The 113899-nt window shown below is 37.3% G+C and overlaps 5 protein-coding genes and 1 long non-coding RNA gene across 9 annotated transcripts; 5 read left to right on the plus strand and 1 right to left on the minus strand.

The window, feature by feature from the left end:
- The first annotated feature begins 8638 nt into the window (after positions 1-8638).
- Positions 8639-43424, plus strand: LOC139980545 (adhesion G protein-coupled receptor L3-like). Of its 3 annotated transcripts, XM_071992266.1 has the most exons (19): positions 21161-21742; positions 25557-25670; positions 31116-31181; positions 31512-31577; positions 31887-31952; positions 32479-32544; positions 32676-32741; positions 33465-33530; positions 33662-33727; positions 34480-34608; positions 35148-35263; positions 36362-36508; positions 37227-37572; positions 38128-38357; positions 38869-39033; positions 39228-39343; positions 39815-40077; positions 40643-40703; positions 42122-43424. In XM_071992266.1, exons 1-19 carry the CDS (start codon positions 21676-21678, stop codon positions 42543-42545), a joined length of 2640 nt encoding a protein of 879 aa, XP_071848367.1. In that variant the 5' UTR covers positions 21161-21675; the 3' UTR covers positions 42546-43424. The 3 variants fall into 3 exon arrangements, with proteins under 3 accessions (XP_071848369.1, XP_071848370.1, XP_071848367.1); XM_071992268.1 differs by lacking the exons at positions 21161-21742; positions 31887-31952; positions 32676-32741 and adding an exon at positions 8639-8847 and having other exon boundaries at positions 42122-43421; XM_071992269.1 differs by lacking the exons at positions 21161-21742; positions 31116-31181; positions 31512-31577; ... (3 more) ...; positions 33465-33530; positions 33662-33727 and adding an exon at positions 8642-8847 and having other exon boundaries at positions 42122-43418.
- LOC139980546 (uncharacterized) lies at positions 11032-15863 on the plus strand. Its single transcript, XM_071992270.1, has 3 exons — positions 11032-12009; positions 14390-14490; positions 15370-15863. The coding sequence occupies exons 1-3, from the start codon at positions 11858-11860 to the stop codon at positions 15570-15572; spliced, it is 456 nt and encodes a 151-aa protein (XP_071848371.1). The 5' UTR covers positions 11032-11857; the 3' UTR covers positions 15573-15863.
- Positions 43425-45523: 2099 nt separating the features above from the next.
- Positions 45524-50088, minus strand: LOC139980547 (uncharacterized). The gene is made up of 3 exons (XR_011797586.1): positions 49720-50088; positions 48060-48274; positions 45524-46138 (listed from the first exon to the last, which is right to left on the minus strand). It is a non-coding gene; the product is annotated as an uncharacterized lncRNA (long non-coding RNA).
- A 4001-nt stretch (positions 50089-54089) lies between these two features.
- On the plus strand, positions 54090-73110 carry LOC139980548 (adhesion G protein-coupled receptor L3-like). Its single transcript, XM_071992271.1, has 14 exons — positions 54090-54301; positions 58316-58429; positions 63120-63185; positions 63515-63580; positions 64737-64865; positions 65356-65471; positions 66576-66722; positions 67217-67562; positions 68142-68371; positions 68883-69047; positions 69244-69359; positions 69810-70072; positions 70639-70699; positions 72040-73110. Exons 1-14 carry the CDS (start codon positions 54235-54237, stop codon positions 72461-72463), a joined length of 2310 nt encoding a protein of 769 aa, XP_071848372.1. The 5' UTR covers positions 54090-54234; the 3' UTR covers positions 72464-73110.
- LOC139980549 (uncharacterized) lies at positions 56168-86945 on the plus strand. 2 transcript variants are annotated; one of them, XM_071992273.1, is made up of 4 exons: positions 56168-56184; positions 81465-82789; positions 85167-85267; positions 86135-86945. In XM_071992273.1, the coding sequence occupies exons 2-4, from the start codon at positions 82638-82640 to the stop codon at positions 86335-86337; spliced, it is 456 nt and encodes a 151-aa protein (XP_071848374.1). In that variant the 5' UTR covers positions 56168-56184; positions 81465-82637; the 3' UTR covers positions 86338-86945. The 2 variants fall into 2 exon arrangements, with proteins under 2 accessions (XP_071848374.1, XP_071848373.1); XM_071992272.1 differs by lacking the exon at positions 56168-56184 and having other exon boundaries at positions 79631-82789.
- Positions 86946-100171: 13226 nt separating this feature from the next.
- LOC139981388 (adhesion G-protein coupled receptor G4-like) lies at positions 100172-112447 on the plus strand. Its single transcript, XM_071993754.1, has 17 exons — positions 100172-100346; positions 102187-102252; positions 102385-102450; positions 102781-102846; positions 102979-103044; positions 103179-103244; positions 103383-103448; positions 104380-104508; positions 105040-105155; positions 106258-106404; positions 106742-107087; positions 107669-107898; positions 108413-108577; positions 108769-108884; positions 109331-109593; positions 110159-110219; positions 111567-112447. Exons 1-17 carry the CDS (start codon positions 100172-100174, stop codon positions 111988-111990), a joined length of 2568 nt encoding a protein of 855 aa, XP_071849855.1. The 3' UTR covers positions 111991-112447.
- The last annotated feature ends 1452 nt before the right edge of the window (positions 112448-113899 follow it).

A 113899-nucleotide genomic window follows, 5' to 3' on the forward strand; every position in this document is an offset into this window, starting at 1 on the left:
ATTCTAAGTTCTATAGTCTTTATCAATTTGTGCCTACCAAGTTCTCCATATAGGCCATACAATTAGCTGTACTTCTATTTAGTTTGAGGATCCCTTTACAGAATTTAAGGTGAAAAGTTTCAATTTGGGAAATATCTTGAAAGCCCCAAATTTCACAACCATATAATAACACAGGGTTGACAAGGTTGTCAAAAAGTTTCAATTTGAGATCAATAGGTAAATCAAGGTTCCCTGTTTTGGATAACATACTGAATAAAGCTCCTCTAGCCCGACTGACTTGCTTAATCATAGCTTGTTTTATAATTGTTATTATAGTCGAAAGTAATTTCCAGGTAGTTATAACAGTCTACTATACCTCAATATTTACATCACCGTAGGTAAAAATTGGTATTTTCCGAACTTTACCTTTAGAGAAAATTACTACCTTGGGTTTACTGATGTTGACATGGAGATACCAATCTTCACAATACTTGTTTACCGTGTTTAGAGCTTTTTGTAAATCATCTTCATATTCTGCTAAAATTACAGTATCGTCTTCATATAACAATGTGAATAGTCTTAGGTAGACATCAAAATCATCGTTACTGACGCATTCATGAATACCATTAAATAGGTTATCAAGACCCTTGTAATGCTGACTAATGTATGTACATATGTATGTATGTATATTTAGATCCTCCTGCAAGCAGGAACTCGCGAAGAAGCCTAATTGGCTTATTAAAGCCGTAAGCTGACCGAAGTCAGTCTCTCACATTCATATGTAACGTCCATGTTTATGAATTGTTAATTGTCAACAACTCTGTAACTGGACGACATACATTAATCTGGGAGTGACTCGAACCGGGGACCTTATGATTGAAAGGCATCGGTGCTAACCACTGAGCTAACACTCCATTATAATAAATCGTTCAAAGTCATTCAAATACAATGCGAAAAGAATTGGTGACAGGTTTTTTCCTTGTCTAACTCATATGTTACAGGCAAAAAGTTCAGACTTATCATTGTTATTCTGTACACATGATTTTGCATTTTGGTACATGTTTGAAATGACATTCAAAACTTTACCATTGATGTTATATTTTAGAAACTTAGTCCATAGTGATATCCTATCTACAGTATCAAAGGCCTTTCTATAATCCACAAAAGCACAGGATACCTTTTTGTTTATCCATTTGTAGTATTCGATGACAGAATAAAGACTGAATATATGGTCGAGAGTGGCATGATTTTTCCTAAATCCAGCTTGTTCAAAGCCAATTGCACCCTCATCATCAAGAAAGCAATTAATTCTGTCATTTAGGACGGCCGTAAACAATTTACCTACACAACTCAATAAAGAAATGCCACGGTAATTATCTGGGTCATTGGCAGGTCCTTTACCTTTATAGATTGGTTTAATAAGACCAATGGTCCAGTCAATAGGCACAATACCACTGTTCAACACATGATTAAACATCTGTACAATTGTTTCGACGAAATGGTTAGGACAATTTTTCAGGAACTCATTTGTAATGAGTTTTTTTTTATCTGGATAGAGACTTCGCCATAAGTGATAGGACTATTCAGCACATCATTGCTTGAATTAAAGATACCTAGACTCAATGAAGAATCAGCACAGTTCATATGATCAATAGTATTTAGTTTTTTAAATGATCAAAGAAGGAGCTTCTGGAAATATAACTTGGCAACTTTGTCTTTGCATTGTTAATAATACCCCAAAATTTCTTTGGGTGGTTACTTCTCATACTTCTAAGCTCACAATGCAAGTTGTTGTAAAAAACTTACTTAGCATTTTTGATGCACTTTTTGTAATTTCTGGGTAAAGTACTGATATTAACATCATTACATCCATTTTTTTGGGTTACTTCTTTTAACTCTCAAATACTCTACGAAGTTTTCTACAGTCATTATTGAACCATTTCTGACTATTATTATTTATGAGTGGATAATAGTATTGTTCTTTTTAATAGAATAGAGCTAGTCTGGTCAGGGAGTTGCTACTCTAACCATGGAGGTAAAAACAGACTGTTTTTACCTCCATGCTCTAACGTAGGAAGCCACTAAATACTAACCCGCGTAGCGGTTCGGGTCATCGGTAAGGATCCCGAGCGAGAATGACCTCACCTGACGTCACAGTCTTGCATAACTACGTAGATGCACATGTTGTACATTTCACGTGTATAGTGCGGGTACGGGCTCGTGTAACACGTACGTGTTGCCGGGCCAAGTCCCGCTCGCGATTAAGTAAAAGAGGGGAAAATAGGAGACAAATACACAAATATCCAAACGTATCACAGTTTATTCTTGACATTTTAAGTTAACACATGTATATAAGAAAGCTGCAATAAAGTACTGTTGTATTTATCTTCATCTCAAGTAGCAGGTCTCACAAGTTATTACATAGAGTCAACTAACCTCCAAGACCTGGTTGTGTACATATATCATTTAAAAAACTCCAAGTACCGTTTCAAATCCATATATCTATCTCCATCTCAAGTAGCAGGTCTCACAATTAAATACATATAGAGTCAACTAACCCCCAATACCTGGTTCTTTACAAATATCAAATTTATAAGCTGCAAGTTTCACTTCAAACCTTTAGATCTATCGTCATTTCAACTAACAGGTCTCACAAGTTATTACATAGAGTCAACTAACCCCCAAGACCTGGTTGTGTACATATATCATTTAAAAACTGGAAGTACCGTTTCAAACCCATATATCTATCATCATCTCAAGTAGCAGGTCTCACAAGTTATTATATAGAGTCAACTAACCCCCAATACCTGGTTATATACAAATATCAAATTTAAAAGCTGCAAGTTTCACTTCAAACCTTTAGATCTATCGTCATTTCAACTAACAGGTCTCACAAGTTATTACATATTGTCAACTAACCCCCAAGACCTGGTTGTGTACATATATCATTTAAAAACTGGAAGTACCGTTTCAAACCCATATATCTATCATCATCTCAAGTAGCAGGTCTCACAAGTTATTATATAGAGTCAACTAACCCCCAATACCTGGTTATATACAAATATCAAATTTAAAAGCTGCAAGTTTCACTTCAAACCTTTAGATCTATCGTCATTTCAACTAACAGGTCTCACAAATTATTACATAGAGTCAACTAACCCCCAAGACCTGCTTATTAACAAATATCATTTAAAAAATGCAAGTACCGTTTCAAACCGCTATTATATCTATCTTTATCTCGAGTAGCAGGTCTCACAAGTTATTACATAGAGTCAACTATCCTCCAAGACCTGGTTGTGTACATATATCATTTAAAAACTGAAAGTACCGTTTCAAACCCATATATCTATCTTCATCTCAAGTAGCAGGTCTCACAAGTTATTACATAGAGTCAACTAACCCCCAATACCTGGTTGTGTCCAGATATCATTTAAAAACTGCAAGTACCGTTTCAAACCCATATATCTATCTTCATCTCAAGTAGCAGGTCTCAAAGTGATTACATAGAGTCAACTAACTTCCAAGACCTGGTTCTTAAAAATATGCAAAATGACGTAATTCGGGAACCGAGAGCACCGAGCACAGTTGCACCCGAAACCGAGTTCCGAGGGCACTCGAAATGGTCCGACCCGCTGTAGGGGTTAGTATTTAGAAGGCTTCCTCTATTTAGTAGCAGCTCTCTGGGCTGAGGGAGGTCGTGGCTGAGTAGTGATCCTCACGTATACCTGTCAGCTATATTTTTTTACGCTGCGGAATCTTCATGTTTCCATGGAAACGTCATATGGTGCCGTTCAAGGAATTTGTCGTTTTGTTGTAAGTTGGTACAACCATGGAGGTACCTCCATGGTACAACCGATACTAAAAAGAGAACACAGTAACTAAAGTAAAAATTGGATCCTGTAGTAAGACCTGACGATATGTGTAATCCCAACAAATGCATAAAGTATGGATAGAAGGTTGCATGCAATTCTTCATTTCTTCTTACTGTAATCCTTCTAGCACATGTTACCGATTTATCAGATTTAGCAGCACGATCCAGTTTTTACATTATTACGAAAAAAAACTTAAAGATTTAAAGTATATAGGTACCGTAATTTTTGCGTGAATCGGATAGTGCTTGACATATTAACTACGTACTTAATCATTAAGTTGTTGAAAATTGCTGATATCCTTACGAAAAAAATCTGAGTATTTTGACCGTACCTCATCGTTTTCCATATGTTTGACCCAAGTTTTTCCTGCAATCCTTCCGATGGTTAGACCATCAGCGGTTTATGTCATGTTCTTAATAAACATCCAAGCATATCAAAGAGAATGATGATAAAACTGGAGACATGCCATAAAAGCTAGTCTATTATGGAGGTCCATTTAAAAATACTTCTTCTCGGCAATGGTTGACTTTTCAGGCAGATTGATGTAGGACCTACGTTTCTCTAAGGCTTCTCCAATTGTGGTTTGTTACCAGTAACCACTACGTAGAGATCATATTGGCTGAGCTGTGTTTATTTCTTATCCGTGCAGATACTACCGTACCAAAATTAAATCACAGACTGCAAAAGAGAATGTCTCTAAATGTCACTGAATGTGGAGCGAACCGCTAAGAAAGGAATCAGAGCCGTGTAGATACGGTTCTGGGTCATTCTATGATGATTTACCCATGAGGAGTAATTTAAGACTGAATCAATCATACATACTTTCTGTTGTGAATTTCAGCTCATTGTAGGCTATATATAATTACAGCCTTGTCATGCCCCGGAATGGTTTTCGAAGGGGAGGGGGAGAGCTCAACACGGGAGTGAGCTTCAACAACCCCCTCCTCTTTAAAAACCTGAATCCGCCCCTGGGAGATTGAGCTATATTTGCTCCATTGTCATCGAAACTATAGACGAAGATTAGCAAACGTCCGGATTTCCCACACTACGGTATGTCCACTTTTCACTGCAGGCTATACGTTGGCGTCCGGGCGGATGTATAATATTGCGTACAATATCCGGATTTTAAATATATTTAATTGCTATTTTAGAAAAAAAATGGCCGTAATGTCAATCAAATAGGCTTTTAGTGAACAATAACATAAATCGGCAGATTTTTAAGTGTAGCCTAGTTTTACTATAGCGAAGGAACATTATTCCACCAAGGAGTTGTTATTGAACAACTCCCTGATCCCACTTTGTACGAAGTGTGATAGCAAGTATACCTCAATTTGTCTGTTTTTCTTTTTATTACTATAAAAATGAGGTCAAAATGATGGCTTAATTGTGCAGAGCTTGTTGCACTTCATCACTTATCCGTATTTGTCTTGGGAGAGGGGGGGGGGGGGGGTTGGTGAGGAATTAGGGGTCCTGTATTTGTACGAGTTATTGTTTTCAATGTCAAGTAGAAGAAATATTTCAAACTTATTCTATCTAGATCTTTCTAATTATATTTGCCTTAAAACAAATCGAGGTCCACTATTTGAATTAATTAAACTGCGTCGATTTATGCGACAGCGAGCAAACTTTGTCTTTAGAAATTCCTATGTGTGTCAAAATTGATCACCCCCCCCCCCGGACACGATACTATACTTTTATTCTCGGGGATCTCTGGTGTGTCTGCGTTTATATTTTGTCTATACATTATTATTACATCTGTCGATTTTGTGTATGCATCGAGAAGCGAATGAACTCCATGACACATTTCAATGTGTCGGATGAAAGACACTTAGGGGAAGTAGGGGTATTTAGGGGAAGTAGGGGTATACAGGGGAAGGTGGGGGTTATAGGGGAAGGAGGGGGATATAGGAGAAGGTGGGGATATAGGGGAAGGAGGAAATATAGGGGAGGAAGGGTGATATTTAGGAATCAGGGTGAGAAAGGGGAAGGAGGGGAAATAGGAGAAGGAGGGAAATCGGGATAAGGATGGGGATACAGGGGTTGGAGTGGGATATAGAAGTAGGAGGGGATATAGGGAAAGAATGGGATATAGGGGAATGAGGGGGATAGAGGGGAAGGAGGGGATATAGGGAAAGAATGGGATATAGGGGAATGAGGGGGATAGAGGGGAAGGAGGGGATATAGGGGAGCAAGGGGTATAGGGAAAGGATGGGGTATATAGGGGAAGGAGGGATAAAGAGGAAGGAGGGGGATATAGGGGGAGGAGGGTGATATTTAGGAATAAGGGTGAGATAGGGGAAGGAGGGGAAATAGGAGAAGGAGGGAAATCGGGATAAGGATGGGGATACAGGGGTTGGAGTGGGATATAGAAGTAGGAGGGGATATAAGGAAAGAATGGGATATAGGGGAATGAGGGGGATAGAGGGGAAGGAGGGGATATAGGGGAGTAAGGGGATATAGGGGAAGGAGGGTGAAATAGGGGAAGGAGGGTGAAATAGGGGAAAGAGGGGGAATAGGGGAATGAGGGGAAATAGGTGAAGGAGGGGGAGGGGAATATAGTGGAAGGAGGGTCAGATAGGATAAGGAGGGAAAATCGGGGTAAGGAGTAGGTAACAGGGCATGAGGGTGATATAGAAGTAGGAGGGGATATAGGGGGAGATAGGGGAAGGAGGGGAATATAGAGGTATGGGGGACATAGGGGAAGGGGGTATAGGGGAAGGTGGGGGATATAGCAGGAAGGAGGGGAATAAGGGGAAGGAGGGATATACGGGAAGAATGAGTAATAGGGAAAAGAGTGGAAATAATGGAAATAATGGAAGAAGGGGGTTATACATGAAGGAGGGGGATATAGAGGAAGTATCGGGATATAAGGGAGGGAGGAGATATAGAGAAGGAGATGGATATGGGGGAAGGAGGGTGGGTTGGCTAAACGTAGTTTCGTTTTCCTGTCTGACAAATGGCAAAGTCACACCTGAATCGTGCAGGTGTGTCAATCACATTCCCCGTACAGGCTCTCGTTTTTGACGGTACAATATTTTGGTAGAATTTAAAATAATCTGCCTCTGTAACCAGCACGTAACTTGAAATGTGAAAAAGCTCTAACAGGAACAAAGCTGTTAACACACTAAGTGGTTCGTAATAGGCTAATAATGATAGCACATTCACGAAGAACAGATTATCTAGCGTCTCAGAAAAAAAACAAGTTGGCTTTATACTGCAGAAAGAAACTTTCCCTTTCCTTAGTTGTACATGTTCCCACGGTGGAAGATGACGAGCGAGACAGAGAATCAAGTAAACCACAAAGGTCTTTAGTTCAGATCGGTGTCTATTTAAAATTTGTGCAAAAATTTTGCAATGACCTTTAGTGTGTGTTTCTGTGAAAGAAAACACCAAAACCAGACAAATAAAACACGAAACAAAACAAACATATATATGAACATACATATACACGCAAACATTTAAGCGAGGTCATCATACAAGAAGATATAAAGAAGCTTCGTCGGGGAATCGAACCTAGGCAGACATGAGAATGAATTTAAAAAGGCAGTGTAAATAAAATTTGGAAACATTAATGCCATGGTTCAATTGAACGTATCAAGTTGAGCATCAACCCAAGCGAAAAGATGTGAGTCCTTCGTTGAAAGACTGCAAGCCCACTTCTGACACCGAAGGCCGGACTCTCGACGTACTCTCCTGGATGCTTTAGGATTCAGGAAGGATATAGAATTGGGATCGTATGCCTGTATAAAAAGACCACATTGTCAATGCCATTACGACAATACAGTGCCTTGCATCCGATAGGTGAGGTTTACACGACCTTCAGCAAGCACCGACGCGCAGTTCTGCCCATCCAACCAATGAGGCCATTACGGCATTACACACAGCCTGTAGATATCTTAGCTAAGGATACAGTAGATTGCCACCATACTCCAAAAGCCTTATCAAGTTTCTTATGCTGTATGTTGTTCTGTCATAAAGTAAGAGCATACTACAACTATTGAGGGAGGTGAAAGAAAACGAATAACCTACAATTTCTTTTAAAGAACGAATAACATGTGGTTTCATATTTCATTCCCAGGGTCACTAACGTTAAATACGAAAAGAATCTGAGAAAGTTGTGGAATATCTTAATTTAAAGTGCAAATTGTACCTTAATAATTCAAAGTAAGATGCTGATAACAGTGGCGGAGCGGAGCGTCCATATAGTCAGAGGGGCGAATGCCCCCCCCCCCCCGACGGACTCAAATGTACTGCTGGCGCCCTTTTCAGCTTTTTTACGACTTTTTACTTATTCGCGATTAGTGACTTTTCATTGCGCTCCTCATCTAAATATTGACATTTGTCACATTTTCTTGCTGTAATTTTCTGACAAAATGCTCTAACGGCTATTTATTCTTCGTTTATCTGCAAACTAGCAAGGCCCGGAAAGGGTCATTTCCGGCGATCTAGGGAGTATCTTTACTCAAAAAAATTCTGTACGCTCAGCGCCAACCTGTGGTGGCGCTCTGCTTAGATAGTGTCAAAAGCGCCCCACAGACAATTCTCGCCCCCTCTGACCAATATCCCTAGCTCCGCCACTGGCTGATAAAAAGAGTGAGAAACACAATCGTATTTTTAATAGTGATTACTTATACAGATGTAATACGAACAGTTACCTACAATACATATCAATAACTTTGACCTTCAATAATTTCTAGGAAGAGTGTGGTCTTTCTAGCTATGAATGACGTTGCCAATGACCTTAAGAAAGTTTGTTTGCGGGTAGAACAGTACACACGGAAATTGGTGACCATGATTGAAAACACATTCACAGTGCTTGGAAGCTCACAATCGGCTGGTTCAATCTTCATTTAACATCAAAGCTATATTTGCAGCTATTCACAGTAATTCACAGGACTTCAAAAATGTAATTTTCTTATTACATCGAAAATGAGATCAACGATGCATCAACCGTTATTAGTTAGCGTTATTTCATGTCTTATTTTACGTGCTCAAGGTAATGTAAAACAAAAACTTTTTCCTGCTGCTCACGCCAAAGTTTAGGTTTCAGAATTTCCATATCATGCAGCTTGCTTCATTTGCTTAAGATTTGTAAACATTGTAATAACATTTGTAACAACTTTGTTTTTTCGATTATATATGTAAATAATTGCACGTTTCTCGGCCTTTTGGCTGATATCATATGTAGTATATGTTCCCTATTCGAGGGGAATAGTGATACACACATGACGATGACCACCGAGTCTCAGTCTCCACTGGAAGGGGATTGGGGTTGAGAGCGGATCAGTCGTTCTGTTGTTTTGTTGTTGGTTTTTCGTACCCATGCATGTTCTTTCTTGGGTGACTTTTCTTAAAAAGTATATTTGCACGTTTCATGCAGCAAATAAATTTACTTTGACTGTATGGTGACTTTCACACCCTTGCAATGATGTAGTTGGGTTATTTTCAATATTTTACGTTTGTGAAGGGAGTCATGTGGTTGGCATTTGATTCCAAAATCGATCTTGAAAATTTATTGTGTTTTATGTTGAGTAGACAAGGTGAGAATAAATTTTTAATAGGAGTGACAACATTGCTATTTACATCTGTATCAGAAAGCAAAATCTGTCATGCAATGAACAAAAGTTCCGTACAGCTTGAATGTTAGCCGTGCATATACATTAGTAATTTGAGTACATGTGCGTTAGTATAAGATTTGAAAAGAGAACAAGCCAACCTAGGACATCTATGTCGTTGTACTTGCAAATTTTAACCTTTGTAACCCGACAAACATAATTTTGTGAAATCTTCAAAGGTGCCCCTTTTCATAAATTAGGAGTGTTGCTTTTATTGTTCATAAAAAAGGATTTTTCCCGGTTTTGCGATGAAAAGTGCCCTTTTGTTATGTCAAATGTCTTTTTGGCGAGGAATTAATTCAGAAAAATATAATTTAGCAGGTGTTTTTTTGCTGACGAAATATTCAAATACTGCAGTTTGTGGTAAGTAATGCACAAACAGTCCATTTTGCATGTTTCCCTTTGAGAGCATTGTATGATTTACCCACTGAAACCAAAGTCGCATCTCCCATTGCCCTTTGAATTTGGAGTCCCGCTCCCAACTCCAACCCCCCCCCCCCCCCGCCAGTTATTTCAGTAGTGTGCAAGTTTTACGACTCACCAGACTATAACTTATGTACGTCTGCAGTAATGTTGTCCATATCGAATTTATATATAGGCCTACGTGAGAACCGCAACAACTGAAAACTATATGTTTTTACAGTATGTTTTCATACTATTTCTCAAACCAGACTATAACTTATGTACGTCTGCATTAATGTTGGCCTATATCGATTATTGCTTCCGTGATGGGGATATATATATCTGCGAGTATGTGAAACAAGTGAAAGACGTAAAGGTTACCCGTGTCACTGAATGAATCAACATTATAGCTGCATTGTTCCGTTGTATTTTAGTATAGTGTTACTAGATATACTCGACCATGGAAAACTCATAACAATCCATGCATTACTGTGCTTAGATTGTGTGTTACTGTTCATTTTTCCTTCGTGCGTGTGTGTGTCGTTTCTTCATAATTTCGTCTTAACAATTTTAATGTGTATCTGTAAACCGCTAGATATCGGGTTATACATAATTTAATATAAACAAGAGGGTATGTATGAGTCTTCGACCCTAGCAGGATCTACATCATAGGCGAATTTAAAGCGAAAAAAAGGAGAGAGGTAAAATAAACAGATGGAGGTACAAATTTATAGGGTCATTGAACAAATGCATGGATTAAAATAGTACAAAGTATCATTTAATTTTAAGGAAGCAGAAAATAAACTGCGCAGAGGGATCGGGTTATACAGGGAGCTATCACTGTACAAGTTACAGGACACAAGTATTGTTCCCCCTCAGTAAATTGTCGATACTATCCTTAAAATTTTGGTGCCCTCTCAAACTTCAATTTCCTTGCAATGCTACTTGCCTGTGTGCGATGTATCATGTAGTGTAAAATAGTAGTCAACTATATATTCCTACCGAGGTCGAAGGTCAGTCAGCATATGGAAGAAGAGAAAACGTGCTAGATGGGTTAGAAATGTCCGATCTGTGCACAATGATTTGAATTGCTGTTGTTCAACCGATCGATTACGTGTGAGGAATTACATCACAAAATTGTGCAGGAACAAAACATATTCTTCAACCGGTATACTTTTGCGTCACTAACTTAAGGATCCAATAACTTAACTAATCCGATTACAAAGAATCAAGTTTGTCCCAAAGAAGGTTAAAATGGTCAGCCGCGGTAGATTTGGCTGTGATTTGTCGTGGATGTTGACAGGGCGAGAAAACCGGCCATAAATCTTTATTAAACCTGCCTTTATTTCGTAATTAGTTCAAGGAGATTACGTTACTACATAACTATACCATATGGAACGTATTAAATGTCATTTGCTTGTCTGTGATATATACTCGTCTAAACAGTCACTATTCAAACGCATATGCAAGAAGCATGTCGATAAGTTGTCCGTCCATCTTGACAATTAATTAAAATCTGTTGGTTTCAATTGCATGCTGTATAAATAACACAAAATCTGTGTTACTTGATAAAGATTTTAAAGGCGATATCGTTCATAGAATATTTTTTTAGGGCGCTGGCATTATCAAGGTTTCAGCGAGGTTTACTGGGACCCCGAAAACTCACGTGACCTCGGTGGCAAATTTAGATCAGTGAATAGCACAGGCAAGCGTATGCGTAACAAGCCCGTACCGATGCACACATAATGTTATAACAGAGCATTTCAGATTACTGTACTGTTTACCGCAAAGGATTTTCGTACGCGATAGTTTGTTGTTTGTGTGCCTATTGAGTAAAGAATACTGTACGATTTTCGTACAAATACATTCGATTAGACTAGAGTATAGTGACAATAATGGAAAAGGGATCAGGGCAAGGAGAATCGAGCGAAAGAAAACGGCCTTATCCTGGAACGAGCGTAGGTTCAAGTGGAGGAAGGCCTTTGTTGCATGGACCTGACAAAAACAGCAGTGCAAAGGAGCAATAGCGACGAAGAGATGCCACGAAGATCTATCTTCTACGTTCCTATGTATGTCCATGATTTGACTTTTGTTAGCAACGCAGATTTCGCAGAACATTTGCTTCAGGATCACACAAAAAGGTAATGATTTGCTAAGCTAGGCTAAAACTTTATATGGTAATACTAGTACATAGCCTACATAGTAGTACCATAGTATAGGGTATTGTCCTAGGTAACTGTCAGTATTGCGAAGTACAGAATACTGCGAAGTTCGGACACCCCTAAGAAATACACGATTTCACCATAATAACCTACAAGCAAAAGCCAATATCACTAAAAACTAGAAAGCTACAGTTATTACCTCTCCAAAATGACCCGTGCGCAAGTATGTATGTACATATTTGTCAATAAAATGATAGTTTTGGGGGTATTTTAAGGCTTAGGTGTTCGAACTTCGCAGTGTCTATGCTATTGTATTTGTAACATACATGATTTGATGAGCCTAGGCTTTGTAACTAGGCCTATCATTTATTATTTTTCCAATGGACCTAGCGTATGCTAACCTTATCATACTTATCCTAGCACAAAATAGCAGTAAGTGGTATTACTGAGTCATCATCATCACTGTTTGTGAATGCTTGTCATGAAGATACTGTATAGGCCGTGGCTATTCTTACAACTAGTCGTAACAATTATTTATAAACTATTCTTACGACAAAGGCGAATTCAGGCGCAGTAAAGTAACTTAAAGCAACTGCGCATGTACTGTAGTAGGGGTAACCCTAACCCTAAACATAACCCTAAACCTTAATCCTAACCCTAACCGGAAATTATTGTTACTCCTCGTCGTAAAAATAGTACTCCTGGTCATAAAAATAGCAACTGCATATGCGTAGTCGGAAATTATTCTTACGACTAGTCCTAAGAATAGCCACTTTGTTCTGTATACAGTTAAAAATTAAAATATCCTTCCTAAAGAAGACTGACAGGGACTGGGGGTCTTTAGTTTCACTCCTCATATTTATGCCATGGAAAGCTGGGCCTTCTCATCACCAAAAAATAAACTGTTTTTGCCTCAACAAATTGATGTAAATATATTTTCTAACCACTAGGCCTAGGCGATCTGTTCATCCCCACCCCCTCCAGGTTCTAAATTGTTATCAGCTGTCCTTGTTTGTAGAATAATTCTTGTGAATGAGCATTGGAAAGAAAAGTATTAAGTATGAAGCCTCGCCTATGCCCAGTCATAATTAACTAGGCATATAACATAAGACTAAGGCCTATAGTATTAGTAATAAGTATCTGAATTTATTGTTCATAGTAACTGTATTCCTTAATTTTGTAATATGCACCAGTGAGGAAGGCCTACTGTGCTACAAGTACAACCACATGGACCTGCATTTTTTCATATAAAAATAATGCATCTACATAAATACTTTAGAATCACTCCTAACTGATTGACATGTTTTCACACCGCTGCGTATGCAACTAGACCTTAGGTTTTTCTAAGGTCAGCCACAGCTACTGTAGCATACTGTATATGCAATCAAGTTTTAATGGTTCATTTGGGCAACAGGGTGTTATACTGTTATCTACTGACTGTCTGTCCAATATTCCAGCAATCATGTGCTATACATATCTGTGTTTGGGATTTTTGAAGAAACCCAACTGCTATGCAAGAAATTAGGTAAATTAGCCTCACAAATTGATGGAGCATATTAGTACATATAGCTATACCTATATAAACCTTTATATAGCCATGCCTGGAGGTAAGAAAGTACCAGTTTTTTTTGTAGGCCTGATGCTCATACTTTATGATGCTGTGCTAAGTTATCATATTTTGTAGATATAGTCAGTACTATGCTTGTTTTTGTTCAGCTTCTTGTGAATGATCTGATGTTTAGTGTTCAAAAATGATAATATCTATTAAATTTGGTGGCCAAAACTATCTCTTGTGGAGTGTAATCCAGTGTTAATGGTAGTCTGAAATCAAGCTATTCATGTAAACAGGAATTTTTCACAATGGTGGGCTTATGTCATGGACTAAGCTAGCATCTCAATTCTCACCCATGGAACCAACTGCTCACATAAACAGGATGTTTACACAGTAGGTAAATAATGAGTGTACATCAAACTTCGATCAAAAGACTGGACATCTTTTAGCGATATGAAACCAATCAGTTCACTAAGACAGGAATTCAACACAAAATTATCCTTACAATTCTTGTAAGGTACCACAGTTTATGGATATGTTGAAGAAGAGTATGAAAGAATATCTCATCCTTATCTGGGTTTAAATCAATGTGGGTTAACAATATGTTATTATTAAAATCTGCCTAAGTGTTTGTTTGTTACTTTTCTCTTTCATATTTTTTCTTGGGTAGGTATGATAAAAACATGTATGTTTGTAATGATTTGGTCATTACCAGATTCATTATGCATACAATTAAGCTCGGGTGTACAGTAAAATTACTATTTCAGTTATATGATTTACGGACAATTTTTTTGTTTCATTGAACAGGTTTCAAATGCATCTTTTCCGGAAAGATGCCGAAAGTCAAACAGAGGCATTCTCAGCAGCTGTCACCACAGAAAGATCAGTTGACACTCAGAAAGGAGAAGGTAAATTTATATGTTTATCCTTGCATGAATTACAGACTGGAAGAGAAGTGCTAATCTTATATCTGATCTGATGTGATCAGAAAAATAATACAATTTCATTCTCATTAATTCCAAAAGAAAAGAAAAAACTGGTAGCATATTGCTCATCCACTAAAAAGTATGCATGTGTATGAGAATTTATAAAAGTAAGTGGACCTGATATTATCAGAATCTTCTTAAGAGGCAAACTGACTAGTAACAGGAAATTCAAGAGACACAATAGAGCCTGGAACAGAGAAGACATGGTGAACACAAGGAAAGAAGTTAATGGTGTATTGAACAAAATGAGTCAGTGAAAGCAGAGGTATTTAGATAAACTGTGGAGTACAAAGCGAGGATTAAGTAAGGAGAGAGGGCGAATATACTATAGCAGAATACAGAGATGGAGCAGGATAAAGTTAGTCATGTCCTTCCTGTATATTGAGCCCATTCAGTTGAATGGTGCTAGAGTATTCCGTCCGCTCTCCCTATCTCTGCTGTGGTGTACTATGTCTGAGATGGTTAGTCTATGAATTCAGTTACCTGTTGGGACATGTCTTTAATGGTATGATTGGGGAGCTGAAAGTGTTCCCCTAATGGAGTCTCCATTTTCATGGTATTGACCTGTGATTAGAACTGCTTCTTGAGGGTGGTCTTGGTTTCACCAACATACTTGTAACTTCAATATATTCTACTTCAATGCCCTCTAAACTCAATGACACCATTTAAATTGAAATATCAGTTTCCAGTGCTGCATAAATGTGATAAGTTCTAAACAAAAGTATATTTTTAGTCACAGCCATAGAAGCTGTAGCAGGATACTTGCAATCTAGTAACTATTGTTTTATGTTATCTCTACAGATACTTCTGATCCAGTTACTTCAACACCTCTCAAGAAGCCATCTGCCAATGTTCTGTCCAATGTCACCAGTAGGATTAGATATGGAGCAGCATTGGAGAGAAACCTCAGACTGTACGAATACACATTGCCACATTTACATGATCCTGAACAAAAGAGATCATATATATGGCAGGGGCAAGCACTTTTCCCAGACTTTTGTTGACAGGTTGTGCGACATTCACAAACGTTGGATTAGGAGCTATTGATACATCTGCATCACCAGATTGAGATAAATTGCTTTCGTCCATTTTGTTCGATAGTAGCTATGACTGTGAATCAGGAGCTTGGCCACCCTCTAAGTCAGGGTGGGCAAGGTTGGGGAAATTCAACCAAGGAGTAATCATCAGAGAATGGCCAGCTTTGTATTATTGTATATAGGCCTACATGCACAACGTGTATAAATATCTGTATAGGTTTATTTATACTGGTGTTCATTTCCGTTGCCAGGAAGGGATATGATTTGAATGTGGGGGAGGGTGTGGGGGTGGGGAGGGGAGGGGGTCCTCTTTGAAGTGTTCAAACAATGCTACACTTTAGGTCTATCTTCTTGAATCACATGTATATTAAACACCCCTATAGACACGATCAATCAGTGTTATCTCTCACCTTCTCTCATGCACTGGTGTATTAATTTCCTGGCAAGACAACAGTTAGGCATAGTAAGGGTCAGAGGTCATCACAGCTTAAAGAATTGTGTCAGTCCCTGTGGTCTCTTACATCCTGGTAGCAGTAGAGAGAAGAAGCCTAATAGATCAGAAACCATAATCATCTTCTGTTGTGTCTTATTTTCCAGCATCCTTGAAACATGATATCCTTCCCCTTTGAATTCTTGATGTCATAAAGCTGTATATATGTGGTGCATTATTTAATTCCAGTATTTAGACTGTATATATTCTTCTTGTGTATTTGACAGTATCTCAGTGATCTCCATTTTTCTGCTCTTGGTTTACTTTTCTCTGTACTTTCATATCATATCTATCTCTATCCATAGCCTCCATCTCCACATTTTCTTTACTTTCTTCCTCCATCCCTTCATCTGTCTTTCACCCTTTCTTTTTTGACCTCTTTCCTCCCATCTGTTTACCCTGTATGTTTTAGTTTGCCGACTCCCCCCCCCACCCACATCTCACCCCCCAAAAAATGTTCACAAGGTTGACAAGTCTCCCTGTGCTAGTCCCAAGCTAAACACCCTTGTTGTGGTGACCGTTCACTATACTTGCGGATCAAATGGAAAGCCCCGATCCCCCACCCCTTACTTCCCAGTGTCATGAATCGGCAAATAGAAGATTATTCGGAGTTGTTCGTGATGGTTCAATGATCTTATAGTCAGGCATAGGCCTATATGGTTCTCTTTGTCCTACATTGCTGTCGAAGTTTGAAATTAATTAATGGTGCTAGGAACTTCCGGGCAATGTTTAATTTTCTGTGGCAAGAAAAAAAGGCTTCCCCCACCAGTGTCCCTCCTGGTTGACTAGAGCCCGTAGGCATATATGGTCACACAATAGTATAGATAAGTATGATCCATGCAGACAGCTAGTATTTTTTTCCTTCAAATTCAATCCAATTTCAGTTAAAGTTTCGAGTTGTAATACGAGTCAGTCGTGATGAGGTGCCCCATAGTGGGGCTGGGTAACCCAAGCCCGTTGCCGAGTTTTTGGCATTTCGTTGGGAGCCGTTCGGAACAAGAAGCAGGATAGTCAATTCTGGAGTACAGTACGCTGGAAAGCAATAAACTGACGTGAATTAGAAAAAAAAATTGTTTTTGCTTTGACGGCCGATGTTCAGCGAGTCACTTTTCAATGGAATTAACTATTAATTTATTGTTCATGTACTTATTCCCCTTTTACCAATCCTTTCTAAAGAGGGTGGAGCGGCCCCCCATGGCAACGTATTTTCCTTTCCTTTTCCGTTCAAGTTTGATTATTTTTAATTCGGGTCAAAGGGGTGCAAGGACAGGGTTTACGTGCACCGGTTAGAAGGATGGGGTGCAGCTATAGGGCAAGTGCTCTGTGGTCGCCTATAGGGCCCGTTGCCAGGAGTCCAAAATAATTAAATATACATATATGGTTTATGACATAAAATGCTTTGTCTTTCCCTCCTGAAATATAACTAAAATTTATATATAAAATATAATGTAAGTTGTGACTGTGTCTATGTATAATTAATACCTAAATTGGCTGAAATACCAATTGTTCACACATGACGGACTTGACCATACGTTTGATACCCAATGTTGTAATCACTTCAGTCATTTTTTTAACTAATTTGCGTTTTTATTTTTGTGACACGAGTCAGTGTGTATCAGACATAAAGTTCACTATTAGTTTCTTAAGCTGTGAAAGAATGTCGACTCGCGACTTCGGTTACAACATTTCAAATACTTTACTCAGGTTAGTACAAGACTGGCGCATCTGTAAATGTTTGAAATACAATGTTTTTTTACAGTAAAATAGCCTTAGGTTACTGTACTTCTATAGGCTAAACTTCTGATATTCGATACAGCATAAAGCAAGCAGAGCTTTCCAAATCAGGGAATCAAATCGACTTCATAGGAGCAAATGCGTCGAATGCGCAACGCTTGACTTTACGGAATATTTCTGTTACAGTGACGTGGATGGCAACTGCTTGGTAAAAGGTAATTGTGCTTGTTCGTGGGTTTATTGAACAAGTCTGTTTTGAGTGAACCATTTTATAGGGTCACAGTGGTGTCCAGGAAGTAAATTTGCAGTAAATTTGATAGTTTGAGGAAACGAGTTTATATCATCAATGAATAGTTTTAGATTTGCCCCGTCATGGGTCCATATCATGAAGATATCGTCAATGAAACGTAACCACGTGTGTGGTTTCAAGTTTTGTCGAGATAGAAATTTTATTCGGGGTTTCCCATAAAGATGTTGGCAAAAGACGATGCCATTTTGGTACTCATTGCGGTGCCATGAATTTGGATGTAGTTTTTGCTGCCAAATACCAGATTATTGCTGGTCAAGATTAGTTGCATCAATTCGGCCAATTCTTTCTTCGTGGGGGTTTTGCCACGTTTCGGTCTGAATGATTTTTTGCAGGCCGAAATGCCCTCTTCGCCGGTTAGGGATATTTGTGTATAACGAAGACACATCCAAGGTAACTAACAGAGTAGATAGGGGAAGATTTTTTATTTCCCCAATTTGCCGGATGAAATCCGTAGTGTCCTGCACATAGGACAGTAGGGCAAAAACAAGAGGTTGGATGAGAAGATCCACGAGTTTGGAATTTTTTCAGTAGCTGTACCATTACCCGATACTATGGGCAGAAAATAAAAGCGACCGGGTCGTTTTCTAGGAGGTTTTGGTCTAACTTGCGGTCAATGGAACCGTTAGAGACTATCTTTTGGATGACTCTTTTCACGTTTTGTGTGATTTCTTGAGTAAGATCAGAATCCAGGAGTTTGTAGTGTTGAGGGTTGCCGAGTAGTCTGTTGGCTTCCTCTCTGTAGAATTGTTTGCCCATCGCGACAATTGCAGAACCTTTGTCGACTGGCTTGATGACAATGTCATCGCGCTTCCGGAGTTCATGGATAGCCTGTCTCTCAGTTTTATTGAGATTGTCGCGGAAGTCTGGGGCAGAGGTCTGTGTTATAACATCCTCTTCAATAGCCGAAATAAATTAATCAAGAGGCCCACAATGGGCCTTGGGCGGATTCCACGAGCTCTTTGGCTCAAAATTGGAATGCACGTCGTTGGTTTGTTGCGTGGTGTAATTGCCATTTTCGTCGGCAAAAACTTCACGGAGACGTAAGCGTCGATAGAACATATTTAGGTCAAGAGAACGTTTCTGAGCGTTAACTTGCCGTGGTTTAGGGCAAAAATTTAGACCTTTGGAGAGAAGGTTTGTTTCTCCTACAGAGAGTTGGCACTTAATGGTAACAACTGCAATTTTGGTGGTGTTGCGTGCGGTCTGTATCTCTTTGCGACGGAATCTGGGAGACCTGGTTCTTCTTGAGGTTTCAAGTCGGGTTTCACCAGAAGACTTAAATTCCTCTCTTTGGGTGACATTATCACTATTCAATTTTTGAAATTGTCTTGAAAGTAGGGTATGTGAGAGTTTCAAGCATATTTTTGAGATAGAGTCAAGTTTTCTTTCGAACTCGTTCTTGGGCAGTTTTTTTTTTTTTTTTTGCAGTTTTGGTTTTGAAATCAATTTGCTGGCTAAGTTCGTGATTTGTTTTGCGACAAATACTTATTTGCACATCCATTAATTCAAACGAAGCATATTTAAGGATATTTAAGGATTCCTCTCCACTTGGCAAAGCTGTCGCTTGCAGAAAGTGGTAAACAAGCACGGACCTTGATTTTAAGTCCTTTTAGTACCGTTTTGTTTTTACGGTATAGTCTGTAGTTGGAAAGGTGATGCAGATACCTTATGCGTTTTTCGGAAAGGCGTCGAAGCGTTTTCAAAGTTTCAAAGGTGCTCTCCATTTTGAAGCATAGTTGGATCAATTAGATACAAACAGTGAAAGAAAGTTCGTGTTTATGTGGGTAGGATTGTAACCTATTGCAATTGATATAATATTTTGTGATTAGAACATATTTATATAACATTTTACATGTCAATACATTTAAATTAACTTTTGTACAATGTTTACATTATGTTTACTTCATTATAAAACTGTATATTGTCTATATTCTCTGTATATTATCTGGCATTCGAGTTTGTCGTTTCCTTATTCATTTTCTGATCAAAATAGGGGGGAAATATAAACAAATGCACAAGCAATTTTGTTGCATTTGTATTGTTTCTGGCACTGTTAACTATACGACCCGTACTGGCATTGTTGACGTAACGAACGCATCCTTGTGGCATATCGAGTTGCAAATTGCACGCTTGCATATGTCTTGTTATTTGGAATCATATCGGTTAAGTTGTCTTGTTACTTGGAAATACAGAGAAGAAGGTTAACGTAAGTACCAAATTATTTCAATTGCATGCCCAGGCTGTATTCTTGGTGTAGTTTTAGGTCATTTACTGTAAGTCACTGTAGCCGACTGATCTCACGTTATTAATATTATACCAGGTGTGTAATCGGATCATGTATCGGAATTTGCACAACAATAATATTGTTCGAAGTTTGCAGACGGTAAGCTCCGCCCACAAGCCACCAGTATAGAATGTGGAGTCCACGCTACATGCACTGTGTCAATAGTTGCTACCGTTCAATGCTGCTGCGCTGCACTCTAACCCCGAATATAAATTTATTCTCACCTTGTCTATTCAACATAAAACACAATAAATTTTCAAGATCGATTTTGGAATCAAATGCCAACCACATGACTCCCTTCACAAACGTAAAATATTGAAAATAACCCATTCAACTACATCATTGCAAGGGTGTGAAAGTCACCATACAGTAGTAGTATATGTCGCACATGTTTGTTATCGCACATTAAGTTCAAGAATTTCCTGTTTCACACTTCATGGATTGTGTTAAATAAAGGCTGTACTTATTCATTGAACTTACGTGGTTATAAGTTTCATAAAAGTTTCATCATAATAGCGTCATTCATTGATAGTGTGCGTTTGTTCTGTGAAAAAGACATGTTGTAGTGTTGAATGATAATGTTATAATATCAACTCCTCAACCATTGGTGCTCTTGTCATAGTAATGATTATGCACATTTATCCACTTCTTCTTAGTTTCAACCTCTGTATTAAGCTTTCCAAAATGTTCAAAACAACTTTCAGCCGATTTAACGAGCTTCAAGAAAGAAATAAACATGTTAACCAAGTATCCTTTGAATTCATTTTTTTGTATTTTTTGTGTATACATGTTAATAATTATGTCAACAATCCGGTTAAATAGTTTAAATGATGGAAGAAAGGAAGAGAAAATGGCTACTAAGCAATAACCTGTATCTATAGACCAAGACTTATGGGCAGAGTGGTTATGAATTTTCGTAACCGCATTTCTAGTTTTGATAGTGATTACTATGTAGTACGAACAATTACCTACAATACTAACAACTTTGACATTCAATTATTTCTAGGAAGAGTGTGTTCTTTCCAGCTTATTCGAATTTGTATGAATGACGTGGCCAATGACCTTAAGAAAGTTTGGTTTGCGGGTAGAACAGTACACACGGAAATTGGTGACCAGGAATTGAAACTGATTCACAGTGCTTTGAAGCTCACAATCGGCTGGTTCAATCTTCATTTTACATTAGAGCTATATTTGCAGCTATTCACAGTAATTCACAGGACTTCAAAAATTTAACTTTTTTGTTACATCGAAAATGAGATCAACGTTTAATCAACCGTTATTTGTAAGCGTCATTTTATGTCTTATTTTACGTGCTCAAGGTAATGTAAAACAAAAACTTTTTCCTGCTTCTCACGCCAAGTTTAGGTTTCAGAATTTCCATATCATGCAGCTTGCTTCATTTGCTTAAGATTTGTTAACATTGTAATAACATTTGTAACAACTTTGTGTTTTAGATTATATATGTAAATAATTGCACGTTTCTCGGCCTTTTGGCTGAGATCATATGTAGTATATGTTCCCTATTCGAGGGGAATCGTTATGAACACATGACGATGACCACACAGTCACAGTCTCCATGGAAGGGGATTGGAGCTGAGAGCGGATCAGTCGTTCGGTTGTTTGGTTTTTCGTACTCAGGTTCTTTCTTAGGTGACTTTTCTTAAAAGTATATTTGCACGTTTCATGCAGCAAATAAATTTACTTTGACTATATGGTGACTTTCACACCCTTGCAATGATGTAGTTGGGTTATTTTCAATATTTTACGTTTGTGAAGGGAGAAAAGTGTTTGGCATTTCATTCCAAACTCGATCGTGAGGATTTATTGTGTTTTTTGTTGAGTAAACAAGGTTTTGCGATGAAAAATGTCCTTTTGTTATGTTAAATGTCTTTTTGGTGAGGAATTAAGTAAAATATAATTTAGCAAATGTGTTTTGCTGACAAAATATTCAAATACTGCAATTTGTGGTAAGTAATGCACAAACAGTCCATTTTGCATGTTTCCCTTTGAGGGCATTATGATTTACCCACTGAAATCGAAGTTGTATCTCCCATTGCCCTTTGAAATTTGGAATCCCCCTCCCAACTCCACCCCCCCCGCCAGTTATTTCAGAAGTGTGTAAGTTTTACGTCTCAGGAGACTATAACTTATGTACGTCTGCAGTAATGTTGTCCATATCGAATTTTTATATAGGCCTACGTGAGAACTGCAACCACTGAAAACTATATGCTTTTACAATATGTTTTTCATACCTATTTCTCTAACCAGACTTTAACTTATGTACGTCTGCATTAATGTTGGCCTATATCGGTTATAGCTTCCGTGATGAGGATATATATTTATCTGCGAGTATGTGAAACAAGTGAAAGACGTAAAGATTACCCGTGTTACTGAATGAATCAACATTATAAGCTACATTGTTCCGTTGTATTTTCAGTATAGTGTTACTAGATATACTCGAACATGGAAAACTCATAACAAGACCATGCAAAAATTATGTTATTTCTATTACTGTGCTTAGATTGTGTGCTACTGTACATGTTTTCCTTTCTGCATGTGTGTGTGGTTTCTTCATGATCTCGTCTTGATAATTTTAATGTGTATCTGTAAACCGCTAGATATCGGGTTATACATAATTTAATACAAATAAGAGGGTATGTATGAGTCTTCGACCCTAGCAGGATCTACATCATAGGCGAATTTAAAGCGAAAAAAGGAGAGAGGTAAAATAAACAGATGGAGGTACAAATTTATAGGGTCATTGCACAAATGCATGGATTACAATAGTACAAAGTATCATTTAATTTTAAGGAAGCAGAAAATAAACTGCGCAGAGGGATCGGGTTATACAGGGAGCTATCACTGTACAACCTTCAAATGTTCAGGACACAAGTATTGTTCCCCCTCAGTAAATTGTCGATACTATCCTTAAAATTTTTGTGCCCTCTCAAACTTCAATTTCCTTGCAATGCTACTTGCCTGTGTGTGATGTATCATGTAGTGTAAAATAGTAGTCAACTATATATTTCTACCGAGGTCGAAGGTCAGTCAGAATATGGAAGGAGAGAAAACGTGCTAGATGGGTTAGAAATGTCCGATCTGTGCACAATGATTTGTAATTGCTGTTGTTCAACCGATCGATTACGTGCGAGGATTTACATCACAAAATTGTGCAGGAATAACATGATGGTTTCAAAAAGTATTCATCAACCAGTATACTTTTGCGTCATTGAGGATCCAATAACTCAACTACTCCGATTACAAAAAAAATAAGTGTGTCCCCAGCAGGTTAACATTGTCAGTCGCGGTAGATTGGGCTGTGATTTGTCGTGGATGTTGACAGGGCAAGAAAACCGGCCATAAATCTGTTTTGAAACTGCCCTTATCTATCCGTAATCGGTTCAAAGAGATTACGTTACTACATAACTATACCATATGGAACGTATTAAATGTCATTTGTTGTCTGTGATATATACTCGTCTTCACAGTCACTATTCAAACGCATATGCAAGAAACATGTCTATAAGTTATCCGTCCATCTTGACAATTAATTAAAACCTGTTGGTTTCAAATGCATGCTGTATAAATAATACAAAATGTGTGTTACTTGATAAAGATTTTAACGCATGCCGAATAAGCCGGAACTGACAATTTGCACTCCTACATTTTTGTGTGTCACTGAATATAATAACGTAAGCGGAAACGCGATCCTGTTTCAGCTTGTTTACATATAATATTGTGATCTTTGTAAAGAGGGCAATTATATGTAGGTGAAACAAGCTCTCGGTACCGCTTAAGTTTGAATAACCATAAAATATCAATTAAGTCGTACTGATATTGCAGGATTCATCGTTCCTATCGTTTCAATCATCATAGACATTCTCTCAAAATCTTAAAAAATGAATTTTAATTGCCTTTAACTTCAAATCTGTAACTGAAAAAAACGGAAAGAAATCGATTGCATATTATAATCCGCTTCGTGTATGGTCATGGTTTATTTGGTATTAATTCCATCAATGCTGCATGCCCACAATTATCCTGCGTCATACTTTCATTGTGTTACATTGTATTTTCCATTCCATTGTCAAAGTATTGCTGACAGTCCCATGTATTTTCTAAAACAGCGCTCCTTTTGTGTCAATTATGAGTCATATCTTACTTCTCTGCTTTTGTCTAATAATATTTTCTCTTGGAGTACACGTGGATTTTCTTTAATATATATGTATACTCCCCGACAAAACCCGTCAATGACGGTGTACCGCAGGGTTCCGTGTAAGGTCCAATTTCGTTCACGTTATATAAATCTCCATTTGCTGCTCTTATCAAACTCTATAACCTACAATACCATTTCTACGTAGACGATACACAATTATACATTTCGCTTAAGCCTGATGTCATTTATGGCAAGTCACGGAATATTAAAAATCAAGAATCAAGAAACACCGCCCCGTACGTACCGGTCCTCCCACAGCTTGTTCATTGCTTCAAGTTACCTCGCGCTTTGATTATGGAAACTCCCTTCTCTAAAGATGCTCTTCTTCTCTCCTTCGCAAGCTTCAGCTTGGTCAAATGTCTGCTCTACGGCTCATCAATGGATCAAGACGACATAGTCACATCACACCCATTGTCAAAGAACTTTATTGGCTGCTCATCAAAAACGCATCGTATTCAAATAATAATTACATATCGATCTCTTCATTGTACAGCATTGACTGACCTCAGTAATCTCATTTCCAGATATACTCCTTCACGCAACTTGCGTTCCGGCGATTCATATCAACTGCGCCAACCGATGACAAGATCCTGTTACGGCGATAATTCCTTCTCTTCACCAAAACAGTCCCCATCAATTGACTCTTCTAAAACACAACTTATATATACCTTTGCAATTTTCATGTCAACAATTAATTTTTGTGTGTTGCATATCTGTATGTACTTCTTTCATTCTTTTTCTTCTTTGGTTTGTAAAACGCCTAGATCAGATTTGTTCTGTATCAGTCGCTATATAAATTAAGTCGTTATTATGACTATTAATTATATACATATAGGCAACATATATATGCAATAATCTGTTAATGGATAATCCTTTAGAGCCTCACCGAAATATCGCTCATTCTTTTTTGTTCACGCCAGGTATATGCCCGACTGACCAATTTTCATGTACCACTTTAGACCAATATGTACCTATCAACTGGCGGTGTGACGGAATTAATGACTGCAGAGATGGCTCAGACGAGATGGATTGCGGTAAGATTGTTTTGCATATTTTTGTATCTAATTTTAAAATATTTCTATATAAACACACACACACACAGATTGCATGATCCTGATTCGCGTTGGTGTGTGTCGGATTTCTTCAATATGTTCCATTCAATAGTGTAGTCTCTCCCCTTGCTTTTCAGTGCCCAGATATGCTTGGATAGTTCTGTCTCCTTTTCATATTTTTTGTTGCGAAACGACTTCGTGTGGTTGCGGTACCTAGATTTGAAGTCACCCCCGGTGAGCCCAACGTATGATCGCGAGTCAGAACCGGAAGTGACGGTAGCTTCGTACACAATTGAGTCGGCTAAGCACTCTCCACGCAAGGGGCAGGCTCCTTTATCTCTACAGTTGCAGGTTTTTGTGGCGTTTGTTGTTGTGTTGTTTTGCCGCATAATTCTGGCGTTGTGGGACTTGATGATGGAATCCATGTTTTTCATGCAACTGTAGCTCACTTTCATGGTGTTTCTATTGAAGATCTTCCTCAGCTTGCACCCACGTGGAAAGTGCCTATCTATGAGCTTGAGGAACTGTGACCCCACGTTGGTTTCCACGTTCCTACTGAATGGTGGGTTGAACCACGTGGTTTTCCTCTGGCGGTTCTTTCTTTTTTTCTTGAGTGTTGTTGGTGCGCCCCCGTCGTCGTATGTGATGGTACGTTCGTATCCGCTTTTCTTTAGCGCTGCGTTGTAAGGCGGTGCTGCCATGCTGAATACTCTCTCATTCGACGAGAGTTCCCTGATCCTCTTTTCAATGTAGGAATGTGTTTGGTGATGGTGGGTGGGTGGTTAGATTTGACATGTATGTAAAGCGGTTCATCGTTGGGCTTCCTGTATGGTTTGTGGGTTCCAGATTCTAGGTCCATGGTTGTGTCAAGGAAGTTAGTCGACTTTAGGTTCGTCTGGGCCGTGATGTTGAGACCATGTGCCTGGAAAATCTTGACTAGCTCTTTGCTGGTGCGGTCTGCCTGTCTGCCGGAGTAATCTCGCATGACGGCAAGGCCGTCATCTCTGTAGAGACCGACGCTGGCCACCTCTAACTTCGCTTCTAGTTGGTGTAGTATGTGGAGGCCTACCAACTCACATATTTCTACGCCGTCGTAAGCCCCCATCGTTACGTCAAATTCCTTTGTGGTGTCTCTCTTCACCCAGGGTTTGCCATCATGGTCGTACAGTACTGATCTTCTCGCATGGATTATCGTTTCGTGGTCAATTTTGCGGATGGGGCTGTACTTCTTGGCCCAGGCTAGAGATTTGTTGAGGAGATCTTCAGTGATTGAGGGGTAGAAGTCCACTATGTCGAAAACAAGGAATGATAACCTGTTCTTTTGTGGGAGCTCTGTGAACCATTTGAGGACAGATGAGGTGTTTCTCCATTGGTTCAATTCTGTTTTACGTCGGATGTCGGTATTAACCCTGTCGAGGATTTTCTTGCTTGCTCACCCTATTTCGGCTTTCGTGGGGTTGATGAGTCTACATTTTACACTATTCGGAAAGTTCTCTTTGTGGTCCTTGACAGTGACAAAGGCGGGGCGTACGGCTGTGTTGGGTATTCTGTCGCTAATGTGCAGTTTCTCTGAGATGTTTGCGCATTCCTTCTCAATGTCTTCGACTGTTTTGCTGTCCGTGGTCTTGTATTTTTGGGTTATATTCTCCGAGAGTAACTTCTCATATTTCGGTTTGTCCATCTCGTAGAAGTTTCTGGTTTTGTCTGCTGGGGCAAAGATTCTTTTGGAGGAGTTGATTTTCTTCACGTCTTCCGTGAGCGTTGTTTGGAAGTCGTCGTTTACTTTTCGAAACTTGATGTTTTCCACTATGTCCAGCATGTCTCGTTCGAATCCTATCACTTCTTCAATTTGTGGGGGCGCTCGCCTGGACTTGAATCCATAAAAATCGTCACTGTTGGGTTCGTCTCCACTGCTAGTGTTATCTGTGTCTGTGTCTGAGTTCAGGAAGAAGAAAGCTTTCCATCGCATTCGTTTTATCACACTTTCAACTTTCTCCAAGAGTCGTTTCGTATATTCCCTACACGATGGCAACGGTATGTTCTTACTCGAGTAGTCCATGTTGAACGAGTCCATGATGATATACGGTTAGTATTCTGCGTAAATATTGTTCAAGAGTGCTCGACCTGGAATCAGGGAGCCAATAATATCACATAGAATGGTGGTCAATATTCACAAAGAGTGCTCTATGCCAAGGCAGAGCTAGAATATCACATAATATACTTAACTAAACTATCACCATACTGCTACTCGGAGTTTCACGGGTACGTCTCGCGCACCGATCATCAGGCAACTGAACAACATAGGAAACAAACTTAACAAGATAGGATACACTTTAAAACACGCTGGTCTCTTCCAACGGCGATATCCCTCAGCGGCCACGACCTCGATGACGACGATTCTCGGTCCGTTGTACCGCGAAATTCACTGGTCCTCGACGAAGTTTCTCGCGATCCCAGAAACAGCAGTCACCTTCTTTCCGGCGATGCTCCAAAATAGAAGACGGACTTCCAGCCACAATCGAGTGAAGCACAAGTCGAACTTCGCGCCGACCAAATATTACCAGAGTCAGTCCAAAATCAGCTTTATAGCCACCAACTCCTGGCGTAACGAACTTCCTCAACGGAGACAGAAATTCTTCACCTTCTCCGAAATAAAGACTGGAAAACTGTACTTTCACAGCAAAGTCCTCTTCAAACTTCTGAATGGAAGTGTAGAATCAATCTTGTTATCGATATCTCAATCCCTCAGAAACTACTGGCAGTTGAGCACTGACGATATATAGTAGAATGGTATAATCTGTGTCGTCGCTTGTATTCGTTCAGAAACTGAGAAACTCTCCGGCGGGTTTTTATACGATTCGCCATGTCAAGAATCATCTAGATCTTTCTCGATACACTTGACCCAGTTTCTCTATTCTTGGAAGTCCTTTGCATATCTCGCGTACGTTCCAGAGAATCCACGAAAATGTGTGCACAGCGCAACGGGACTTCACGTAAACCGACGTTAACCCGAGACCAGCGCGTCATCATAAGGAATATACCAGAACAATCGTGTATTATAACATTGTGACACGGTAACTGATTTATCACGTAGGCAATTTCAATTACTCTCCACATTATAACATTAGGTTTCTCACTAGCAGTGACTAGCGTTAGGCTACAATGGGCCCTCGTAACAATTCTATGTGATATATATATATATATATATATATATATATATATGTATGTATGTATGTGTGTGTGTATATATATATGTATACTGATAGAATTGAATGACCTTGAAGTATAATACAAAGGCTCAAACGCATGTGAAATAGCTATAGGCAAAATGTGTTTGTTTGTAAAAATCCCATACTTTGAGGATTTTTCATTTCAAAATAAGGCAAAATTCCATCCTGATATTTTTGTACAAGCAGGGTGGTACTATATTTCTTCTAGAAAAAATAATAAAAACATTTCAACATGACGCGTTTTGAGATATTGGCTGTCAAAGGCGACCTCTTTTGCACATCGGAGCAATTTTATAACCTCATAAATTAATATTAAGAAAAGCTAGAACCCTGAAATTTGGTATGGTATAAAAAATTTATACTTATAACTAATGTAAAACCCTCACAGCTCTAACATGGTTACGCTGGTCAAAATTTGACATAAAAACCCTTCCTCATGCTAAATAGCAGCATGAATAGGCAACTTTAAAGCTGCAAAACTAAAATAATAAAGTACAGGAAAGCATTGATATCATTATTTTGCATTGTTCAGACTCGACATTAAAACCTCTGAAAGAATCAAGTATCCTGAAGAAATAGTTTAGAGCAATGTATCACTAAAAATGGCACATTTTGTAGCAACAAATACCAACATTGATTATTTTGGCACTTTTATGTTGGCCTAACTCCATAAGTCAATACTTTTATAGCCTTAATTGTTTATTTCCAATTGTATGGGATATAATCTATAAACTTATGAAATAGGATGGTAGTAGGATGTTTAACTGCTGAGAAATCATACCTCAAAAAGAAATTGCCAAAATACCACGGTGACGACAATTGCGAAATTTCAATGCGTGATAATTCGACCAAGTTTTAAGCAACGAAACTCAAATTTTCAGAATATGCTTATTTTATGATGGTCCAAGCACATAATAAATATGGTAATTTTTAGAAGAGGTCCAGCTACAACATTTTCCAAATCTGATGATTTGATATGGAATGACCCATATATATTAATATATATGCACAGTTGAAATTGTAGTGAGTTGGAAAAACAAAAACAGTGAAAACACTTCCAGACTCCACCGGGATTCGCACCCGGGCCTCCAGCTTTATATAACGAGTAGGCTATGGACGCTGATTGTAGGTCTACAGGTTTGAACCCGGTGATGAAGGTCGAAATTACACTGTAGGCTTTTGCCACCTGTAACGAACAATGCTTGTTCTGTTTAGGTGACATATTTTACCGTACTCTAGAGATCAAACATCATGCTTAACTCTCGGTACACTGGACCCGCTCACTCGTGAACTCTCGGTACACTGGACCCGCTCACTCATGAACTCTCGGTACACTGGACCCGCTCACGCGTGTCCTCTCTCGGTACACTGGACCTACTCACTCGTGAACTCTTGGTACACAACTGGACCTACTCACTCGTGAACTCTTGTTACACAGCTGGACCCACTCACTCGTGAACTCTCGGTACACTGGACCCACTCACTCGTGAAACTTGTTCTTGGATGAAAATATACCTACTCATCATTTCTGTTTATCACGCAACCATGCTACCCTAATAATAACAGATTTGTTGAGATCAGTGTAATCCATTGCAAGTGTAAGGATGGATTTCCTGTATATATTTTGGTTTGTCAAGTAAATTCACAGTAATCTTGACTGCATAAATGCTTTCGATGTAAAAATCACGAAAAAATAGCTTCAACATATACTACAGATGGTTTCATTCGTGTTATGTTTTGTTTTACGTCCCAACAAATTTACTCCACTGCGTTGTTTAAAGATTCTTCTTATCCAAATAAGCAGTTAAATAAAAAATTGTAGCCTCGACAACGCAATAAACTATACCAAATAGACTTGAAAACGCAAAATACTATACCAAAGAGCCACGAAAACGCAAAACAATATACCAAATAGCCTTTAGGTTTCTTTCATAGAAATTTATTATGGTTTCTTTGCATCTTGTTTGATGTGCATCCTCTTGCCGATTTAAATACAAACAGCAAAGTGTATCGGCACATGTGTTTATTATATTTCCAGCTACTTTAACATGGCCAACATTAAAAACTACGACAAATTTGCCACGTATCGGGACCACAAGAAGTTATTCCTTTTTTTGGTGTACAGAAAAATGGTTTGAAATGACTCTTAATATATTTTATCTTTTACATATTTCAAACTGTTTGTTATATCTTCCAGGATCATCTACTTTAACAAGTTCTCAGAACCCTACGACAATTTTGCCACGTATCGAGACCACAAGAAGTAAGTCATTGTTTGGTCAAGCTTTCTGTTTAAGCCTGAGAAATAGTTACTTGGTGGAAACCCAAGTGGTTTGAAATGACTCTTAATTTATTTTATCTTCACATATTTCAAACTGTTTGTTATATTTTCCAGGATCAACTAATTTAACAAGTTCTCAGAACCCGACGCCAACATTGCCACGTATCAAGACCACAAGAAGAAAGTGATTGTTTGGTCAAGATTTCTGTTTAAGCAGGAGAAATAGTTACTTAGTGGAAACCAAAGTGGTTTGAAATGACTCTTAATTTATTTTATCTTCACATATTTCAAACTGTTTGTTATATTTTCCAGGATCAACTACTTTAACAAGTTCTCAGAACCCGACGCCAACATTGCCACGTATCGAAACCACAAGAAGTAAGTGATTGTTTGGTCAAGCTTTCAATTTAAGCATGAGAAATAGTTACTTGGTGTAAAGGAAAGTGGTTTGAAATGACTCTTAATATATTTTATCTTCACATATTTCAAACTATTTGTTACATTTTCCAGGATCAAATAATTTAACAAGATCTCAGAACCCGACGACAATTTTGCCACGTATCGAGACCACAAGAAGAAAGTGATTGTTTGAGAGAAATAGTTACTTGGTGTACAGGAAAGTGGTTTGAAATGACTCTTAATTTATTTTATCTTCACATATTTCAAACTGTTTTTTATATTTTCCAGGATCAACTAATTTAACAAGTTCTCAGAACCCGACGTCAATTTTGCCACGAATCGAGACCACAAGAAGTAAGTGATTTTTTGGTCAAGCTTGCTGTTTAACCGGGAAAAATAGTTACTTGGTGTAAAGGAAAGTGGTTTGAAATTACTCTTAAGACATTTTAGCTTCACATATATCAAACTGTTTGTTATGTCTTTCAGGATCAACTACTTTAACAAGTTCTCAGAACCCGACGACTATTTTGCCACGTATTGAGACCACAAGAAGTAAGTGATTGTTTGGTCAAGCTTTCTGTTTAAGCAGGAGAAATGGTACTTGGTGTACAGGAAAGTGGTTTGAAATGACTCTTAATTTATTTTATCTTCACATATTTCAAACTGTTTGTTATATTTTCCAGGATCAACTAATTTTACATGTTCTCAGAACCCGACGCCAACATTGCCACGTATCGAGACCACAAGAAGAAAGTGATTGTTTGGTCAAGATTTCTGTTTTACCGGGAGAAATAGTTACTTAGTGGAAACCAAAGTGGTTTGAAATGACTCTTAATATATTTTATCTCACATATTTCAAACTGTTTGTTATATTTTCCAGGATCAACTACTTTCACAAGTTCTCAGAACCCGACGACAACATTGCCACGTATCGAAACCACAAGAAGTAAGTGATTGTTTGGTCAAGCTTTCTGTTTAAGCAGGAGAAATGGTACTTGGTGTACAGGAAAGTGGTTTGAAATGACTCTTAATTTATTTTATCTTCACATATTTCAAACTGTTTTTTATATTTTCCAGGATCAACTAATTTAACAAGTTCTCAGAACCCGACGTCAATTTTGCCACGAATCGAGACCACAAGAAGTAAGTGATTTTTTGGTCAAGCTTGCTGTTTAACCGGGAGAAATAGTTACTTGGTGTAAAGGAAAGTGGTTTGAAATTACTCTTAAGACATTTTAGCTTCACATATATCAAACTGTTTGTTATGTCTTTCAGGATCAACTACTTTAACAAGTTCTCAGAACCCGACGACTATTTTGCCACGTATTGAGACCACAAGAAGTAAGTGATTGTTTGGTCAAGCTTTCTGTTTAAGCAGGAGAAATGGTACTTGGTGTACAGGAAAGTGGTTTGAAATGACTCTTAATTTATTTTATCTTCACATATTTCAAACTGTTTGTTATATTTTCCAGGATCAACTAATTTTACATGTTCTCAGAACCCGACGCCAACATTGCCACGTATCGAGACCACAAGAAGAAAGTGATTGTTTGGTCAAGATTTCTGTTTTACCGGGAGAAATAGTTACTTAGTGGAAACCAAAGTGGTTTGAAATGACTCTTAATATATTTTATCTCACATATTTCAAACTGTTTGTTATATTTTCCAGGATCAACTACTTTCACAAGTTCTCAGAACCCGACGCCATCATTGCCACGTATCGAAACCACAAGAAGTAAGTGATTGTTTGGTCAAGCTTTCTGTTTATGCAGGAGAAATGGTACTTGGTGTACAGGAAAGTGGTTTGAAATTACTCTTAATACATATTAGCTACACATATTTCAAACTGTTTGTTATGTCTTTCAGGATCAACTACTTTAACAAGGACTCAGAACCCGACGACTATTTTGCCACGTATTGAGACCACAAGAAGTAAGTGATTTATGGGTCAAGATTTCTGTTTAACAGGTAGAAATAGTTACATTGTGTACAGGAAAGCGGTTTAAATGACTCTTAATATATTTTATCTTCACATATTTTAAACTGTTTGTTATATTTTCCAGGATCAACTACTTCAACAAGTTCTCAGAACCCGACGTCAATTTTGCCACGTATCGAGACCACAACAAGTAATTGATTTTTGTATGTATGTATGTATATATATATATATATATATATATATATATATATATATATATATATATATATATTGATAGATAGACGCCACCAACCAACTATATATATATATATATATATATATATATATATATATAGAGAGAGAGAGAGAGAGAGAGAGAGGTGGAGAGAGAGAGAGGTGGAGAGAGAGGTGGAGAGAGAGGTGGAGAGAGAGTTGGTTGGTTGGCGTCTATCTTGGCGCAGAGTGCTCTATGTCCAGTGGACAGAGCGGAATATGTGTTGAGACTAGTGGAACACTAGTAGTTGTAACTCTGAGTTTCACGCGTCTTAGCGATCGTCAGACAACTCCCGTATCAACACACACAGAGTTGTCTGACGATCGCTAAAACGCGTGAAGCTCAGAGTTACAACTACTAGTGTTCCACTAGTCTCAACTAGTTAATTTACCATGTATACCAAGTGGAACCAGCAAATTGCATATAGTAGCTGTACATTGTATTTGTAAGATTGTAATATTGGCGTCGGTGTTTTCGGCTACTTCAACAATGTGCGGTCGAATGTGCGGATGCGAGAGTTATATCGAACTTTATTACTTTCGATATCGAAAGTTGGTATGGTAAGATAGACACTTTGTAAACCATTGCTTTATTCGGCCCTGACAGTGGTGCATGTATTACGAACGTAACTGAATTACAATACCCTGTTTTAATGATATGCATTTACAAGTTTGGTTTCCTTATTTTAGCGATTACTCAAAATGGTCGGTGTCTAAATGAAACGCTCTCTTTCCGTGGACTTCAGTTGACTTTCCCTGAAGGTATTATAGGAAACAATTATGTTTCCATGGAGATGTGTGGGAATGTTTCTACGAACGGTTAGTACAATATTTCATTAACTTCTCATCATTTCTCCACGTCTTCTTTCTTCATAGTTTGTTAATTGTTTCTTCATAGTCGATTCATCTGATCCAGTTCTGTTGAAAACCATTCCAGTAAAAATGAAGAAACATTCAAATATTATGGTTTTTGTTTAGGTTCTTGCTGACTAAGTTTTTACTTCTCTTCATTCTTCTTCTCCACAGGGGCAAAGAGCTGGGTGGGAGGAGTGTGCAATCTGCCCTTTCTCATTTCTCACAAGGGGTGCACTGCATAGATCATTCAGTTGGATTCTTTGAAGTAGCAACAAAAAAAAACCTCTTAGTTTCACATACTGTAGCCCAAATCCCTGAAGTAACTTGGAGGACATTACACAAAGTATATATATATATATTTTTATAAATAATGCACATAGTAGCCTTATCAAGAACGTTACATAACTGCTGAAATTTCATGCCGAAAACTCCTGTAGGTTTCTTTGCTTCCGTATGTGTTTGTATTTTTTATCTTGTCTTAACGTCTTTAACTTTTTTATTAGCTGGCTTACCATTAGCACACCGAGATTGCGGCCAAGGTTCGTCGTGGATGGAACCTCAATTGAACACGTGTTTTTCTCCCGAGGACGCACTCACGGAAATACAGAGGATAGCAGGTGTATGTACAAACCATTCATTATTAAAGCTAATATTATAAACAAAAGCTAGTGACCAAAAATGAATAAATATTTCATGAATAAACCTAAGCCAAGCCTGGACGCCCTTACCGTGGTATTCCTTTATAATGTCGATTATTAAGCAACTAAAGTCAAACATTAAATTTCTACTGAGCCACACAGTACCACTGTGACAAGTAGTACTCTGAAGTATAAATTTATTGGATTGTGTGTTACCAGGAAGCAATATATAATAGACGATAACTGATCGTATATTGATAACCAGAAATGAAAAATCAAAAGTGGAATAGTTTTAGCTCATCAAAAGGACATTTTGACAAAAAGGAAAAGAATAAGAAATGTACATAGAGAACGAAAACAAAAGAAACAGTTAAGTAACTTCATTGTTCGGATAATAAATGTGGACAACAATGTTAATGGAAATTGGGAATCAGATTGGGAGTCCTGTCTTGAGTATTCCAACACATAAATCCTTATTAGCCACATATCAAAAAAAAATATAGCATTGCCATGGCTATAGATGTTACAAGAAATAATAATATAATTAAGTGTTCTGTCTGTGTGGGCGCAACCACTATTTGTGTAGCCAAGGGTAGCGGTTAAAATATGATGTAGCATAGACGATATGAGAGGAGGGTTGGCCCCTCCCCTTTTGGGAATAGTTTGGTAAAATGAAGGGTCCTCTAATGTAACATGGTGGAACTCTTTGGGTAGTACGGCACATATTTATGTACTGTTCACTGCATGTGGTTGCTGTACTGTACTGTTCGGTCTGACAGTGAAGCAGGAGGACGGCTGGCTGAACCATCTGACGTAATTCTGGCAGGGTTAACACCCCTTCCAGAAGTATACCGATGTGGTTGGGCCCCTGTCAGTTTATCCCCTTCCCTAGACAGTGTATGATCTAAGTTAAACAGTGAGTTAACCAAAGTGGTTGTTTTATCTAGTGTTAGGGTTCACGCTCACGTTTGAAGGACATTTCCTTTTCCAATGCATAGCTTTATCACTTTATATTATCTCCTTCTATCGTGATTGGCATGTATCAAGAAGTAAGGTTATATGATAATATTTTACTACAGACGACTGTTACAGAAGAAAACGTCGAGCAGGTAGCTAAGGATTTAGTGGTGGTCACATTTCAAATTGAAAATTCGGATGAAACAGTTGTCGGCAAGGTAGCAGAATCTTTAGAATCAATTGTGGACACAAATACTTCCTCACCCGAGGTGAGTACTTCTAAACTACATGTTATGTATAAAGTTTCATCTCAAGTGGGCTATGGATGACGCCAGTAGGTTTACGCCAGCCGATGGCTGGATCCTACCTATTGAACTGTTTGAGATATACCATTTTTCGTTACAACTTGCTGCTATGACAGTTCAATTATTTATAAAATTTGATATTGATAAATTCAATAATTATCTGTTGCCGTCTGTAACATCATCATTGTCAACTGATACATTAGGTTTTAGTAAAGTGAATTAAGGATGATTAATATATATATATATATATATATATATATATATATATATATATATATATATATATATATATATATATATATTTATATATGAATAAAGGATGATTAGTATGTATATATATATATATATATATATATATATATATATATATATATATGACTATTGTGTCACATTCGGCTCTTTGTTTGCATGCTACGTTTCGTAACATAGTGCACCTTTCAATGTCCTTTTGTTAACAAGCCAAGAGTTTGAAAGTTTGATATGCGTTTGTATTTTACGTTTCGTATCATGAAACACCTTTCCTTATTAATGTGCACATTATCACTTCAATGATCGACGAGGCTGTTGAATACCAATATAGCTTTAAAAAAAACTAAAAATTGAGTTTTATCAATCAATCAATCCATAACATTAGATGCTGCTAAATGCACGACTGATATTCTTTTAAACTTTAACTGCATAGGTCACGAATGCCTTCATAGGAACTGTTAACAACCTTATGAACTTTGAAGCAGAAAGCCTCCAGACAACATCATCGAACAAGATCATATCATTGCTGGAACAGCAGATATCTCTCGTTCAACAAAACCAAAACAACTTCACAGAAGTGCAAGATAAGCTTGCTGTTGTAGCAGTAAAACTGGATCCACAGCTAGCAGACTTCATAACATTCTTTCACGAGCCCGATGAGGACGGAGGAAGTGTAACCGATGGTGAACTACATTTGATGAACGCAATTAATACATCACCCAGGGCAAACAGAACGTCCATCTTTATTCACCGAGATGTTTTACAAACAGCCATGGAAGGTGGATATCATATTCTATATAATGTTAATAATGGCGTTCATAAACGGTCTACGGTGCGTTTATCGCAGGATTATGCACGCACGGGCGCATATACCTCTGTGGGTCAATTACCCTGCGATAAACGCCCGGTAAACACCGTTTGTTAACCCTGTTCATTCCTACAAAACACTACATAAACATCGTCTTAGAATGTTATAATTGTTACAATTGTTCTTAACCTCATCATCTGATAAACGCACGATGGACATTTGATGAACCCTAACTAACGCATAAACATTATATTAAGATATTTACGTTGATGGAATTTGAAGCATGGATACCAACAATTGTTTATGAGATAAAGATTTATTTACCAAAGTGGTCAAAATTTCTTGATTAAATTATAAAGTTCCAAGTTTATTTAATCAATTTTATTTATTTGCATGTTCTTCTTAAATGTTACGTTTTTCAAATGAAATATTGTTAATATAGTCCTACAAGCATGTCTAGATAATGCGCACGTAATAAAAAAAATACATAAAAACTAGTGGATTTCAACAACATTTCTCTCGACAGAAAAATCAAATTCTACTGACTCAACTGTTCCTGTCAGCTTCTTCTTGTACAGTGATTCCAGTCTTTTCTTCCAAACGGTAAATCAAAGTATGGATGGAGCAGCACATAACAGCAGATTGCGAAGCTCTGTCGCCAGTCAAGTCATCGGTGCAAACATTGAGGGTTCTGTTGTCAAGAATCTTCCAACAGAATATGCTGTTGTTGCATCGTTTCCGAACACTACATCCGAAGTAGGTTCAAATCATTCAACAACAACAAATGAAGTCATCCTAACGATCATTCATAGTAGAGTTAAACACATTTAATTAATTCTAAAATATATTTTGAATATTGAATATGTAGGTTTCCTCGAGTGTAAAAACACCCTATGTATGATGCCGGTACTATCGTGTATGCTAGGCTACTTACTTCACTACCCACGACATATAAGAATTACAGAAATACACACACACAAGAATAACATTTCATCTGAAACAAAGCATTCGTATTCCCCTTTCTGCCGTTTACTTAGTCAATGAAAAAATTTAACCTTTGGGAAGTTGCTGTTTGTATAGGTTTGTATTGACGTTAAAAAGTCCTTGCTTGGTGGTTGCTGATATCTTATGTTACTTCCTCTGAACATGTACTTACTTAACTTAGGCCCATGCACATGCCCCACAAGGTGGTACCTTAGAATATGAATAAGGATAACCGTCATATACTTTGATTACATCTTTGGCCTTTCTCTATTCTACATTTCAGCTGCTTAACGATACGGAGTTTGTATTTCATAAGATGTGTGTGTTCTGGTTTGTGCCCGAGGGAACTGATGACGGGTATTGGTCTGAAGAAGGCTGTAATCTAACTGAGAAAATGAACTACACGATATGTACATGCAATCATCTTACGAGCTTTGCTGTGCTAGTCGTAAGACATCATGTTTACTGATCAAATGTTCTCTTACATTTCTTTATCATACTTATAACACTACAGTGGATAAAACCTTCAATCGTAAAAAAAAAATCCTTCGCAATTACACGAGTGATAAATACAGATGACATTTTACTATAATTTTAATGAGATCAGGACAATAGTTTATATTTCTCGGTTTTCCATAACAGGGCATTGGCAATATTCCACCCATTGCCGATGTTTTCTTGACCGTGGTAACCTGGGTAGGCTCACTTCTCTCAGTGATAGGTCTTCTTGCTTGTACTCTTCTGCTGCTTGGTGTCAAGTAGGTTGTTTTCTTTCATTTTCTTTCATTAAGTAACAAAATAACTCGTGAAACAGTTAGTGGTGATAACTACCAACATTTCACACGAGATTCGTTATTCCTTCCGTTATTCGTTATTTATTCTTAGTATGGGGTGTTACGTAACCTAAACTGCCATTGTAATGGGAAATGGCATGAAGGCTTCAGGACCATATCTAAACATATTAATGAAGGATATTGCTGCATTGATGAGGCCTTAACTTCCAGTTCTTTGCGGGGGGGGGGGGGGCGACCTCTAAGAAAGAGAAAAGTTCAAATATGAAGAAATATATGTTACTTCAAATAATATAAAGAATATGATGTGATTGATATTTTTGATACATCAAATTTCGGAGTAAAATTAAACAAAGAATATTCTGAACTATATTAAGCTTTTAAGAAAAATATATATTTATATATTTTTTTCACTTTTTCACTTTGTCTCGTCGACAGGTCGCTTCGAGCAAAAGAAGCGAGTAAGATCCACATTAATCTATTCCTGTCCTTGATCGCGTTCTACATTACATTCCTGGCTGGGGATCTGTTCTTCCATAATCCCCTTATCTGTAGGAACCTTGCATCAACTGTACATTACTTTGGCCTGACGACAGTTTGCTGGATGTCCGTCGAGGCAGTAAACATGTACTTTCTATTCGTGAAATATGAAAGGTCGACTATTCGCCACTTTGTACCAATCGCTTGTGTCTTAGCATACGGTAAGGGAATTATGATTGTTTCTTTTGGAAGTATTTCTCCTGGGTGATATTCAACATTATTCTGTTTTAGTCGCACACAAATGCACATTAGTTAAAGAAGCATGCTTGCTTGTGTCATAGTATATGGTAAAGTGTGATGTGACGTCATAAGTCTAATTGTCATATAACCAATCACACTGTTATATTATAGGCCAATCAGATAAGATGCTGGTTAGCCAATTACATCCCATGTTATCTCATTAAGTTTGTATGTATAAATACTCATGCACGCTACTGTATTATCACTCTCCATGCTTGCTGCTACTCTTTACGGATATACGTACCTATACGTCATTGTTTATGGTTATTTACATTACGTGAAATATATGTTCAAGAATCAAGAATGACTTTTCCTTCATTATATTGACGTCTTCCGGAACATATAATATGACATAAGGTCATCTCGGTTCGTAGCAAGATGATTGGGTTGGTGCGGAAGAAGACCGATATGTCAACGTGTAATAAAGTCTATTCAGTTTCGTCTTCCATTGTTTGACAAACTCTTTGTATGCTGGTTTATCAACAGGGCTCCCGCTCATTCCCGTGTTGACTGTATATTTCCTACCAAGGCCTGACAAATATGCACAGTAAGATACCTCCAAACAGCCAGTTGGGACAAGTCCCCAGTGCTATAAATACCACTTTATACTGTCCTCTAATGTGATACTTCAAAGCACCCGTACTGATAGTACGAACAGTTCCTAACCTATTTTCTGATAGAGACAGTGTAGTGATACTGATATGCTGCCAGTAAATGTACACCTTTGAAGAAGGACATGAAAGAAAAGTCTATAAAAGTACATTGGTCCGACTGGGTGCTTCAATTTTCAATTCGATAAGAATTATAAGTATAGGCCTGGTTCAGTTGTAGATATTTATTCCAACCAGTATACAATCTCGGTTACATTCTTGGATATGGCTTTATTCTTGAAGGCACACAAGTTAACTTAAATCTGTGGGGGTGGGGAGTACCCCACATCTCCTACAAGGGTGTCGACTTCAACGCCCTTAAAAACACCCAACCTCCTTTTATACTGCCCCTCTATACTATAAACCAGATTAAGAAAAAAAAAAGATATATGAAGAAATATCCGGCCTATCAGATTCTCACCAGGGACAATGGAAAGAAGGTCACAGGTCACTCAAAAAGCTACAAGTTGAAAATAATGAAGAAAGTTAATAAAGTTAACGTAGAATGTGCGGGTACTGTCATTTCTGCATCGTATCATAAACCTCCATAAATAGATATTAACTTGATGCGATCTGAAAGAGATCTGGTGCTGATATCCGACAGGGTGCGGATACTTACAAATCTTGGCCCAAGTGACGCAAAGTTACAGACCCAAAGGGGAAAAAAGGAGCATTTTTTGTTAGTCCGTGAATTATAGCAAAGCTATGAAGTTTTGTACGCAATACCTGGTTGCCATTGAAAACAGTATAGCTTTTTCTCCCTCCTTGTGAACGTTACTTATAGACAGTATGAGAAGAATTTGAGCTGATTCTGTTGTGTTGCCCAGATACTTTTCCATAATAAATATTAATCACAAATGCAAATCGGAAATTTGCCACTTTTGCGAGTTTTGTCTTTACAAATGTTTGAAAAGAAAATGAAGCGAAAGACATGGGGAATTAAGTACTGTAAGTTGTTTCTATAGTAGTTTAGTATCGAATAGTGTTACTAACAGAATAGTGTTCTAAAACCAATCGAAACGCTACTTAAACTAAACACTAGTTAAGCAATGCTAATCTAAATGAATCTCCATACTGCTTCAATGATTGCATGAACCATCGAATAAGAAAATCGTCCCACTCCCCCTCCACCCCACCCCCCCCCCGCTCGCTTTCTCTCTCTCTCTCTTTCTGTACTATCGATTATTTTGAAGATAGTAAGTGTTACGTAAAATAGCAAACACGATTAATTTCGTCTGCTATATAAGTTATTTCAGTTAATATCAGTTCATCACGAAAACCAAAGTAAATGATGATAACGGCTTCTTTTCTTCAGTTGCTTCCTACCACTGGGCAAACCACTCTACTTTGGATTTCTCCTGGAGGTATTTCTGTTGGTCATCTTCAACACAACACTGTTTATCGCAGTCGTACGTACAGTTGTTTTTCGGCAGTTTCTGTCGACCAACGCTCAGAGGAATAAGAAGGCAGAGGTGATTTCGAGGATACAACAATTTGTTTTGTTCTGGATTCTCCTCGGCCTTTCCTGGATCTTTGGGTTTCTCTCGATATTGCCAAAGAGGAAGATAAATGCCTTTGTAGCATTATTCTGCATTTTCACGTCCCTCCAAGGTGTTGTTTTCTTCATCTTCTTCTGTGCCAAAAATCCAGAGGTGAGAGAAGGAATAAGAAAAGCCAAGAGTCAGTTAACGTCACAGAATGAAACTAACATGGAAACGTTACAGACTGAAACTTTGTAGTTATGTAAGAAAGAAAACATTATTGAGTCTTTTTAAAAAAAAAAAAATGTTACTTGCCTCAGGCAAGGAAGAGTAACCTACGTAGTCAAGTTGGCTAGTAGTGTGCGCGCGGGCGCGTATGTGTATGTGCATGGTAACCGGGCTGCTAACACACAAAACAAGCATACATTACTTGAATGTCATATTTATTACGTGAACAACCCATCCATGCTAAATAGAAGAAACCTGTTTCTTTTTTAGTAAAAGGTGAAATGTCATTTGAGGTCAAACCGTCCAAATTTGACAACCTAGTTAATACGATAACTCAAAGTTTAAGCTTAGCTGAAGATCGTGCTTAGTACGTAGGTTCACATAGTGAGCACATATTCCCGATGATGTTTGTGGAGGGTATAGGTCATGCGAGATCAATAGAGGCAATGTCTGACGAATTAGTGTAATTAAAAGTTTAGATATAGTACAGAACGACTGTTGTACTCTTTTGGTGTGGGAGTTTATTTGAATTCAAAAGAGGTCACAGTCTGAACAGTGCAAACATTGTAACTCTAGATGTTCAGACTGGATGAAATTTATACGTCGTATGTGAGTGTAGTGTTTTTTTTTGTAGAGGTCAAATGTCGTTTGAGGTCAATAAAGATGAAGTCTGCAAACTTTATAAACATAGTAACACTTAATGGTTTCTTCTTTTTGTGTGTGTGTGGAAGATTGGTTTACTGCTCAGTTAACGTACTATATGCAGGCTTATGCTTAGGGATTTATCATTTATTATAGAAAAACTCAGTCGAAAATGTCAAAATCTTGACTGGGATGGCGTAGCAGTATATGGTATTAACTTTACTACCATTCTACGAGAATTTTGGATATGAATAAATTGATCTCATTTTGACGAAATTTGATCAAGCGGTCGTTGAAATGAGACTAAACCATAACGGAAAGTCAGCGAGTTCGTCAATCGTGTCTTCTTTAAAGGTGCATTATTGCCCCATACCATCATGACGTTACTGTAAATATTACACTTTCCGCAGGGTATTCACTATAAGGTTCGACGACTTGTCGGCAGTTTTGCCTGACAATACATCTCTATTTGTCCCAACAAAACGTCTCGAAGGTTTCATAACTCGTATACCCCTGACTCAAACGTTTTTATTTTTATGTTTGCAACGCACTATGATGAACAAAGTGGAGAATCCAGAATATTAAAAATTGGGGTGTAAAAATGGGGGTGTAGTCATGAGGTCGTTAAAGCTGATTCCATTTTGGAGGTGTCTGGCGGTCTTCCCCGAGTAAAAAAAGTGGAAGGCATGAAATGGTGCATCTAAGGCATATTATGATTTAAAATGGTTTCCAACAGTAGATATGCCGCAATGTTTTGCTAACGTTTTTCAAACTATTATGTCACATAAGAGTAAACCAGTTCGAAACGACAAGCCGAAACTTTGAGTTTAAACGACGAAATTTCGAAATGAAACGTCAATATTTTCAAGTTGAAAAAGTCGAATTTCGACAAAAATTAAGTTCTTTTCTGTCAGTGGAACGGCTTTCAGCACCTCGCGTTTTATATACTTTTGAAATGATGCATCGTGCATCATCATGCATCATTCATCATGCATCATTTACTCGTACAGTATACCAATTCCTTACAGACAAACCGGGCGACCATCATTCTACTCTACAGCTTAAGTGGATCATGTTCCCGACAAATGCTTTCCCAAAAAACGTCATAAGTTTCTAGACAAACCGCACCAGCTTCCCGATGACAGTCGTTTTGCCTAACGTTAAATAATTTATTTTGGAGTGCTACACCCCCCCCAACACACACCAGAAAGTGACACCCCTGGTGGCCCCTTACGTGAATTCAGTAGTTCTCGGCCGATAATCATTGTAGGCTATACCAGACAGCCTGGATGGATCATCTCCCTGATCAGATGTTTGGAAGTTTCCGACTATGTTTTCTCAAACAGAATGTCATGATTTTACCGCAACATTGTCCTCAAAGCCGTCGCTTTGATCTGACGAGAAGTATAATACAATGGCGAGTGCCACCCTCCTCATACCCCTCAGTACTGACCCACTCCCTGAGTATCAGCCACAGGGTACATCTGAAAACCATCAGACAAATAAATCACAACACAAACAAAAAACAATGAAATATGATTAAATGTTACCGTTGCATATATATCTAGACTCATTTAATTTCCAACTTTCCCTGTTAACCATTTATTATTATTTTCAATTAATTATTATCTTCAACAATTTTCAAATTCGTCGTTCACTGTTAAGTCTTCCCTAAGAAGTAAACGTTAATCTCCTTTCCTATCTATCTAATTGCAATAGTTTTAATGTTCCCGATAGACCCACCGAGAGCCAGGACGTACCCCGAGGATAATAACGTCACTCCCCCCCCCTTCTTGCACTCGTTTATATATCCCAGATATTCCAGGCCACTTTTTCCGGGCAGCCTAAGTGTCCCCAAACCTCAAAGTCTTCCGATCTCCCTCTCGCCAGGCCTGCGTTCCAATATGGGAACCGTTTGGACATAACTTGTGATTTTTTATTTTATTATTACTGATATTATACTGCCATCAAGTTCCCGTACTCATTGAGAAAGCTTCAAAGTAAGTATCTGAAGTACAGATATGTATAACTGTCACGTGCTACTCACATATTACAATACTTGAAATCTTACAACATATAAAATATCAATTTGGTATTAATAACCAGCTGATTTCGTCCCTATTGTAAAACCTGTTAAATAAATCAATTAAGAATACAAGAAAAATTGAATATAAAATGGTCAAATGTTTTCAAGAAAGAAAATAGGCAAATAAAATGCACTGAAAACTTAAATTGGTTCACCGACTAACATAACGTTAGTCCATCTGGTGCCTCTCCCGATTAACATAGCCTTAGTCAGTTGCTATACCGACTAATTTATTCCTTAGTCAGTTGGATTCCTTGGTCGGTCATCTTAGTCCGTCAACTTAGTCGATCAACAATTTCTTAGTCGGTAAATGTATATTAGTCAGTTACATTAGTTGGTGAGATTAGTCGGTCTTTACCGACTAATTTATATGAGCCACCGACTAGTTTATAGCAGGTTTTACATTAGTCAGGATGGTGCCTCTCCCGACTAACCTTTCTTAGTCGGTATCGACTGACTAGTTGCACTGACTAGAATCACTGAAAGAATTAAACCCGACTAGTTTCACTGACTAGCATCACTGAAAGAAAAGAGAGCAGAAGAAACACAAATAATGTGTACGTTGGCAGTATTTATTTCTGATAAAACTTCTGATGTCTACAAAAGGCTGACTTTCGACAGATAGAGAAGAAATCACTGTAAATAAAATCTGAAAATCTGATTTTTTTTCCCAACAAAGTTAAGACAAGTTAATGGATCAAACATGAATCGCAAAAGTATAGCACTGCACAATAATGCAAAGTTGAATCTTGGGCAAGGGTTCCTCATGACTTTCGTTTTAAAGTGGTACCCCAAATCGACACCAGTTAAGTCTTCACGAACAAAGAGTGTTTCTCTTAACTACAAATGGCCTCCCACTTGTTTTCAGGAAGCCAAAATCTGCACCATTATTGACCTGTGAACAGAAAATATGATATACGTGTAAGCACAGATACAGATATAGCACATGATAACTCACATTATCATAAACATACATTTACATTAAAATTTTATAACATATTGGGAGGTATACATTTAAATCTAGGTCCCTCAAATTATAAGCCAAAAATAGAAGCTTTACCAAATAATTATTAGCTTTGCACAGCATAACACCAAGTTATTTTTCAAAGCTTAATAATTATGTTAATCATGTTAATAATGATCCCAATAGACCGGGAGCCCAGAGGGTTTGGTTAGCTGGGAAGGTAACCAATTGCCTTGTACATCACAATGTTCACAGTGCATTCCTGTATATGAAACCAGACGACTGGCAAACCGACTGTGGTGGGTGTGGCTGGGAGAGCAATTTTAAAGTCACCTGATAGCTAACCTAGATCAGTTTTCCTGGTAACACATCAAAGTAAGTACAATATGTCAGGTATGGCCCCAAGAGCAACAAATGGCCATTGTCAGTAATTATTGGTGGTGGGGTACCCCTGCCAGTGATCTATAATTGACCCCTCACGGCTGACCTAGGTCAGCTCATGAGGTAACCACTTGAAACCTACTGGAAAATGTTGGTTAGGGCTTCAGATACAACTGATGGGCATTGCCAGTAATTTTTATTGGTGGGGTACCCCTGCCAGTAGACCCCCAAAATGCCCATCCCCCATTGACCTACATGAGCTCATGATGTAACCAGTTGAAAACTACTGGAAAATGGTATCACTTCATATGTAAGGGATGGGAATTTCCAGTAATTTATATTGGGGGGGGGGGTACCCCTGCCAGTAGACCCCCAAAATGCCCATTCCCTCATTGACCTAGGTCAGCTCATGAGATAACCAGTTGAAAAATTACTGGAAAATGATAGGTATCACTTCATATGTAAGGGATGGGCATTTCCAGTCATTTACATTGGTGGGGTAACCCTGCCAGTAGACCCCCAAAATGCCCATCCCCCATTGACCTAGATTAGCTCATGAGGTAACCAGTTGAAAACTACTGTAAAATGATTGGCAGGACTCTATATATATGTAAGGGATGGGCATTTCCAGTAATTTATATTAGTGGCGTACCCCTGCCAGTAGACCCCCCAAAAGCCCCCCCCCCTCATTGATCTAGGTCAGCTCATGATTTAACCAGTTGAAAACTACTGGAAAATTATTGACAGGATTCTATATGTAAGGGATGGGCGGACTCTGGCAGTGGTGGCCCACCAATATAAATTACTGGAAATGCCCATCCTTACATATGAAGTGATACCTATCATTTTCCTGTAGGTTTCAACTGGTCAAATCATGAGCTCACCTAGGTCAATGAGGGGATGGGCATATTGGGGGTCTACTGGCAGGGGTACCCCACCAATAAAAATTACTGGCAATGCCCATCCCTTGTATCTGAAGTCCTAACCAACATTTTCCAGTAGGTTTCAAGTGGTTACCTCATGAGCTGACCTAGGTCAGCCGTGAGGGGTCAATTATAGATCACTGGCAGGGGTACCCCACCACCAATAATTACTGGCGATGGCCATTTGTTGCTCTTGGGGCCATACCTGACACATTGTTCTTACTTTGATGTGGTTACCATGAAAGCTGCTCTAGGTTAGCTATTAGGTGACTTTAAAATTGCTCTCCCAGCCACATCCACCACAGTCGGTTTGCCAGTCGTCAGGTTTCATATACAGGAATGCATTATGAACATTGTGATGTACCAGGCAATTGGTTACCTTCCCAGCTAACCAAACCCTCTGGACTCCCGCTCTACAGATCAGTGAAAATTTGACCAAACTTATGAAGCTTGCACGTAAATGATAAACTAGACTGTTTTTTTTTAAAACAGGTTATGAAAAGTATCTTAAATATCATTAAACAGTTGGGTACAATAGTTAAACTCACTCTTCCATCTTTTTTCTCTATGGTACTTGTTCCTTTGCTTTTTGGACTCTTGGATAAACTCTTTTGTTCTGCGAAGGGTACCAATATATCATCTTAAAACATGTCTTTAAGCTATATATAACACAATTCTCCTCTTCTGTTGTTGCCTCCACACTGGTGTCGTACATCACAGGAAAGCTCACCCTTGACTTAGAAATTTGGCTTTTCAATTCCTGCTGGAAAAAAGAAACAGCAAAGTATTCATCATTTGAAAAAAAAAAAATAAAGTTGTCACCACAAAGTTATGTGAGATTTGCTTCCACTATAGTCTCAAAAAACAATCCCAAAGTTTGAAGCAGACTGTACATAGCTGAAAATTTGAACGAGAGTGTCATCACCATTGCAACCAGAATCAAATGCCCAGAATACAGAGATAATAAAACATGGGCTAAATCTTTGTTTGTTTTTATGATCTTTAAAAATATAAAATTTTAGAAACAGAAATGCACTGAGCCAACTTATTTATAGGCCTAATCGTTTTTAGTTGTTATTTTGCTTGCTCACATAACAAGCCTGTTTAGACCTAGGCTAGAGGAGAATCAGTACTTTGTTACACTAAGTTTGTCTTCGGTCGTTTTGATTTAGTCTTACTAGTAGTACTAAAGTATATAATGGACCGGCGAAGACTAGAGAATACCCAGAGTTTTAGCAACTGCGTTAAACTGTATCATCTGATCTATTATTTACGCCAATGAGTTTCATTCAATCTAGGATCAAAAAGAGAAAACTAATTAATCTTAACCTTTAAAATTTGCTACTAAACAGATTTGAATTACAAATAAATGTCAAAAAAACATCATAATCTAAGAATCGATGCATATACATATACATAAACAGAATAATTTGAATTGGCGCAAGTGAACCCTGCACTACATTGGACAGAAAAAAAAACGTGCAATTAGACCAAACTAAACATAGTATATTTTCCGTTACTTCGACATAAAATATCTATACAAATATACAACAACTTACTCTTTTGGCAGTATACTAAAAGCACATGTTATAATAACTTCAAGACTATCAAGCTTTCCTGAGAAAAAACGGTTCATACTTCTTACAGTAAGCAAGTCGACCGTGAAGGAATGTCGCAATTGTTTCCTGGGCGTGACCGGAAATTAAATACTAAAAATGATAAATGAAAAGGTTAAATAGAACTGAAGCGTGCATCCTGACTGCTCGCAACATGTAATACTGTTGACTAGCCAACATAATTTGCTCAGCCTACTGTGACTGTACGTTTGAAGGTCTAGCCTTGCTTATTCAATATCACAAAGCCTACCCATTTAGATTCACATGGGAAATTACAGGAAATCTTTACCAAATGAGTGTAGACTTCAAATAAATTATTGAGCCTTATAGTTCCAGCATTTGTTTGGGAATAAATTAGAAGATTATGTGCCACTGTTCAATCTAGCCCAATACACACATAACACATTGTTAATTGGTGTTTAGAATGCACACTTTAGTGTTGAGAATGCACTGCAGTACCCAGTAGAAGGCTATAGGCTACTCACTGCCATTGCACTTGTGTATTGCGAAACGCCAACGTGACAACGGTAGCGTTACACTAACCATAATACAGTACTAGTGCCAGTGGCCTAACAATTAACTTTAATTTTACCTTCAAGTTAAAGGAATAACAGGTAGGCCGATGATGCAGTTAATACCTCCATTCTTCTAAAGACCTTCTTGGGTGATTTACGGTTGAAAGTTGCTTAGAGTGATCGTATGAAACTATGCCAAGCCCAGCAAGGTGCCGTTGCCTCTAGGTTTCCAAATTGAAGTGAATCGAATTGGGTTAAAATACATTAGTCCGTCGACACCGACTAAGCTACAATTATGGCGTAAACCGGGTGTCCGTATCGTTCTTAGTCCATGGGTTAAAATACCTTAGTCCGTCGCCACCGACTAAGCTGCGATTATATTTTCCTTAGTCAGTGTAAACTAACTAAGAAGCAGCGATGAAACGAAGATTTTTGCTAGTCCGTGTGCTTTGACTAACGTTACAGACTAATCTAACGTTAGTCCGTGGCAATATTGACTAGCTTATTTTTTCAGTGTGGATTTAATGTATATAGTTTGTAACGTAACACTGAGGGAACTTCATCTGTCAAAAAAAATAAAATAACAATTCCAACTATTTAGTTGCCTGATATCAGTTAATGATTTTTCCTTGAAATATATGTTGTTGTGTAACTCCCATTTGTTCGTTTAGTCCGTTATATGCACCAAGGTCTCATAATGCTTCAAATCCATTATTCTAAAAAAAAACATATGGGAACCAATGAAAACTACGACTCTCTTACAACTGGGCATAACAGAAAAGGTGTCGAAAGAAAACTGCTAAAATGTCACAAAAAATTGTAAGATGTGAATATTACTATTGCTTTGTAAGTGGTAGGCCTACAAAATGGTTCCCCAGCAAACATAGAATGTTGGAACAAAATAAGTTACACAGCTTCTGAAAGGGGAACGTAGTAAAAAAAAATGACGTCCCTGTTTCTTTACCGTCTCTGTACTGAGGACTCTGGCCCGACGATCCGTACGTTAATGCTACGTACATTGAGTGCATAGTGTGTGCGAACACTCCTCGAAGGAACAGACTGGTAATTAAGCATAGCCTAAGTTACTGACTAGGCCTAGGTTAGGCACAGTAGGCAGAAGGCAAGGAAAAATATAAAGTTCGCCAATAGAAGGCCGGACCTCAATGCAATGGTAATTTGTGAAGGATCCCGGGCCCATATCGTAAATACAGAGTTAAAAACGCGCCCGAAACTACATGTTTGTCATTCTGGTCAAGTATAAAGTACTCACTGTGACGTCACGACATGAAGGCAGAATAGCTATATATAAATATATATATGATATATGATATATAAATATTAAAATATATATATATATATATACATATGTATTTATATATACATATATATATATATATATATATATATATAAATACATATGTATTTATATATATTTCTAAATATACAATTACGACGGAATCGGATTAAAATAATCCGTCGCGGATTAAAACAATCCGAATTTCTAAAACTTCTGCTCAATTCAGCAGAAATCAGTAAGTCGTTTTGCCTTTACAACCATACCGACATCTTCTCTATAAAATATTTTCAATTCCTGCTACTCCTTGTCACTTTCGGTGTTCATGCACTGAAGAAGAGCTGGTTTTGCTCGAAAGCTCTGCAAACATTGGCTGTTTAGAGATCGTCAGACAACTCAAGAAACGCGTGAAACTCCGAGTTACAACTACTAGTGTTCCACTAGTCTCAACTAGTATCTACACATATTCCGCTCTGTCCACTGGACATAGAGCACTCTGCGCCAAGATAGACGCCAACCAACCAATATATATATATATATATATATATATATATATATATATATGTGTGTGTGTGTGTGTGTGTGGGTGTGTGCGTGTGTGTGTATATGTATACTTATAGAATTGAATGACCTTGAAGTACAATACAAAGGCTCAAACACATGTGAAATAGCTATAGGCAAAATGTGTTTTTTTTTTTTTAAATCCCATATTTTGAGGATTTTTCATTTCAAAATAAGGCAAAATTCCCTCCTATTATTTTTGTACAAGCAGGGTGGTACTATATTTCTTCTAGAAAAAATAATAAAAACATTTCAACATGACGCGTTTTGAGATACTGGCTGTCAAAGGCGACCTCTTTTGCACATTGGAGCAATTTTATAACCTCATAAATAAATATTGAGAAAAGCTAGAACCCTGAAATTTGGTAAGGTATAAAAAATTTATACTTATAACTAATGTGAAACCCTCACAGCTCTAACATGGTTACGCTGGTCAAAATTTGACATGAAAACCCTTCCTCATGCTGAATAGCAGGATGAATAGGCAACTTTAAAGCTGCAAAACTAAAATAATAAAGTACAGGAAAGCATTGTAATCATTATTTTGCATTGTTCAGACTCGACATTATAACTTCTAAAAGAATCAAGTATCCTGAAGAAATAGTTTAGAGCAATGAATCACTAAAAATGGCACATTTTTTAGCAACAAATACCAACATTGAATATTTTGGCACTTTTAGGTTGGCCTAACTCCATAAGTCAATACTTTTGTAGCCTTAATTGTTTATTTCCAATTGTATGGGATATAATCTATAAACTTATGAAATAGGATGGTAGTAGGATATTTAACTGCTGAGAAATCATACCTCAAAAAGAAATTGCCAAAATACCACGGTGGCGACAATTGCGAAATTTCAATGCGTGATAATTCGACCAAGTTTGAAGCAACGAAACTCAAATTTTCAGAATATGCTTATTTTATGATGGTCCAAGCACATAATAAATATGGTAATTTTTAGAAGAGGTCCAGCTACAACATTTTCCAAATCTGGTGATTTGATATGGAATGACCCATATATATTAATATATATATGCACAGTTGAAATTGTAGTGAGTTGGAAAACAAAAACAGTGAAAACACTTCCAGCCTCCACCGGGATTCGCACCCGGGCCTCCAGCTTTATATAACGAGTAGGCTATGGACGCTGATTGTAGGTCTACAGGTTTAACACCGGTAATGAAGGTAGAAATTACACTGTAGGCTTTTGCCACCTGTATCGAACAATGCTAGTTCTGTTTAGGTGACATATTTTGCCGTACTCTAGAGATCAAACATCATGCTTAACTCTCGGTTCACTAGAACGACTTACTCGTGAACTCTCGGTACACTGGACCCGCTCACTCGTGAACTCTTGGTACATTGGACCCGCTCACTCGTGAACTCTCGGTACACTGGACCCACTCACTAATGAACTCTCGGTACGCTGGACCCGCTCACTCGTGAACTCTCGGTACACTGGACCCACTCACTCGTGAAACTTGTTCTTGGATGAACATATACCTACTCATCATTTCTGTTTATCACGCGACCATGCTACCCTAATAATAACAGATTTGTTGCGATCAGTGTAATCCATTGCAAGTGTAAGGATGGATTTCCTGTATATATTTTGGTTTGTCAAGTAAAATCACAGTAATCTTGACTGCATAAATGCTTTCAATGTAAAAATCAAGAAAAAATAGCTTCAACGTATACTACAGATGGTTTCATTCATGTTATGTTTTTCTTTTACGTCCCGACAAATTTACTCCACTGCGTTGTTCAAAGATTCTTCTTATCCAAATAAGCAGTTAAATACAAAATTGTAGCCTCGACAATGCAATAAACTATACCAAATAGCCTTGAAAACGCAAAATACTATACCAAATAGCCACGAAAACGCAAAACAATATACCAAATAGCCTTTAGGTTTCTATCATAGAAATTTATTATGGTTTCTTTGCATCTTGTTTGATGTGCATCCTCTGGCCGATTTAAATACAAACAGAAAAGTGTATCGGCCCATGTGTTTATTATATTTTCCAGCTACTTTAACATGGCCAACATTAAAAACTACGACAATTTTGCCACGTATCGAGACCACAAGAAGAAAGTGATTGTTTGGTCAAGCTTTCTGTTTAAACAGGAGAAATGGTACTTGGTGTACAGGAAAGTGGTTTGAAATGACTCTTAATATATTTTATCTTCACATATTTCAAACTGTTTGTTATATTTTCCAGGATCAACTACTTTAACAAGTTCTCAGAACCCGACGCCAACATTGCCACGTATCGAAACCACAAGAAGTAAGTGATTGTTTGGTCAAGCTTTCTGTTTAAGCAGGAGAAATGGTACTTGGTGTACAGGAAAGTGGTTTGAAATGACTCTTAATTTATTTTATCTTCACATATTTTATACTGTGTGTTACATTTTCCAGGATCAACTAATTTAATTACTTATACAGATGTAATACGAACAGTTACCTACAATACTTATCAATTACTTTGACATTCAATAATTTCCAGGAAGAGTGTGCTCTTTCTAGCTATGAATAAGTTGCCAATGACCTTAAGGAAGTTTGATTTGCGGGTAGAACAGTACACACGGAAATTGGTGACCATGATTTAAAACACATTCACAGTGCTTGGAAGCTCACAATCGGCTGGTTCAATCTCCATTTAACATCAAAGCTATATTTGCAGCTATTCACAGTAATTCACAGGACTACAAAAATTTAATTTTCTTATAACATCGAACATGAGATCAACGTTGCATCAACCGTTATTAGTTAGCTTCATTTCATGTCTTATTTTACGTGCTCAAGGTAATGTAAAACAAAAACATTTTTCTGCGGCTCACGCCAAGTTTAGGTTTCGGAATTTCCATATCATGCAGCTTGCTTCATTTGCTTAAGATTTGTAAACATTTTAATCACATTTGTAACAACTTTGTGTTTTAGATTATATATGTGAATAATTGCACGTTTCTCGGCCTTTTGGCTAAGATCATATGTAGTATATGTTCCCTATTCGAGGGGAATCGTGATACACACATGACGATGACCACACAGTTTCAGTCTCCATGGAAGGGGATTTGGGTTGAGAGCGGATCAATCGTTCGGTTGTTTGGTTTTTCGTACCCAGGTTCTTTCTTGGGTGGCTTTCCTTAAAAAGTATATTTGCACGTTTCATGCAGCAAATAAATTTACTTTGACTGTATGGTGACTTTCACACCCTTGCAATGATGTAGTTGGGTTATTTTCAATATTTTAAGTTTGTGAAGGAAGTCATGTGGTTGGCATTTGATTCCAAAAACGATCTTGCAGATTTATTGTGTTTTATGTTGAGTAAACAAGGTGAGAATAAATTTTTAATAGGAATGACAACATTGCTATTTACATCTGTATCAGAAAGCAAAATCTGTCATGCCATGAACAAAAGTTGGGACGCACCGTACAGCTTGAATGTTAGCCGTGCATATATTTGAGTAATTTGAGTACATGTGCGTTTATATAAGATTTGAAAAGAGAACAAGCCAACCTAGGACATCTATGTCGTTGTACTTGCAAATTTTAACCTTTGTAACCCGACAAACATAATTTTGTGAAATCGTGCCCCTTTTCATAAATTAGGAGTGCTGCTCTTATTGTTCATGAAAGGGGAATTTTTTCCCCGGTTTTGCGATGAAAAATGCCCTTTTGTTATGTCAAATGTCTTTTTGGTGAGGAATTAAGAAAAATATAAGTTAGCAAGTGTGTTTTGCTGACAAAATATTCAAATACTGCAATTTGTGGTAAGTAATGCACAAACAGTCCATTTTGCATGTATCCCTTTGAGAGCATTATATGATTTACCCACTGAAATCAAAGTCGCATCTCAAATTGCCCTTTGAAATTTGGGTTTCCCCTCCCAACTCCAACCCCCCCCCCCCCCGCCAGTTATTTCAGTAGTGTGTAAGTTTTACGTCTCACTAGACTATAACTTATGTACGTCTGCAGTAATGTTGTCCATATCGAATTTATATATAGGCCTACGTGAGAACCGCAACCACTGAAAACTTTATGTTTTTACAGTATGCTTTCATACCTATTTCTCTAACCTGACTATAACTTATGTACGTCTGCATTAATCTTGGCCTATATCGGTTATTGCTTCCGTGATGAGGATAATTATATGCGAGTATGTGGAACAAGTTAAAGACGTAAAGGTTACCCGTGTCACTGAATGAATCAACATTATGCTGCATTTTTCCGTTGTACTTTCAGTATTGTGTTACTATATAGATATACTCGACCATGAGTTTAGACCGTAAGTTTAGATATCGGGTTATACATAATTTAATCTATACAAATAAGAGGGTATGTATGAGTCTTCGATCCTAGCAGGATCTACATCATAGGCGAATTTAAAGCGAAAAAAAGGAGAGAGGTAAAATAAACAGATGGAGGTACAAATTTATAGGGTCATTGAACAAATGCATGGATTAAAATAGTACAAAGTATCATTTAATTTTAAGGAAGCAGAAAATAAACTGGGCAGAGGGATCGGGTTATACTGGGAGCTATCACTGCACAACCTTCACAAGTTACAGGACACAAGTATTGTTCCCCCTCAGTAAATTGTCGATACTATCCTTAAATTGTTGGTGCCCGCTCAAACTTCAATTTCCTTGCTATACTACGTGCCTATGTGTGATGTATCATGTAGTGTAAAATAGTAGTCAAATATATTTCTACCGAGGTCGAAGGTCAGTCAGAATATGGAAGGAGAGAATACGTGCTAGATGGGCTAGAAATGTCCGATCTGTGCACAATGATTTGTAATTGCTGTTGTCCAACCGATCGATTACGTGCGAGGATTTACATCACAAAATAGTGCAGGAATAACATGATGGTTTCAAAAAATATTCATCAACCAGTATACTTTTGCGTCGTTGAGGATCCAATAACTCAACTACTCCGATTACAAAAAAAAATTAAGTGTGTCCCCAGCAGGTTAACATTGTCAGTCGCGGTAGATTGGACTGTGATTTGTCGTGGATGTTGACAGGGCAAGGAAACCCGGCGGCCATAAATCTGTTTTGAAACTGCCCTTATCTATCCGTAATCGGTTCAAAGAGATTACGTTACTACACAACTATACCATATGGAACGTATTAAATGTCATTTGCTTGTCTGTGATATATAATCGTCTTCACAGTCACTATTCAAACGCATATGCAAGAAACATGTCTATAAGTTATCCGTCCATCTTGACAATTAATTAAAACCTGTTGGTTTCAAATGCATGCTGTATAAATAATACAAAATCTGTGTTACTTGATAACGATTTTAACGCATGCCAAATAAGCCCGAACTGACAATTGCACTCCTACATTTTTGTGTGTCACCGAATATTATAACGTAAGCGGAAACGCGATCCTGTTTCAGCTTGTTTACATATAATATGTGTGATCTTTGTAAAGAGGGCAATTATATGTAGGTGAAACAAGCTCTCGGTACCGCTTAAGTTTGAATTACCATAAAATATCAATTTAGTCGTGGTGATATTGCAGGATTCATCGTTCCTATCGTTTCAATCATCATAGACATTCTCTCAAAATCTTAAAAAATGAATTTTAATTGCCTTTAACTTCAAATCTGTAACTGCAAAAAACGGAAAGAAATCGATTGCATATTATTACCCGCTTCGTGTATGGTCATGGTTTATTTGGTATTAATTCCATCAATGCTGCATGCCCACAATTATCCTGCGTCATACTTTCATTGTGTTACATTTTGTATTTTCCATTCCATTGTCAAAGTATTGCTGACAGTCCCATGTATTTTCTAATACAGCACTCCTTTTGTGTCAATTATGAGTCATATCTTATTTCTCTGCTTTTGTCTAATAATATTTTCTCTTGGAGTACACGTGGATTTTCTTTAATATATATGTATACTCCCCGACAAAACCCGTCAATGACGGTGTACCGCAGGGTTCCGTGTAAGGGCCAATTTCGTTCACGTTATATAAATCTCCATTTGCTGCTCTTATCAAACTCTATAACCTACAATACCATTTCTGCGTAGACGATACACAATTATACATTTCGCTTAAGCCTGATGTCATTTATGGCAAGTCACGGAATATCAAAAATCAAGAAACACCGCCCCGTACGTACCGGTCCTCCCACAGCTTGTTCATTGCTTCAAGTTACCTCGCGCTTTGATTATGGAAACTCCCTTCTCTAAAGATGCTCTTTTTCTCTCCTTCGCAAGCTTCAGCTTGGTCAAATGTCTGCTGTACGGCTCATCAATGGATCAAGACGACAAGGTCACATCACACCAATTGTCAAAGAACTTTATTGGCTGCTCATCAAAAACGCATCATATTCAAATAATTTTTGCATATCGATCTCTTCATTGTACAGCATCGACTGACCTCAGTAATCTCATTTCCAGATATACTCCTTCAGGCAACTTGCGTTCCGGCGATTCATATCAACTGCGCCAACCGATGACAAGATCCTATTACGGCGATAATTCCTTCTCTTCACCAAAACAGTCCCCATCAATTGTCTCTTCTAAAACACAACTTAATACTTACCTTTGCAATTTTCATGTCAACAATTAATTTTTGTTTGTAGCATATCTGTATGTATTTATTTCATTCTTTTTCTTCTTTGGTTTGTAAACGCCTAGAGCAGATTTTTTCTGGATCAGTCGCTCTATAAATTAAGTCGTTATTATGACTATTAATAATATACATATAGGCAACATATATATGCAATAATCTGTTAATGGAAAATCCTTTAGAGCCTCAACGAAATATCGCTCAATCTCTTTTGTTCACGCCAGGTATATGCCCGACTGACCAAGTTCCATGTACCACTTTAGACGAATGTGTACCTATCAACTGGGTGTGTGACGGTTCTGAAGACTGTGGAGATGGCTCAGACGAGATGGATTGCGGTAAGATTGTTTTGCATATTTTTGTATCTAATTTTAAAATACTTGTATATAAACACACACACACACATATATATATATATATATATACATATATATATATATATATATATATATATATATATATAGGTAAGTGACTGGAAGTAAAACAGCCAATGTTTGGTTTTTGCAGAGCTTTCGAGCAAAACTAGCTCTTCTTCAGTGCATGATCACCGAAAGTGACAAGGAGTAACAGGAATTGAAACTATTTTATCGAGAAGATGTCGGCATGGTTGTGAAGGCAAAGCGACTCACTGATTTCTATTTTAGAAATTCGTATTATTTTAGTCCGCGTCGGATTATTTTAATCCGATTCCGTCGTAATTGTAAAGGAATTGTATATATATATATATATATATATATATATATATATATATATATATATATATATATATATATATATATATATATATATATGTATATATATATATATATATATATATATATATATATATGTGTGTGTGTGTGTGTATATATATGTATACTTATAGAATTGAATGACCTTGAAGTACAATATAAAGGCTCAAACACATGTGAAATAGCTATAGGCAAAATGTGTTTTTTTTGTGTAAAAATCCCATACTTTGAGGATTTTTCACATCAAAATAAGGCAAAATTCCCTCCTGATATTTTTGTACAAGCAGGGTGGTACTATATTTCTTCTAGAAAAAATAATAAAAACATTTCAACATGACGCGTTTTGAGATACGGTATTGGCTGTCAAAGGCGACCTCTTTTGCACATCGGAGCAATTTTATAACCTCATAATTTAATATTGAGAAAAGCTAGAACCCTGAAATTTGGTAAGGTATAAAAAATTTATACTTATAACTAATGTAAAACCCTCACAGCTCTCACATATCAAAATTTGACATAAAAACCCTTCCTCGTGCTGAATAGCAGCATGAATAGGCAACTTTAAAGCTGCAAAACTAAAATAATAAAGTACAGGAAAGCATTGTAATCATTATTTTGCATTGTTCAGACTCGACATTATAACCTCTGAAAGAATCAAGTATCCTGAAGAAATAGTTTAGAGCAATGTATCACTAAAAATTGCACATTTTTTAGCAACAAATACCAACATGGAATATTTTGGCACATTTATGTTGGCCTAACTCCATAAGTCAATACTTTTATAGCCTTAATTGTTTATTTCCAATTGTATGGGATATAATCTATAAACTTATGAAATAGGATGGTAGTAGGATGTTTAACTGCTGACAAATCATACCTCAAAAAGAAATTGCCAAAATACCACGGTGGCGACAATTGCGAAATTTCAATGCCTGATAATTCGACCAAGTTTTAAGCAACGAAACTCAAATTTTCAGAATAAGCTTATTTTATGATGGTCCAAGCACATAATAAATATGGTAATTTTTAGAAGAGGTCCAGCTACAACATTTTCCAAATCTGATGATTTGATATGGAATGACCCATATATATTAATATATATATATGCACAGTTGAAATTGTAGTGAGTTGGAAAAACAAAAACAGTGAAAACACTTCCAGCCTCCACCGGGATTCGCACCCGGGCCTCCAGCTTTATATAACGAGTAGGCTATGGACGCTGATTGTAGGTCTACAGGTTTGAACCCGGTAATGAAGGTCGAAATTACACTGTAGGCTTTTGCCACCTGTATCGAACAATGCTAGTTCTGTTTAGGTGACATATTTTGCCGTACTCATATTTTGCCGTACTCTAGAGATCAAACATCATGCTTAACTCTCGGTTCACTGGACCCGCTCACTTGTGAACTCTCGGTACACTGGACCCGCTCACTCGTGAACTCTCGGTTCACTGGACCCGCTCACTCGTGAACTCTCGGTACACTGGACCCGCTCACTCGTGTCCTCTCTCGGTACACTGGACCTACTCACTCGTGAACTCTTGGTACACTGGCCTACTCACTCGTGAACTCTTGGTACACAGCTGGATCCACTCACTCGTGAACTCTCGGTACACTGGACCCACTCACTCGTGAAACTTGTTCTTAGGATGAACATATACCTACTCATCATTTCTGTTTATCACGCAACCTACGCTACCCTAATAATAACAGATTTGTTGCGATCAGTGTAATCCATTGCAAGTGTAAGGATGGATTTCCTGTATATATTTTGGTTTGTCAAATAAATTCACAGTAATCTTGACTGCATAAATGCTTTCAATGTAAAAATCAAGAAAAAATAGCTTCAACATATACTACAGATGGTTTCATTCATGTTATGTTTTTTTTTACGTCCCAACAAATTTACTCCACTGCGTTGTTCAAAGATTCTTCTTATCCAAATAAGCAGTTAAATACAAAATTGTAGCCTCGACAACGCAATAAACTATACCAAATAGCCTTGAAAACGCAAAATACTATACCAAATAGCCACGAAAACGCAAAACAATATACCAAATAGCCTTTAGGTTTCTTTCATAGAAATTTATTATGGTTTCTTTGCATCTTGTTTGATGTGCATCCTCTGGCCGATTTAAATACAAACAGCAAAGTGTATCGGCCAATGTGTTTATTATATTTTCCAGCTACTTTAACATGGCCAACATTAAAAACTACGACAAATTTGCCACGTATCGGGACCACAAGAAGTTATTCCTTTTTTTTGGTGTACAGAAAAATGGTTTGAAATGACTCTTAATATATTTTATCTTTTACATATTTCAAACTGTTTGTTATATCTTCCAGGATCATCTACTTTAACAAGTTCTCAGAACCCTACGACAATTTTGCCACGTATCGAGACCACAAGAAGTAAGTGATTGTTTGGTCAAGCTTTCTGTTTAAGCCTGAGAAATAGTTACTTGGTGGAAACCAAAGTGGTTTGAAATGACTCCTAATTTATTTTATCTTCACATATTTCAAACTGTTTGTTATATTTTCCAGGATCAACTAATTTAACAAGTTCTCAGAACCCGACGCCAACATTGCCACGTATCGAGACCACAAGAAGTAAGTGATTGTTGGTCAAGATTTCTGTTTTACCGGGAGAAATAGTTACTTAGTGGAAACCAAAGTGGTTTGAAATGACTCTTAATATATTTTATCTTCACATATTTCAAACTGTTTGTTACATTTTCCAGGATCATCTACTTTAACAAGTTCTCAGAACCCTACGACAATTTTGCCACGTATCGAGACCACAAGAAGTAAGTGATTGTTTGGTCAAGATTTCTGTTTAAGCCTGAGAAATAGTTACTTGGTGGAAACCAAAGTGGTTTGAAATGACTCCTAATTTATTTTATCTTCACATATTTCAAACTGTTTGTTATATTTTCCAGGATCAACTAATTTAACAAGTTCTCAGAACCCGACGCCAACATTGCCACGTATCGAGACCACAAGAAGTAAGTGATTGTTGGTCAAGATTTCTGTTTTACCGGGAGAAATAGTTACTTAGTGGAAACCAAAGTGGTTTGAAATGACTCTTAATATATTTTATCTTCACATATTTCAAACTATTTGTTATATTTTCCAGGATCAACTAATTTAACAAGTTCTCAGAACCCAACGCCAACATTGCCACGTATCGAGACCACAAGAAGTAAGTGATTGTTGGTCAAGATTTCTGTTTTACCGGGAGAAATAGTTACTTAGTGGAAACCAAAGTGGTTTGAAATGACTCTTAATTTGTTTTATCTTCACATATTTTATACTGTTTGTTACATTTTCCAGGATCAACTAATTTAACAAGATCTCAGAACCCGACGACAATTTTGCCACGTATCGAGACCACAAGAAGTAAGTGATTGTTTGAGAGAAATAGTTACTTGGTGTACAGGAAAGTGGTTTGAAATGACTCTTAATTTATTTTATCTTCACATATTTCAAACTGTTTGTTATATTTTCCAGGATCAACTAATTTAACAAGTTCTCAGAACCCGACGTCAATTTTGCCACGTATCGAGACCACAAGAAGTAAGTGATTTTTGGTCGAGCTTGCTGTTTAACCGGGAGAAATAGTTACTTGGTGTAAAGGAAAGTGGTTTGAAATTACTCTTAATACATTTTAGCTTCACATATTTCAAACTTTTTGTTATGTCTTTCAGGATCAACTACTTTAACAAGGACTCAGAACCCGACGACTATTTTGCCACGTATTGAGACCACAAGAAGTAAGTGATTTATGGGTCAAGATTTCTGTTTAACCGGTAGAAATAGTTACATGGTGTACAGGAAAGCGGTTTAAATGACTCTTAATATATTTTATCTTCACATATTTTAAACTGTTTGTTATATCTTCCAGGATCATCTACTTTTTCAAGTTCTCAGAACCCTACGACAATTTTGCCACGTATCGAGACCACAAGAAGTAGTGATTGTTTGGTCAAGCTTTCTGTTTAAGCCTGAGAAATAGTTACTTGGTGGAAACCAAAGTGGTTTGAAATGACTCCTAATTTATTTTATCTTCACATATTTCAAACTGTTTGTTATATTTTCCAGGATCAACTAATTTAACAAGTTCTCAGAACCCGACGCCAACATTGCCACGTATCGAGACCACAAGAAGAAAGTGATTGTTTGGTCAAGATTTCTGTTTTACCGGGAGAAATAGTTACTTAGTGGATACCAAAGTGGTTTGAAATGACTCTTAATATATTTTATCTCACATATTTCAAACTGTTTGTTATATTTTCCAGGATCAACTACTTTAACAAGTTCTCAGAACCCGACGCCAACATTGCCACGTATCGAAACCACAAGAAGTAAGTGATTGTTTGGTCAAGCTTTCTGATTAAGCAGGAGAAATGGTACTTGGTGTACAGGAAAGTGGTTTGAAATGACTCTTAATTTATTTTATCTTCACATATTTTAAACTGTTTGTTACATTTTCCAGGATCAACTAATTTAACAAGATCTCAGAACCCGACGTCAATTTTGCCACGTATCGAGACCACAAGAAGTAAGTGATTTTTTGGTCAAGCTTGCTGTTTAACCGGGAGAAATAGTTACTTGGTGTAAAGGAAAGTGGTTTGAAATTACTCTTAATACATTTTAGCTTCACATATTTCAAACTTTTTGTTATGTCTTTCAGGATCAACTACTTTAACAAGGACTCAGAACCCGACGACTATTTTGCCACGTATTGAGACCACAAGAAGTAAGTGATTTATTGGTCAAGATTTCTGTTTAACCGGTAGAAATAGTTACATGGTGTACAGGAAAGCGGTTTAAATGACTCTTAATATATTTTATCTTCACATATTTTAAACTGTTTGTTATATCTTCCAGGATCATCTACTTTTTCAAGTTCTCAGAACCCTACGACAATTTTGCCACGTATCGAGACCACAAGAAGTAAGTGATTGTTTGGTCAAGCTTTCTGTTTTACCGGGAGAAATAGTTACTTAGTGGATACCAAAGTGGTTTGAAATGACTCTTAATATATTTTATCTTCACATATTTCAAACTGTTTGTTATATTTTCCAGGATCAACTAATTTAACAAGTTCTCAGAACCCGACGCCAACATTGCCACGTATCGAAACCACAAGAAGTAAGTGATTGTTTGGTCAAGCTTTCTGATTAAGCAGGAGAAATGGTACTTGGTGTACAGGAAAGTGGTTTGAAATGACTCTTAATTTATTTTATCTTCACATATTTTATACTGTTTGTTACATTTTCCAGGATCAACTAATTTAACAAGATCTCAGAACCCGACGACAATTTTGCCACGTATCGAGACCACAAGAAGTAAGAGAAGTGGTGTACAGGAAAGCGGTTTAAATGACTCTTAATATATTTTATCTTCACATATTTTAAACTGTTTGTTATATCTTCCAGGATCATCTACTTTTTCAAGTTCTCAGAACCCTACGACATTTTTGCCACGTATCGAGACCACAAGAAGTAATTGATTTTTGTATGTATATATATATATATATATATATATATATATATATATATATATATATATATATATATATATATATATTTATATGTATATATATATAATTTACCATGTATACCAGGTGGAACCAGCAAATTGCACATAGTAGCTGTACATTGTATTCGTAAGATTGTAATATTGGCGTCGGTGTTTTCGGCTACTTCAACAATGTGCGGTCGAATGTGCGGATGCGAGAGTTATATCGAACTTTATTGCTTTCGATATCGAAAGTTGGTATGGTAAGATAGACACTTTGTAAACCATTGCTTTATGCGGCCCTGACAGTGGTGCATGTATTACGAACGTAACTGAAGTACAATACCCTGTTTTAATGATATGCATTTACAAGTTTGGTTTCCTTATTTTAGCGATTACTCAAAATGGTCGGTGTCTCTATGAAATGCTCTCTTTCCGTGGACTTCAGTTGACTTTCCCTGAACGTATTATAGGAAACAATTATGTTTCCATTGAGATGTGTGGGAATGTTTCAACGAACGGTTAGTACAAGATTTCATTAACTTCTTATCATTTCTCCACGTCTTCTTTCTTCATAGTTTGTTCATTGTTTCTTCATAGTCGATTCATCTGATCCAGTTCTGTTGAAAACCATTCCAGTTAAAATGAAGAAACATTCAAATATTATGGTTTTTGTTTAGGTTCTTGCTGATTAAGTTTTTACTTCTCTTCATTGAGTGTGTAATCTGCCCTTTCTCATTTCTCACAAGGGGTGCACTGCATAGATCATTCAGTTGGATTCTTTGAAGTAGCAAAAAAAAAATCTCTTAGTTTCACATACTGTAGCCCAAATCCCTGAAGTAACTTGGAGGACATTACACAAAGTATAGTTTTTTTTTAATAAATAATACACATAGTAGCCTTATCAAGAACGCTGCTGCAATTTCATGCTGAAAACTCTTGTAGGTTTCTTTGCTTCCATATGTCGTTGTATTTTTTATTCTACTCTTAACGTCTTTAACTTTTTTGTAGCTGACTTACCATTAGCACACCGAGATTGCGGCCAAGGTTCGTCGTGGATGGAACCTCAATTGAACACGTGTTTTTCTCCCGAGGACGCACTCACGGAAATACAGAGGATAGCAGGTGTATGTACAAACCATTTATTATTAAAGCTTATATTATAAACAAAAGCTAGTGACCAAAAATGAATAAATATTTCAATGAATAAACCTAAGCCAAGTCTGCACGCCCTTACCGTGGCATTCCTTTATAATGTCGATTATTAAGCAACTAAAGTCAAACATTAAATTTCTACTGAGCCACACAGTACCACTGTATAGTACTCTGAAGTAGTACTCTGAAGTATATATTTATTGGATTGTGTATTATCAGAAAGCAATATATAATAGACGATAACTGATCGTATATTGATAAGCAGAAATGAAAAATCAAAATTGGAATAGTTTTAGCTCATCAAAATGACATTTTGACAAAGCGGAAAAGAATAAGAAGAGTACATAGAGAAAGAAAACAAAAGAAACAGTTAAGAAACTTCATTGTTCGAATAATAAATGTGGACAACAAAGTTAATGGAAATTGGGAATCCTGTCTTGAGTATTCCAACATATAAATCCTTATTAGCCACATATAAAAAAAAAACTGTAGCATTGCCATGGCTATAGATGTTACAAGAAATAATAATGTAATTAACTGTTCTGTCTGTGTGGGCGCAACAACTATTTGTGTAGCGAAGGGGAGTGGTTTAAATATTGTGTCGCACAGGCGATATGAGAGGAAGGTTGGCCCCTCCCCTTTTTGGGAATAGTTTGGTAAAATGAAGGGTCCTCTAGTGTAACATGGTACAACTTTTTGGGTAGTACGGCACATATTTATGTACTGTTCACTGCATGTGGTTGCTGTACTGTACTGTTCTGTCTGACAGTGAAGCAGGAGGACGGGTGGCTGAACCATCTGACGTAATTCTGGCAGGGTTAACACCCCCTTCCAGAGGTATACCGATGTGGTTGGGCCCCTGTCAGTTGATCCCCTTCCCTAGACAGTGTATGATCTAAGTTAAACAGTGAGTTAACCAAAGTGGTTGTTTTAACTAGTGTTAGGGTTCACGTTCACGTTTGAAGGGCATTTCCTTTTCTAATGCATATCTTTATCACTTTATATTATCTCATTCTATCGTGATTGGCATGTATCAAGAAGTAAGGTTACATGATGATATTTTACTACATTTGCAGACGACTGTTACAGAAGAAAACGTAGAGCAGGTTGCTACGGATTTAGTGGTGGTCACATTTCAAATTGAAGATTCGAATGAAACAGTTGTCGGCAAGGTAGCAGAATCTTTAGAATCAATTGTGGGCACAAATACTTCCTCACCCGAGGTGAGTACTTCTAAACCACATGTTATGTATATTGTTTCATCGCAAGTGGGCTATGGATGACGCCAGTAGGTTTACGCCAGCCGATGGCTGGATCCTACCTATTGAACTGTTTGAGATATACCATATTTCGTTACAACTTTCTGCTATGACAGTTCAATTATTTATAAATTTGATATTGATAAATTCAATAATCATCTGTTGCCGTCTGTTACATCGTCATTGTCAACTGATACATTAGGTTTTAGTTAAGTGAATTAAGGATGATTAATATATATATATATATATATATATATATATATATATACATAATATATATATATATATATATATATATATATATATATATATATATATATATATATACATCGGCGAGGCTGTTGAATACCAATATAGGTAAAAAACAACTAAACATTGAGTTTTATCAATCAATCAATCCATAACATTAGATGCTACTAAAGGCACGACTGATATTCTTTTAAACATTAACTGCATAGGTCACGAATGCCTTCATAGGAACTGTTAACAACCTTATGAACTTTGAAGCAGAAAGCCTCCAGACAACATCATCCAACAAGATCATATCATTGCTGGAACAGCAGATATCTCTCGTTCAACAAAACCAAGGGAACTTCACAGAAGTCCAAGATAAGCTTGCTGTTGTAGCAGTAAAACTGGATCCACAGCTAGCAGACTTCATAACATTCTTTCACGAGCCCGGTGAAGAGGGAGGAAGTGTAACCGATGGTGAACTACATTTGATGAACGCAATTAATACATCACCCAGGGAAAACAGGACGTCCATCTTTATTCACGGGGATGTTTTAAAAACAGCCATGGAAGGTGGATATCATATTCTATATAATGTTAATAATGGCGTTCATAAACGGTCTACCGTGCGTTTATCGCAGGATTATGCACGCACGGGCGCATATACCTCGGTGGGTCAATTACCCTGCGATAAACGCCCGGTATACACCGTTTGTTAACCCTGATCATTCCACAAAACACTACATAAACATCGTCTTAGAATGTTACAATTTAATAGAAAGTATAAAAAGGGAAATACCAACAATTGTTCTTTACTTCATCCTGTGATAAACGCACGACGAACATTTGATGAACCCTAACTAACGCATAAACAGTATATTAAGATATTTACGTTGATGGAATTTGAAGCATGGATACCAACAATTGTTTATGAGATAAAGATTTATTTACCAAAGTGGTCAACATTTCTTGATTAAATTATAAAGTTCCAAGTTTATTTAATCAATTTTATTTATTTGCATGTTCTTTTTAAATGTAACGTTTTTTCAAATGAAATATTGTTAATATAGTCCTTCAAGCATGTCTAGATAATGCGCACGTAATAAAAAAATACATAAAACTAGTGGATTTCAACAACATTTCTCTCGACAGAAAAATCAAATTCTACTGACTCAACTGTTCCTGTCAGCTTCTTCTTGTACAGTGATTCCAGTCTTTTCTTCCAAACGGTAAATCAAAGTATGGATGGAGCAGCACATAACAGCAGATTGCGAAGCTCTGTCGCCAGTCAAGTCATCGGTGCAAACATTGAGGGTTCTGTTGTCAAGAATCTTCCAACAGAATATGCTGTTGTTGCATCGTTTCCGAACACTACATCCGAAGTAGGTTTAAATCATTCAACAACAAATGAACTCATCCTAGCGATCATTCATAGTAGAGTTAAACACATTTAATTAAATCTAACATATATTTTGCATATTGAATATGTAGGTTTCCTCGAGTGTAAAAACACCCTATGTAAGATGCCGGTACTGTCGTGTATGCTAGCCTACTTACTGCACTACCCACGACATATAAGAATTACGGAAACACACACACACACAAGAATAACATTTCATCTGAAACAAAGCATTCGTATTCCCCTTTCTGCCGTTTACTTAGTCAATGAAAAAATTTAACCTTTGTGAAGTTGATGTTTGTATAGGTTTGTACTGGCGTTAATAAGTCCTTGCTTGGTGGTTGCTGATATTTTATGTTACTTCCTCTGAACATGTACTTACTTAACTTAGGCCCATGCACATGCCCCACAAGGTTGTACCTTAGAATATGAATAACGTATAACCGTCATATTCTTTGATTACATCTTTGGCCTTGCTCTATTCTACTTTTCAGCTGCTTAACGATACGGAGTTTGTATTTCATAAGATGTGTGTGTTCTGGTTTGTGCCCGAGGGAACTGATGACGGGTATTGGTCTGAAGAAGGCTGTAATCTAACTGAGAAAATGAACTACACGATATGTACATGCAATCATCTTACGAGCTTTGCTGTGCTAGTCGTAAGACATCATGTTTACTGATCAAATGTTCTTTGACATTTCTTTATCATACTTATAACATTATAGTGGACAAAACTTTCAATCGTAAAAAAAAAAATCCTTCGCAATTACACGAGTGATAAATACAGATGACATTTTACTATAATTTTAATGAGATCAGGACAATAGTTTATATTTCTCGGTTTTACCATTGCAGGGCATTGGCAATATTCCACACGCTGCCGATGTTTTCTTGACCGTGATAACCTGGGTAGGCTCACTTCTCTCAGTGATAGGTCTGCTTGCTTGTACTCTTCTGCTGGTTGGTGTCAAGTAGGTTGTTTTCTTTCATTTTCTTTCATTTTAAGTAACAAAATAACTCGTGAAACAGTCAGTGGCGTTAATTACCAAACATTTCACACGAGATTCGTTATTCCATCTTAGTATGGGACTGTTAGGTAACCTAAACTGCCATTGTAATGGGAAATGGCATGAAGGCTTCAGGACCATATCTAAACATATTAATGAAGGATATTGCTGCTTTGATGAGTCCTTAACTTCCAGTTCTTTGCGGGTTTTTGTTTTGTCTTTTGTTGGCAACCTCTAAGAAAGAGAAAAGGTCAAATATGAAGAAATATATATTACTTAAAATAATATATAGAATATCAAGTGATTGATATTTTTGATACATAAAATTTCGGAATAAAGTTAAACAAAGAATATTCTGTACTAAATGTAGCTTTAAAAAAATATATATATATTTTCACTTTGTCTCGTCGACAGGTCGCTTCGAGCAAAACAAGCGAGTAAGATCCACATTAATCTATTCCTGTCCTTGATCGCGTTCTACATTACATTCCTGGCTGGGGATCTGTTCTCCCATGATCTCCTTATCTGTAGGAACCTTGCATCAACTGTACATTACTTTGGCCTGACGACAGTTTGCTGGATGTCCGTCGAGGCAGTAAACATGTACTTTCTATTCGTGAAATATGAAAGGTCGACTATTCGCCACTTTGTACCAATCGCTTGTGTCTTAGCATACGGTAAGGGAATTATGATTGTTTCTTTTGGAAGTATTTCTCCTTGGTGATATTCAACATTATTCTGTTTTAAGTCGCACACAAATGCACATTAGTTAAAGAAGCATGCTTGCTTGTGTCATAGTATGTGGTAAAGTGTGATGTGACGTCATAAGTCTAATTGTCATATAACCAATCACACTGTTATATTATAGGCCAATCAGATAAGATGCTGGTTAGCCAATTACATCCCATGTAATCTCATTAAGTTTGTATGTATAAATACTCATGCACGCTACTGTATTATCACTCTCCCTGCTTGCTGCTACTCTTTACGGATATACGTACCTACACGTCATTGTTTATGGTTATTTACGTTACGTGAAATATATGTTCAAGAATCAAGAATGACTTTTCCTTCATTATATTGACGTCTTCCGGAACTTATAATATGACATAAGGTCATCTCGGTTCGTAGCAAGATGATTGGGTTGGTGCGGAAGAACACCGATATGTCAACGTGTAATAAAGTCAATTCAGTTTCGTCTTCATCTGTTTGACAAACTCTTTGTATGCTGGTTTATCAACAGGGCTCCCGCTCATTCCCGTGTTGACTGTTTATTTCCTAACAAGGCCTGACGAATATGCACAGTAAGATACCTCCAAACAGCCAGTCGGGACAAGTCCCCAGTGCTATAATACCACTTTATACTGTCCTCTCATGTGATACTTCAAAGCACCCGTTCTGATAGTACGAACAGTTCCTAACCTATTTCTGATAGAGACAGTGTAGTGATACTGATATGCTGCCAGTAAATGTACACCTTTGAAGTAGGACATGAAAGAAAAGTCTATAAAAGTACATTGGTCCGACTGGGTGCTTCAATTTTCAATTCGATAAGAATAAGTATAGGCCTGGTTCAGTTGTAGATATTAATTCCAACCATTATACAATCTCGGTTACATTCTTGGATATGGCTTCATTCTTGAAGGCACACAAGTTAGCTTAAATCTATGGGGGTAGGGGAATACCCCATATCTCCTATAAGGGAGTCGACTTCAACGCCCCTATAAAGACACCGCACTTCTTTTTATACTGCCCCTCTATACTATAAACCAGATTAACTAAAAAAGGAGAAGATATATGAAGAAATAACCTTCCTATCAGATTCAGAAAGGATAACGTAGAATGTTCGGGTCTTGGCATTTCTGCATTGTATCATAAACCTCCATAAATAGATATTAACTTGATGCGATCTAAAAGAGATCTGGTCCTGATATCCGACAGGGTGCGGATACTTACAAAGCTTGGACCAAGTGACGCAAAGTTACAGACCCAAAGGGGAATAAAGGAGCATTTTTTGTTAGTCCGTGAATTATAGCAAAGCTATGAAGTTTTGAACGCAATACCTGGTTGCCATTGAAAACAGTATAGCTTTTTCTCCCTCCTTGTGAACGTTACTTATAGGCAGTATGAGAAGAATTTGAGCTGATTCTGTTGTGTTGCCCAGATACTTTTCCATAATAAATATTAATCACAAATGCAAATCGAGAAATTTCCACTTTTGCGAGTTTTGTCATTAAAAATGTTTGAAAAGAAAATGAAGCGAAACTCATGGGGAATTGAGTACTGTTAGTTGTTTCTATAGTAGTTAAGTATCGAATAGTGTTACTAACAGAATAGTGTTCTAAAACCAATCGAAACGCTACTTAAACTAAACACTAGTTTAGCAATGCTAATCTAAATGAATCTCCATACTGCTTCAATGATTGCATGAACCATCGAATAAGAAAATCGTCCCCCTCCCCTCCACCCTCCCCCGCTCGCTTTCTATCTCTCTCTTTCTGTATTATCGATTATTTTGAAGATATAAGTGTTACGTAAAATAGCAAACACGATTAATTTCGTCTGCTATATAAGTTATTTCAGTGAATATCAGCTCATCACGAAAACCAAAGTAAATGATGATAACGTTTTTATTTTTCTTCAGTTGCTTCCTACCACTGGGCAAACCACTCTACTTTGGATTTCTCCTGGAGGTATTTCTGTTGGTCATCTTCAACACAACACTGTTTATCGCAGTCGTACGTACAGTTGTTTTTCGGCAGTTTCTGTCGACCAACGCTCAGAGGAATAAGAAGGCAGAGGTGATTTCGAGGATACAACAATTTGTTTTGTTCTGGATTCTCCTCGGCCTTTCCTGGATCTTTGGGTTTCTCTCGATATTGCCAAAGAGGAAGATTAATGCCTTTGTAGCATTATTCTGCATTTTCACGTCCCTCCAAGGTGTTGTTTTCTTCATCTTCTTCTGTGCCAAGAATCCAGAGGTGAGAAAAGGATTAAGAAAAGCCAAGAGTCAGTTAACGTCACAGAATGAAACTAGGATGGAAACGTTGCAGACTGAAACTTTGTAGTTATGTAAGAAAGAAAACATTATTGAGTCTTTTTAAAAAATAAAAAGTTACTCGCCTCAGGCAAGGAAGAGTAACCTACGTAGTCAAGTTGGTCTAGTATTGTGCGCGCGGTTGCGTATGTGTATGTGCATGGTAACCGGGCTGCTAACACACGAAACAAGCATACATTACTTGAATGTCATACTTATTACGTGAACAACCCATCCATGTTCATAGAAGAAACCTGTTTCTTTTTTTGTAAAGGGTGAAATGTCATTTGAGGTCAAACCGTCCAAGTTTGACAACCTAGTAAATACAATAACTCAAAGTTTAAGCTTAGCTTACGTAGGTTCATCATAGTGAGCACAAATTCCCGATGATTTTTGTGGAGGGTAAAGGTCATGCGAGGTCAATAGAGGCAATGTCTGACGAATTAGTGTAATTAAAAGTTTAGATATAGTACATAACGACTGTTGTACTCTTTGGTGTGGGAGTTTATTTGAAGTCAAAAGAGGTCACAGTCTGAACAGTGCAAACATTGTAACTCTAGATGTTCAGCTTGGATGACATTATACGTCGTATGTGAGTGTAGTGGTTTTGTGTAGTAGTCAAATGTCGTTTGGGTCAATAAAGATGAAGTCTGCAAACTTTATAAACATAGTAACACTTAATGGTTTCTTCTTTTGTGTGTGTGTGGAAGATTGGTTTACTACTCAGTTAACTTATTATATGCAGGCTTATGCTTAGGGAGTTATTATTTATAGCAACTCAGTCGAAAATGTCAAAAGCTTGACTGGGATGGCGTAGCAGTATATGGTATTAACTTTACTACCATTCTGCGAGAATTTTGGATATGAAGAAGAATAAATTGATCTCATTTTGACGAAATTTGATCAAGCGGTCGTTGAAATGAGACTAACCCATAACGGAAAGTCAGCGAGCTCGTCAATCGGGTCTTCTTTAAAGGAGCATTTTTGCCCAGTACCATTATCAAGTTACCGTCTAAATATTACAATTTCCGCAGGGGATTCACTATAAGGTTCGACGACTTGGAATGTCGGCAGTTTTACCTGGCAATAAATCTCTATTTGTCCCGACAAAACGTGTCGAAGGTTCCATAACTCGTATACCCCTGGCTCAATCGTTTTAATTTTATGTTTGCAACGCACTATGATGAACAGTGGAGAATCCAGAATATTAAAAATTGGGGTGTAAAAATGGGGGTGTAGTCATGAGGTCGTTAAAGCTGATTCCATTGTGGAGGTGTCTGGCGGTCTTCCCCGAGTAAAAAAAGTGGAAGGCATGAAATGGTGCATCTAAGGCATATTAAGATTTAAAATGGTTTCCAACAGTAGATATGCCGCAATGTTTTGCTAACGTTTTTCAAACTATTATGTCACATAAGAGTAAACCAGTTCGAAACTTTGAGTTTAAACGACGAAATTTCGAAATGAAACGTCGACATTTTCAAGTTGAAAAAGTCAAATTTCAACAAAAATTAAGTTCTTTTTGTCAGTGGAACGGCTTTCAGCACCTCGCGTTTTATATACTTTGGAAATGATGCATCGTGCATCATGCAGAATGCATCATTTATCATGCATCATGTACTCGTACAGTATACCAATTCCTTCCAGACAAACCGGGCGACCATCATTCTACTCTACAGCTTAAGTGGATCATGTTCCCGACAAATGCTTTCCCCAAAAACGTCATAAGTTTCTAGACAAACCGCACCATCTTCCCGATGACAGTCGTTTGGCCTAACGTTAAATAAGTTATTTTGGAGTGCTACATCCCCCCCCCCCAACACACACCAGAAAGTGACACCCCTGGTGGCCCCTTACGTGAATTCAGTAGTTTTCGGCCGATAATCATTGTAGGCTATACCAGACAGCCTGGATGGATCATCGCCCTGATCAGATGTTTGGAAGTTCCCGACTATGTTTTCTCAAACAGAATGTCATGATTTTACCGCAACATTGTCCTCAAAGCCGTCGCTTTGACCTGACGAGAAGTATAATACATTGGCGAGTGCTACCCTCCTCATACCCCTCAGTACTGACCCACTCCCTGAGCATCAGCCACAGGGTACATCTGAAAACCATCTGACAAATAAATCACAACACAAACAAAAAACAATGAAATATGATTAAATGTTACCGTTGCATATATATCTAGACTCATTTAATTTCCAACTTTCCCTGTTAACCATTTATTATTATTTTCAATTAATTATTATCTTCAACAATTTTCAAATTCGTCGTTCACTGTTAAGTCTTCCCTTAGAAGAAAACGTTAATCTCCTTTCCTATCTATCTAATTGCAATAGTTTTAATGGTCCCGATAGACCCACCGAGAGCCAGGACGTACCCCGAGGATAACAACGCCACTCCCCCCCCCTTCTTGCACTCGTTTATATATCCCAGATATTCCAGGCCACTTTTTCCGGGCAGCCTAAGTGTCCCCAAACCTCAAAGTCTTCCGACCTCCCTCTCGCCAGGCCTGCGTTCCAATATGGGAACCGTTCGGACATAACTTGTGATTTTTTATTTTATTATTACTGATATAATACTGCCATCAAGTTCCCGTACTCATTGAGAAAGCTTCAAGGTAAGTATCTGAAGTATAGATATGTATAATTGTCACGTGCTACTCACATATTACAATACTTGAAATCTTACAACATATAAAATATCAATTTGGTATTAATAACCAGCTGATTTCGTCCCTATTGTAAAACCTGTTAAATAAATCAATTAAGAATACAAGAAAAATTGAATATAAAATGGTCAAATGTTTTCAAGAAAGAAAATAGACAAATAAAATGGATTTAATGTATATAGTTTGTAACGTAACACTGAGGGAACTTCATCTGTCAAAAAATAAAATAACAATTCCAACTATTTAGTTGCCTGATATCAGTTAATGATTTTTCCTTGAAATATATGTTGTTGTGTAACTCCCATTTATTCGTTTAGTCCGTTATATGCACCAAGGTCTCATAATGCTTCAAATCCATTATTCTAAAAAAAAAAACATATGGGAACCAATGAAAACTACGACTCTCTTACAACTGGGCATAACAGAAAAGTTGTCGAAAGAAAACTGCTAATATGTCACAAAAAATTGTAAGATGTGAATATTGCTACTGCTTTGTAAGTGGTAGGCCTACAAAATGGTTCCCCAGCAAACGAAGAATGTTGCAACAAAATAAGTTACACAGCTTCTGAAAGGGGAACGTAGTAAAAAAAATGACGTCCCTGTTTCTTTACCGTCTCTGTACTGAGGACTCTGGCCCGACGAACCGTACGTTTATGCTATACGTACATTGAGTGAATAGTGTGTGCGAACACTCCTCGAAGGAACAGACTGGTAATTAAGCTTAGCCTAAGTTACTGACTAGGCCTAGGTTAGGCACAGTAGGCAGAAGGCAAGGAAAAATATAAAGTTCGCCAATAGAAGGCCGGACCTCAATGCAATGGTAATTTGTGAAGGATCCCGGGCCCATATCGTGAATACAGAGTTAAAACGCGCCCGAAACTACATGTTTGTCATTCTGGTCAAGTATAAAGTACTCACTGTGACGTCACGACATGAAGGCAGAATAGCTATATATAAATATATATATATGATATATGATATATAATTATTAAAATATATATATATACATATGTATTTATATATACATATATATATATATAAATACATATGTATTTATATATATTTCTAAATATACAATTACGACGGAATCGGATTAAAATAATCCGACGCGGATTAAAATAATCCGAATTTCTAAAACTTCTGCTCAATTCAGCAGAAATCAGTAAGTCGTTTTGCCTTTACAACCATACCGAAATCTTCTCTATAAAATAGTTTCAATTCCTGCTACTCCTTGTCTCTTTCGGTGTTCATGCACTGAAGAAGAGCTGGTTTTGCTCGAAAGCTCTGCAAACATTGGCTGTTTAGAGATCGTCAGACAACTCAAGAAACGCGTGAAACTCCGAGTTACAACTACTAGTGTTCCACTATTCTCAACTAGTATCTACACATATTCCGCTCTGTCCACTGGACATAGAGCACTCTGCGCCAAGATAGACGCCAACCAACCAAATATATATATATATATATATATATATATATATATATATATATATATATATATATATGTGTGTGTGTGTGTGTGTGTGCGTGTGTGTGTATATGTATACTTATAGAACTGAATGACCTTTAAGTACAATACAAAGGCTCAAACACATGTGAAATAGCTATAGGCAAAATGTGTTTTTTTTGTGTGTAAAAATCCCATACTTTGAGGATTTTTCATTTCAAAATAAGGCAAAATTCCCTCCTATTATTTTTGTACAAGCAGGGTGGTACTATATTTCTTCTAGAAAAAATAATAAAAACATTTCAACATGACGCGTTTTGAGATACTGGCTGTCAAAGGCGACCTCTTTTGCACATTGGAGCAATTTTATAACCTCATAAATTAATATTGAGAAAAGCTAGAACCCTGAAATTTGGTAAGGTATAAAAAATTTATACTTATAACTAATGTGAAACCCTCACAGCTCTAACATGGTTACGCTGGTCAAAATTTGACATGAAAACCCTTCCTCTTGAATAGTAGGATGAATAGGCAACTTTAAAGCTGCAAAACTAAAATAATAAAGTACAGGAAAGCATTGTAATCATTATTTTGCATTGTTCAGACTCGACATTATATCCTCTGAAAGAATCAAGTATCCTGAAGAACTAGTTTAGAGCAATGAATCACTAAAAATGGCACATTTTTTAGCAACAAATACCAACATTGAATATTTTGGCACTTTTATGTTGGCCTAACTCCATAAGTCAATACTTTTATAGCCTTAATTTTTAGAAGAGGTCCAGCTACAACATTTTCAAAATCTGGTGATTTGATATGGAATGACCCATATATATTAATATATATATGCACAGTTGAAATTGTAGTGAGTTGGAAAACAAAAACAGTGAAAACACTTCCAGCCTCCACCGGGATTCGCACCCGGGCCTCCAGCTTTATATAACGAGTAGGCTATGGACGCTGATTGTAGGTCTACAGGTTTAACACCGGTAATGAAGGTCGAACTTACACTGTAGGCTTTTGCCACCTGTATCGAACAATGCTAGTTCTGTTTAGGTGACATATTTTGCCGTACTCTAGAGATCAAACATCATGCTTAACTCTCGGTTCACTAGAACGACTCACTCGTGAACTCTCGGTACACTGGACCCGCTCACTCGTGAACTCTCGGTACACTGGACCCGCTCACTCGTGAACTCTCGGTTCACTGGACCCGCTCACTCGTGAACTCTCGGTACACTGGACCCACTCACTCGTGAACTCTCGGTACACTGGACCCACTCACTCATGAACTCTCGGTACGCTGGACCCGCTCACTCGTGAACTATCGGTACACTGGACCCACTCACTCATGAACTCTCGGTACACTGGACCCGCTCACTCGTGAACTTTCGGTTCACTGGACCCGCTCACTCGTGAACTCTCGGTACACTGGACCCACTCACTCGTGAACTCTCGGTACACTGGACCCACTCACTCATGAACTCTCGGTACACTGGACCCACTCACTCATGAACTCTCGGTACCCTGGACCCACTCACTCGTGAAACTTGTTCTTGGATGAACATATACCTACTCATCATTTCTGTTTATCACGCAACCATGCTACCCTAATAATAACAGATTTGTTGCGATCAGTGTAACCCATTGCAAGTGTAAGGATGGATTTCCTGTATATATTTTGGTTTGTCAAGTAAATTCACAGTAATCTTGACTGCATAAATGCTTTCAATGTAAAAATCAAGAAAAAATAGCTTCAACGTATACTACAGATGGTTTCATTCATGTTATGTTTTTTTTTTACGTCCCAACAAATTTACTCCACTGCTTTGTTCAAAGATTCTTCTTATCCAAATAAGCAGTTAAATAAAAAATTGTAGCCTCGACAACGCAATAAACTATACCAAATAGCCTTGAAAACGCAAAATACTATACCAAATAGCCACGAAAACGCAAAACAATATACCAAATAGCCTTTAGGTTTCTTTCATAGAAATTTATTATGGTTTCTTTGCATCTTGTTTGATGTGCATCCTCTGGCCGATTTAAATACAAACAGCAAAGTGTATCGGCCCATGTGTTTATTATATTTTCCAGCTACTTTAACATGGCCAACATTAAAAACTACGACAATTTTGCCACGTATCGAGACCACAAGAAGAAAGTGATTGTTTGGTCAAGCTTTCTGTTTAAGCCTGAGAAATAGTTACTTGGTGGAAACCAAAGTGGTTTGAAGTGACTCTTAATTTATTTTATCTTCACATATTTCAAACTGTTTGTTATATTTTCCAGGATCAACTAATTTAACAAGTTCTCAGAACCCGACGCCAACATTGCCACGTATCGAGACCACAAGAAGAAAGTGATTGTTTGGTCAAGATTTCTGTTTTACCGGGAGAAATAGTTACTTACTGGAAACCAAAGTGGTTTGAAATGACTCTTAATATATTTTACCTTCACATATTTCAAACTGTTTGTTATATTTTCCAGGATCAACTAATTTAACAAGCTCTCAGAACCCGACGCCAACATTGCCACGTATCGAAACCACAAGAAGTAAGTGATTGTTTGGTCAAGCTTTCTGTTTAAGCAGGAGAAATGGTACTTGGTGTACAGGAAAGTGGTTTGAAATGACTCTTAATTTATTTTATCTTCACATATTTTATACTGTGTGTTACATTTTCCAGGATCAACTAATTTAATTACTTATACAGATGTAATACGAACAGTTACCTACAATACTTATCAATAACTTTGACATTCAATATTTTCCAGGAAGAGTGTGTTCTTTCTAGCTATGAATAAGTTGCCAATGACCTTAAGGAAGTTTGATTTGCGGGTAGAACAGTACACACGGAAATTGGTGACCATGATTTAAAACACATTCACAGTGCTTGGAAGCTCACAATCGGCTGGTTCAATCTCCATTTAACATCAAAGCTGTATTTGCAGCTATTCACAGTAATTCACAGGACTACAAAAATTTAATTTTCTTATAACATCGAAAATGAGCTCAACGTTGCATCAACCGTTATTAGTTAGCTTCATTTCATGTCTTATTTTACGTGCTCAAGGTAATGTAAAACAAAAACATTTTTCTGCGGCTCACGCCAAGTTTAGGTTTCGGAATTTCCATATCATGCAGCTTGCTTAATTTGCTTAAGATTTGTAAACATTTTAATCACATTTGTAACAACTTTGTGTTTTAGATTATATATGTGAATAATTGCACGTTTCTCGGCCTTTTGGCTAAGATCACATGTAGTATATGTTCCCTATTCGAGGGGAATCGTGATACACACATGACGATGACCACACAGTTTCAGTCTCCATGGAAGGGGATTGGGGTTGAGAGCGGAGCAATCGTTCGGTTGTTTGGTTTTTCGTACCCAGGTTCTTTCTTGGGTGACTTTTCTTAAAAAGTATATTTGCACGTTTCATGCAGCAAATAAATTTACTTTGACTGTATGGTGACTTTCACACCCTTGCAATGATGTAGTTGGGTTATTTTCAATATTTTACGTTTGTGAAGGGAGTCATGTGGTTAGCATTTGATTCCAAAATCGATCTTGAAAATTTATTGTGTTTTATGTTGAGTAGACAAGGTGAGAATAAATTTTTAATAGGAATGACAACATTGCTATTTACATCTGTATCAGAAAGCTTAATCTGTCATGCAATGAACAAAAGTTGGGACGCACCGTACAGCTTGAATGTTAGCCGTGCATATACATTAGTAATTTGAGTACATGTGCGTTTATATAAGATTTGAAAAGAGAACAAGCCAACCTAGGACATCTATGTCGTTGTACTTGCAAATTTTAACCTTTGTAACCCGACAAACATAATTTTGTGAAATCTTCAAAGGTGCCCCTTTTCATAAATTAGGAGTGTTGCTGTTATTGTTCATAAAAAAGGATTTTTCCCGGTTTTGCGATGAAAAGTGCCCTTTTGTTATGTCAAATGTCTTTTTGGCGAGGAATTAATTCAGAAAAATATAATTTAGCAGGTGTTTTTTTGCTGACGAAATATTCAAATACTGCAGTTTGTGGTAAGTAATGCACAAACAGTCCATTTTGCATGTTTCCCTTTGAGAGCATTGTATGATTTACCCACTGAAACCAAAGTCGCATCTCCCATTGCCCTTTGAATTTGGAGTCCCGCTCCCAACTCCAACCCCCCCCCCGCCAGTTATTTCAGTAGTGTGTAAGTTTTACGACTCACCAGACTATAACTTATGTACGTCTGCAGTAATGTTGTCCATATCGAATTTATATATAGGCCTACGTGAGAACCGCAACAACTGAAAACTATATGTTTTTACAGTATGTTTTCATACTATTTCTCTAACCAGACTATAACTTATGTACGTCTGCATTAATGTTGGCCTATATCGATTATTGCTTCCGTGATGGGGATATATATATATGCGAGTATGTGAAACAAGTGAAAGACGTAAAGGTTACCCGTGTCACTGAATGATTCAACATTATAGCTGCATTGTTCCGTTGTATTTTAGTATAGTGTTACTAGATATACTCGACCATGGAAAACTCATAACAATCCATGCATTACTGTGCTTAGATTGTGTGTTACTGTTCATTTTTCCTTCGTGCGTGTGTGTGTGGTTTCTTCATAATTTCGTCTTAACAATTTTAATGTGTATCTGTAAACCGCTAGATATCGGGTTATACGTAATTTAATACAATTAAGAGGGTATGTATGAGTCTTCGACCCTAGCAGGTTCTACATCATAGGCGAATTTAAAGCGAAAAAGGGAGAGAGGTAAAATAAACAGATGGAGGTACAAATTTATAGTGTCATTGAACAAATGCATGGATTAAAATAGTACAAAGTATCATTTAATTTTAAGGAAGCAGAAAATAAACTGCGCAGAGGGATCGGGTTATACAGGGAGCTATCACTGTACAAGTTACAGGACACAAGTATTGTTCCCCCTCAGTAAATTGTCGATACTATCCTTAAAATTTTGGTGCCCTCTGAAACTTCAATTTCCTTGCAATGCTACTTGCCTGTGTGTGATGTATCATGTAGTGTAAAATAGTAGTCAACTATATATTTCTACCGAGGTCGAAGGTCAGTCAGCATATGGAAGAAGAGAAAACGTGCTAGATGGGTTAGAAATGTCCGATCTGTGCACAATGATTTGAATTGCTGTTGTTCAACCGATCGATTACGTGTGAGGAATTACATCACAAAATTGTGCAGGAATACCATTATGGTTTCAAAACATATTCTTCAACCGGTATACTTTTGCGTCACTAACTTAAGGATCCAATAACTTAACTAATCCGATTACAAAGAATCAAGTTTGTCCCAAAGAAGGTTAAAATGGTCAGCCGCGGTAGATTTGGCTGTGATTTGTCGTGGATGTTGACAGGGCGAGAAAACCCGCCATAAATCTTTATTAAACCTGCCTTTATTTCGTAATTAGTTCAAGGAGATTACGTTACTACATAACTATACCATATGGAACGTATTAAATGTCATTTGCTTGTCTGTGATATATACTCGTCTTAACAGTCACTATTCAAACGCATATGCAAGAAGCATGTCGATAAGTTGTCCGTCCATCTTGACAATTAATTAAAATCTGTTGGTTTCAATTGCATGCTGTATAAATAACACAAAATCTGTGTTACTTGATGAAGATTTTAAAGGCGATATCGCTCATAGACTATTTTTTGAGGGCGCTGGCATTATCGAGGTTTCAGCGAGGTTTACTGGAAACCCGAAAACTCACGTGACCTCGGTGGCAAATTTAGATCAGTGAATAGCACAGGCAAGCGTATGCGTAACAAGCCCGTACCGATGCACACATAATGTTATAACACAGCAATTCAGATTACTGTACTGTTTACCGCAAAGGATTTTCGTACGCGATAGTTTGTTGTTTGTGTGCCTATTGAGTAAAGAATACTGTACGATTTTCGTACAAATACATTCGATTAGACTAGAGTATAGTGACAATAATGGAAAAGGGATCAGGGCAAGGAGAATCGAGCGAAAGAAAACGGCCTTATCCTGGAACGAGCGTAGGTTCAAGTGGAGGAAGGCCTTTGTTGCATGGACCTGGCAAAAACAGCAGTGCAAAGGAGCAATAGCGACGAAGAGATGCCACGAAGATCTATCTTCTACGTTCCTATGTATGTCCATGATTTGACTTTTGTTAGCAACGCAGATTTCGCAGAACATTTGCTTCAGGATCACACAAAAAGGTAATGATTTGCTAAGCTAGGCTAAAACTTTATATGGTAATACTAGTACATAGCCTACATAGTAGTACCACAGTACAGGGTATTGTCCTAGGTAACTGTCAGTATTGCGAAGTACAGAATACTGCGAAGTTCGGACACCCCTAAGAAATACACGATTTCACCATAATAACCTACAAGCAAAAGCCAATATCACTAAAAACTAGAAAGCTACAGTTATTTCCTCTCCAAAATGACCCGTGCGCAAGTAAGTATGTACATATTTGTCAATAAAATGATAGTTTTGGGGGTATTTTAAGGCTTAGGTGTTCGAACTTCGCAGTGTCTATGCTATTGTATTTGTAACATACATGATTTGATGAGCCTAGGCTTTGTAACTAGGCCTATCATTCATTATTTTTCCAATGGACCTAGCGTATGCTAACCTTATCATACTTATCCTAGCACAAAATAGCAGTAAGTGGTATTACTGAGTCATCATCATCACTGTTTGTGAATGCTTGTCATGAAGATACTGTATAGGCCGTGGCTATTCTTACAACTAGTCGTAACAATTATTTATAAACTATTCTTACGACAAAGGCGAATTCAAGCGCAGTATGATAAAGCAACTGCGCATGTACTGTAGTAGGGGTAACCCTAACCCTAAACATAACCCTAAACCTTAATCCTAACCCTAACCGGAAATTATTGTTAGTCCTCGTCGTAAAAATAGTACTCCTGGTCATAAAAATAGCAACTGCACATGCGTAGTCGGAAATTATTCTTACGACTAGTCCTAAGAATAGCCACTTTGTTCTGTATACAGTTAAAAATTAAAATATCCTTCCTAAAGAAGACTGACAGGGACTGGGGGTCTTTAGTTTCACTCCTCGTATTTATGCCATGGAAAGCTGGGCCTTCTCATCACCAAAAAATAAACTGTTTTTGCCTCAACAAATTGATGTAAATATATTTTCTAACCACTAGGCCTAGGCGATCTGTTCATCTCCACCCCCTCCAGGTTCTAAATTGTTATCAGCTGTCCTTGTTTGAAGAATAATTCTTGTGAATGAGCATTGGAAAGAAAAGTATTAAGTATGAAGCCTCGCCTATGCCCAGTCATAATTAACTAGGCATATAACATAGGACTAAGGCCTATAGTATTAGTAATAAGTATCTGAATTTAGTGTTCATAGTAACTGTTTTCCTTAATTTTGTAATATGCACCAGTGAGGAAGGCCTACTGTGCTACAAGTACAACCACATGGACCTGCAATTTTTCCTATAAAAATAATGCATCTACATAAATACTTTAGAATCACTCTTAACTGATTGACATGTTTTCACACCGCTGCGTATGCAACTAGACCTTAGGTTTTTCTAAGGTCAGCCACAGCTACTGTAGCACACTGTATATGCAATCAAGTTTTAATGGTTCATTTGGGCAACAGGGTGTTATACTGTTATCTACTGACTGTCTGTCCAATATTCCAGCAATCATGTGCTATACATATCTGTGTTTGGGATTTTTGAAGGAACCCAACTGCTATGCAAGAAATTAGGTAAATTAGCCTCACAAATTGATGGAGCATATTAGTACATATAGCTATACCTATATAAACCTTTATATAGCCATGCCTGGAGGTAAGAAAGTACCAGTTTTTTGTGTAGGCCTGATGCTCATACTTTATGATGCTGTGCTAAGTTATTATATTTTGTAGATATAGTCAGTACTATGCTTGTTTTTGTTCAGCTTCTTGTGAATGATCTGATGTTTAGTGTTCAAAAATGATAATATCAATTAAATTTGGTGGCCAAAACTATCTCTTGTGGAGTGTAATCTAGTGTTAATGGTAGTCTGAAATCAAGCTATACATGTAAACAGGAATTTTTCACAATGGTGGGCTTATGTCATGGAGTAAGCTAGCATCTCAAGTTCTCACCCATGGAACCAACTGCTCACATAAACAGGAAGCTTACACAGTAGGTAAATAATGAGTGTACATCAAACTTCGATCAAAAGACTGGACATCTTTTAGCGATATGAAACCAATCAGTTCACTAAGACAGGAAGTCAACACAAAATTATCCTTACAATTCTTGTAAGGTACCACAGTTTATGGATATGTTGAAGAAGAGTATGAAAGAATATCTCATCCTTATCTGGGTTTAAATCAATGTGGGTTAACAATATGTTATTATTAAAATCTGCCTAAGTGTTTGTTTGTTACTTTTCTCTTTCATATTTTTTCTTGGGTAGGTATGATAAAAACATGTATGTTTGTAATGATTTGGTCATTACCAGATTCATTATGCATACAATTAAGCTTGGGGTGTACAGTAAAATTACTATTTCAGTTATATGATTTACGGACAATTTTTTTGTTTCATTGAACAGGTTTCAAATGCATCTTTTCCGGAAAGATGCCGAAAGTCAAACAGAGGCATTCTCAGCAGCTGTCACCACAGAAAGATCAGTTGACACTCAGAAAGGAGAAGGTAAATTTATATGTTTATCCTTGCATGAATTATATATTATAATCTTATATCTGATCTGATGTGATCAGAAAAATAATACAATTTCATTCTTATTAATTCCAAAAGAAAAGAAAAAAATGGTAGCATATTGCTCATCCACTAAAAAGCATGCATGTGTATGAGAATTTATAAAAGTAAGTGGACCTGATATTATCAGAATCTTCTTTAGAGGCAAACTGACTAGTAACAGGAAATTCAAGAGACACAATAGAGCCTGGAACAGAGAAGACATGGTGAACACAAAGAAAGAAGTTAATGGTGTATTGAACAAAATGAGTCAGTGAAAGCAGAGGTATTTAGATAAACTGTGGAGTACAAAGCGAGGATTAAGTAAGGAGAGAGGGCGAATATACTATAACAGAATACAGAGATGGAGCAGGATAAAGTTAGTCATGTCCTTCCTGTATATTAAGCCCATTCAGTTGAATGGTGCTAGAGTATTCCGTCCGCTCTCGCTATCTCTGCTGTGGTGTACTATGTCTGAGATGGTTAGTCTATGAATTCAGTTACCTGTTGGGACATGTCTTTAATGGTATGATTGGGGAGCTGAAAGTGTTCCCCTAATGGAGTCTCCATTTTCATGGTATTGACCTGTGATTAGAACTGCTTCTTGAGGGTGGTCTTGGTTTCACCAACATACTTGTAACTTCGATATCTTCTACTTCAATGTCCTCTAAACTCAATGACACCATTTAAATTGAAATATCAGTTTCCAGTGCTGCATAAGTGTGATAAGTTCTAAACAAAAGTATATTTTTAGTCACAGCCATAGAAGCTGTAGCAGGATACTTGCAATCTAGTAATTATTGTTTTATGTTATCTCTACAGATACTTCTGATCCAGTTACTTCAACACCTCTCAAGAAGCCATCTGCCAATGTTCTGTCCAATGTCACCAGTAGGATTAGATATGGAGCAGCATTGGAGAGAAACCTCAGACTGTACGAATACACATTGCCACATTTACATGATCCTGAACAAAAGAGATCATACATATGGCAGGGGCAAGCACTTTTCCCAGACTTTTGTTGACAGGTTGTGCGACATTCACAAACGTTGGATTAGGAGCTATTGATACATCTGCATCACCAGATTGAGATAAATTGCTTTCGTCCATTTTGTTCGATAGTAGCTATGACTGTGAATCAGGAGCTTGGCCACCCTCTAAGTCAGGTGGGCAAGGTTGGGGAAATTCAACCAAGGAGTAACCATCAGAGAATGGCCAGCTTTGTATTATTGTATATAATAATAATAATAATAATAATAATAATAATAATAATGTATTATGATTGATACAAGGAACATGCAGTGTGATTCGAGAATGTGAGCGCAAAGAGTAACAACTAGACTTCACCGAGATCATATCACATAAATACTTAGGTGCAAGACCTTTTAAACATTTAAATACTTGCAAGATTAGTTTAAATTCAATGCGTTGCTGTACAGGTAACCAATGAAGAGAATGTAAAGTAAAAGTAATATGACAAAATTTAGGAAGAGCGTAAATCAAACGAGCCGCTCCATTAAGTACCATTTGAACTCTACGAAGCTTATAATCAGGTAAACCAATCAAGAGTGCATTACAGTAGTCGATGTGACTAATTACAAAAGCATTAATAAGAGTTTTAGTACAGTCCTCATCCAGGAATTTTCTGATCTGACGAATATTATAGAGTCCATGGTATGCCCTTGAGCAAACTTTTCCAATATGAATGTCCATTGACATGTTGCTGTCAAGATAAACCCAAAGATTTTTTGCACTATCACATGGCTTAATATCCACGTTACCTACTTTTATCAACTGAACCCGAGTCTTAGCAACTTGTTGGCGAGTCCCAATTAAAAGAAACTCAGTCTTAGAATCATTGATCATTAGCCTATTGCTGATCATCCAATGTCTTATTTCGAATATAAGTGATTGCATTGCCAGAACAGCCCGTTCCTCAGATAACAGAGAACCAGCATTGAAAGATAAATATAATTGTGTATCATCAGCATAACTATGTGCGTTAGGAAGGTGTTTAGAGACAATGGTAAACAACTGAGAAACATAACAAAGAAAAAGAACAGGACCGAGACAGCTGCCCTGTGGTACACTACAATTCAAAGAGAAATCTTTCGATGAGATATTTTCTATAGATATATGCTGTTTTCTGAAAGACAGATAATTACCAATCCATTTTTGTGCATTATTAACAATACCAAATTGGGTACGCAATATGTTTATAAGAATATCATGGTTAACAGTATCGAACGCTGCACTCAAATCCAACAGGATTAAAAGAGTGCATTGTTGTTGGTCCATATTCATCAATATATCACTATGAATTTTCATAAGTGCAGTTTCTGTAAAGTGATTTTGCCTGTACGCAGATTGGCAATCAGGAAAAGGAGCATGTGATGAACAATGTGAGACAATCTCATTAACTACAGCACGTTCAACTAACTTAGAAACATAACTCAAATTACTTATTGGTCTATAATTAGAATAGATAGGGTCCAAACCTGCTTTCTTTAACAATGGAGTAACGGTAGCAATCTTCCATTTGTCAGGAACATTACCATTTTTAAGTGAAAGATTTATCATGGTAGTCAATACAGGCAAAAGGGGGTCAAGACACTTTCTAAGTAACCAAGTGGGTATTGGGTCAAGATTGCAGGTAGCCGTATTAGAGGATTTGATAATTGTGCGAACTTCATCGTTAGAAACTGGCTTGAACCCAGTCAACTTCGATTGGAAATGCTGTTGAACATAAGGTTCAAAAGGACCAGTAGCAATGGAATCAATGTTAGCATTAATTTTATCAATTTTAGATATAAAAAATTGTCCGAAGTCATTAACAAGTTCCACAGTATTCTGGTGTGGCGGATAAGTAACAACTTGCTTTTTATTACACAATGACTTTACAACAGTGAACAGTTTCCTGGTGTCGCCTTCACAGTCCCGGATGGTTGATGTATAAAAGGACTTTTTAGCATAGTCCAGATGGAATGAATACTCATTCCGCAAAGAGCGATGGACCCGTCTGTGAGTTTCAAGACCAGATTTGCGGAAAACTCTCTCAGCCTTTCGACAAGCGGAACGTAAAATTTTCAAATGATCGGAGAACCAAGGTACTGTTGGCCTAACGGTAATTACTCTGGTCAGAACTGGTGGGTGGATATCAAGGACAGATGTTAAAGTACGATCATAGCATTCAATTAAACTCTCTAAGTCAAGCCATTCAGTTGTGCATAATGAGGATTGCAAAATATCTGTACAAAATTGATCAATATGAATACTTCGATATTTCCGGTATTTAATTTCTTTGGTTGAATGTTTGGTAATAGGAAGGTTAAGATAACATCTAATTGACCAATGATCAGACACTTTTAAAGCAGCTTGTGGAGATGATAACACGATATCGTTAGTGGATCGTGTGATGATTAAATCAAGCGTGTGTCCGGAGTCGTGAGTTGGAATGGAGACATGTTGCTGGAGACTAAACGTATTCATAATATCAGTAAATTTAGTCGCATCAGTACTAGTGTGATTATCCACATGAATATTAAAGTCGCCAATAAGAATAAGTTTTTCAGGACAAAGCACACAGTTTTCAAGGAGGTCACTGAATTCTCGGAAAAAAGTTGAAATGGTGACCGGGTGGGCTTCTGAATATGGAGGACGGTAGATTATTATTAAACGAACTCTGAGATTGTCAATAGCAACCAGCCATTCAGAATATTCAAAAGACGACTTTTCATCAGAATGCAAGAGGTTGGTCTTAATTGAGGCTCGAACAATTAAACCAGTCCCACCACCAATTCTATCCTGCGGTCGAGGAACTCCAAGGTAATAATAACCCTCAGGCGCTAAGGCAGCTTCGGAAACAGTATCACTTGACTTAAGCCAAGTTTCAGTTAAACAGCATAAGTCAGTGCCAGAATGAATTATATGATCAACGATTAAAGAAGTTTTATTTCGAGCTGAGCGAACATTAGCAGTCTCCAATATAAATTTCCTTTGTGATTGCCGACAAGTCTTAGTATTGCCGTCCTGGAAACTAATGTCTAGTTTAAACGAGCAATCAGTCGTTTAACTTTGTTCTGCGCATCGACGTACTGAGGACAGGTTATAGATGATGCCATGTGATTTGCGCGAGTTCCAGAGTTGCCACGTTTGCAATTAATGCAAGAATGTTTATCTGTCTCGTCAAAGGAGATTTTGCATAGCCTGGTTTCGTGGTCATTTGCACAGATGGCACAAGAAGGGGTGGTTTTGTTAGAGCATTCTTTATGATAGTGTCCAAACAGTTGACATATGCTACATCGCTTGACATGGAATCTATCATAAATTTTGCAGGAGTTCATACCCAAGATGATACGATCACCATGTTTTTTCATGAAGTCACGAAGTGATGGGGACACATTGAATATGGCTTGAAAGACGGTTTCATCATTTCTCAACGGCTTTGAAACAAGATGAGTAATATGATCTCCAAGAGTATTGATTTCAAAATATTCTTCCAACCAACGATTTTGTTGAAGTAGAACAGGCAAAGGGTCATCAGCAAAGGACGCAGAAAACCCGACAACTGCAATCGTTGGCAGCATGGTACCAGCTTTTTTAATTGTTCCAATTTTGGGCAGGTTGTTAGTGATGGCAGTAGATAGTTTGTCACGTGATGAAGCTGAGTCACACAATAATGGTTTCGCCTGATTTGTTTTTGAAAGATTTGCTAATTTGGACATTGCTGTCAACAATAGTTTTCTCAAGTGTGGTGGTGTCAATAGGAGATTTTGGAATAACCAGTGCGGATTTGCTTACACGAGCCTTCCTTATTTCGACCATTTTCTCCTCATTTGACCAACACTCGCCAATGACAGGGGCAGTCGGAACGCTAGCATGAATAGATCCTTTGGCTTGTTCAGCTGATTGCTGAGATTGGCCTTTAGATTCGATGAGATTCTTAATTTCATTCAGGTTGAGCTCCAGGCGATCGACTTTCTTTTCTATATCGCACATTCGCGATTGATCAGGGGAGTTGACACTAACCTCTTTGTTTGATTTACAAGAGTTACAGATGTAGAAAAAATTTGGGTAGAGTTTAGATGCATTGTCCATCATATTATACAATGATGATGTGCATAGCTTCTTCTTGTCTCCACAATCAAATGCATGCACTGATGATTGGCAAAGAAAACAACACAATAGGTTTGCCTGCATGCAGTTGCACACTGTGCACTCGGCAATGGAGGTAGACATAGTTAACGTGTGCACCACACACAGAAATAAGTTTCGCAGAACTGATGTAAGTATCCAAGACAACTTAGGCTTGACAGCCCAGAGGCAAAAGGGTTTCAAGTCGCCGTAAAGTGGGCGAAAACAATGTCAAATTGGTTCAAAGAATACTCACAAGTGGCATATGAATATAATAAAGTCCAACATCCGTGAAATATAAACTCCAATACGTAATTTAAATGAAATAACACAGCCGTTTCGGAGTAGATCAAATAAGGATGTTCACAATACATATATATATATATATATATATAGGCCTACATGCACAACGTGTATAAATATCTGTATAGGTTTATTTATACTGGTGTTCATTTCCGTTGCCAGGAAGGGATATGATTTGAATGTGGGGGAGGGTGTGGGGTGGGGAGGGGAGGGGGTCCCCTTTGAAGTGTTCAAACAATGCTACACTTTACGTCTATCTTCTTGAATCACATATATATTAAACACCCCTATAGACACGATCAATCAGTGTTGTCTCTCACCTTCTCTCATGCACTGGTGTATTAATTTCCTGCCAAGATAACAGTTAAAGAATTGTGTCAGTCCCTGTGGTCTCTTGCATCCTGGTAGCAGTAGAGAGAAGAAGCCTAATAGATCAGAAACCATAATCATCTTCTGTTGTGTCTTATTTTCCAGCATCCTTGAAACATTATATCCTTCCCCTTTGAATTCTTGATGTCATAAAGCTGTATATATGTGGTGCATTATTTAATTCCAGTATTTAGACTGTATATATTCTTCTTGTGTATTTGACAGTATCTCAGTGATCTCCATTTTTCTGCTCTTGGTTTACTTTTCTCTGTACTTTCATATCATATCTATCTCTACCCATAGCCTCCGTCTCCACATTTTCTTTACTTTCTTCCTCCATCCCTTCATCTGTCTTTCACCCTTTCTTTTTTGACCTCTTTCCTCCCATCTGTTTACCCTGTATGTTTTAGTTTGCCGACTCCCCCCCACCCACATCTCACCCCCCAAAAAATGTTCACAAGGTTGACAAGTCTCCCTGTGCTAGTCCCAAGCTAAACACCCTTGTTGTGGTGACCGTTCACTATACTTGCGGATCAAATGGAAAGCCCCGATCCCCCACCCCTTACTTCCCAGTGTCATGAATCGGCAAATAGAAGATTATTCGGAGTTGTTCGTGATGGTTCAATGATCTTATAGTCAGGCATAGGCCTATATGGTTCTCTTTGTCCTACATTGCTGTCGAAGTTTGAAATTAATTAATGGTGCTAGGAACTTCCTGGCAATGTTTAATTTTCTGTGGCAAGAAAAAAAAAAGGCTTCCCCCCACCAGTGTCCCTCCTGGTTGACTAGAGCCCGTAGGCATATATGGTCACACAATAGTATAGATAAGTATGATCCATGCAGACAGCTAGTATTTTTTCCTTCAAATTCAATCCAATTTCAGTTAAAGTTTCGAGTTGTAATGCGAGTCAGTCGTGATGAGGTGCCCCATAGTGGGGCTGGGTAACCCAAGCCCGTTGCCGAGTTTTTGGCATTTCGTTGGGAGCCGTTCGGAACAAGAAGCAGGATAGTCAATTCTGGAGTACAGTACGCTGGAAAGCAATAAACTGACGTGAATTAGAAAAAAAAAATTGTTTTTGCTTTGACGGCCGATGTTCAGCGAGTCACTTTTCAATGGAATTAACTATTAATTTATTGTTCATGTACTTATTCCCCTTTTACCAATCCTTTCTAAAGAGGGTGGAGCCGCCCCTCATGGCAACGTATTTTCCTTCCCTTTTCCGTTCAAGTTTCATTATTTTTAATTCGGGTCAAAGGGGTGCAAGGACAGGGTATACGAGCACCGGTTAGAAGGATGGGGTGCAGCTATAGGGCAAGTGCTCTGTGGTCGCCTATAGGGCCCGTTGCCAGGAGTCCAAAAATAATTAAATATACATATATGGTTTATGACATAAAATGCTTTGTCTTTCCCTCCTGATATATAACTAAAATTTATATATAAAATATAATGTAAGTTGTGACTGTGTCTATGTATAATTAATACCTAAATTGGCTGAAATACCAATTGTTCACACATGACGGACTTGACCATATGTTTGATACCCAATGTTGTAATCACTTCAGTCATTTTTTTAACTAATTTGCGTTTTTATTTTTGTGACACGAGTCAGTGTGTATCAGACATAAAGTTCACTATTAGTTTCTTGAGCTGTGAAAGAATGTCGACTCGCGACTTCGGTTACAACATTTCAAATACTTTACACAGGTTAGTACAAGACTGGCGCATCTGTAAATGTTTGAAATACAATGGTTTTTTTACAGTAAAATAGCCTTAGGTTACTGTACTTCTATAGGCTAAACTTCTGATATTCGATACAGCATAAAGCAAGCAGAGCTTTCCAAATCAGGGAATCAAAATCGACTTCATAGGAGCAAATGCGTCAAATGCGCAACGCTTGACTTTACGGAATATTTCTGTTACAGTGACGTGGATGGCAACTGCTTGGTAAAAGGTAGTTGTGCTTGTTCGTGGGTTTATTGAACAAGTCTGTTTTGAGTGAACCATTTTATAGGGTCACAGTGGTGTCCAGGAAGTAAATTTGCAGTAAATTTGATAGTTTGATGAAACGAGTTTATATCATCAATGAATAGTTTTAGATTTGCCCCGTCATGGGTCCATATCATGAAGATATCGTCAATGAAACGTAACCACGTGTGTGGTTTCAAGTTTTGTCGAGATAGAAATTCTATTCGGGGTTTCCCATAAAGATGCTGGCAAAAGACGGTGCCATTTTGGTACTCATTGCGGTGCCATGAATTTGGATGTAGTTTTTGCTGCCAAATACCAGATTATTGCTGGTCAAGATTAGTTGCATCAATTCGGCAAATTCTTTCTTCGTGGGGGTTTTGCCACGTTTCGGTCTGAATGATTTTTTGCAGGCCGAAATGCCCTCTTCGCAGGTTAGGGATATTTGTGTATAACGAAGACACATCCAAGGTAACTAACAGAGTAGATAGGGGAACATTTTTTATTTCCCCAATTTTCCGGATGAAATCCGTAGTGTCCTGCACATAGGACAGTAGGGCAAAAACAAGAGGTTGGATGAGAAGATCCACGAGTTTGGAATATTTTCAGTCGCTGTACCATTACCCGATACTATGGGCAGAAAATAAAAGCGACCGGGTCGTTTTCTAGGAGGTTTTGGTCTAACTTGCGGTCAATGGAACCGTTAGAGACTATCTTTTGGATGACTCTTTTCACGTTTTGTGTGATTTCTTGAGTAAGATCAGAATCCAGGAGTTTGTAGTGTTGAGGGTTGCCGAGTAGTCTGTTGGCTTCCTCTCTGTAGAATTCTTTGCCCATCGCGACAATTGCAGAACCTTTGTCGACTGGCTTGATGACAATGTCATCGCGCTTCCGGAGTTCATTGATAGCCTGTCTCTCAGTTTTATTGAGATTGTCGCGGAAGTCTGGGGCAGAGGTCTGTTTTATAACATCCTCTTCAATAGCCGAAATAAATTAATCAAGAGGCCCACAATAGGCCTTGGGCGGATTCCACGAGCTCTTTGGCTCAAAATTGGAATGCACGTCGTTGGTTTGTTGCGTGGTGTAATTGCCATTTTCGTCGGCAAAAACTTCACGGAGACGTAAGCGTCGATAGAACATATTTAGGTCAAGAGAACGTTTCTGAGCGTTAACTTGCCGTGGTTTAGGGCAAAAATTTAGACTTTTGGAGAGAAGGTTTGTTTCTCCTACAGAGAGTTGGCACTCAATGGTAACAACTGCAATTTTGGTGGTGTTGCGTGCGGTCTGTATCTCTTTGCGACGGAATCTGGGAGACCTGGTTCTTCTTGAGGTTTCAAGTCGGGTTTCACCAGAAGACTTAAATTCCTCTCTTTGGGTGACATTATCACTATTCAATTTTTGAAATTGTCTTGAAAGTAGGGTATGTGAGAGTTTCAAGCATATTTTTGAGATAGAGTCAAGTTTTCTTTCGAACTCGTTCTTGGGCAGTTTTTTTTTTTTTTTTGCAGTTTTGGTTTTGGAATCAATTTGCTGACTAAGTTCGTGATTTGTTTTGCGACAAATACTTATTTGCACATCCATTAATTCAAACGAAGCATATTTAAGGATTCCTCTCCACTTGGCAAAGCTGTCGCTTGCAGAAAGTGGTAAACAAGCACGGACCTTGATTTTAAGTCCTTTTAGTACCGTTTTATTTTTACGGTATAGTCTGTAGTTGGAAAGGTGATGCAGATACCTTATGCGTTTTTCGGAAAGGCGTCGAAGCGTTTTCAAAGTTTCAAAGGTGCTCTCCATTTTGAAGCATAGTTGGATCAATTAGATACAAACAGTGAAAGAAAGTTCGTGTTTATGTGGGTAGGGTTGTAACCTATTGCAATTGATATAATATTTTGTGATTAGAACATATTTATATAACATTTTACATGTCAATACATTTAAATTAACTTTTGTACAATGTTTACATTATGTTTACTTCATTATAAAACTGTATATTGTCTATATTCTCTGTATATTATCTGGCATTCGAGTTTGTCGTTTCCTTATTCATTTTCTGATCAAAATAGGGGGAAAATATAAACAAATGCACAAGCAATTTTGTTGCATTTGTATTGTTTCTGGCACTGTTAACTATACGACCCGTACTGGCATTGTTGACGTAACGAACGCATCCTTGTGGCATATCGAGTTGCAAATTGCACGCTTGCATATGTCTTGTTACTTGGAATCATATCGGTTAAGTTGTCTTGTTACTTGGAAATACAGAGAAGAAGGTTGACGTAAGTACCAAATTATTTCAATTGCATGACCAGGCTGTATTCTTGGTGTAGTTTTAGGTCATTTACTGTAAGTGACTGTAGCCGACTGATCTCACGTTATTAATATTATACCAGGTGTGTAATCGGATCATGTATCGGAATTTGCACAACAATAATATTGTTCGAAGTTTGCAGACGGTAAGCTCCGCCCACAAGCCACCAGTATAGAATGTGGAGTCCACGCTACATGCACTGTGTCAATAGTTGCTACCGTTCAATGTTGCTGCGCTGCACTCTAACCCCGAATATAAATTTATTCTCACCTTGTCTATTCAACATAAAACACAATAAATTTTCAAGATCGATTTTGGAATCAAATGCCAACTACATGACTCCCTTCACAAACGTAAACTATTGAAAATAACCCATTCAACTACATCATTGCAAGGTTGTGAAAGTCACCATACAGTAGTAGTATATGTCGCACATGTTCGTTATCGCACATTAAGTTCAAGAATGTTCTGTTTCACACTTTATGGATTGTGTTAAATAAAGGCTGTACTTATTCATTGAACTTACGTGGTTATAAGTTTCATAAAAGTTTCATCATAATAGCGTCATTCATTGATAGTGTACGTTTGTTCTGTGAAAAAGACATGTTGTAGTGTTGAATGATAATGTTATAATATCAACTCCTCAACCATTGGTGCTCATGTCATAGTAATGATTATGCACATTTATCCACTTCTTCTTAGTTTCAACCTCTGTATTAAGCTTTCCAAAAACAACTTTCAGCCGATTTAACGAGCTTCAAGAAAGAAATAAACATGTTAACCAAGTATCCTTTGAATTCATTTTTTTGTATTTTTTGTGTATACATGTTAATAATTATGTCAACAATCCGGTTAAATAGTTTAAATGATGGAAGAAAGGAAGAGAAAATGGCTACTAAGCAATAACCTGTATCTATAGACCAAGACTTATGGGCAGAGTGGTTATGAATTTTCGTAACCGCATTTCTAGTTTTGATAGTGATTACTATGTAGTACGAACAATTACCTACAATACTAACAACTTTGACATTCAATTATTTCTAGGAAGAGTGTGTTCTTTCCAGCTTATTCGAATTTGTATGAATGACGTGGCCAATGACCTTAAGAAAGTTTGGTTTGCGGGTAGAACAGTACACACGGAAATTGGTGACCAGGAATTGAAACTGATTCACAGTGCTTTGAAGCTCACAATCGGCTGGTTCAATCTTCATTTTACATTAGAGCTATATTTGCAGCTATTCACAGTAATTCACAGGACTTCAAAAATTTAACTTTTTTGTTACATCGAAAATGAGATCAACGTTTAATCAACCGTTATTTGTAAGCGTCATTTTATGTCTTATTTTACGTGCTCAAGGTAATGTAAAACAAAAACTTTTTCCTGCTGCTCACGCCAAGTTTAGGTTTCAGAATTTCCATATCATGCAGCTTGCTTCATTTGCTTAAGATTTGTTAACATTGTAATAACATTTGTAACAACTTTGTGTTTTAGATTATATATGTAAATAATTGCACGTTTCTCGGCCTTTTGGCTGAGATCATATGTAGTATATGTTCCCTATTCGAGGGGAATCGTTATGAACACATGACGATGACCACACAGTCACAGTCTCCATGGAAGGGGATTGGAGCTGAGAGCGGATCAGTCGTTCGGTTGTTTGGTTTTTCGTACTCAGGTTCTTTCTTAGGTGACTTTTCTTAAAAGTATATTTGCACGTTTCATGCAGCAAATAAATTTACTTTGACTATATGGTGACTTTAACACCCTTGCAATGATGTAGTTGGGTTATTTTCAATATTTTACGTTTGTGAAGGGAGAAAAGTGTTTGGCATTTCATTCCAAACTCGATCGTGAGGATTTATTGTGTTTTTTGTTGAGTAAACAAGGTTTTGCGATGAAAAATGTCCTTTTGTTATGTCAAATGTCTTTTTGGTGAGGAATTAAGTAAAATATAATTTAGCAAATGTGTTTTGCTGACAAAATATTCAAATACTGCAATTTGTGGTAAGTAATGCACAAACAGTCCATTTTGCATGTTTCCCTTTGAGGGCATTATGATTTACCCACTGAAATCGAAGTCGTATCTCCCATTGCCCTTTGAAATTTGGAATCCCCCTCCCAACTCCACCCCCCCTCCAGTTATTTCAGTAGTGTGTAAGTTTTACGTCTCACGAGACTATAACTTATGTACGTCTGCAGTAATGTTGTCCATATCGAATTTTTATATAGGCCTACGTGAGAACCGCAACCACTGAAAACTATATGCTTTTACAATATGTTTTTCATACCTATTTCTCTAACCAGACTTTAACTTATGTACGTCTGCATTAATGTTGGCCTATATCGGTTATAGCTTCCGTGATGAGGATATATATATATATCTGCGAGTTTTTGAAACAAGTTAAAGACGTAAAGGTTACCCGTGTCACTGAATGAATCAACATTATAAGCTACATTGTTCCGTTGTATTTTCAGTATAGTGTTACTAGATATACTCGAACATGGAAAACTCATAACAAGACCATGCAAAATTATGTTATTTCTATTACTGTGCTTAGATTGTGTGTTACTGTACATTTTTTCCTTTCTGCATGTGTGTGTGGTTTCTTCATGATCTCGTCTTGATCATTTTAATGTGTATCTGTAAACCGCTAGATATCGGGTTATACGTAATTTAATACAATTAAGAGGGTATGTATGAGTCTTCGACCCTAGCAGGTTCTACATCATAGGCGAATTTAAAGCGAAAAAGGGAGAGAGGTAAAATAAACAGATGGAGGTACAAATTTATAGGGTCATTGAACAAATGCATGGATTAAAATAGTACAAAGTATCATTTAATTTTAAGGAAGCAGAAAATATACTGCGCAGAGGGATCGGGTTATACAGGGAGCTATCACTGTACAACCTTCACAAGTTCAGGACACAAGTATTGTTCCCCTCAGTAAATTGTCGATATACTATCCTTAAAATTTTGGTGCCCTCTCAAACTTCAATTTCCTTGCAATGCTACTTGCCTGTGTGTGATGTATCATGTAGTGTCATAGTAGTCAACTATATATTTCTACCGAGGTCGAAGGTCAGTCAGCATATGGAAGGAGAGAAAACGTGCTAGATGGGCTAGAAATGTCCGATCTGTGCACAATGATTTGTAATTGCTGTTGTTCAACCGATCGATTACGTGCGAGGATTTACATCACAAAATAGTGCAGGAATAACATGATGGTTTCAAAAAATATTCATCAACCAGTATATTTTTGCGTCATTAAGGATCCAATAACTCAACTACTTCGATTACAAAAAATTAAGTGTGTCCCCAGCAGGTTAACATTGTAAGTCACGGTAGATTTGGCTGTGATTTGTCGTGGCCGGATGTTGACAGGGCAAGAAAACCCGCCATAAATCTGTTTTGAAACTGCCCTTATCTATTCGTAATTAGTTCAAAGAGATTACGTTACTACATAACTATACCATATGGAACGTATTAAATGTCATTTGCTTGTCTGTGATATATACTCGTCTTAACAGTCACTATTCAGACGCATATGCAAGAAGCATGTCGATAAGTTATCCGTCCATCTGGACAATTAATTAAAACCTGTTGGTTTCAAATGCATGCTGTATAAATAATACAAAATCTGTGTTACTTGATAAAGATTTTAACGCATGCAAAATAAGCCCGAACTGACAATTTGCACTCCTACATTTTTGTGTGTCACTGATTATTATAACGTAAGCGGAATCGCGATCCTGTTTCAGCTTGTTTACATATAATATTGTGTTCTTTGTAAAGAGGGCAATTATATGTAGGTGAAATAGGCTCTCGGTACCGCTTGAATAACCACAAAAAAATCAATCTATTCGTGATAATATTGCAGGATTTCCCGTTTCGAACGCTTCAATCTTCATAGACATTCTCTCAAAAACTTAAAAAGTGTCTACTTGTTTCTAACTTCAAATCTGTAACTGAACGTAAACGGAAAGAAGTCGATTGCATATTTGGTTTTAAGTCTCACATCATCGGCCTCAAGAAAGATATGAGACCCCTAAACAATTACCAGTTCAAAAAAAAAAGAAAAAAAGTGTAGCCTAAATCAAGAAAGACCTCCACGTACCGGTCCTCCCACAGCTTGTTCATTACTTCAAGTTACCTCGCGCATTGATTATGGAATCTCCCTTCTCTGTGGATGCTCTTCTTCTCTCCTTCGCAAGCTTCAGCTCGTTCAAATTTCTGCTGCTCGGCTAATCACTGGATCAAGACGACATAGTCACATCACACCCATTGTCAAAGAACTTTAATTTATTGGCTGCCCATCGACAAACGCATCATATTCAAACTTTGCTTTTTACATATCAATCTCTTCATTGTACTGCCCGACTTACCTAAGTAATCTCTTTTCCTGATATACTCCTTCTCGCAACTTGCGATCCGGCGATTCATATCAACTGCGACAACCGATGACAAGATCCTGTTTATGGAGATAATTCCTTCTCTTCATCGGCGCCGAAACTCTGGAACTTACTACCCATTCATCTTAAATAGTCCCCATCAATTGACTATCTTAAAGGACAACATAAGACTTAACCTTTAAATTAACATTTCAATAATTAATTTTTGTTTGTTGCATATTTGTATGTATTTTTTTTTTCATTCTTCTTCTTTGGTTTGTAAAGCACCTATAGCAGATTTTTTTTCTGGATCAGGCGCTATATAAATTAAGTCATTATTATCATCATTAATAATATCAAAGATGCCTATATGCATTAATATGTTAAAGGATGTATAATCCTTCAGAACCTCACCGAAATATCGCTCAATCTCTTTTGTTCACGCCAGGTATATGCCCGACTGACCATGAAGTTCCATGTTCCACTTTAGATCAATGTGTAAATATCAACTGGCAATGTGACGGTACTGAAGACTGTAAAGATGGCTCTGACGAGATGGATTGCGGTAAGATTGTTTTGCATATTTTTGTCTCTAATTTCTAAAATACTTGTATATAAACCTATATATATAAACCTATATATATAAACCTATATATATAAACCTATATATATAAACCTATATATATATATATATATATATATATAAAATATATATATATATATATATATATATATAGCGGAATGCCCGGGTTCGAATCCCGGTGGAGGCTGGAAGTTTTTTCACTGTTCTGGATTTTCCAACTCATCACGATTTTCATTTATATATATATAAATATATATATATATATATATATATATATATATATATATATATATATTATTTACTATATATCTGTCATACAACTTGCTACACATTCATTTCTTACTTACGGCTTGGCTTGCCTATAAAGAGTGGTTATTCTGTGTAAATTGTTAGATTCAAAGCCCCAGGGGTGCATTCTGTGCAATCATTACACTTGGGTCATACACCCTCAATGATAGTTATACAAAGCCAATTTATACGCATTCAGACACCAGTGAATCACTGTGGTCGAGTGGTACGGACTTCGGTTTGTGACACAAGATCCGGGGTTCGATTCCTACCTTCGCCTGATGAGTCCCAAAAGGACGAAACCGGTCGTGAAGTGGAATTTTTCTGGTGTGTAATTTTTTATTTATTTACTATATATCTGTCATACCACTTGCTACACATGCATTTCTTATTTACGGCTTGGCTTGCCTATAAAGAGTGGTTTTACTGTGTAAATAGTCAGATTCAAAGCACCATGGGTGCATTCTGTTCACTCATAATACTTGGGTCATACGCCCTCAATGATAGTTATACAAAGCCAATTAATACACATTCACACACCAGTGAATAAATGTTGTCGAGTGGTACGGACTTCGGTTCGTACACAAGATCTGAGGTTCGATTCTTACCTTCGCCTGATGAGTCCCAAAATGACGAAACCGGTCGTGAAGTGGAATTTTTCTGGTGTGTAATTTTTTCTTTATTTATTTACTATATACCTGTCATACCACTTGCTACACATTCATTTCTTATTTACGGCTTGGCTTTCCTATAAAGCGTGGTTATTCTGTGTAAATTGTTAGATTCAAAGTACCAGGGGTGCATTCTGTACAATCATAACACTTGGGTCATACGCCCTCAATTACAGTTATACAAAGCCAATTTATACGCATTCACACACCAGTGAATTACTGTGGTCGAGTGGTTCGGACTTCGGTTCGTGACACAAGATCCGGGGTTCGATTCCTACCTTCGTCTGATAAGTCCCAAAAGGACGAAACCGGTCGTGAAGTGGAATTTCTCTGTTCTGTTTTTTGTATACCTACACACTTTGAAGTGTTTCACACATGTTATGTACATTTGAATTAATAATATATTGTTGCCATTTACCACTAGTACACAACGTACATGTATGTGTACATTTACTACATATGGTTTCATTCATGAAAAGATTTTTTTTACGTCCCAAAAAATTTACTCCCCTGCGTTGTTCAAAGATTCTTCTTATCCAAATAAGCAGTTAAATAAAAACTTGTAGCCTCGAAAACGCAAAATACTATACAAAAATAGCCTCGAAAACGCAAAATACTATACCAAATACCCTTATAGGTTTGTTTGCATCTTGTTTGATGTGCAAACAGCAAAGTGTATCGGCCCATGTGTTTATTATATTTTCCAGTTACTTTAACATGGCCAACATTGAAAACTACGGCAAATTTGCCACGTATCGGGACCACAAGAAGTTATTCCTTGTTTTGGTGTACAGAAAAATGGTTTGAAATTATCAATATATTGTATCTTTCACATATTTCATACTGTTTGTTATATCTTCCAGGATCATCTACTTTAACAAGTTCTCAGAACCCTACGACAATTTTGCCACGTATCGAGACCACAAGAAGTAAGTGATTGTTTGGTCAAGCTTTCTGTTTAAGCAGGAGAAAAAGTTACTTGGTGGAAACCAAAGTGGTTTGAAATGACTCTTAATTTATTTAATCTTCACATATTTCATACTGTTTGTTATATTTTCCAGGATCAACTAATTTAACAAGTTCTCAGAACCCGACGTTAATTTTGCCACGTATCGAGACCACAAGAAGTAAGTGATTGTTTGATCAAGCTTTCTGTTTAACCGGGAGAAATAGTTACTTGGTGTAAAGGAAAGGGGTTTGAAATGACTCTTAATATATTTTAACTTCACATATTTCAAACTATTTATTATGTCTTCCAGGATCAACTACCTTAACAAGGTCTCAGAACCCTACGACAATTTTGCCACGTATCGAGACCACAAGAAGTAAGTGATTGTTTGGTCAAGCTTTCTGTTTAAGCAGGAGAAAAAGTTACTTGGTGGAAACCAAAGTGGTTTGAAATGACTCTTAATTTATTTAATCTTCACATATTTTATACTGTTTGTTATATTTTCCAGGATCAACTACTTTAACAAGTTCTCAGAACCCGACGTTAATTTTGCCACGTATCGAGACCACAAGAAGTAAGTGATTTTTGGGTCAAGCTTTCTGTTTAACCGGGAGAAATAGTTACTTGGTGTAAAGGAAAGGGGTTTGAAATGACTCTTAATATATTTTAACTTCACATATTTCAAACTATTTATTATGTCTTCCAGGATCAACTACCTTAACAAGGTCTCAGAACCCTACGACAATTTTGCCACGTATCGAGACCACAAGAAGTGAGTGAGTGTTTGGTCAAGATATCTGTTTTACCGGGAGAAATAGTTACTTAGTGTAAACGAAAGTGGTTTGAAATGACTCTTATAATATATTTTATTTTCTCATATTTCATACTGTTTGTTTTATTTTCCAGGATCAACTAATTTAACAAGTTCTCATAACCCTACGACAATTTTGCCACGTATCGAGACCACAAGAAGTAAGTGAGTGTTTGTTTGTTCAAGATATCTTTTTTACCGGGAGAAATAGTTACTTAGTGTAAACGAAAGTGGTTTGAAATGACTCTTATAATATATTTTATTTTCTCATATTTCATACTGTTTGTTATATTTTCCAGGATCAACTAATTTAACAAGTTTTCAGAACCCTACGACAATTTTGCCACGTATCGAGACCACAAGAAGTAAGTGAGTGTTTGTTCAAGATATCTGTTTTACCGGGAGAAATAGTTACTTAGTAAAAACGGAAGTGGTTTGAAATGACTCTTAATATAATTTATCCTCTCATATTTCAAACTGTTTGTTACATTTTCCAGGATTAACTAATTTAACAAGTTCTCAGAACCCGACGTTAATTTTGCCACGTATCGAGACCACAAGAATGATGATTTTTGGGTCAAGCTTTCTGTTTAACCGGGAGAAATAGTTACTTGGTGTAAAGGAAAGTGGTTTGAAATGACTCTTAATACATTTTAACTTCACATATTTCAAACTATTTATTATGTCTTCCAGGATCAACTACCTTAACAAGGTCTCAGAACCCTACGACAATTTTGCCACGTATCGATAAAAATCGATAAAAATATAAAAAGCGAATTTGGCACAAGAGCCATGGTTCAGACGCATATATATATATATATATATATATATATATATATATATATATATATATATATATATATATATAATATATATATATATATATATACATATATACATATACATATATATATATATATATATATATATTTATATATATATATATATATATATATATATATATATATATATATGTAAATATATATAATTAACCATGTATACCAAGTGGAACCAGCAAAATTGCATATAGTAGCTGTACATTGTATTTGTAAGATTGTAATATTGGCGTCGGTGTTTTTTCGGCTTCTTCAACCATGTGCGGTCGAATGTGCGGATAGCAAGAGTTATATCGAACTGTATTACTTTCGATATCGAAAGTTGGTATGGTAAGATAGAAACTTTGTAAACCATTGCTTATACGTGGCCATGACAGTGATGCATGTATTACGAACGTAACTGAATCGAAATACCCTGTTTTAATGATATGCATTTACAAGTTTGGTTTCCTTATTTTAGCGATTACTCAAAATGGTCGGTGTCTCTATGAAATGCTCTCTTTCCGTGGACTTCAGTTGACTTTCCCTGAAGGTATTATAGGAAACAAATATGTTTCCATGGAGATGTGTGGGAATGTTTCAACCAACGGTTAGTACAAGATTTCATTAGTTTCTTATCATTTCTCCACGTCTTGTTTCTTCATATTTTGTTCATTGTTTCTTCATAGTCGATTCATCTGATCCAGTTCTGTTTAAACCCATTCCAGTAACAATGAAGAAACATTCAAATATTATGGTTTTTGTTTAGGTTCTTGCTGATTAAGTTTTTACTTCTCTTCATTCTTCTTCTCCACAGGGGCAAAGAGCTGGGTGGGAGGAGTGTGTAATCTGCCCTTTCTCATTTCTCACAAGGGGTGCACTGCATAGATCATTCAGTTGGATTCTTTGAAGTAGCAACAAAAAAACCTCTTAGTTTCACATACTGTAGCCCAAATCCCTCAAGTAACTTGGAGGACATTACACAAAGTATAGTGTTTTTTTTATAAATAATACACATAGTAGCCTTATCAAGAACGTTACATAACTGCTGCAATTTCATGCTAAAACTCTTGTAGGTTTCTTTGCTTCCATATGTCGTTGTATTTTTTATTCTACTCTTAAAGTCTTAACTTTTTTGTAGCTGACTTACCATTAGCACACCGAGATTGCGGCCAAGGTTCGTCGTGGATGGAACCTCAATTGAACACGTGTTTTTCTCCCGAGGACGCACTCACGGAAATACAGAGGATAGCAGGTGTATGTACAAACCATTTATTATTAAAGCTTATATTATAAACAAAAGCTAGTGACCAAAAATGAATAAATATTTCAATGAATAAACCTAAGCAAAGTCTGCACGCCCTTACCGTGGCATTCCTTTATAATGTCGATTATTAAGCAACTAAAGTCAAACATTAAATTTCTACTGAGCCACACAGTACCACTGTGTAGTACTCTGAAGTAGTACTCTGAAGTATATATTTATTGGATTGTGTATTATCAGAAAGCAATATATAATAGACGATAACTGATCGTATATTGATAAGCAGAAATGAAAAATCAAAATTGGAATAGTTTTAGCTCATCAAAATGACATTTTGACAAAGCGGAAAAGAATAAGAAGAGTACATAGAGAAAGAAAACAAAAGAAACAGTTAAGAAACTTCATTGTTCGAATAATAAATGTGGACAACAATGTTAATGGAAATTGGGAATCCTGTCTTGAGTATTCCAACACATAAATCCTTATTAGCGACATATAAAAAAAACTATAGCATTGCCATGGCTATAGATGTTACAAGAAATAATAATGTAATTAACTGTTCTGTCTGTGTGGGCGCAACAACTATTTGTGTAGCGAAGGGGAGTGGTTTAAATATTGTGTCGCACAGGCGATATGAGAGGAAGGTTGGCCCCTCCCCTTTTGGGAATAGTTTGGTAAAATGAAGGGTCCTCTAATGTAACATGGTGCAACTTTTTGGGTAGTACGGCACATATTTATGTACTGTTCACTGCATGTGGTTGCTGTACTGTACTGTTCTGTCTGACAGTGAAACAGGAGGACGGGTGGCTGAACCATCTGACGTAATTCTAGCAGGGTTAACACCCCCTTCCAGAGGTATACCGATGTGGTTGGGCCCCTGTCAGTTGATCCCCTTCCCTAGACAGTGTATGATCTAAGTTAAACAGTGAGTTAACCAAAGTGGTTGTTTTAACTAGTGTTAGGGTTCACGTTCACGTTTGAAGGACATTTCCTTTTCTAATGCATATCTTTATCACTTTATATTATCTCCTTCTATCGTGATTGGCATGTATCAAGAAGTAACGGTTACATGATGATATTTTACTACATTTGCAGACGACTGTTACAGAAGAAAACGTCGAGCAGGTTGCTACGGATTTAGTGGTGGTCACATTTCAAATTGAAGATTCGAATGAAACAGTTGTCGGCAAGGTAGCAGAATCTTTAGAATCAATTGTGGACACAAATACTTCCTCACCCGAGGTGAGTACTTCTAAACCACATGTTATGTATATTGTTTCATCGCAAGTGGGCTATGGATGACGCCAGTAGGTTTACGCCAGCCGATGGCTGGATCCTACCTATTGAACTGTTTGAGATATACCATATTTCGTTACAACTTTCTGCTATGACAGTTCAATTATTTATTGATATTGATAAATTCAATAATATATATATATATATATATACATCGACGCGGCTGTTGAATACCAATATAGGTAAAGAACAACTAAACATTGAGTTTTATCAATCAATCAATCCATAACATTAGATGCTACTAAAGGCACGACTGATATTCTTTTAAAAATTAACTGCATAGGTCACGAATGCCTTCATAGGAACTGTTAACAACCTTATGAACTTTGAAGCAGAAAGCCTCCAGACAACATCATCCAACAAGATCATATCATTGCTGGAACAGCAGATATCTCTCGTTCAACAAAACCAAGAGAACTTCACCGAAGTGCAAGATAAGCTTGCTGTTGTAGCAGTAAAACTGGATCCACAGCTAGCAGACTTCATAACATTCTTTCACGAGCCCGGTGAAGAGGGAGGAAGTGTAACCGATGGTGAACTACATTTGATGAACGCAATTAATACATCACCCAGGGAAAACAGGACGTCCATCTTTATTCACGGGGATGTTTTACAAACAGCCATGGAAGGTGGATATCATATTCTATATAATGTTAATAATGGCGTTCATAAACGGTCTACCGTGCGTTTATCGCAGGATTATGCACGCACGGGCGCATATACTCCTCGGTGGGTCAATTACCGTGCGATAAACGCCCGGTATACACCGTTTGTTAACCCTGATCATTCCTACAAAACACTACATAAACATCGTCTTAGAATGTTACAATTTAATAGAAAGTATAAAAAGGGAAATACCAACAATTGTTCTTTACTTCATCCTGTGATAAACGCACGACGAACATTTGATGAACCCTAACTAACGCATAAACAGTATATTAAGATATTTACGTTGATGGAATTTGAAGCATGGATACCAACAATTGTTTATGAGATAAAGATTTATTTACCAAAGTGGTCAACATTTCTTGATTAAATGATAAAGTTCCAAGTTTATTTAATCAATTTTATTTATTTGCATGTTCTTTTAAATGTAACGTCTTTTCAAATGAAATATTGTTAATATAGTCCTACAAGCATGTCTAGATAATGCGCACGTAATAAAAAAATACATAAAACTAGTGGATTTCAACAACATTTCTCTCGACAGAAAAATCAAATTCTACTGACTCAACTGTTCCTGTCAGCTTCTTCTTGTACAGTGATTCCAGTCTTTTCTTCCAAACGGTAAATCAAAGTATGGATGGAGCAGCACATAACAGCAGATTGCGAAGCTCTGTCGCCAGTCAAGTCATCGGTGCAAACATTGAGGGTTCTGTTGTCAAGAATCTTCCAACAGAATATGCTGTTGTTGCATCGTTTCCGAACACTACATCCGAAGTAGGTTCAAATCATTCAACAACAAATGAACTCATCCTAGCGATCATTCATAGTAGAGTTAAACACATTTAATTAATTCTAACATATATTTTGCATATTGAATATGTAGGTTTCCTCGAGTGTAAAAACACCCTATGTAAGATGCCGGTACTGTCGTGTATGCTAGCCTACTTACTGCACTACCCACGACATATAAGAATTACAGAAACACACACACACACACACAAGAATAACATTTCATCTGAAACAAATCATTCGTATTCCCCTTTCTGCCGTTTACTTAGTCAATGAAAAAATTAACCTTTGTGAAGTTGATGTTTGTATAGGTTTGTACTGGCGTTAAAAAGTCCTTGCTTGGTGGTTGCTGATATTTTATGTTACTTCCTCTGAACATGTACTTACTTAACTTAGGCCCATGCACATGCCCCACAAGGTTGTACCTTAGAATATGAATAACGTATAACCGTCATATACTTTGATTACATCTTTGGCCTTTCTCTATTCTACTTTTCAGCTGCTTAACGATACGGAGTTTGTATTTCATAAGATGTGTGTGTTCTGGTTTGTGCCCGAGGGAACTGATGACGGGTATTGGTCTGAAGAAGGCTGTAATCTAACTGAGAAAATGAACTACACGATATGTACATGCAATCATCTTACGAGCTTTGCTGTGCTAGTCGTAAGACATCATGTTTACTGATCAAATGTTCTCTATTTCTTTATCATACTTATAACACTATAGTGGATAAAACCTTCAATCGTAAAAAAAAATCCTTCGCAATTACACGAGTGATAAATACAGATGACATTTTACTATAATTTTAATGAGATCAGGACAATAGTTTATATTTCTCGGTTTTACCATTGCAGGGCATTGGCAATATTCCACCCATTGCCGATGTTTTCTTGACCGTGATAACCTGGGTAGGCTCACTTCTCTCAGTGATAGGTCTGCTTGCTTGTACTCTTCTGCTGGTTGGTGTCAAGTAGGTTGTTTCTTTCATTTTCTTTCATTTTAAGTAACAAAATAACTCGTGAAACAGTCATTGGCGATAATTACCAAACATTTCACACGAGATTCGTTATTGAATCTTAGTATGGGGCTGTTAGGTAACCTAAACTGCCATTGAACTGGGAAAAGGTATGAAGGCTTCAGGACCATATCTAAACATATTAATGAAGGATATTGCTGCTTTGATGAGGCCTTAACTTCCAGTTCTTTGCGGGTGGGGGGGGGGTGGTGGCAACCTCTAAGAAAGAGAAAAGTTCAGATATGAAGAAATATATGTTACTTCAAATAATATAAAGAATATGATGTGATTGATATTTTTGATACATAAAATTTGGGAATAAAATTAAACAAAGAATATTCTGAACTATATTAAGCTTTTAAGAAAAATATATATATATTTTCACTTTGTCTCGTCGACAGGTCGCTTCGAGCAAAACAAGCGAGTAAGATCCACATTAATCTATTCCTGTCCTTGGTCGCGTTCTACATTACATTCCTGGCTGGGGATCTGTTCTCCCATGATCCCCTTATCTGTAAGAACCTTGCATCAACTGTACATTACTTTGGCCTGACGACAGTTTGCTGGATGTCCGTCGAGGCAGTAAACATGTACTTTCTATTCGTGAAATATGAAAGGTCGACTATTCGCCACTTTGTACCAATCGCTTGTGTCTTAGCATACGGTAAGGGAATTATGATTGTTTCTTTTGGAAGTATTTCTCCTGGGTGATATTCAACATTATTCTGTTTTAGTCGCACGCAAATGCACATAAGTTAGAGAAGCATGCTTGCTTGTGTCATAGTATATGGTAAAGTGTGATGTGACGTCTTAAGTCTAATTGTCATATAACCAATCACACTGTTATATTATAGGCCAATCAGATAAGATGCTGGTTAGCCAATTACATCCCATGTAATCTCATTAAGTTTGTAAGTATAAATACTCATGCACGCTACTGTATTATCACTCTCCATGCTTGCTGCTACTCTTTACGGATATACGTACCTACACGTCATTGTTTATGGTTATTTACGTTACGTGAAATATATGTTCAAGAATCAAGAATGACTTTTCCTTCATTATATTGACGTCTTCCGGAACATATAATATGACATAAGGTCATCTCGGTTCGTAGCAAGATGATTGGGTTGGTGCGGAAGAACACCGATATGTCAACGTGTAATAAAGTCAATTCAGTTTCGTCTTCATCTGTTTGACAAACTCTTTGTATGCTGGTTTATAAACAGGGCTCCCGCTCATTCCCGTGTTGACTGTTTATTTCCTAACAAGGCCTGACGAATATGCACAGTAAGATACCTCCAAACAGCCAGTCGGGACAAGTCCCCAGTGCTATAATACCACTTTATACTGTCCTCTCATGTGATACTTCAAAGCACCCGTTCTGATAGTACGAACAGTTCCTAACCTATTTCTGATAGAGACAGTGTAGTGATACTGATATGCTGCCAGTAAATGTACACCTTTGAAGTAGGACATGAAAGAAAAGTCTATAAAAGTACATTGGTCCGACTGGGTGCTTCAATTTTCAATTCGATAAGAATAAGTATAGGCCTGGTTCAGTTGTAGATATTAATTCCAACCATTATACAATCTCGGTTACATTCTTGGATATGGCCTCATTCTTGAAGGCACACAAGTTAGCTTAAATCTATGGGGGTGGGGGAGTACCCCATATCTCCTATAAGGGAGTCGACTTCAACGCCCCTATAAAGACACCGCACTTCTTTTTATACTGCCCCTCTATACTATAAACCAGATTAACTAAAAAAGGAGAAGATATATGAAGAAATAACCTGCCTATCAGATTCAGAAAGGATAACGTAGAATGTTCGGGTCTTGGCATTTCTGCATTGTACCATAAACCTCCATAAATAGATATTAACTTGATGCGATCTAAAAGAGATCTGGTCCTGATATCCGACAGGGTGCGGATACTTACAAAGCTTGGCCCAAGTGACGCAAAGTTACAGACCCAAAGGGGAATAAAGGAGCATTTTTTGTTAGTCCGTGAATTATAGCAAAGCTATGAAGTTTTGTACGCAATACCTGGTTGCCATTGAAAACAGTATAGCTTTTTCTCCCTCCTTGTGAACGTTACTTATAGACAGTATGAGAAGAATTTGAGCTGATTCTGTTGTGTTGCCCAGATACTTTTCCATAATAAATATTAATCACAAATGCAAATCGGAAATTTGCCACTTTTGCGAGTTTTGTCTTTACAAATGTTTGAAAAGAAAATGAAGCGAAACTCATGGGGAATTAAGTACTGTTAGTTGTTTCTATAGTAGTTAAGTATCGAATAGTGTTACTAACAGAATAGTGTTCTAAAACCAATCGAAACGCTACTTAAGCTCAACACTAGTTTAGCAATGCTAATCTAAATGAATCTCCGTACTGCTTCAATGATTGCATGAACCATCGAATAAGAAAATCGTCCCCCTCCCCCTCCACCCCACCCCTCCCCCGCTCGCTTTCTATCTCTCTCTTTCTGTATTATCGATTATTTTGAAGATATAAGTGTTACGTAAAATAGCAAACACGATTAATTTCGTCTGCTATATAAGTTATTTCAGTGAATATCAGTTCATCACGAAAACCAAAGTAAATGATTATAACGTTTTTATTTTTCTTCAGTTGCTTCCTACCACTGGGCAAACCACTCTACTTTGGATTTCTCCTGGAGGTATTTCTGTTGGTCATCTTCAACACAACACTGTTTATCGCAGTCGTACGTACAGTTGTTTTTCGGCAGTTTCTGTCGACCAACGCTCAGAGGAATAAGAAGGCAGAGGTGATTTCGAGGATGCAACAATTTGTTTTGTTCTGGATTCTCCTCGGCCTTTCCTGGATCTTTGGGTTTCTCTCGATATTGCCAAAGAGGAAGATAAATGCCTTTGTAGCATTATTCTGCATTTTCACGTCCCTCCAAGGTGTTGTTTTCTTCATCTTCTTCTGTGCCAAAAATCCAGAGGTGAGAAAAGGATTAAGAAAAGCCAAGAGTAAGCTAACGTCACAGAATGAAACTAACATGGAAACGTTGCAGACTGAAACTTTGTAGTTATGTAAGAAAACATTATTGAGTCTTTTTCAAAAATAAAAAGTTACTCGCCTCAGGCAAGGAAGAGTAACCTACGTAGTCAAGTTGGCTAGTAGTGTGCGCGCGGGCGCGTATGTGTATGTGCATGGTAACCGGGCTGCTAACACACAAAACAAGCATACATTACTTGAATGTCATATTTATTACGTGAACAACCCATCCATGCTTCATAGAAGAAACCTGTTTCATTTTTTGTAAAGGGTGAAATGTCATTTGAGGTCAAACCGTCCAAGTTTGACAACCTAGTAAATACGATAACTCAAAGTTTAAGCTTAGCTGAAGATCGTGCTTAGTACGTAGGTTCATCATAGTGAGCACAAATTCCCGATGATTTTTGTGGAGGGTAAAGGTCATGCGAGGTCAATAGAGGCAATGTCTGACGAATTAGTGTAATTAAAAGTTTAGATATAGTACATAACGACTGTTGTACTCTTTGGTGTGGGAGTTTATTTGAAGTCAAAAGAGGTCACAGTCTGAACAGTGCAAACATTGTAACTCTAGATGTTCAGCTTGGATGACATTATACGTCGTATGTGAGTGTAGTGGTTTTGTGTAGTAGTCAAATGTCGTTTGGGTCAATAAAGATGAAGTCTGCAAACTTTATAAACATAGTAACACTTAATGGTTTCTTCTTTTGTGTGTGTGTGGAAGATTGGTTTACTACTCAGTTAACGTATTATATGCAGGCTTATGCTTAGGGAGTTATTATTTATAGCAACTCAGTCGAAAATGTCAAAAGCTTGACTGGGATGGCGTAGCAGTATATGGTATTAACTTTACTACCATTCTGCGAGAATTTTGGATATGAAGAAGAATAAATTGATCTCATTTTGACGAAATTTGATCAAGCGGTCGTTGAAATGAGACTAAACCATAACGGAAAGTCAGCGAGCTCGTCAATCGGGTCTTCTTTAAAGGAGCATTTTTGCCCCATACCATGATCAAGTTACCGTAAATATTACAATTTCCGCAGGGGATTCACTATAAGGTTCGACGACTTGGAATGTCGGCAGTTTTGCCTGGCAATAAATCTCTATTTGTCCCGACAAAACGTGTCGAAGGTTCCATAACTCGTATACCCCTGGCTCAATCGTTTTAATTTTATGTTTGCAACGCACTATGATGAACAGTGGAGAATCCAGAATATTAAAAATTGGGGTGTAAAAATGGGGGTGTAGTCATGAGGTCGTTAAAGCTGATTCCATTGTGGAGGTGTCTGGCGGTCTTCCCCGAGTAAAAAAAGTGGAAGGCATGAAATGGTGCATCTAAGGCATATTAAGATCTAAAATGGTTTCCAACAGTAGATATGCCGCAATGTTTTGCTAACGTTTTTCAAACTATTATGTCACATAAGAGTAAACCAGTTCGAAACTTTGAGTTTAAACGACGAAATTTCGAAATGAAACGTCGACATTTTCAAGTTGAAAAAGTCTAATTTCAACAAAAATTAAGTTCTTTTTGTCAGTGGAACGGCTTTCAGCACCTAGCGTTTTATATACTTTTGAAATGATGCATCGTGCATCATGCAGAATGCATCATTTATCATGCATCATGTACTCGTACAGTATACCAATTCCTTCCAGACAAACCGGGCGACCATCATTCTACTCTACAGCTTAAGTGGATCATGTTCCCGACAAATGCTTTCCCAAAAAACGTCATAAGTTTCTAGACGAACCGCACCATCTTCCCGATGACAGGCGTTTGGCCTAACGTTAAATAAGTTATTTTGGAGTGCTACATCCCCCCCCCAACACACACCAGAAAGTGACACCCCTGGTGGCCCCTTACGTGAATTCAGTAGTTCTCGGCCGATAATCATTTTAGGCTATACCAGACAGCCTGGATGGATCATCGCCCTGATCAGATG

This window comes from Apostichopus japonicus, chromosome 15 (genome assembly GCF_037975245.1).
Source record: "Apostichopus japonicus isolate 1M-3 chromosome 15, ASM3797524v1, whole genome shotgun sequence".
Taxonomy (NCBI): Eukaryota; Metazoa; Echinodermata; class Holothuroidea; order Aspidochirotida; family Stichopodidae; genus Apostichopus; species Apostichopus japonicus.

Bases quoted from the DNA above. Each gene is read 5' to 3' on its own strand.
- LOC139980548 (XM_071992271.1), top strand. From the start codon at position 54,235: ATGAGATCAACGTTGCATCAACCGTTATTAGTTAGCTTCATTTCATGT. The intron at 63,186-63,514 runs GTAAGTGATTGT...TATGTCTTTCAG, and splicing joins ACGTATCGAAACCACAAGAA to GATCAACTACTTTAACAAGG. The intron at 68,372-68,882 runs GTAGGTTTAAAT...TCTACTTTTCAG, and splicing joins TTCCGAACACTACATCCGAA to CTGCTTAACGATACGGAGTT.
- LOC139980549 (XM_071992273.1), top strand. From the start codon at position 82,638: ATGGACCTGGCAAAAACAGCAGTGCAAAGGAGCAATAGCGACGAAGAG. The intron at 82,790-85,166 runs GTAATGATTTGC...TTCATTGAACAG, and splicing joins CTTCAGGATCACACAAAAAG to GTTTCAAATGCATCTTTTCC. The intron at 85,268-86,134 runs GTAAATTTATAT...TTATCTCTACAG, and splicing joins TGACACTCAGAAAGGAGAAG to ATACTTCTGATCCAGTTACT.
- LOC139980545 (XM_071992266.1), top strand. From the start codon at position 21,676: ATGAGATCAACGTTTAATCAACCGTTATTTGTAAGCGTCATTTTATGT. The intron at 32,742-33,464 runs GTAAGTGATTTT...TATGTCTTTCAG, and splicing joins ACGAATCGAGACCACAAGAA to GATCAACTACTTTAACAAGG. The intron at 34,609-35,147 runs GTTAGTACAATA...CTTTTTTATTAG, and splicing joins TGGGAATGTTTCTACGAACG to CTGGCTTACCATTAGCACAC.
- LOC139980546 (XM_071992270.1), top strand. From the start codon at position 11,858: ATGGACCTGACAAAAACAGCAGTGCAAAGGAGCAATAGCGACGAAGAG. The intron at 12,010-14,389 runs GTAATGATTTGC...TTCATTGAACAG, and splicing joins CTTCAGGATCACACAAAAAG to GTTTCAAATGCATCTTTTCC. The intron at 14,491-15,369 runs GTAAATTTATAT...TTATCTCTACAG, and splicing joins TGACACTCAGAAAGGAGAAG to ATACTTCTGATCCAGTTACT.
- LOC139981388 (XM_071993754.1), top strand. From the start codon at position 100,172: ATGTATAATCCTTCAGAACCTCACCGAAATATCGCTCAATCTCTTTTG. The intron at 106,405-106,741 runs GTGAGTACTTCT...TTAACTGCATAG, and splicing joins CAAATACTTCCTCACCCGAG to GTCACGAATGCCTTCATAGG. The intron at 107,899-108,412 runs GTAGGTTCAAAT...TCTACTTTTCAG, and splicing joins TTCCGAACACTACATCCGAA to CTGCTTAACGATACGGAGTT.